The sequence below is a fragment of the Sparus aurata genome, chromosome 23 (assembly GCF_900880675.1).
Source record: "Sparus aurata chromosome 23, fSpaAur1.1, whole genome shotgun sequence".
In the NCBI taxonomy this organism is placed as follows: Eukaryota; Metazoa; Chordata; class Actinopteri; order Spariformes; family Sparidae; genus Sparus; species Sparus aurata.
Genome location: NC_044209.1, coordinates 10,039,859 through 10,167,654, shown reverse-complemented (window position 1 = coordinate 10,167,654; position 127,796 = coordinate 10,039,859). Strand labels below are relative to the sequence as shown.

General features: G+C 40.6%; 13 protein-coding genes across 15 annotated transcripts; 8 read left to right on the top strand and 5 right to left on the bottom strand.

Annotated features, from left to right (window-relative positions):
• The first annotated feature begins 676 nt into the window (after positions 1-676).
• clcn7 (chloride channel 7) lies at positions 677-15,524 on the top strand. Of its 3 annotated transcripts, none has more exons than XM_030408068.1 (25): positions 677-921; positions 1,961-2,011; positions 3,829-3,894; positions 4,420-4,485; positions 4,573-4,705; positions 5,471-5,580; positions 6,128-6,208; positions 6,308-6,370; positions 6,549-6,632; positions 6,734-6,827; positions 8,376-8,440; positions 8,584-8,700; positions 8,785-8,839; positions 8,973-9,033; positions 10,332-10,473; positions 11,059-11,152; positions 11,242-11,414; positions 11,702-11,753; positions 11,959-12,086; positions 12,523-12,608; positions 12,821-12,953; positions 13,251-13,310; positions 13,428-13,604; positions 13,798-13,878; positions 14,041-15,524. In XM_030408068.1, exons 1-25 carry the CDS (start codon positions 808-810, stop codon positions 14,125-14,127), a joined length of 2,373 nt encoding a protein of 790 aa, XP_030263928.1. In that variant the 5' UTR covers positions 677-807; the 3' UTR covers positions 14,128-15,524. The 3 variants fall into 3 exon arrangements, with proteins under 3 accessions (XP_030263928.1, XP_030263927.1, XP_030263929.1); XM_030408067.1 differs by having other exon boundaries at positions 1,934-2,011; XM_030408069.1 differs by lacking the exon at positions 1,961-2,011.
• Positions 15,525-25,615: 10,091 nt separating this feature from the next.
• Positions 25,616-55,780, top strand: arhgdig (Rho GDP dissociation inhibitor (GDI) gamma). Its single transcript, XM_030408372.1, has 6 exons — positions 25,616-26,329; positions 38,350-38,523; positions 39,221-39,304; positions 48,122-48,195; positions 51,366-51,429; positions 52,820-55,780. The coding sequence occupies exons 1-6, from the start codon at positions 26,257-26,259 to the stop codon at positions 53,017-53,019; spliced, it is 669 nt and encodes a 222-aa protein (XP_030264232.1). The 5' UTR covers positions 25,616-26,256; the 3' UTR covers positions 53,020-55,780.
• Positions 55,781-60,839: 5,059 nt separating this feature from the next.
• rpusd1 (RNA pseudouridine synthase domain containing 1) lies at positions 60,840-64,387 on the top strand. The gene is made up of 6 exons (XM_030406495.1): positions 60,840-60,964; positions 61,574-61,797; positions 61,878-62,001; positions 62,127-62,229; positions 62,532-62,633; positions 63,401-64,387. The coding sequence occupies exons 2-6, from the start codon at positions 61,607-61,609 to the stop codon at positions 63,799-63,801; spliced, it is 921 nt and encodes a 306-aa protein (XP_030262355.1). The 5' UTR covers positions 60,840-60,964; positions 61,574-61,606; the 3' UTR covers positions 63,802-64,387.
• A 728-nt stretch (positions 64,388-65,115) lies between these two features.
• slc25a17 (solute carrier family 25 member 17) lies at positions 65,116-71,252 on the top strand. Its single transcript, XM_030408927.1, has 9 exons — positions 65,116-65,339; positions 65,748-65,808; positions 65,900-65,966; positions 66,249-66,400; positions 66,677-66,793; positions 66,890-67,038; positions 67,958-68,053; positions 68,230-68,315; positions 70,250-71,252. The coding sequence occupies exons 1-9, from the start codon at positions 65,283-65,285 to the stop codon at positions 70,401-70,403; spliced, it is 939 nt and encodes a 312-aa protein (XP_030264787.1). The 5' UTR covers positions 65,116-65,282; the 3' UTR covers positions 70,404-71,252.
• A 705-nt stretch (positions 71,253-71,957) lies between these two features.
• Positions 71,958-80,843, top strand: znf598 (zinc finger protein 598). Its single transcript, XM_030408926.1, has 12 exons — positions 71,958-72,306; positions 73,270-73,382; positions 73,792-73,921; positions 74,545-74,756; positions 74,906-75,123; positions 75,235-75,334; positions 76,353-76,612; positions 76,813-76,882; positions 76,979-77,862; positions 78,591-78,756; positions 78,877-79,024; positions 79,271-80,843. The coding sequence occupies exons 1-12, from the start codon at positions 72,133-72,135 to the stop codon at positions 79,643-79,645; spliced, it is 2,850 nt and encodes a 949-aa protein (XP_030264786.1). The 5' UTR covers positions 71,958-72,132; the 3' UTR covers positions 79,646-80,843.
• Positions 80,844-81,317: 474 nt separating this feature from the next.
• syngr3a (synaptogyrin 3a) lies at positions 81,318-92,246 on the bottom strand. Its single transcript, XM_030408928.1, has 4 exons — positions 92,004-92,246; positions 88,930-89,164; positions 88,383-88,528; positions 81,318-86,551 (listed from the first exon to the last, which is right to left on the bottom strand). Exons 1-4 carry the CDS (start codon positions 92,103-92,105, stop codon positions 86,342-86,344), a joined length of 693 nt encoding a protein of 230 aa, XP_030264788.1. The 5' UTR covers positions 92,106-92,246; the 3' UTR covers positions 81,318-86,341.
• Positions 92,247-96,062: 3,816 nt separating this feature from the next.
• gfer (growth factor, augmenter of liver regeneration (ERV1 homolog, S. cerevisiae)) lies at positions 96,063-98,445 on the bottom strand. The gene is made up of 3 exons (XM_030408599.1): positions 98,009-98,445; positions 97,448-97,662; positions 96,063-97,119 (listed from the first exon to the last, which is right to left on the bottom strand). The coding sequence occupies exons 1-3, from the start codon at positions 98,219-98,221 to the stop codon at positions 96,957-96,959; spliced, it is 591 nt and encodes a 196-aa protein (XP_030264459.1). The 5' UTR covers positions 98,222-98,445; the 3' UTR covers positions 96,063-96,956.
• drg2 (developmentally regulated GTP binding protein 2) lies at positions 98,389-102,822 on the top strand. The gene is made up of 14 exons (XM_030408598.1): positions 98,389-98,522; positions 98,734-98,826; positions 99,205-99,365; positions 99,574-99,663; positions 99,757-99,817; positions 100,001-100,091; positions 100,199-100,271; positions 100,721-100,811; positions 100,934-101,031; positions 101,255-101,331; positions 101,438-101,526; positions 101,619-101,677; positions 101,823-101,876; positions 102,452-102,822. The coding sequence occupies exons 2-14, from the start codon at positions 98,763-98,765 to the stop codon at positions 102,536-102,538; spliced, it is 1,095 nt and encodes a 364-aa protein (XP_030264458.1). The 5' UTR covers positions 98,389-98,522; positions 98,734-98,762; the 3' UTR covers positions 102,539-102,822.
• Positions 102,823-103,343: 521 nt separating this feature from the next.
• LOC115575741 (zinc finger protein 79-like) lies at positions 103,344-106,142 on the top strand. The gene is made up of 2 exons (XM_030408010.1): positions 103,344-103,647; positions 103,797-106,142. Exons 1-2 carry the CDS (start codon positions 103,476-103,478, stop codon positions 104,996-104,998), a joined length of 1,374 nt encoding a protein of 457 aa, XP_030263870.1. The 5' UTR covers positions 103,344-103,475; the 3' UTR covers positions 104,999-106,142.
• A 1,597-nt stretch (positions 106,143-107,739) lies between these two features.
• LOC115575744 (zinc finger protein 709-like) lies at positions 107,740-109,811 on the bottom strand. Its single transcript, XM_030408013.1, has 2 exons — positions 109,284-109,811; positions 107,740-109,135 (listed from the first exon to the last, which is right to left on the bottom strand). Exons 1-2 carry the CDS (start codon positions 109,453-109,455, stop codon positions 108,222-108,224), a joined length of 1,086 nt encoding a protein of 361 aa, XP_030263873.1. The 5' UTR covers positions 109,456-109,811; the 3' UTR covers positions 107,740-108,221.
• Positions 109,812-113,477: 3,666 nt separating this feature from the next.
• On the bottom strand, positions 113,478-116,227 carry LOC115575742 (zinc finger protein 664-like). Its single transcript, XM_030408011.1, has 2 exons — positions 115,916-116,227; positions 113,478-115,768 (listed from the first exon to the last, which is right to left on the bottom strand). The coding sequence occupies exons 1-2, from the start codon at positions 116,085-116,087 to the stop codon at positions 114,576-114,578; spliced, it is 1,365 nt and encodes a 454-aa protein (XP_030263871.1). The 5' UTR covers positions 116,088-116,227; the 3' UTR covers positions 113,478-114,575.
• A 1,254-nt stretch (positions 116,228-117,481) lies between these two features.
• LOC115575740 (zinc finger protein 721-like) lies at positions 117,482-121,665 on the bottom strand. Its single transcript, XM_030408009.1, has 4 exons — positions 121,375-121,665; positions 120,599-121,228; positions 119,780-120,142; positions 117,482-118,974 (listed from the first exon to the last, which is right to left on the bottom strand). Exons 1-4 carry the CDS (start codon positions 121,544-121,546, stop codon positions 118,193-118,195), a joined length of 1,947 nt encoding a protein of 648 aa, XP_030263869.1. The 5' UTR covers positions 121,547-121,665; the 3' UTR covers positions 117,482-118,192.
• An 856-nt stretch (positions 121,666-122,521) lies between these two features.
• Positions 122,522-127,269, top strand: LOC115575743 (zinc finger protein 664-like). The gene is made up of 2 exons (XM_030408012.1): positions 122,522-122,794; positions 124,937-127,269. Exons 1-2 carry the CDS (start codon positions 122,623-122,625, stop codon positions 126,040-126,042), a joined length of 1,278 nt encoding a protein of 425 aa, XP_030263872.1. The 5' UTR covers positions 122,522-122,622; the 3' UTR covers positions 126,043-127,269.
• The last annotated feature ends 527 nt before the right edge of the window (positions 127,270-127,796 follow it).

Here is a 127,796-nt window from a genome sequence, read left to right as displayed (position 1 = left end):
AGATTTATTATCAAATTAACATATTTTTCCATTGCTGATTGGATTACTGTATAGGTTAACACATGGATTGCAACTAAGTACAGAAACTCAAGTACTGTACAGTTTTGATGTATTTTTACTTTAATTTCATGATGCTTTAAACTTCTGCTCCACCAGATCTCAGAGGAAAATATTATTATTATTATTATAATAATAATAATAATAATAATAATAATAATAATATTTTATAGTATTTACATCACATTTCAAGATTTGACAGACAAAACATATGACAAACTTAGAAATTGGACTATTATATATTTAAACTACTCAACAGTAAATAAAATGAAGGCCTTCAAGTAAACATGCTAATTACAAATTAATGCAAGTGCAACAGTAATTATACTTGTATAGTGTTGTAATACTAACATTGCAAGAGGGCGTGTTTCTACCTTTACTTTAGACCATTTTTACATTGCTACTTTAGTTTATGTCAAGGATCTGCATATTTCCTCTTTCACTGTTGAACACAGGTAAAAAAACAAAAAACAAAAAACAAAAACAAAAAAACTGTTGAACATAGGCCTGTTGACTCGACGTCTTCGCGCTCATCTTCAGTTATCGGGCCAAACAATGTAAACTACATTACCCAGCATCCAACGCGCCAAACTGATATTTTTGGTCCTGCCCACGAGCCTTACTAAACGTCACGAGTTACAGGGCTGACCATGGGGACTTGAGGGAGAACAACAGTAGTAAGCTAGCAACAACTGCAATTCATGAAATAAATTTTGTGTCTCTTTGGGCGGCGAGCTAGCGGAGGCCACCATGGCTAACATCACGAAGAAAGTGTCGTGGTCAAGCCGAGCCGACGAGTCCGGGGCGACCGGGGAGGGGACACCGCTGCTCAACGGCTCCGAGCAGCCCCGACACTCCAGACAGGTACAGCTAGCATGTTAGCTACGTTAGCTTAACAGCTGTTTTGCACCGTTAAGAAGATGCTGTGTCATGTTTTATAAACCACTGTAAGGTTACGTTAAACGCTGCATGCGTCATGAATGCCTGTATTGAGTTTTAATGCACTGCCGCATACACAGCGTTCATTTTGGGGTGTGTTTTCATGTGTTATGGTATGTTTTTGCAGTTGCAGCTTGGTTTGGGACGGCATGAAAGTAATTAACTTAGCTTTCATGTAATTACTTACAGGATGCACGCAGTTGGATTCAGTCAACTAGAAATATCTACAAAAGTAATCAGATTAGTGAGAGTTTTGACAAGCCAGTCTTTTCAGTGGCTTGTTACTTGGGCCATTCACTGGCTGATCTGATACTGGAAGAGGCAGTCTGATGGACACATTCATTATCATGGAAGACTTAACCTGACTTAAGTCATTAGCTTTAAGGATGATTTAATTTGTGTTACATAGAGTTACAGGTCATCTGTGCCTGTTGTAGATAGTATTTTGATCCTGTACATGTTTACTTTCATTATGTTAGAGGGCAACTTAGTCTCAAAAGTCAATATCAAAGTGTGATAATGTTCTGTGATATTTGACCAGCTCTCTTTAGATTAAACAAAGTCACCTGCCGAACTAATATAGAAACACGGGGAAATCCAACTTCTGTCTTCCTCTAACGCTGTCACCAGGACTCAGCAGCTACTTCCTGCACCATCAGGACCATAGATGGCATTAAACTATTTACACTTCTTTTGTTAATGTATTTAAGCAGTAGGTAGATATTTACATGTATACTTTATTTTCTTCCCTCAAATATAAGTAAACAAATAGAACCTGAGTAGGGCCTTGTTGTATTCAGTGATGATCAGACAAGTGTTTTATCATACATGCTGTGTTAGTTCCGTCGGATAAAAACATCTCTGTCAAGTGAAAACATCAGCCTGTAAATTGCTACACTTAGCCATCTATATTTGTTGCTGTGTGTGATGTCTGTAGCTGTCTGAAGGACGCAGTATATTTCAGATAGGCAGACTCAGCACGGTGGATTTGGAGGAGGAGATTACGTCAGAAGAGGTAAAGTCCGAACTCGAAGCGTCATAGCACTTGTTCTCTTTGTGTCTGTCGCTCCTGTTGATCATCACTCCATCAAGACTTTTAGTGGGATTTCTCTTAGACTCCTTAAGTGAAGTTTATCCACTATAATAGTAAAACCCCAGTGATTTACAACAAAATCAATGCGAACAAGCCTGTCACCATGATAACGTGATCAACTTACATACATCGTACAAATCTTCTTGAGGATATCTTGCAGACTTCTTAAGGCATGTACATGACCTCGATCATATTTGCTGACCTCAGTATTAACCACTGTGTTTGCATGTGAGTTTGAATAACAATTTGAACACCGTTAGCCAACTTGACGCTGGAATAACGTGCAGGGTTTTCCCTACAATTAAGATATCAAAGTTCATTGCTCTAGGAAAGGCTGTGCTTACGTCATTATGCTGTTACATTATCATTATATCAGTCGCACACAGTAAAACAGTCTTGAAATGATAAGGATTATTTCTGGGACAATATATTGTCCAACAGAAAGTAGTTATTATGACAGCCCTAAATGAGAGGCGATTTCTTAAAATTATATACATCATCAATGTGTATCTAGGTGGCATTTACTATTGACTTAATGTGATTTAATCACACACACAGACTGAGTTTGTGTCCAAATGTTTTGGATGCAGCCTGAGATAAATATGAGAGTGCAGACAGTATTTAATTTAATACCAGTTGCTCCCCTTTAAAGCCCAATATAGGAAATTTGTCACAGAAATCACCCGCTGAAAGGCCAAATCAGCAGAGTGACGGTTGACTCATCTAGTCTGCAGAAGAGTCACGTGCTTGGAAACTGTCTGACTGTTCCGCCGTGATGCATTGCAAATGGATAATTGATGCAGACCATGTGATTGATAATGTGCTCAAACCATTCAGTATTTTCAGAAACTGATCCAACACACTGGTTGCTGATGGAAAAAAGAACATTTAAGATAAAGTACAGAACAACAGGGCAGTTAGGCAATTCCGTATCAGAAACTTCTTGCTGTAATCTTGAAACCAACAAAGTGGAAACGTGTTTGAGTTAGCTCACACCAGAGTCAGGTTTGGTCAGGCCAGTAAATAAAAGCCAGTATAGGGCTATAACTGAAGACAGCAGATCTGTGTCCCTCCGTGACAAAAACCATCGGATTCAGCTGATGGGAATGTGATGCCATGCATGTGATGTGCTTGATTGTTGTATGCTGTAAACAAAAGTTTATTTCTCATACAGAGTTCTGTTCTGTCTATGTGAATGTCAGTTATCTCATTTAGTTGCTTGATTCGTTGCTGATTATACGGCTGTACAGACGGACCACTTAACACTGCATGAATATATGAAAAGGAATGCCTTTGAATTGCCTGTAGTTGCTTGTTTGTATGTCAGAATGCACTCTTCTGCACTAGTGTTTCCTTCGACCATAAATAAAGTCTACATTGACAAGAATTTCCTCTTACTTAGCTTTGATTATTTCATGCTAAATGTTCTGGAGGAAACACTGGTGCATCTGTTTTTTCACAGTCACTGCATCTTCGATCTGCCTCATTTATTACTGTGCTCCAGTATCTAAGTTAGATCAAATCTGTCAAAACAATCCTCTGATGTAGAAAAATGGCTTCTTTATGTCGTTTCAAATGCTTGTAAATTACTTTTGTTTCCAAAGTGTGTGATTTCTTCTGATGTCAGTAGCTCCGTTCCCAGCTGAATACAGTCCCTCACATGATTTAGCCGGTCAGAGGTTGTACTGTAGGTCATAGTTGGTGTGGTGACCTCTGTTTTTCTGTGTTTTCCCATGCAGGACTCTCTTAGGGGGCGGCCTAAAGAGATCCCCCACAATGAGAAGCTGCTGTCACTTAAATTTGAGGTAAAACAACCCGCTTGCAAAACAGAATGCTGATTATTAGATGACTGTTCAAACCCTGGTTTACATTCAGCAACACTATGATGTAGCCTAATTTTAGCCTCCAAGTGTGCCTTTCATTTTGGAAACTTAACTACTTTTTTGGCATGTCGGATTTTAAAAGTGACTCATGTTGCCAAATGATAATAGAATAAGTGAATTGATTCCATAACACTTGTATAGAAACTCTGCACTCGAGGTCATGAATCTCAATAGAGGAGTGCAAAAAAGAAGGAGAAAATAATCTTATAATAATCTTCTTAAACTGGCTGGTAACTAGAAACAGTTGATAAAATCAGCTTTGTGTTAACATGTTTTTGTATTGATATGAAGTTGTTGACATTGATCTAAAGATTTATATGCACACACAGACAGTTGTGTCACATTATCGAGATCTTTGTTTGAAGAATAGAAAGTAGACATCATCACCTTTACCTGTTTTTTTTTTCATTTATTTTACTTATTTTTTTTCTGTGTGTCTTATTCCAGAGTCTGGACTATGATAACATTGAGAACCAGCTGTTTCTTGAGGAGGAGAGGAGAATGAGTTATATGGTAAGTGGTAAGTTTCATGTGTTTATATAAATGCATGCATTTTCCTTCTTTTCATATCTCCTGTATCTCTTCATACTATATCTTTAGGGTTTCCGGTGTCTGGAGATCAGCCGCTGGGTGGTCTGTGGTCTGATTGGCTTTCTGACTGGCCTCATTGCCTGTTTCATCGACATTGCGGTGGAGGAACTGGCTGGGTTTAAATACCAAGTGGTCAAAGAGAGTATCCTGGAGATATGACCTTCACCTTTTGCAGAGTTTTTGGTGTTGTACTGAACGCCTGATTCCTACAACAATTAAATTCTTAATTTTAATTTAATTATTTAATTCTTAAGCAATATTCTAACATCTAAAAGTTCCCATTTCATCCTCATTTTCAGGTTCATAATTTTATTTGAATTTTTACATGCTTTAATTAAAAACCAAACCCACAATTTCCCTCATGCTGTCAGCGACACTAATATTCATCCTCTGCCTGAACACTACATTTTAGTGCCTGTCTCTTAAAGGCCCCCTTCCCAGCAAGCCCAGTCTGCTGTCACTGATCAGCACATTTTCGCTTGGCTGTGGTCACACAGTTGTGACATCATAACCCTACTAAAGTCCTAATAGGCAGCTTATGAAAAATGGGCTCAGCGCATTACTCTGTGGATTGAGGATTTTGATACTTTCACAGCATTTATACAGCACCTAGACCTGCTTTATAATCAAAGAAGATGTGCAAATCTCCCTTTTTTTTTTACTTTAACTTAAAAAATATGTTCTCTTTAATCCGTCTAGCTGTTGCAGAAAAGAGTTATGTTCTAATCATAAATATTGTCCAAATAATCACACTTAGTATTAGTGTCTTCATCCTGCCAGCCATTTGTTGTTGATAAGAGCTACTGAAACATCATAAGTGACCGCAACAGTGTGACCCTGTTTGGCAAATTTCAGCCATGTGATATGAGGACCCTCAGGTCTTTCCTTGACCTCTGACCCTTCACAGACATAGAGAAGTTTACAGAGGTGGGTGGCCTGTCGATCTCTCTCATCCTCTGGGCGGTCCTCAACTCTGCCATTGTCATGATTGGGGCCATCATTGTTGCATTTTTTGAGGTAAGACTGGAGAGGAAATAATGTGACATCTTGGGAATTATGACTGTCTGTTTTGGAGGCCCAATTTCTGTCTTAATTTCAGTTCCTCTGTTGTGTGTTCTTTCAGCCTGTAGGACAGGATTTAGAAGAAGTGTGTCATCAAAGTCATAAAAGTGTTAACAAGCCATTCAAATAGATGTGGAAGTGAAAACTAATGGGACAAAAGCAGTGTGTAATACGGAACATTTGTAAAGATGGATCTGCTTCTCTGTTCGTGCCACTCTGGTTAGCCAAAGTGTTTTGCCGGGGCAGCTGTGGTTTATTAAGTTTCCTTTGCAACAAGACTGATTAGAGAAGTGTTTAAGTGTGTCTTTTTTCCCACATGTCAGCTGCTTATGCCATTTTATTTGACAATCAGTCAGTGAATGTTTTTTAGTTTCATTATGAATATGTTAACACCATAATTCTCTAATCACTTCCTAAGATATTACTCCTGTTATTATAAATACTGTAAGGTCTGTGTATTTTTACTTTAACCCCCAATGTCCTCCTCCTTTGTCTCATCCAGCCCATAGCCGCAGGTAGTGGTATTCCTCAGATAAAATGTTACCTGAATGGAGTCAAGATTCCCCGGGTAGTACGACTCAAGGTACAGACGCATATAACACACAAGTAAATGGATGTGATTGAACCACTTTTGAACAGGAAGGACTTTCATAACCTGAAGTTGCTTGTTTATCCTTCACAGACACTGGTGGTGAAAGTGTGTGGTGTAATATGCTCAGTGGTGGGAGGTCTTGCTGTCGGAAAGGTAAACTGAAACTCACACCGACTGTACCAATATACAAACCTCCTCATTTATAGACCACATGCAAATAGTTGGGATTTACAATTGTTAAACATAATTTTCATTCTTTGTATGTAACTGCCAAGTCTTGCCATGGACACCCTCTCATAGCTGACTTCTGGTTTACCTGCAATCCCTTTAGGAAGGTCCCATGATTCACTCTGGTGCTGTTGTAGCTGCAGGAGTGTCCCAGGGCAGGAGCACCTCCTTAAAGAGAGACTTCAAGGTCAGTGTGTATAGTGAATTTCTCTCTCGATTATGTGTGTGATGCCTCTCAAGTCTGTTTGAAAGATATATAACAAGTAATAAGTTTATGTTTGCTTCTAGATCTTTGAATACTTCCGGAGGGACACAGAAAAAAGGGACTTTGTGTCTGCAGGAGCTGCTGCCGGAGTCTCAGCTGCCTTCGGAGCACCAGTCGGTAAAAACCTCAGAAACCACACAAGTAGAGTATACACATGCACTTTGTTAACAATGTGCCTTAGTTGTGCAGGCAGTTTAGCTGCTATAAAGCCAATATGGCTATATGCCCAAACTAAAGACAAAAAAACCTGTGTGGAAACTCTCAAAAGCGTGTGTTCTCCAAGGAATAGGATTTGCGATGTACTGTCAATCTGCAGTTTTATGGTGACGATTGATGATGGCACGATTGCGCGAACTGTTTGAAAATACAGACCAGGAATATGAGAACAAAATAAAACTGTACTTCCTTCCTGTACTTACAAAAAGACCAGTTGACAGACCAGTGCAATGTCTGTGTCGGCATTAAATTAATTTTCCTCATATTTTAAGTTCTTTTGCTCAATATTATCATTGGAAATGATTGTAAAACTGTTAGGAAGTACTGAAAATGTGATATGATAAAAACAGTTCTGCATGTCTAAAGTAATGGTTCCGAAGGTTATATAACACTGTTCCTACTGTGTCAAATGTACATACATTTGTCAGCTGTGGGTTAGGGTAAGGGTAGTGGTATATAACTGTCCACATGAATATGTACAATTGACTTAATTAATAGTTTGACTATGTTGAGAATATTATGCGGCGGACAGCCAAACATCTACCTTTGTATGATTAGGCAATACCATGTGGTGAAGCAGTAGGTTGTACTTGCATTAAGAAGTTTTTGATGATTGTGTGCTGAGCAAGTTGAACCACATCTGAAAATTCATTCTGCGAAAAGGCTGCAGTGCAAGCAGAGGTCAGGCTCATATAATAGGCTAGGCCATGTTAACCTTGCCAAACGAGCTTTAATTTCCTGCAGGCACTGTGGATGCAGCACAAGCTGGCCAAGCTCAAAAGACTGCCTCTGCAATGAGTCTTTACAAATGCTTCACAAATAAAGAAACAGCCAAAAGAGTTCATAATGAATAGAAGGATGTGTTTATCTTTATTAGTTAATGTTGGTTGACTGAGCTGCACAGTGAAGTTTTTTTTCTTCCAGTCTACAAAAACTAAAGGCAGCACATGTGAACATTTAAGATGGACTATTTTTTTGCATGTTACTTAATGCATGAATCAGTCAACGCATGTTAAATCTGACACATTTGACCACGCAGTCTGCTAGTCTGTGTGCATTAAGAAATGACAAAAGTGTGTCTTGATGAAGAATAAATGTCTTAATCAATCTGGGTAGACTGCCCAGGTATAGCCTATGTATGGGAAATGCTGCTGTAGGGAAAACGCTGCCTCATGCCCTGCAGACGTGTTCACCAGTAGCATGGAAATGCTTTACAAGCAGTGTCTGCTTGCAGTTTAACTTATGTAACCCAGTAAATGTTCAACTCCAATTGTGCACTAATCAATTAACATGCCGGGAGGATGTCATGTGATGGTACCATCTAACCTGGCATCCATTTCAAATCAGCACATTATAGAATGGATGCTCATCATCAGACAAGTGGAGTAAATGATTATGTAGTTAAAATGCTGCTTTGGTTTGTTGACTGTTGGTCTCTTTGTTTGACAGGTGGTGTTCTGTTCTCTCTCGAGGAGGGAGCTTCTTTCTGGAACCAGATGCTGACATGGAGGATAGTAAGTCACAGTGTCTTATGTGCATCTGGATCATAATTACATTATTAATGATCATGTAGTGTTGTCAAGGTGCTTGTATTGAGGCAAATGTTGTCACTCCTAATACATTCATCATCCTCCCTGTTTTCTGTCTCTGTGTGCAGTTCTTTGCCTCCATGATCTCTACATTCACCCTGAACTTCTTCCTCAGTATCTATCACAACAAAACAGGAGACCTTTCCAGCCCTGGTCTCATCAACTTTGGACGCTTTGAGAGTGATGTGAGAAACACATACATTTTTTTTAATGTGTTGTTTGTTAGTCAGTGTAATAGCTGACATGATGTTACTTGTACACTTTTTCAGAGTGTGGCTTATAACCTCTATGAGATTCCCTTGTTCATCGCTATGGGAGCTATAGGTAAAAGTTATTTTATTCTATTCTTCACCAGGTGCACTTGAATCAAGAATAACTGCGCCATTTTTTTCACGTTTTAAACATGACAGCCCCTCTATGTGTATGTTTCTAAGTTTTTCATCTTCCTCCTCTGCAGGTGGATTACTGGGAGCTTTGTTCAACGTTCTCAACTACTGGCTGACCATCTTCAGGATCAGGTTAGGCTTAAGAAGGCATGACATGCTTACATGTACAAAACAAATTGTCATCATCTTCAGGAAAAATGTTGCAATCAAGAGATAGATGACATTTCAGTTGCTTTTGTACATGCAGTATGCCAAGAAACGCGACACATTTTAGCACGAAGGCTTTGCTGTTGTCTGTCAGAGATGGGGTTGGGTGTAGGACGAGGAAGTTTTCAGCTAAGTGCTTTAAAGAGCTTCTCAGGATCAAAGCATCTTGTGCTTAAAAATAGTCACAAAGTCAGAACAGGTATGATCACTGGGGGACCGACTGACTGATATGGGAGGAGACTTCTGCTAAGATATTTGCTGTTCCTGCTTCCTTGTCAGGAGCTGGATGGTACATACAGTACAGAAAATTATGACTAAAATGTATATTTGCCAGGGTGTTGGTTTGCATTGAAATGTATGAGAGTGGCCAGTTTCAGTCAGAATGGATATTTAAGTGCGACTTAGAGTAACACTTAAGAGGTAAAGGTACCCACAAGGAATAAAAACTTAAAGGTTTAAAAATATAGACCCAGGCTTGTCATGAAGATGTACAAAGTGTTACCATTAGTTCAAAAAGTTGAAAATTCAACTTTGTTCAAATTCAGATTTAACAAAGAATTAATATGGTTTAAGTAAGTACTTATGTAAGTAGCCATAATTTGCCAATATCAGAATGAATGTTTACAAGATAATGTGATAGTTATTATTAATAAATGAACTAGTCATCTTGATAGGAACTGGGTTGCATTAATATGTAAATGTTGAGTAGGATGCATGCAAAGCCTGGGTTCAAAGAATTGTAATTGTAAAAGGAAAAAAACACATTCCACTGTTAGATTTATAAGGTGTTTGTGTTACATCAGTCAGCATAAATGGCAGGAAATAAAATATTCTGATCTCTGGCATTTATTAAAACATTTCAGGAGATCAGCTGATGCTGTAGGCGCTTTTGAAGATGTATGCGCAGTTTATCATATTCTGTACCTGTCTGGGCAGCTTCCAAAAATATCCACCGTCACAATCACTGTGAGCGATGAAGTCTTGAGCCCACTTGACATTTGCAGCCACAACGCCCAAAGGCAAAAAATGGCAGAGCTGGCAGTAAAGCTTTGTTTTCCACTCAGCTGTTTTTATTGCACCCAATGTTGCCTCGTCACCTGGGAAAGTCCACATTGAGGCTGACAGTACATCAACATTTTGGAAGTTTCAGATTCATTAAAACCATTATATGTAGGACTTCAGATTTCCCCTGTGTGTGTGTCTGTGCGTGCGTGGGTGTACAGGTATGTTCATCGCCCTTGTCTGCAAGTGATGGAGGCCATGTTGGTAGCTGCAGTGACAGCAACAGTGTCATTCACCATGATATACTTCTCTAATGACTGTCAGCCTCTGGGGCCGGAGCACACTGAGGAGTACCCACTGCAGGTACTTACTTTTGTCATTCTTAGTCTCCATAGAATGAATCCTACTGATCCTGTGCTGCCATAATGCTCATATTTGTGAGTGAATGGCTCAACAATTATTGAGTGATTGCTACGAAATTTGGTCGTTCATGCTCCCCATAGGATGAACTGTAATAACTTAGATTATTCTTCTGGCACACCATCAGGTCTAAACACTCCCATCAGCCTCAGTGTTTGGTGCTAATCAGCAAATGATGGCATGCTAATGTGCTAAAGTAAGATGGTGAACGTGTTAAGTATATATAATGTTTACCATCAGAGTGTTGTCATTTTGAACATGTTAGCATGCTTGTTTACCATTAGCTAAACAGCACTACTGTACAACATTACAGCTGCTAGCTCAGCTGTAGTGTCAATTCAATTCAATTCAAGTGGCTTTATTGGCATGACTGTATACAATACAATGTTGCCAAAGCATCTTAATACAAGTTATAACGGTAATAATAAACATAAATAGACAAAATCTCTCTCTCTCTCTCTCTCTCTCTCTCTCTCTCTCTCTCTCTCTCTCTCTCTCTCTCTCTCTCTCTCTCTCTCTCTCTCTCAGTTGTTCTGTGCAGATGGGGAGTATAACTCCATGGCAACGGCCTTCTTCAACACTCCTGAGAGAAGTGTTCGTAGTCTCTTCCATAACCAGCCTGGTAAAGCTGTTCATTTGCTAAAATAAGTCTTCACAAGAATTCTTTCAAATGATCACCTTATTCACCTCTCATTCCTCTCTGTCTTAAAGATACCTACAATCCCTTAACGCTGGGTTTGTTCACCCTGACTTATTTCTTCCTTGCGTGTTGGACCTACGGCCTGGCGGTGTCTGCCGGAGTCTTCATCCCATCACTGCTAATAGGAGCAGCTTGGGGAAGACTGTTTGGACGACTGCTGGCCGCCATCACCTCCAGTGGCTCGGTTAGTGTCTGATTCTTTTGCTTCACTCTGTGCAGCAAGACAACAACTTTCATCTCCTGTTCCCTTGATAGGAATAAAAAAACCCTCATGCCTGTGTGATTTTCTTAAAACCACATTTCCCATTGCAGTTCCACTTTCTCAGTGTTAAGAATACCAACATTTAACCAAAAATGTATTTGTGGAAGTGGAGAGATTGTGTGAAAGTCTTACTCTTAAACTAAACTAATATACCAGGTGTTATGACTCACTGTTTGACTTTGCTGTGAGTTTGTTTTTGTTTTTTTCAGATCTGGGCTGACCCAGGGAAGTATGCCTTGATTGGAGCTGCAGCTCAGTTGGGTGAGTAATGTTAATCCTCACATCGTTGGTGTTTTAGTTTTTAGTGCTTAACAGGAAATAAAAAATGGACAATGTTGTTATGACCAATCACAGTGATTCTCAGCAGTTTTTCAAATAATCCATATTTACACATCTATTCCGTTAGATACTCTGTAAAATGAAATATGAAAGTATAGTATCTGTAATGCTTCACTGCCTTCCACAGGTGGCATTGTGAGGATGACTCTCAGTTTGACCGTCATCATGGTGGAGGCTACTGGAAATGTCACATACGGCCTTCCCATCATGCTCGTTCTCATGACAGCCAAGATAGTCGGAGACTACTTTGTAGAGGTGAGTATAGAAGTACAGACAACACAATGTTACCTCCCTATGTGTTACATCAGTTGATCCTTATAAATCCATATTATAGTATCCGTAAGCTCAGAATTCAAACTCAGGCAAGTTTAGAGGACAGTATAGAGACACAAACACAATGTTGTTGTGTCCCAAATCCTAACACAAAATTATCTGCAGGTTTTGACTATGTAACACATTTACAGTAAAAAATCCAAAAAAACCCAACAACATTTACCATTCAAAATATAATTTTTGTTTTTTTGTTTAACTTCAGCATGGAATTTACATATTAAAGTAGTGTAATTTCCTGCAGGTACAAAGCAGTTAGGTATGTTGGTCTCTTGGTATAGTACATAGATAGTGCATATGGTATACAGTTATGATGTTGAATGGGATTGGGACACAGACAGACCTGTCTGCTCTGCTTCAGGGTCTGTATGACATCCACATCAAGCTGCAGAGTGTCCCCTTCCTGCACTGGGAGGCTCCTGCTACCTCCCACTGGCTGACCGCCAGGTAAGGTCCTTCCTGTTTGTTAATGGTTGAGTTAGAGCCTTTCTGAATGGATGGTTGTTAAATTCTTCTCAAAACATTCAAAGACATGGTGGTGTAGTGTTTTATTTGTTCAGTGTTATTGTGAAACAAGAATTCCCTCTTTTAAAGAATTTGGTCAACTATGACTTTAGATTTCTTACTCTGCTTTTTCTCCCCTCATTCTTTACATCCAGGGAGGTGATGAGTTCTCCGGTCACCTGTCTGAACAGGATCGAAAAAGTAGGAACCATCGTGGACACCCTCAGCAACACATCCACCAATCACAACGGCTTCCCAGTTGTCGTGCAGGTCACTGGTAGTGATGAGGTACTGTTTAATGGATTGGGTTCTTTCTTTGAATGGGTTTTTTTTTGGTGGTTAGGGCAATTCATGACAAATAAATCTACCATGTACCTTGTAACTGACTTGAATAATTAAAATGATACACAATACACTACAAAAACTAACATAAAGCATGCGATTGCCTTTCGGGATGACTCCTCGCACAGAACATTATAATACTACCCGAAGGGATTTTACTTTGAGGTTAAGCTTCAATGTGGATAGAAGCAGTTTTTCTTTCATTTTTCACACTTTCCTTTCTTTTCCCCCTCCCCCTTTCAGCCAGCAAAGCTCTGCGGCCTCATCCTCCGCTCTCAGCTGATTGTTCTCCTCAAGCACAAGGTAACATCAGCAATAGGAAAAAGTGATGTCGAAATGCTGTCAGTATTGTCAGCTACATCACCGATGTGACAGCTGACATGGGATAGCTAAGTGTTCGTCCCTGCTCTGTTCTGGCAGGTGTTTGTGGAGTTGGCTCGGTCCCGGTTGACCCAGAGGAAACTCCAGCTGAAGGACTTCAGAGACGCCTATCCCCGCTTCCCTCCGATCCAGAGCATCCACGTCTCCCAGGACGAGAGGGAGTGTATGATGGACCTCACTGAGTTCATGAACGCAACACCTTACACTGTACCACAGGTAACACAGACACAGTTGTCATTTTTTTTGGTACTGTTATTGTGGAATCATTCAAGCTAGTCTGTTTTTTTTCGTTGTTTGTGCTCCTGTCTTTTTTCTGTTTTTATTTATTTATACTGTTGATCTTTTTTTTTTTTTAGAGGTCAAAGTTGTTTAAATGAATGTAAAGTTGAAAGACGTGGTTTGTTTGCAGGAAACGTCTCTGCCTCGTGTGTTTAAGCTGTTCAGAGCGCTGGGACTCAGACACCTGGTGGTGGTTGATGATGAGAACAGGGTAAGAGTGCGTGTTTGTGTGTCTCTGTAATTTTATATTTTCATTTCCCTGTGTGCTTCTGAGCTGTTTATATATTGATCAAAGTCAAATGTATTGATCACACTAATGTTGCTGGATGTCACAGTGCTGAGGATGATTTTTTTGGGGTGTGACCCTCTGCAGGTGGTTGGACTGGTGACCAGGAAAGACTTGGCCAGATATCACCTTGGCAAACATGGACTGGAGGAACTTCAGCTGGCTCAGACATAGTGCACACACACACACACACACACACACACGCTGACACGAATCCATGAACTATGACCACCTGATGCCTCGTCAGCTGTGAACCACCAGCTATGCAGCCTCAAACGACACCATCAAAGGTCTCAGTCACTCTTCGATGCCAAAATGGTCACCATGACAGTGTAAGTTATTAACAAAAAATACTCATTTAAATTTCCAACTGTTGTTGGTTTTAAATTTTGAGGACAACAAAACTGACCTCTAACCTACAAATTGTACATCAGTGTTGTGCTGGGACTTAAAATGATACCATGACATTTTGAGACCTTGTTTACTTTGTTATGTTATGGGGTCAAATAAAGCCAGAATGACCTTTTCAAAATAAAATATCTTCTTTACCAGCTAGAAGAGAGGAGAAATCAGTTCTGTAAATCATGTGTTAATCTTATTCTGCTTCCCCATTGCTGCTTTAACAGTTAAATGTTACTTCCCTTGTGAAGTGATGTTACAATGATGCAGTGATACATTATTAATCAGTTATTAATTAAATTTTTACACAATTCAAATGGATGCATTTAATGTCTTGTTGTTGAACTAAACAAGACATTTCATTTGAGTGTTGAAGAATGGGTTTGTAATATCAACAACTTCACTGACTTTAATGTCTTTTTTGGCGTCATTAGAAAGCATAGTATTTTCCATTATTGTGTAGTTTTGCACTGAATGAATGCTGTTATTTATTGTTGATGTTGAAAACTTGTTTTAATATTAAGTGTGTGACATTGATTCCACATATCCCATAATTCAAGACACTTCCACAAGTGCAGTTTGAATAACGGAGAAGGGTATTTTTGAATCTTGCGTATGAGAGGGATTTGTTATTACATGGAGATACAGACTCTCCCTTCTCTCTTTCTGTCAGCTTTACTGAATATATATATTTATACTACTGTCAGTGGATCAGTGGATTGATACTCAAGAGGTACGAACATCATTTTTCACACACATTCAAATGTTTGCACTTTGACCTACTGCTGAAGAAAGTCTGTTTTTTGTCGACAAACACCCACAAGTGTCCCTCCTGAAGCGCTATATGAATGTAAACTGTTGTTTACCACCTTCTGTCTAAACCGATCAATTTAATCCTGCACAGTCAGGATACCACACAAAACACAGATACTCCGATTTAACTTTATTTTGTTTTTCTCAATTTGTAAATCTAACATTTCTTCAAGTATCAGTGTTATTTTTTTCTGCATTTCATTGGTTTTAACCTTTGACTTTTTTGTTCTCTCTTTTGTGGTCTTTGTTTTGTTGTACAGTTCTAGATGTGGAAATATAGACTATGCTCGATTTTATAACCACTGGATTATCCTTTTGCGAATTAATAAAGATGAAATTTATCTATGTTACATGATTAATTTGTCTGTTTGTCGCATGGTGTTGATAAACACTCATATCTATAAAGGTCTTCATTCAAGTGAATAGAGATGACATCAGAGAAATTTGTTTATCTTCATTAAAACATTTTCTGTGAACATTAAACACATTTCCCCTCAACAGATAGGAGTGGATAGCTTTCTCTGAGACTATAACTAAATGTCACAACTGTTCTATTTTAAAATAGCTGTAATGGGTTTATTAATACAAAAGATAAGTTATTTCAAACATGTGCCTACTCGCCCTGTATACGCCACTTCTCTTAGTCTCCACTAGATGTCAGAAAAGTGCCAGCTACCATAACTTGCTCTATTCGGAACTACCCACTTGTGGATTGTTGAAAATGAGCTGTTCCATATTAACATATAACATGCATGAATTGAAGCTACATCTTGAGAAGGAGATCTATATTCCAGGGCATCTCTGCAGCACTTCAGCACTTATTTTATTACACATTTGACCTTTATGAAGTAGTTGCAGCTTATCTGGAAATTTGTTTTTTGCACTGAGCCATATTGCAATTTCAGTTATATTTTGCATATCACAGCAGCTGTGTTTGAGATTCAGATATGGTTTTGTCTGGTAAGTGGTCACAGAGAAGAGTAGAGATCTTCTTTTGTTGGTGTAACACTGATGATCAGGACAGAGGGGTTATTCATTGACTGTTTCTACGGATGGTTTCTGACTCCTACATGGAAACACCAGATATTTGATTACCTGTGTGCTCTTTATTCAAGCAGGATGTTTTTTTGTTAATCTGTTCTCGCACCTTTCCCTGTTCATTTCTTGACTATTCTGATTAACCAGCTGTTTGAGGTTTGGTTGCAAGAACCCTCATGTCTGTAAGCTTTTCAGTACCGAGACAAAACTTGTGTTTTTGTATTTTTTCTATTCATCTGCCTCTCAAAGTCTCCTTTTAGCTTAGAAATATGTGTTTTGATATGAATTGTTGTGTTCTAGAGTGACTGAATTCTACAGGTGTCAAGTATGATGAATGTAGGCTCACAACAGCATCATAACCATTAAATACCATTTTCCAAGTTGCATCTGTTAAAGCTGAGTTCACATTGAAAACCGAGTATTTGCGGAGCATTTAGAATATAAGTGATGGCTTTGAATGATTGTTGCTTCTTTATATACACCATTAAATACACAATAAAGTGCTCTACGTTGAGTGTTGTGTGCTTATTTAATTGGTGTTTGCAGTTCTATATTTTGACTCATATTTAATCAAATATGAATGATGCATCGATGAAACAGTGTTAACATTGGCAGGTTAAGAGAGCCCAAACACGTCATTTACATTACAGTGAACCAAATAGTGGGGAAAAAAGGTAACCCCTTCCATTTCCAATCTGTTCATTTTATTAACGAGAGCACATAATGATGTTTACTCTTAACTGGAGATGAATGTACTCAACTTACTGTGGGCTCAAATATCACAATGCCAGGATTATTATTATTCTTTTTTTTAACAATTACTTTTTTTTTCCATTTTACAGTATGTAGCGTATCTCTTAGTATATGATGGCCCATAATTTGTTATGTATGTTAAGATATTCAGTTCACTGTCACAGAGGAGTAAAACCAGAAAATATTCACATCGCAGAAGCTGGATTCAGAAAGTTTGGACTTTAAAAAAAAAAGAAAAAATATATAAAATAAATAAAATACTCAAACCGATTATTCGGTTATTAAAATAGTTGACGAGTAATCAATAATCGTCACAGCTCTACAGAATTAAACTTTTTAGAATTTTCAAAATCTAAGCCAGGAAGTGTTTCACCATTATACATCACAACTTTCTCTGTGATGATGCCTCATCACATACGGCTGGAACAACAATTTGTTGTTGTCGGTGGCCACCGCTGGACACTGTTATTATTCACTCATTCACAAAAATAGGTCTCTGAGCCCAAGATGAGATAAACCACCAAGGTGTATATTCCCAGACTTCAGAGGGCTCCTCCAAAACCACCAATACATTAAACAATTTTTTTTTAACAGTCTGATTGAACCATCGAAAAACCTCAGCTGAATTGTGTTAGAAGGCTGTTACACAAATAGTTGTTTAGGCGCCTGCCTCTTCAAGACGGCCAAGGCAGAGAAACTGATGACTAAATGAGCTGGAAATGTTAAAAACTACAGCACAAGCGTTACTTCACTGATACGTTTCACAGGTAAATAAACCGACTGACTGCACGTGACATGATTTTTGTTTAGTTATGCTTAAAGGCTTGAGCCTGCTGAGCGTTTTATCAGGTGTGTCCTGTTTGAGTAAAACATGTGTGTCTGCATGGCTGAGCCCTCGGGGGTCCTTACGCTGAGACATTCTCTACGGCACCGTCCATGACTACCTTGTTCAAGCACACATTTTATAGATGCCGGTCAGGCCACGGGGAACCACTGCTGCTGCTGATTTATATTTCCATAAAGCAATATGTGGATAATGGGTTTATAGCAGTGGTTGCTTTAGGACAGAAAGCTGAAAGAGCCACTGCTGACAGTGACAGGGTGATTGGTGGGGCACGACAATGACATTAAATCACTCCTTTAACATTTTAAAATGATGGGTTTGTGCAATGAGACTCATAGATTTTTTAGATTTTTAGATTTTTTCTTTTGCCAGTTTGAGGGAATTTGTATGCAGAGAAATGCCTCAGTGATGTGTGATTCATACATTAACAATTGATGAACATCCTCGTCAAGGGAAATCTTAAATAAAATAATCATCATTTCATTGTATTGTGGCTGTAAGAGTGCAGTGTTTAAGGAACGCTTTTATGTGGTATGTCCTTGTAAAACAAAAAACTGAAACTAACAAAAAGCCAGTGATGAAAGGAGGACTCAGATCTTTTACTTGAGTAAAAGTAGTGAGACCTCCGCTGTAAAAATGCTCTTTTGCCAAGACCTGCATACAAAATGTGACTGTTTACAAAAGTGTTGGCATTCAATTTTAGCTCCAAATTTACTTAAAGTACAAAAAGTAAAGGTACTTACTTATTAATGCAGTATGGTCCATTTCAGTATAACATATAATATACTGTTGAATAATAATTACTGATTTAGTAATGTTTGTATCACTTTAAAGTTGCAGCTGGTAAAAGTGGAGCTAATTTGAGCTATGTTACTACTGGTAAGTTTGACCTTCAATAATACACTGGAATCTATTAGTTGATTATATTTCGTACTAATAATCTTGACCTAAAAGTAACAAGTTACTAAAGTGTTGCCATAAAAGAAGTGGAATAAGAAGCACAGTATTTCCCTCAGAAGTACTCAAGTGAAGTTCAAGTACCTCAAAATTGTCAGATTGGAAAGTATCTTTGGGTGCAGTAGCAATTACGAGTTGCTTAAAAACTGCAGCACTAAATGACAAAAGCGTACATTAACTCAACTGTCTAACAACTGCAACAGGCCTCAGGGCAACCAAGGCTTTAATGGGGTGTTTGGACAAATGTTTTACACTTATCTTAAGTATGCAAAAACTCCAGGAATTTATGTTAGACATTTGTATTTGTGTTTCTTGTGTTAACTTCAAGTATTTCCTAATGTCTACACTTAAGGCTCACAGAAAGATTCAGTTTGTGTCTGTGCAGACTGAGTCTATACTTTAGAGACTTGCTTTGGCTCTACATGCCTTTAAACTTTTAGCTTACTGACAAAATAAACTAAGACTATTATTGTAGATGACTGAGAATGTCCCTGTTTGTGCAAAATGGAATAGGATGTCTCCAAGCACACACACAGGAAGTGTACAAATCATTTGTATATTTTCATGCCCCCTTGTAGAATACACACAAAAGATGCTGACATGACACCACAGTGCAGGATCATGAATGTTACAGTTAATTCCTAAAAAGGGAAAATAAAGTATGTGATGTTCAAAGAAAATACCAGTGTGATATGTGCATTGTATTCAGCGGGCCCAAACAACTTCCATATTTCATGGTCATGTTATGGATACAGTTTTTATTTTTTTCTGAGGGCGTGGCTTGATGCCAGAGAGGGACTAACCTGCGTGACATGTGGTCGATTCTGAGGGTATATAAGGCGTCTGTCGGTGCGACGAATTAGCTGCGTGATGAGTCCTCTGCTGCCAGCTTCTGTCAAGACGTTCTCACCTTAATCTGAAAAGGTAAAATTCTTTTTACGCATGAAAAGATTTCGAAATGATATAACCCCAAAAAGAACCATATAGTTTTTTGAATTATTGGTAGTGAATTTGTGGTCTAAAAAGATCTGGTTTTGTTTTGTGCTTAGAAAAGCAAGGAGGATAACCAGAACAATTATTTTTGAACAGATTAGGTACTTTAACAAAAAACGACTTCAGCATCGGCTTCATCAAAATTCAGATACTTGTATGTTTATGTTGATGTTTTCCTGTATCAGTAATTGAGTTGTTTAATCCACTGACTGGCAGAAAAAAAGTGACAGTTTTGACAGTCAGTTAGTACATTATTAAAGCAACAATATGTAGCTTTTTCATCTTAAAATAACAGCCTCAAAATCATTGTGATTGTAGAGTACTGTGTGGTGGTAAAGTGTGCTGTAACAGGGTGGATGGTGTCTCAGCCACTCCGCACCCCCTGTTTTCAACATATAGCATTGTTATGATGTAATGACTTGTTTGTAGTTAGCACCTACATTACTTCTGACAAATTGTTACAGACCTGGGATTTGTATTTATGACAGTGGTGTCGCACTCTAAAAATGTGGGGGCGGCAAATCAGACAAAATGTTAATTACTACATAATGTTTCTCGTAAGCAGCCAACATTTGCTAGTTCAAGGTTCTCAAATGTGATAATTTGATACTTTTCTGATTTATATGACTATTTTATTAAATATATGTTTGGGGTTTTCTGTTTGTTTTTATTTATTTTTTATTTCATTTTAAAATTTGCTCAATTAAATGATCATTTTCTGCCACTATGCTACTACCCTTCTACTAAGATTAATCAATAAACAATACTGAAAATAATTATTGGTTCGGCTCCAAACCAGACATTTACAGTATCTTTGAGACTGAACTCAAGCACAGTCAGCATGTTAGCATGCTGATTTCATGTCAGGTTTATGTTCACCATTTTAGTTTAGCTCATTAGCATTCTGATGTTTTTCTAATTCAGGACAAATGTAGATGGACAAATTAAGATTTGCACCCAATAGAATCATTAGATTATAAATTGAAGCACCCTTTCCAAAAGTTGAAGTTAATATATGTTAGAAATGTAATGGCAATACATCCAAAACTTGAGATATTTTACTCCAAGCTACAAATGTAAACCACATGGTGGTGCTAGAGGAAAAGTCAGTGGATCTTCACCTTCTGAGAGTCTGTACACCATTCACTGGCAATGTGTCCAATAGATGCTGACATATTTCAGTCTGGACCAAAGTCTAGTACAACATACAGACAGTGCTATATCCACAGACCAAAGCTTCTAGCATGGCTTAAACAAAAGCAATACCAACAAACAGTGTTGCATTTGTATTGAGTGTGACTTTCTGTATGTGTAGTTACAGAATGCACATAGTTTAATCTGATATATCCTGATATACTGTCCACTCTGTTGCTTTGTGTCCCATTATTGCTGATACTACCCCTGTAGCTCCTCCTCTGCCTTTGATAAATCGAGTCAAACTCATGCAAATAATGCTCACTCATCACCCGACAGAAAGATCCTCTTACTCATTCCTTCGTCCCCTGACACACTTGATTCCCTCCAGAGTAATTCAATCATCGCCTGACAAACACCTTTGTGTTTATTCATCCATCACTACCCAGCCACTACCTTTACTACATCAAATTATTATTCATTCCCTCAGAGAATTAGCGTCTGGGTTATTCAGTCACTCTCAGTCAGACTAAATCAGGCGGTTATGGCTGAATAAGCTCCAAATGAGTCGGGTCATTCTTTTCCACACTAAACGGAGATAAAGGCTCCACACCCAATATGCCGTCGGAAAACCATTTAGACACTGCTTACACGCACGCCCCAAGTGTATAGCTTACATACTATATCTGTGTGTGTGTGTGTATCTGTATGTGTGTGTTTGTGTGTGTGTGAGAGAGAGGGGGGGGAAGCAATTATCCAGAGCTCATGTACCCACGGCTTAATGGAATAACTTGCCAAATCAATGCAGATTACACTTGCAAATCCATGTGATATCACTCCGTGAATTCAATTTGAGGTGTGTTACTGTATGATAATTGTTTCTCCTCGCTCGGCACCACTACCCGTGGACCTTATCCTGGTGATAAATTAACTTTTGATTGTGATGTAAACAGCATGACAGATAACTATAACCACTTTAACACTGGACAAAAAACTCGACAACTGCACTAACATCTGGCTTTTGTCTTTAGATGGGAAGGGGTGCAACTAGCATTCATTACTGGTCCGAATAACTCTGCAGTAGTCCAGTAGGCAGTAATGGAAACATAACACCTGGGTGGACATGCAAATGTTCCCTTTTCACAGCATGATACTATGACGTGTGTTGAAGTTAAAGATAACTTTGTGTGAATTATCACTGGTCTCTATGCTTCTTTTTACTGTGGCACTGGGGAATGAGTCAATCAACCATGTAAGTGTGGTTTTCCACACTTACATTTAAAAAAAAGTTATATAAGTTTGTTCTCCTAATATCCAGTACAAAGTGTCTCAGACCTAAAAAAATGTTTGACAACAGGAGCTTTAAAGTAGCGTCAAACAGCAAATTGTTGTTTTATAACTGGCTGGCAAGACTTCTTAAAGCGTGACACCGAGTAAGACCCCCCCCCTTGCGAGCTCAAGTTTTCAGACCGCTGGCTTATGTAGCAGATGTTTGATGCCTCAAACTATGTGCTGGGACCCTATTTGTACTGTTGCTGAAGTTTGGCACTGTTCTAAACATTATTTGTGGCTTTGAATGGCTTTTTGATGGTGGTGTCTTGGTTGGAGGCATAGACTGCAGTGTATTGTTATTGTGGGGTCTTTTCTGAGGTTGCTAAAACTACATAAGCTAGCGGTCTGAAAACTTGATCTCTCGAGGGGGGGTCTTACTCAGTGTCACAGTGTGTTAGACCATGGATTAAATTCACGCTGGAATTTCCTTTTAACACTGTAAAACCAAATCATGTCGGTTTTACACTTTTTTGGGGGGACAAATTAGAAAAACAAGATGTTAAATACTGAGCTTGAGAGGTCTCAGTAGAACAATTTTGTCATTTCTGGACAGAACCAGGCTAGCTGTTTTCCCACTTCCCGGTTTTAATGCTAAGCTAAGCCAACCGACTGTTAGCTGTAGCTTTATATTTGCTGTATAGACATGAGGGGTATCAACATTCCTATTTTATTCTGGGCAAGACAGCAAAATTGCGTATTTCCCAAGATTTTGCTCTAATGTTGGCCTTCATGTATTCATAATTACATTGAAAATATGTAAATGCTCACATTTTTCACAAGTTGAAGTTATTCACAAAAAATCAAATCGGAACAATTGTATGTATTTATGTATATATAATATTATTGGGTCATTTGATTGATTATAGTATTTGGCATCAATGTCACAACCAGCTACATCCTTTTGAGTATACAGTGAGGGATGGACCGGTTCAGTTGGTGTTTGAGGTGATGACTTCGTGTTATAAAGATATACCGAAGCGCAGCAGGTCCTCAGTCGCTGCCTGCTGAGCGTTTTATCAGGTTTGTCCTGTTTGAGTAAAAAATGTGTGTCTGCATGGCTGAACCCTCGGGGCTCCTTATGACGAGACACTCTTTATGACACCATCCATGACTACTTTGTTCAAGCACACATTTTATAGATGCCACTCATGCCACAGGGAACCACTGCTGCTGCTGATTTATATTTCCATAAAGCAATATGTGGATAATGGGTTTATAGCACCGCTTGCTTTAGGACAGACAGGAGAAAGACCCACTGCTGACACTGACAGGGGTGATTGGTGGGGCACGGCAATGACATTAAATAAGCTTTTACTGACGTCAACCTTTTTAAAATGATGGATTTGTACAATGAGGCGCGAGATTTCTGCCGGTTTGAGGGGATTTTTTTTATGGGCTGTTGTGAAAGGCTTCTATTTTTGTATAAAACGATGTCTGAAGTCTCTTTGGAATAATAGTCATCATTTTGCTGTACTATGTCTGAGAGTGGGTACCTCACTGTCTGTGCTGACCTCCAGCTGTGCTTCACATTAATGACTGAGCCTGCAGTGGTTGCAGCTGAACCTGTCATGTCAGTTCGGCCGGAGTCTTACCAAATACATGTCTCATTCCTTGAATACTGTGAGGTATTTGAAGTATTTGCATTTCGCTTGAGTATTTTCATTTCCTGCTACCCAAGGCAAATATTGTATTTTTACTCCACTACATTCATTTGATAACTTCAGTTACTTTGCAGATTACATGCTGCATCAGAGCCAAAGAAGCACGTTTAAATTGATTTATTCTATCAGCAGTCAGAGACAAAAAACTAGGGTTAGGGTTAACAAAACAAACTACGAATGTTATTGTCGCCAGCTGAGAATGTCCCAGTTTGTGTATGTGTACACAGATAGCACACATTCCGGATGTGACCAGATGAAATGCTCCAAATTGTATATTATTTTCATGTCCTCTTTTAAAATAAACCAAAAAGATTGACACAACCGGGTTTATTAGGGATGGCATGGATGTTATAGTTTATTCCAAAAAGGAAGAGAAAATGTGTAAGGTTTAAAGAAGCCAAACTGAAATTATGAGCCAATATTCAGTTCCATGATGTCATTGATTAAATAGGTTAATTATTTCCTAAAACGGCCGATATCTGTTATTCAAAAGAATCATTGACACAGATATATTGGTCTGGCTCAAACCTACAAACATCCTCTCTGTGCTGAGCTCACCGCCGCTCGCTGGCAAGACAGCAAAGACGAAAGTGTCGCCAAATTGAGTTTCGATCAAGACAGGGGGCTCGGCTCTGTGTCTACTCTGCTTCAGTGTTTTTTAATCTCTGCCACTTGCTCCCACTTCCCCAGTCGCTAATTTTCATCCTCTTTCCAAGCACAAAAGCCGACGTCCCCTCATTTATCAAACTGGGCCGTTTCACCCGTAAAAAAACAAACAAAAAAACCCTGCTCTCTCTCAGTCAGTTTGTTGAGTTCAAACATTCATTATGATAAGACAAAACAAATCTGGGTCAGGTTACCGCTGATTTGTGGATTTTGTTCTTTGAGTCAAATCAGGAAAATTCATATTATTCCCCAGATTTGAAACAAATTACAGCATGTTTTAAATAACAGTGTACATACATGGATGTAAAATGTGAATAATGTTTTCCGGAGTCTGAGAGACAGTTAGAGAGAGAGAGAGAAGTTGTTTACATGACATGACAGCTGAAAAGCCGCTGAATGACAGATTAACAAGGTGTGTGTGTGTGTATGTGTGTGTGTGCGTGCAGACGCATGTGAAAGGGTTTGTGTCTGATTGTCAAGAGGCGAGAAGCAACCCCCCCTTTGTATTCTACAGTACTACAGCCTCTCTCGTAGCTCTGGGGATGTCAAGAAGAGAGGAGAGGGGAGGAAAAAAGACAAGAAGATGATGCGAGGAAGAGATGGAGTGGAAAAGGGAGAGAGTGAGAGTCATGATTGAAGCAGACTGCTGACAGGGTGTGGTCATTATAAGACAGAAGGAGATAAAGAAGAAGAGGAAGAAGAGGAGGAGGAGGGAGAGGGTGGGGGTAAGATAAATAGAGACACAGAGAGCGATGGCGTGACACAGTGATGAATAGGTGGAGGGAGAGTGTGGACACCACGCGAGAATTCAAAAAAAGTGATGAAAAATGAAGAGGAAAATAAAAGCATGAAAGAGTTGAAGAGTGGGGGGGTGGGGGGTGGGGTTGCGTGAGAAGGAATGAGGTGTGGAAAAAGAGAGGAGGGGGTGAGGCGAGGAAGAGTGAATGAGGGAGAGAAAGAGAGAGGGGGAGGAGGAGAAGGGGGGGTAAAGGATGAGCTCATTGCAGTCTCTGGGCTGATGACACGAGGAGGAGGAGGAGGGAGGGAGGGAGGGATGGGGGGGGGGGGGGGGGGAGGAGGTGGAGGGGAGGGGTTCGCAGCTCGTCTGCGAATCGATAGCCAGCGTCTGAGTACCACACATACACAAACACACACACTAATACACACACACACACACAGAGACACACACATGCTGCTGCAGACAGCTCTGCCGGCTGAACCAGCGTCTGCCTGCCACCGTTAGCTTCATGCAGCTAACAGTTAGCATTTTAGCCTCTTTCTTGTTCTAGTTTAAGAAAGAGAAGAAGAAGAAGAAGAAGAAGTGTAGGAAGCCGGCTGCCTCTTGTGTCTGCTGCCTCTCCCTCCCTGCCTCCATCCTCTCTCTCTCTCTCTCTCTCGCTCTCTCTCTCTCTCTTGCTCACACACATCCCCATCACATCCACACCCACACCCAAGGAAGGATACCCTCCCTGCCTCTCTGCCTGTCTCTCTCACACCAGCCTCCCCCCTTCAGCCCCTCCAACTACATTTTTTCCACATCCTCCTGGGAAGGAGATGCTCATCTGACCCCCGATCTGAGACTTTTTTTGCGTGGATGCTCTCCTCTTTAATCCGTCCCTGCTCTCCTACTTTGTTGCTACCTGTGGAGGTTCCCTGGTTCCCTGCTTCTTCTGCCAGCCGTCGCACAGGGCGCAGCCCCCGCAGAGAGGCACCATGCTGGGAGTGGACGTGTGTGAGTTTGGGGGTCAGGTGCTGGAGCTGCTGTGGCTGACTATGTGCTACAGAGGTGAGGCGACGGTGGAGCGCGCGGGCGTGTGTGTGTGTGTGTGTGTGTGTGTGTGTGTTCTTGGGAATTAGTATAACTTCAGTGATCCAAGTTATTTTACTGTGCGTGAATTATCCATTTTATGGTGTTTGTTTTACAGGATTTATCATACAGGGATTAAATCAAAATTGTGTGTGTGTGTGTGTGTGTGTGTGTGTGTGTCTGAATCTCTCTGTCTCTCTCTGTGTCTGTGTGCCACCTCTATCCTGACGGGTGTGGACATTTTTATGTCTAACATGAAGCGCTGCCAAGACAAGCCAAAGGTGGCAGATCAATAGATATTGATCACATCCTACACTATCTTCCGTGTGTGTGTGTTAGTGTGCGCGCATGTGCACTGCCAGCTTTTGTAATTATGTTTCTGCTCACATATACACACACACACTGGCAAAAGGATGTGCGTGAGAAATGATGGCAGAGGTGGGAGCAGCTGTGTGTGTGTGTGTGTGTGTGTGTGTGTGTGTGTGTGTGTGTGCGTGCGTGTGTGCGTGTGTGTGTGAGATGACACAGCGTATGCAGGAGTCAAATAATGTTTTACGACTGTCTGCTGTTATTTCAAACAGAATTTCTTGCTTTTGTATTTGCAACAGCATGCTCTTTGCAAGACAAGGGTGTGTGTGTGTGTGTGTGTGTGTGTGTGTGTTCACCACACTGCAGCAGTGCCGAGCAGTTACAGATGGTGGAACAGTCCTGGGGTTTCCCCTCACACAGGTGTGTGTGTATAAGAGTGTGTGTTTTTGTCAGATGAGTAATTTGAAAAGAGAGACACTGAAACACACACACAGGGAGGGAGAAAAGAGGTAGGAAGACCAAACCAGTTACGACAGAGAAAAAAAATGAGATCATCTTAAAGAGAAGCTCTTGGAAGTGAAAGTGAAATGCGATTTAAGATCTGAGGCGGCCATGAATAATCTGTTCCATTAACTGTGTGAATTTCAAACAGCAATTTGAATTGATCGCTCCGCTCCAGTCAGGATCTGAGGAGTCACCCACCGTACATCTTCACGTCACAGCTCTCAGTCTGTTTCTTCTGCTGATTTACTCCTTAATTAATTTCTTTAACATCTTAGAGAGCCACTTCTGAAGCAATGAATCTTACATTCAAATATGTTCATCGCTGTTTTTGCATATTTTTCAGCTTCCAGCAAGGACAAGCTGCACACAGGGAATTTGTATTTTTTTTGCAGCATCTGTACATGTTTCTATGGATATGACACATCGAATCTTGTCAAAAACACTTGGCTGAGATTAAATTTTGAAGAAAAAAAAAGAAGCGAAGAGCAGGAGGAGATTTTGATAGGAACGTGGGAGGTGACTGAGTGGAAGATAAATGGTGAGGGTATGGGGAGCAAAATGACGAGGCGAGGGAGGTAAAGAGGTTTGGAGGAACGATGAGGAGGTGAAGTTATAAGCAGAGGAGGAGGAGGATAAGTGGAAACGGTTAGAAGAGAGTAGGCGGAAGATGAGGGAGAGATGAGGCAGGTGGAAAGGAGGAGTCGATTTTCTTGTCGAGGTGGAGGAGGTGGGGGTTAACATGAAAGAAGAGGAAACAATGGGAGATGTTGGCGGGTGAGATCGACGTGTTCTGTCAGCAGCTGTTTCCAGGAATGCAGGGAGATATTTGACAAAGTGTGTGCTTGTGTGCGGGTGAATGTGAATGTGTGGTACAGAGAGAGTGGGTGAGGCCCATGTGGCAGCACACTCTTTGTGAGCTGTCAATCAGCGAACACTGGCTCACGCAGAGAGCAAACAGGCTAATTGAAATCTCTTTCTTCTTCCTCCTTTTTTTCTCTCTATCCTCATTTTCTCTGTGAGTTCCAACTCCCCATCCTTCCCCTTTCTCTATAATATCTCCTTCTCTATCATTTTTTTGAGGTTGAATTGGACAGATGTTTAGTTCCCTGCCTCTGTCTAGTCCTCCCTAACTTCTTTCCTTCCTCTTTCTTTCTTTACTTCCCTTACTTTTGTCTTCTTTTCTGTCTCTCATTCCAATGCTCCCACTGTCAGATTAACTAACACAACCTCCATACCTCACCGTCTAATCCTCTCCTCCCTTCCCTCCTCACTTTCAGCCTGTCTTATTTCCTCTCTTCTCTCTTTACCTGCTACTCCCACACACACACACACACACACACTCACAAACACACACGCACACACACACACGATAATATGTCTTCAGCTGCTCCGTCAGCCTTGTTGAGACAGCAGGTTGTCTAATTGACTGACTTGATTGGTCTCGTATGTGTCTGCTCCGCTGTACAACCTCATTTATCACAGCTGGGACAGACAGAGAGGAGGAGGGATGATGTGAGGAGCAGATACTGTACAGTTGCTTAAACACATCTGACAAGGTGACATCGAGTGTGTATATGTGTGTGTATTTGTACGCCCGTGTGACCTTGTTTTGCTATATGTGCGGGGACCAAATAAAGCCCACTCACGGTGTGGGGTCCGACAACTTTGTGAGTACCAAAATTGTGAACCTTGTTACATCATTCAGTTCTAGGGTGAATACTTAATAGTTTAGGTTAGACAAATAGTGGTTAGGGTTAGGTAGGTACATTTATGTTATGTATGAATCATGTACTTTCCTTTTGGTTTTGTGTCTATAGGGCCACATTCATGACATCATCAGAACTCCTGATCCAGAGGTTTACTTTCCATATTCTAAGACCAATAATGATGTGTTTATTTATTTATTTATTTCATTTTGCAAAGCAAATTAAAAACGGTCAATAAACTTGAGCAATTAGTCAATTGCATACCTCTGCCAAGGCCCAAACATTCCCCTTTAATTTAATCAGGCCTAATCAAATATAAAACTCAATATCCTTGTATCACTCTAAGTTTGAAACCTCCCAACTGTATAACCATAATTCAAGATCACCACATCTTGGATTTGTATCAAATTGTACTTACTCATAGATACCAGCCACCTTAATACGCCTGATCTTTTTGCTTTACTCCCTGAAAAATTAACAACAATGTTGAAAAGACCCCCAATTTTAAAGAAAGAAATTCCTGGATCCCTCCATTCATCCGAATCTGCACCAAAAGTTAATGTGGGATATTCTGTGCTGCGATCCATCCTCCACCCAAGTTTCATGGAAATCCATTCAGTGGGTTTTGTGTAATCCTGCTGACAAACCAACCAACTAACAAACAGACACAGTTGACAACAGAGGTGAACAGCTCTCATTAAAATGGTATGGGGTTTATGGGAAATGGCGTCTGTTAAGTCCACAAAAAAATGTAAATAGTAGATATATCATATTGGTATTTGCTTTAAAACAACATAGTAAAACACTGCGTTGTGAGGCCTGAGTGGCAGGTAAAAGATTGGGACAGAAGTACACGGTAAAACCTCTGTAGACTTCCCTTAGCCATATGAGACGTGTCTGCACTTTACAATTGGTAATGTCAAGAAGCACTTTGTTTATTGTCACTTTTTTGATTGTAGCTGTTGTGGTTGTGTTTGTTTGACAGTTGCCACAGACACTAAAAGAATTTCCAAAAGAAGGATTAAAGAAACTAAATGAATAAAACATAAATGTTGTAGAACTATCATACCTGTATTGGCCTTTTAATATCTGCAACATATCGGGCAGATATCAGTCTTGTGATGGAGGTTCCTTTACTGACTGTACTTGAAATATAATTCTATCTGACGAAGAAATGTATCTGTATGAGTTGAGAGAAGGGGCGTAAGGATTTGTAAAGAAGCTGCAGTGTCATTCATGAGACGTCCTCCCTGTGCTGAATCTCAGCAGCTGCTATCATGTTTTTGTCATCTCAGCCCTCCAACAACACAACAGGGAAACATGGGAAATGAGATTCCAACGATTTGCTGGTTAGCATGACGAAGTGTTACTAGTGTCTCCGGGGTTGACAGGGTGTTTGCAGCCTTACACGGAAATCTCACAGGTGACAGATCGATTCCGGTCATGTTGTGGTGGAAAAGGGCCACACACCCCCATCAGCAGCCTCGGAGATGGAAGCAAACCCTGCTTGCATGGCCTGCCGTAATGTTGTTATGTTGCTCATCCTTCCTTTACTGCCTTTTCCTTCATTGTAAAAGCTGTTATGGGCTTTGCAGAGCCCTGAAAGATTGCATTCTATCTTCCGCTGTGTGTGTGTCCCTTTGTACGTGTGTGTGTTTCAGTGTCCCGGAGGTCTCGTTATAGTATTAGAACAGAGCAGTGACAGCGGGCCTCAAAGGACTATAAAAAACAGCAAATCAACGCTTACGGCACACATGCTCACAAACACACACACATATAGTAGACACACATAGTGAGAACAAAGTGTTTTCCTGACACAGTGAATGGTTATCTGGGTTAAGCAAAGTGGGGGCAGACAGGAAGTGATTATTAAAACAGAGGAAGGCTGTTGAGGCAAGAGGAGAGCAGTTTAACTTTGATTACTTTAGATGAAATTAAACAGTTCCTGTTCAGTTTGTGAGATAATGCTCTATTTATGATACAGAATTCTCAATAAATGTCAAAACAAGTGTTTTTCCTCATTCAGTTTTTATCTCAGAGTGTCCATTGTGTAGATAAACACCAGAACTGCACACTTTAACAACCCAATTAACCTTAATACTTAAAGGGAATTGCAGTATTTGCTTTGTAGTAGAGATTTATATCATACGATTGACACCATTGTCTCTTAAATTTGAAGCTACAGCCAGCAGCCGTTTAACTTTGCTAAGGACAAAGACTGGGAAAAGGGGAAACAGCTGGCCCGCCCTGCCTGAAGGTAACAAAATCTGCGTGATAGAGCACATGAGACATGGGAATAGTCTCTGTGACATCACCAGTCTATAAAGAGCCACTGTGAAGCTTAGCGTCTGGGTTTTCGGCTCTCGCCATCTTGGTAGTGCTGGACTCTGCTAACTGCTGGCTAATTCAAAAATGGACAAATGGTGGCGCATGGTCCAGCTCAGGTGAGCCAAATTAAGTCCAGTTGCTGACAGCGCGCGGCTAGTCAACGCTCAAAGCAGCCACACCCCGATTTACGCATAACTTTAGGCCTTAATGTAATTCAAACAAAGTCATACAGTTGTCTTAAATGGCAGAATTAGCACGAAACATGTTTATTTCTGCTGTGAAGTTGGCCATTGTAAATGTAAGGAGATTGACTCGCTTGTGGATCAAGCCTCAAGTTGTCACTCAAAGAACTGCAGCTTCTAGCACTCCCACTTTGGCTTCATCAGCCCCGTGACGAACAGAGTCTGCAGGAAGTTACTGTTCTGAGAAAAAGGACCAACACCCCTGTCACACGGTAAATTCACATGCTTACCTGTTGGATTTGTATGAACCAAACTAATGAGATATAAGGTCTTATTTAGTGAGCTTTTGACACTGTTGGACAGAGCCAGGCTAGCAGTTACCCCCAGCTATAGTCTTTCCAGGCTAAGCCAACCAGCTAAGTGGCTGGCTGTCCCTTGATATTTACCATATACACAGGAGGGGTATCAAACTTCTCATCTAACTCTTGGCAAGAGACAATGAAAAAAAAGTTGACAAACTCAAAATTTTGTTTATAATGTTTTTGATATGCGAGCCCTCACTCTGACTAGGTCTTGAGATATTCATCTGCCCTCCTTGCCCCAACACAATAAAAGTGTCCCCAGCAGATAAAGGTTAAACTTAAGATGATTGACAGCAACATCTTTTTCCCAAAAATATTGTTTTTGGAACATTACTTTCTGCCTGACAGTGAAGTCTGCGGTTTATAAGGCACTCTTAAGGATTTAAAATGTACAAATTTAGTCAACTTCTGCATATAAAACATTTGTGAATGGCTCATCTCAGCAAAGAACTAACAGAAGAACATGCTCAATGTGTGTGTGTGTGTGTGTGTGTGTGTGTGTGTGTGTGTGCGTGCGTGTGTGTTTGAGGTCCCATGTGAGCAGTCCTCTTTGAATCCGTCTTCCCCTAAAGCCACCTCTCCCCTGCCAAACAGATTGCAGTGTTGATTTTCACTAAGCATGTTGGTTTAGCTGTAAATACCAGCAGATGAACACTGAGTCTGAGCATTGTGGCTGTACACACTGACTGTGGATCCTCTGTCTTAGACTACAAAGTAAAAATCCACACAGCACATAGAGTGGCCTACAAATCCAAATTATATTCTCACTCAATGGCACAATAATAGAGTCAGTGACAAGTGTCCCAGGTATGTTTTATTTATTTCATTTTTTTCGTGGTAGTATCTCTGTATTGACACCTTTCAACAACTGAATAAATTCCTCACCAGCCATGATTTTATGCTTTTCTGCAATAGCAGCACTGATTTACACTTGTTTGTGTATTTTACCGCAGGCATGTGCGTAATGATACAGAAGATGCTTTCAGAAGCTACTGGGGTAATGAGGCGGTTTTATGGGCATCAAAGAAAATCCAACAGTTAATATCACATCGCAGATGGGGGGCTGAAACTGTTGGAAGACTGCACACACACACATCCACACATGTAAAAAAACGCACATGTACACACGCTGCTGGCTTTTCGCTAGCGTTAGCTTGTTTCTAACACCAGATTCACACAATATGGAGGGTGTTAGCCCTGCGTGTTTTGGCTCAATTCAGCTGCTGTTTCATGTTGGGCAATGAAAAGAGTTGTCTCCTTTCCTTTTGTAACTGATAAAACTCATAATAGAGTAGATAAGCTCTTTAAGAAGTCAGTCTGCTCTCATAAACCTTAACTCAACTTTAAAATTACATTTTAATTTGGTGCTCCATGAACAAATGTTACAGAAAAATCAGCCTTTGCATCAGATTCGTTAAGAGCCTCAGTGAAACTGGTGAGGAAGGTTGACATACTTATACGACCACATACCACAGCTTTGAAAGAAATCCATATTAAAACACTCGGTTGTACAAGAGAGGAAATCTCTGCAGACCAAAACCTGCCTTTTCAAATAAATGTTAATTGATACGGTTACTGTGACAGGTCAGCAGTCTTGAGATCAAAGAGGAGCACTCAGATGTCAGGAAACTTGTTTTAATAGCAGCTCAGAGACACATTTCATGTGCAGTCTGGGTACATGTGTGCACATGCACGCTCATGCGGGGCCAGGCTACGGAGTTTGATATGTAAATACGGCTGGGTGAATCATTTATGTACTATATCTGACATACTGTAGAGTATTTCCTTTTTAACATCAGCAACTTTGCATGGAGACCTTTTTAAAGATCATGCTCTTTCAATAAGCCACCGTGGTGCCACGCTTCCTCATGTCTCTCTGAGATCTCAGAACAACTATTGTCTTTGTAGAAAGATATGCAGAGTAAAACTAGTTTGGCTTATTTATGGAATTTCATGTTTTATAAATGTCTAATATTTGAACCAAGGATACGCATGAATACGTATTGTTTCAAAGAACAAAGACTATGTCAAAAAGACAAATTCTGTTTATCTGTTGACCATTTGTTTTTACCATAATAGAAAGGAAACATCTGTGGGGCTTATGGTAATTCATCTACCAGATAGATTTACGACAAAAGCTTGAGGTGTGGAAACTAACCTGTCTGATCCTTATCCTTTTAATTATGTATATGATGTGTCTTGAGTACTGTGCCATTTCCCATGGGATATGATCTCATTTCTAAACTATCTAACTATCTGTTCTAGGTACGAAAAGATGGGAACAATGCACTTTTTTGTAAAGCAAAAATGTGCGAGGAGGCACTCAAAATGTAACAAACAGTAACAACCTGGAAAAAAGGGAGTTGATTGTTGGGGTCCGAAGAGGAGAGACTCAATGATCAACTTCTTTGGATCCACTGTCCTGCTGTTAGTACAAATCTGTGTTAGCACACTGTAAATCATCCACCAATTTATTTAGATTTAAAGGGGGGGAAAAGAAATCAACAATACGTGATCACTTATCACTTATTTTCCGCCCTCTGTGCAGATGTGTGTGGTGGTACATTAGCCTTATCTCAAAAAATTTGAGAACTTCACTGCAGCAAAAAGCTTTCATCATAAAATAAATTGATAAATAAATAAATAATCTGTGTAGAGGTACACTTTTGCTAAATATTGATTTGAGTAAAACTACAACCAGGGGGTTAAAACGATCCTTTTAAATATGTAGATGTACATATACAGATGTACAGATGTATGGAAAACATGTGCACTGTGTGTGTGTTTGTGCACAAGTGTTTGTGTGTGTGCACGTTAAAACTGATAGGCCACTGGATCTCTCCTGCTGCGAGTGAAAATAAATGCTCCGCTGTGTGTATTCAGTCACATAAAACTGATCCACAGCAAAGGTGATGTCACTGCAAGGGGAGTTGAAAGGGTTGCCATGGTGACGGGTGAAGGCAGCCGAGGTTTGGCCCTGACTGGGTGGGGTGCTGCTACAAACACAGAGGAGTGCACGGGTACACGTGTATATCTGTGTGTGTGTGTGTGTGTGTGTGTGACACTTGCATTGGCTGGTTAATGTTCCCATTTAATGCATTTGATTTCCGTTAATGTTTACAGAACACTGTGTGACTGTGCATTTATATGCATTTCTTGGGTGTGTTTGTGACTAAAGCGTGTGTGCGTGTGTGTGCGCACGCGCGTGTGTGTGTGCGCATTTGTGTACTCTCTGTTTCATCCAATTACCCCGACACACAGCTCTGAGCTGATGTACACCGAGCGGTCTCATTATGAACAGTAAAAACAGAACCAGAGGCTATTACAGAAACCTGTTACAACACAGTAAACAGGCGTCCACAGCACAGTTTGTGTGCTTGTTTCCTGTTCTCCAGATAATTAGAGTCTGGAGGTATGCATTGTGCATTTGCGTTGGTGGTCATGTAATGTTTTATTGTAGGATATGATCTGTCCTTGTGTGTGTGTACCTGTGTGGGTGCTGTCCTTGTAAGTTGATAAGAAGAGAACATGCATGCACAATGTGAATTTTCAGCTTTTAACGGCTTTTCTCAGGCTTGAAAGCCGGGCATTAACCACAAAGACACTAAGTTACAAAGACAGGCAACAAGCATAACATTAAAGACTTGAACACTTTGAGTTCATTCAGTATTGAGAAAATGTATAAATGTTCACATGTCTGCTTTTATATCCAAGGTTGTAATGCAGTTATCAGGTCAGTACGTCATTACGTGGCTGTGCACATTATGTCCTTTTAACAGTATATGTGCCTCTCTTCTAAACCATAAAATGGTAAAATATGAATGTATTTATTTATTCTACAACCACCAATGCATTGAAAAAAGGACTTTCCTATCTCAGCCTCTGAATTTTAGGATCCAAAAGCACAACTATACCTAGTAACAACAAAGAAGGCTGACTCTAAAGACCTAAAACTTAAGTCCTAACAATATGTCCACTTTTATTGTGATCATTGCTAAGCCTGTACTGCAGCCATGAAGTCAGTGCGTCACAACAGCACAACAACTTTGACAAAATAAATGCTGACTTGATGCTCACTTTGATGTATAAGCTGGTATGTAAAGCAAATTTTAAAGGGGACATACAGTACTTGGCCTTGTAAATGATCTTGATAGGTCAAAAGTCTACACCAACGGAAGCTCATCTCTCCCACCGAAAACACTGATCCTGAAATGCCTCGTCAGCAGTCCAACCTTTAATTCTGTGACTTTGTGACATCACACTACATCACAGATTCACACATTTGCATAATGTTTGCCCAGTGGCTCATTATGTAGTTAAGAGTTGATTTGGCGCAGCTGCCCTGTTGTAGTTAGCGGTGTGGGCTCAGGTGTGTGTGAGCTGACTAATCAAAACTGACTGGGCATCGGGAGGGGGGCCTTAAAGAGACAGGAGCTAACACAGAGTGTTTCAGACAGAGGGGGAATACAGAACTGCAGCACTGGACAGTATGAGTAAAATTGTGCTTTTTTTGTGCATTAAAGCATGTAGACCTATCCTCAGCAAAATTAGGAACCCTTAAAATGAGGATGATATGTCTCCTTTAAAATCATTTTAAGCTGATTTTCATTATGAAAATGTCCCATAACATATCACCTCTTTCAGTACAGATGTTGATGCATCTTGATATATAGTAGCATGTGCCATACTTAGTCTTTTCAGTTTGAAAGTCTCACCTTTATTCTGATATGAGTTCAAAATGGTTAACATGTCGACAATTTTGCAGAAAAGCTTGTTTTGTCCATTAGTTTGAATAGAACTGCTGTGTTTTCTGCTGTCAGCTGTGGTTCTGTCCTGCCAAATCCTTCCAGTTATTATATTTATTCCAGTCTGCAAGTATTCACTCTCTGGAGGTGCGGATGAGGTGGAGATGCTGAAAATGAAATTTCAGCTTGCAGAACACATTATCAAATGTCTGTAAACCTCACTATTGAATCAAAATCCCTGATGAAATCAGACCCCGGATGGCTGGAGCTGCCCTACATACAGTAATATGCATCTTATCCCAGACAGTAAAGCAATCTTGCCGGTGCTGGTTGAGTTTTGAGTCACTGAAATAGAACAGAAATATTTACTGCAGAGGATCTGTGCTGCAAATGTTATTTTCCATTTGCTTATGTGCATTTTCCAGCTGAATGTCTAACTGAAGTCCTCTTTGAATGTTTTATTTTATTTAATTTTTTTATACCATCAGGAAGGTTGTAGGTGCCTATCATCTTCCTTTGTCCGACAGAGAGGAAATTGTTTTTATTTGAGATGGCTTTGATTGATAATCATGTATCCAAGAGTAATTAATTAAATTCTATCAACATTATACAATATAAATGACTTTTGCCAAACAGAAGTTTGAGCAAAAGGCAACTTACTCTCAGTTTAACAGACCCATTCATTCTGCCCATTTTGCTCCTGTATACTCTAGTTTCCCAACCAGGGGTACCAGTACCTCACAGGTAGGTACTGGTACCACAGTAGCTCAACTAATAAAAAAAAGAAGTTGCCAGTTTATTAGATAGCATACACATAGCTAAAACTAGCACAACAGTCAATCCAATAAATCCTCCCTTCATGAAAACATATAACCCAAGTTCAGTTTTTTGGTTTAAACATTTTTTTCCTTGATTTTTATTATCATTATTTTTTTTTTTTAATGTTTTTTAGATCTATGTATGTATTTATTTTTGCATTATACAGGGAGATGCCTCTGATATTTAGCCTAACCTCATTGAAGTGGTGGTAAACTGGAATATTTGTTGACAAAGCAGGCTTAACAAATGGACAAAAAATTAAAACCTTAAGCTAGTATTTACATTATGGATAAGTAGGCTAGACCTCATTGAAAATGTTAGCTAAAGTTATTGCTAAATGTTTATGTTAGCTAAAAGTAGGCCTAATTGTAAGCTAAACATAATGGGTAAACAATCAAAACTGTTTGATAATGGATAAATTGCTAAAATAGTAAGCTAAACAGATAAACTTTTGCCACTTTTTTTTTCATCAGATATAAGTGATAAAAGTAGTCTGTTAGTTAAAATAGTTAGCCAGCTTAAGTCAGTGGTGGAGTTCCCAACAAAAATGGTGGAGTTCCCAACAAAAATTGCAATCATTTATTTTCAGTACAACTCCATATTTAAGAAAAACACAATGTGCGTGACTATTTTGGTCATGTGTTTCAGACACTTTCTGTAATTAAACCTCTAAAAGCAAGGGACCAGATGCTGGGTCTGTGGTCTGATTTGTGTCAGTCTTGGGGTCCTTGACATGAACCAGTGACAGTTAATAAGCTTAGAGTAGGACTACTGTTTGAACCATCCAGCTTCTACGGTTCTAACTGGTAACATTCTAACTGGCTCGACTATCTGAGCTAAAAACTGACACATCAATAGTGTGAAACCATTATTGTAAAAATGTACATTTTATATTTTTAACAGTGTCAGTCCAGGGTAAAGTTGATTCAGTGGGAGAGGGTATAGGACATCAAAACAGGTTGTAAACTTGTCCTGAGAACCACCCTCAGACAGTGCAATATCTTAAAGTGCCCCTTTAACAGTTTTCTTCCTTCTGTCTATAAGGTCTAATGGCTGACAAGAAGGATTTGCCTATTGAGGAGGAAGAGGATGAGAGAAACCTAAACTACAACCCCCCAGCCCAGAAGTCTTTGGAGGAGATTCAGAAACTGGACGAAGACGATGAGAGTCTGGTCAAGTACAAGCAGACCCTGCTGGGGACACTACCCATTACAACAGGTGTGTGTGTCTGTGTTCACTGTTTACCTGAGGTAATAGAGGAGCTGGTGATTCACCCTGGTAGCCAGTGTTACTGCAGCTTTAACAGTATACCATTCACTCAATATAGCGACTTGGTACATAGTTTCTCACAGTCATCAACTTCTGATCAAACACACACACACACACACACACACACTGGAACAGACCTGCTTGCCTCAGCATCTTTAATCCAGCAACCGGGCCATGACAGCTGATATCAGTAGAGTAGCTCTGACTCCTCCACTGCTGTAACCCAACCTCACCTCATCTACATGTTAGTAACACTGAATTCATTGGGAAAGGCGGGCAGTAAAGGAACGTACACTCTACAGAGTTTAAGTTACTTGTCACAATTCCAGCAAGATAGAAAAATAATTTATCTCTCTCCAGTTACTGGCATTAATATTCTTTCCGAAATGTCCCACAGCGGTCCAACAGAGGGATTTCAGCTTCCTATTAAATTACACACAGCTTCCTCTTGAGCCACTAAAGGCCTCATACTACTTTTCTTACATACGCAATCGTATTCACCAAGACCTGTAAACACACATTACCCTATAAGCATCTTCAACTGCAAGAGAGCAAATACAGATTTTTTTTAATGTTGAACTATACCTGAGTGTAAATTTGTGAAATGGCTGAATACTGTAATCATCACACTGTTTTTCCTCTCCAGACCTGTCTGGGTCTAATGTCCAAGTGACCAGACTGACCCTGCTGTGTGACGAGGCCCCTGCGCCATTAACCATGGACCTGACAGGTACACTTCGCTTTCGTCACCCTCTCACTCCTTTGTTCATTCGTCTCTATCCCTCGTGACTTACCTCCCTCAACCAAGGCGAGTGGTGGATGTGGCACGGTGCTGCAATGCCCTCGCGTCCAATATGGTGACACAAATATCTGATCTGCCCTGGAGCAAGGCATGCCACCCGGACCTTGCTGCATTTTGTGTGCAGAAAGACTGCAGTGGGTGTGTCCATATGCTTGAGAGAGGAGAGACAGCTAAATGTTTGCTTAGTGGGCAGTATTGACATCTTCCCCCCGGGTGCAGGCGACATGCAGGAAGGGGAGCAAGGTGGCTGTACATTTACGTGTGTGTGTGTGTAGGTGTGTGTGTGTGTGTGTGTGTGTGTCTGCAGTGCATGGTAATCGGGTGGCTGCAAAGAGATTATGTCACTCCCTACAGGGGACAAAGTTGAGGAAAGGATCGATCTGTGAGTGTGTGTGTGTGTGTGTGTGTGTGTGTAGGTACCCTATCATCGACTAGTGTGTCAGGGCGTGTCTGATAAACGGGACAACAGTTGCTGCGACTGAGTGCGCTCGTCTCTTTCAGGATTTGCTCGATTCTTCCTCAGTCCGAGGATTTCCCCGCCTATCACATACGCGACTGCACATGCATGCACACTCACGCAGAAAAAGACACCATCACAGACTGCTAATAGGAAAGGTCACACAGTTGCTAGGCGATGCTGACTTTGTACTATGCAGTGTCCTCTGAATCAAACGCAGACAGAGAGAAAAGTATCTGGCAGCCTTTAATGTGCATGTTTCAGAGTGTAATGGAAGATCTGCTGAATCGCTCAAAATGGAAGGAGCACGCTGTTCCTCCACACCAGACGGATCTAATGCTCTCAGATCTGATCTCAGTCAAAGATGATGGAGGAAGAGAAAGGCGGATGGAAAATCAATTGAGTAATCTCAGGTTGGCCTTTGGCACTACAATTTTTTGAGAGAAATATTGTGTTACAAACGGGGAACGTGGAGCTTGAAGGAGCACTCCACCTTTCCACCGATTATACACACAAATTTAACTTCTCATGAGGAGTACTAATCAGCCTATGGAAACAGTTGTGTTATGTCTGTAGCTCTAACTGTGATGATGTCATAGTGATGTCATCAGGAGTGTCGGTTATGGAATATTTAACATTTTTAACGGGGAGCTTGCAGTACAAACTGTAGATGTGGAGGTTAAAAGATGTGGATGTTTATCCAGGCAGGGAGTGTTGTCCAGTTGCATTGTGGGAAATGCGGGACGCAGTGTTTCAGTGGATTGACTTGTATTAGGGGGCCTCTGATGCATCAGATATGACCATTTCTTTTGAAGGTGGATTCAGACAACCACCTGTACCCAGGTTTATTCATTCATTTAGTCTTGGCTGGAGACATCAGAGCAGATAGTGATGGTGCCAGCCTGTCACAGAGAGGCAGGGATGAGGTATTTGTGTTGGCTAATCTGGAAGTTAGCGGCGCTGTTGTTCCCTTGAACAAAAAGACAACAACAACAAAAGGTTTTTTTTTTCTATTGTATTTTGGATAATTGCAGAAAGAAAGGTTTTACTGAGCTTCTCACTACGTTATGCTATACTCACCTTACAATTAATTGACTAATATATAAGCTAGAACGGTAGAATTACAATAGTCTGCAACAAGCAGACTGGTGAATAGGTGCACCTCCGTTTTCTGCGTGAGGGCGTTCAATGTCCTCGACAATCTCTGTAGTCTCATTAAACCACTTGTTGCAATTGCTTTTTTAAAGAAGTAAACACTTTATAATTCAAGTGTTGGGTCTTTACCAGTGTATTTTATGTTGCAGAACAAAACATGAACAAAACAGCAAAACAGTGTTGCAGCCACACAATATGGCTCCATGCAGCTTTGTCAAGTTTGGTCGTTTTTTTTGAGAATGCTGCAATGCTGTTTTTCTTTGAAGCTCCAGAAATGTTTTGTGGACTATAAAACTTCACCTGAATTTGGTGATGGTGTGTAGATAATGACAGAATTCTTATTTTTGGGCTTGTGTTAACCACCGACCTTGAAGATAAAAGATTTTGAAAATGTCCCTTCCGCCCTATTTTATATTTACTGCTTCGTCCTCAAAGGCAGAGGAAAACCCTTTGGTCCGATGTAGGAAACATTCTCTGAAATTCAAGGCCTCTTTTAGAAGGACTTGATTGCTCTGAATCCAAAGTACCTGTTTATCTAATGTGCCTGGAGAATCCCAACAGTGAAAAAAACTGTCTCGTCCACGTTTCCCCTTAGACAAATGAGCGTTAGCTTTAAGCTGGATGAATGTGTGTCTTCGTGTTGCAGAGCGAAAGAGAAAAAAAGGGAGATAGCTGAACGTTATTGTGAGAGAAAAGCATCCTTAATCATTAATCTACAGAGTAAGCAGCAGTGTAATAATCGGCCCTGCTGGTGTATCGTGTTGCAGTCGGATAGCCGAGCCGGCACCAGACTGGATGTGAAATGGACTTTCCATGGGTGGCTGAATGCATTAGAGACCTCATTATACACTATATGCTGTTACCGATGCAGCATGGTGCTCTCAGTGATGATGGGCGTTTACTACTCCATATATGTGTGTTTGTGTGTGTGTGTGTGTGTGTGTGTGTAGGTGTGTTTGTGTGTGTGTGTGTGTGTGTGTGTGTGTGTGTATGTGCATTCATGTTAGAGAAAGAGAGAAGAAGAGGTGGCAAAACATGGGGAGAGATACATTGCACCATAGTAGATAGAATTGTGGACGGCACACTTGAGTGGTTGTCCCTTCCGAGACCTTTCACATCAGGGGGTTGGTTTGGTTCGCGTGTTTCAGCCTCAGCTTCTCAGTTCACAACTGCTCCCTCGTGCACTCAGAAGGTGTGAACTGTCTGAGTACATCAAACCTCTGACTCCATGTCAACACAGACAACAGCTGGACAGGTGGTGCTTGGAAACATCTGTTTTCTGCTCCACTACAGTACAATTAATAATTTATTGTTTTTTTATGTCTGCACAAGAGCCGTTGAGGATCAACCAAAACAGATTGTGAGGTTTTGTTCATATAAACTACTGTAATGGTGGGTTCAAACTAAACATTATCATCCTGTAATTAGCCAAACCGAACTGAAAATGGGCGTCGGTCGCGACCATTGATGATTTTATCCCATCTAGTCTATGATTTTGGACAACAAGCAATCTGGTGCACCCAACCAAGTCCCCGCAGAAGGGCCAGCCATTAATGTATTTTGTGGCCTTCTGCAATAAGTTCTGAACGTTGACCAATAGGAGCGCAGAGCACTCCCCCATGCACAACTGTAAACAATGGCAAATGGCAAAAAGGCATGATGTTGATGGTGTTGCAAGGGGTTTGATTGCTGGCAGGTGCCTATCTATGTCGACTTTCCCAATCTCTCTGTGTTAGCGTTGATTACGTCTGAGTACTCTGGCGTCTTCCTCATACAGCTTAAACAGCAACTCTAAAGTGCCCGTAGGTGTGAATACATGTGAGACTGGTTTTTCGTCTCTATGTCGGCTCTAGCCCCAGTGACCCCGCACAGGATGGTTACAGATAATGGATGGATGGGTGTTTGTGTGGTGGAACAGTGAAAGAGAGGAGAGTCACTGTTGTTTTTCCTTACTTTTCTTTTAAAGGCTTTTTGAACTGAAGACAGGCAGTATAGGGACACCATTGTTGTTCTTTCCCAATGACATCATGCCTGTCATGAAAGATGGCAAGTTTTGATTGGTTTGGGTCATAGCAAGAATTTATGACTTTTTGGTCGCCTAATCTGACAAAGTGACCATCGTAAAAGAAAAAAACGACCTTGTCGGTTGGCATAAAAGTCTATCCCACAATCTTAAAGGTGCAATATGTAAGAAATGGCCACCTGTCAAATGAATACTCACAGCAAAAGTTAGGGGAGCATATTGCCATAATAACAGCTAACTTTTGCTAACTGTAGCTACTGTTAGCTAAATAGCTCAGTTAGCAAGACCGGCAACTCAGAGCATCAGGAACATGCTCACTGTGGCTCAGGTGGTAGAGTGGGTCGGCCTATGTTCAGAAGGTCGGCGGTTCGATCCCCGCTCGGCCAACTGCATCATGGTCGTTGTGTCCTTGGGCAAGACACTTCACCCACCTTGCCTCGTGTGAATGTGTATGACTGCTGTATGTTTTGAGGTGGTGGTCGGAGGTGCTGAATGGCAGCCTGCCCCAGGGCAGCTGTGGCTACTATTGTAGTTTACCAGTATGACTGCGTGTGAATGAGCGACTTTGGGTCATTGAAAAGTGCTATATAAATAAATAAACTTGAATAGATTTCTTAACAACAAAACCAGCTGACATTCTGTTGATCTTTTAAAAAAAAAAAATGTTTTACACATTGCACCTTTAACTATAATACACAATTCACACTAATTTTATTGCCTGGGTTGTTTTCATGGTTGTGTCGATCGCTGTTCAGACCAGGAAACGCAGCCAACCATGAAGCCACGAGGTCCAAGGGTAAATTTGTTGCTCAAAACACCCATCGTAAACCCATCACAGAATGACTTCTGTACTGATGTTGCGCACACTCACTTTTGCCTTCGCACTGAGGGGTTATTACAGTGACAATAAGATGTAGAACCCCCTGCTTTAACTGCAAATGAAGCAGTTTAGATAATCTGGCTAGAACCAGTCAGACCGCTCTCATTTTTCTTGCCTCACCTCATTTTCTGTCTGACATGACACTTGCTCTTCCTTTTTTTAGATTCATCCCAGCCGGTACATCACTCCCTTTTAATCAGCATTGCTGCTGGACTGTGACTTGAAGTTTTAGATTTTATTCTTGCTCTCGAGAAATTACAGTTCCTTTGTCATTTCAATTGCTGCTTTTGTTTAGATGAATGGCCTGAATGTTGGTGCGTTGGAATGCAAAAAACACTTTTCTTCAGGCTGAGCTGATAGCACAAATGCAACTTTTAATGTGTTTCCACGTCTCAGTGGATACAGCAGCAGAACTGCCAGAGGTTCGGCGTTCAAAAAACATATACTGTGAGCACAGTACTGTGACCTAATTCACTTAGAACTGTACATTAAAAATTGTGCCATTTTATTACAAAACATTTGCCCGAGACATATTTTATTTGTATTTTTTTTCTATTTCTCACTTGGTGACACACTGCACAACCATATTTCCATGCTATAGGTTTTAACACCACACTCTGGTCTATGGTGTGTCAGACACTGTACAGTGTGTCCTGCTGCCGGACCGCACTATGCCAGACATTATCCTCGACTGTGACTTCTCAGCGCTCTGTTGCCCTAAATGTAAGCACTGGCTTTGTTAAACTTTCATGTTTCCTCAGGGTTGTTTTGCTGAGCACGCATACTGCTTCACATTAAGTCACACTCATCCCACATCTCTACCCCGCATTTATTATGTGCTGTAGGTACATATAATGTTAGTAATATGTGACCACTTGAAGGGTATGTGGTTTGTGAAATTCATCTACTAATGGGATGAATCTTTTTAAAAGCGACAAGAAAATATGGAAATTAATTCAAAAAGACCTGGATGCTAGACTCTGAGATGGGAACAGCAGAGGATGAAACCTTCCATGTGCGCAAAGCAGAGGAGGAAGAGGATGTTTGGAGTACAGGCCAATTTCTAATCTTTCTTTCGTATCTGAACTTAATGAAAGATGTCTCCGATGAACTTATTGCTCATATGTCATCCAAGATTCTTATTGATTTATTTCATTTAATATAATTACTTCGCTGAAACTGCAGCAATGAAAGTTGCAGCTTCCCGGCTGACACGAGATCAGACTTATCTGACTGCCGTGTCTGATATGGTTATCAGTACTGATGGAAGGAGTGTTTTTTTTTTTTTTAATCAATGATTTGATTAAGTAGTAATATCAGGATATAAAATGCCCATTACAAGTAGAGGAAAAGTTAAAGTAATAGATATTTCATAATGACAGATTTTTACTACTACTGATGAATTCATGTGTTGGCACCATGTGAAGACGCACTGGCAGCATAGTGTTATTGGATGGATTGCCATAGATTTAAAAGACATTCTTTTCCCCCTTGGGATGAATTACCTTGGTGATTCTCTGACTTTTCATCGGGTGCCGTCATTAGAACAAAATGTCAGCTTGTCCAATACTTTGTCTTATGGCATCCACATCAGGCGCAGCTGCACTTTGGTCTGTTGCTAGTTGCTAACTTAACTACAAACACAACAAATCTAAGATGGTTAATGTTGTTGTCGTCGTCACTGTTCACATGTTAGCTTCCCGTCATTAGCATATAGCTCAAAGCACCACTGTGTCTAAGTGCAGCCACACAGAGCTGCTGGCATGGCTGTGGACTCTCAGGCCGCGATCACGCTCATCACTACAGGCGTGGCTGCTTCAGAAAAACTTTCGAAAAGTGTGTTTGGGGCAAAACTGCATTGTGCACCATAGAGTCGAGAATCTTTTAAAGGTACTTTGGTTTAAAAAAAGAAAGAAAAAAATGACAGAACGCAAAAAAAGAAGGGCTTTGACATTATTTCAAAGATGTCTTTGTGTTGTGTTGCAGAGATATCTGCTTCAGGTAGAATGCTAACCAGTGAGCCCTGATCTGTCCTGTGTAATACCACTCTGGGCTCCCAGTCCAGACCACTAACTGCTGCTAATTGTAGCTGCCATTAGCTCGTAAGTGCAGTTAGCTGTGCAGCTAACGGCTACTATGGCAGAATGCTGCCCTGTATTAATTTGGAGAATGTAAAGAGTGAGATTGCGTGAGGGGAGCGCACGTATTTGTCATGCGCAAAAATGGTTTTGCTGGCTACACATTTCTAGCAACACAACACGGTGTGATCTGCCGCTTCGTCGTGTTATGCTTGTTAAATCTACAAGAATGCATCATACTATATGAACTGCATTTTTGATTAGAATTCTATTCTAAGGAGCCAACCGGGGTCTGGTGGCTTGAATTGTCAGATAAATTAAAAAAACTACAAGATTTTGTTATTGTATAAAGCTTGTCTGATATCAGAATTATTTATTGTTGGATTTCAGGTTAGATTAATAATAATATAAAGATAACACTGTTATTCCTAGTTGTATTTAATGATTTAAGTCATGAAGTTGCAGGTTTTACGTTAAATGCATGTCTATTGGTATGCAGGAGCAATACAAAAACATTTTTATAAGAAGAATTGAATTTTTATGGCAGATATTATTAAATAGATCATAAAGTAATTTAACATGGAAAATCAGACATTTTTCAGTTATTTATTCTGTATATTTTGGGGGTTTTCTGGATAATATTAGATACACAATCTACACAATATTTGCCAAGTGCGAGCTCCAGCTGTGTGTTAAGTATGTGGGTTTGCCTGCACATGTGCATCCCTGCACAGATAGACATGCATGTTGTGTGTGTGTGAGTGTGTGTGTGTGCGTGTCTGTGCCTGTGAGGAGAACAGGTACAGCTCTCCACACTGACCTATTTTCTCAGTCAGACGCTCCCAGGGGAGGCCGGCATCTTTTCTCTTTTCTCTCTTCGTCTCCTGAGACGGGAGAAAAAAGGAGGAGGAGGAGACGAGAGAGGAGAGTCACGTACCAGCACTTCATAGAGGGAGATAGACTGAATGAAATGAGGTTGAGACAGAGATTGGAGCAGTGAATAACGTCACCAAGGAACAGCTTCATTATCTCGATAACATGCATTTTTGATTTTATCTAATGGGGAGTTTCAAGTGTTTGATGTGGTGGTGTAGCGCTCCCAAACCTCAGGGGGACGTGTAGATTTTTAATCAAAGTGAGAACAGTCAGTCGACATGCGCGGAGTTGGGAGATTATCATCATGCTGTTTCTCAGAGGCTTTCACTTAAAGTGCCACAAATGCATATTTTTTTAATATGGCTGACACCGGAAGGAATCAAACCTCTTGCCCTGTACAGGGAGATGTACTCTCTGTTTGTGTGTGTGTGTGTGTGTGTGTGTGATCTGTAGGCCACTTCCTTTCTTTGCCCGATCTGTCTTCTTCCACACATCACTGCTGTCTGTTTTTATTCACCTCATTCCTCTATCTCTCCTTCATCTCCTCCTCCTCCTCCTCCTCGCCGCCTTCCTCCGTTTCTCTCCGTCCATTAGGAAGCACTCAGGCCTGATGGTCGGGTTTTAAATTGAGATATAAAGTGATTAGGCAGTGGATGCGATTTTTGATTGTGATGTGCTTTCACAGTGATCCGGGATGCTTCTTCCCCTTTCAGTATGAACCCATTCAACCCCAAAGCAAAGAAAAAGACAGTTTCATTGTCCATAGAAGATGTTCTAGTTTGAGAGTCACTGGGGCGCGAATGCCAACCTTGGATATCACTTAAATTCTTCTTAGTTAGCTAAAAACATGAGAGGGAAAATGCTTGATTGTACATATATATATATGCAACTGATGATGCAACTTTTTTATTCCTCTAAAAGCAGTACGGAAAAGGAAAAGAATGAAAAATAAAATCCAAAATGGCAAAACAAATTTTAATGAATATAGACAAAAATAAGTGAACAAATAAGTAATGAACATATAAGTGAGTACATATATTCTTTTGCATTTTAAGAACTGTCCTTTAGAGTTTTTTGTTGAGTTTTTCATTCCTCTGTTTCCACATTTGTTTTCCTCCGTGTAAAGATGCATTTGTTTTTATGGCACTCCTGTGACTCCACAGTAGAACAGCAGGAGTGTGACCTTACAGTGAGTCATTCTGACCTACTGCATCAGGCGATGTCATACGTGTAAACCGATGAGTAATGTTTTGTTGTTGTTGTTGTTTGTTCGCAGACCTTAAAGCTCTGAAGGAGAAGACCCTCGTCTTAAAGGAAGGGGTGACATACAGACTAAAGATAGACTTCAAGGTAAGACGGGCGGACAGAGCCACAGAGGAGAGACTTACTGTATTACAACACAGATCGAATGAACAAACAGATGATCAGGTATTTACTGTAAGTGATAAAGAGAAAGAAGGGGAGAGGGAGAGAGAGTGTGTGTATGCTGAGTAAGCCACCATGTACAATAAAATCAGACCACAATATCAAACAAGGCCATTATCATATTTAATGAGCCTTTTCGGTGCTCTTCTATTTTATAGTGCCAGTAAGGAGTAATGCTGGTGAAGCAAACCTGTCAGCAAGTTGGCTGCTCAACTCTGACAATTGATTATCTTCTATATTTCTAAAATTAGGGAGCGAGCCAGTATATTTCAATTTCATTGATTTCAGCTAAGCTAACGCCATGGCGCCATAGATGACACTGTCAGTCTGTCCCGTCCAGCTATCGGGTCCAGAGGAGGGCTGTAAAAAAAAGTACAGATAAGTCAAAGTATAGATATCAAGTTAAAAATATCTTGAAATATCTAAAATTAACTGCACCGTAGTAAATGGAATGTATTTTCTTTGACAATAAAGAAACTACTAAAGAAGTACTAAAGAAATGTGTTTTCACTTATTTTACTCATCCTGTGAAATAAATCAAAAACTTCTGAATAGATGGGCACAAACCTTTTGGTAAACTGACATTCGAAGCCCCCAAAGGCCAAATCCTCATGAGGTTCCAGTGAAATATCTTTCGTGCAGACATTCACCTCAAGATGAAAAGAAACCACTTTGATGACTTTTCCTTTAGCGCCATCATCAGGTCAAAACTGAAATCCGTGCAATACTGTGATTATGCACCCTCAGCTGTGGTTTGTGTAAAGTGCCAATTAGCAAATGGTTGTGCACTAAGCATCGATCCAACTGTAAGAAAGGTAGAAACGAGCAAAAAAAAATCCAGCACAGTAGCTGGCACAACAACAAGCGAGGGCAGGGTCAGTACCACCGCTGCTCCTGTCTGCTGCCTCCAGTGCTGCCCCAACAACTCGCCCAACTGATGGAGAAAGTTACAAATTCCTAATTTTCTCATCAACAACAGGCCTGAATCCTGATCAGTTCACCTTTAACATAAACAGAACTACTTTTATTACTGCTGTTTCTACTGTTTTCTGGTGTGATGGCCAAGATGAGAAATCATTGATAGCTCTGATTCGAACGTAAAACTCTCGTCAGTGACCGTAACTATCGATTAACTTCTCCCTTTGACGCCTCTCTCTCTATCAACATCTGACTTTTTTCTTTTCTCCCTTGCGTCACCTTTTCTTTCTCTCCTTTTCCCTCTCCGTGCCCCGCCTCCGCCTGCACTTGTTACCCCTTCTGTTTTCTCACACCTCCGTCCTCTTCCGTCTCCTTCACTGCTCTGTTACAAATAACCCACTCAGTGTAAACACGCAGCAGCCATTTCCCATGCTCTTTACCTCTGTGTCCACTATAAATAATTACAGACTGGACAGGAAGAAATACTTCTGAAAGGAGATGCAGAGCAGATATCCACAAGAGAAGTATTGTTCCCAGAGACCACAGAGGATGTTTGTGGGAGATTTATAAGAATATGAATTATTATTATTATTCAATCATCTATATTCGACCAGCTGGCCACACAAATAAGACAAATGCACTAAACAAACGACAGTATCGACTGTGGAGTGCAGGCTATATTACTACTGGCTGTTTTGAAATGGCCTAGAGGTGTTGGGAGAGGGAGCTGTCCTTGGGAACTACAGCTGATAGTGTTTGTTCGTCCTGTCTCTAAAATTCAGTGGAGCTGCTGCAAAACACACACACACATAGGTTAAATACCTGATTATCCACTGCTTCAGGAATGGTTTGCAAGTGATTCGGATTAAGGGAAATATTTCTGTACTCGATAGGACAGTAAGAACAAAAGGGATCAAAATGAGAAAATTAGGAAAACCTGAGACGCGAGGAAAGCTATTTGGCGTAAATGGAAATGTAGGTTTGACGAGCAGCTTTTTGTTGAAATCGAGACACTGCATGGCTGTAGAGAGAAAAGAGGTCGGTGTAGTGAGTGTGTGTGTGTGTGTGTGTGTGTGTGTGTGTGTGTGTGTGTGTGTGTGTGTGTGATTGTCTGTGTGTGTGTGTGTGGACTAGAGACAGAGGGTAGAACTCCAGGGACTTGGCCCTGGAGGAAAAGGGAGATGTGCAGAGAATGACCAAACAGCTGAGAGACTGCACTCTGCTGTGAGGACACCTGCTGGACAAACTGCATCACTGCGTCCTTAAACGCAGCCTCATCCAGAACAGAAGAGCTCTTTGTTTGTTTATTACACGTTCCCAAAAGAAAGAACATTGTCCGAAAATTGAAACGTGTAGCGCTGAATCCCATAAAAAGCTGTTACAATCAGGACTGATTGTGGGTTGGCTCGTTAGATCGTTTACTGCAGCTGAAAAGGGTATTAAAATGAAGTCATCAAAAGGGGCTCTCCACTTATTTTACACATGAAGCTGAGTTTTCTTGTGCTTCTGGGTAACACCCAGCCTGTAAGCCTGGTGAAAACTGAAAAAAAAAAGGTTTAAAAAGAAGTTGGAATTCAGAGGGCAGGAGATAAAGGAAGGTGTTAAGATGCATAATGAGAAATTTGATATTGACATGTCCCTGCCTGCTTCAATTACAATCTTTCCGTTAAAAATTTGGCTCATGTGAGTCCCCAACTTTATGCACCCCTTTAAATATATGTAGTGAAGATTCGCAGACAAACACATTTTTTGTTTGCTTTTGCCAACTAGCTGGGGTTTTCTCTCTGTGCGCAGTTAGCATGTTTTCATTACTCCTGTGTGGGTTCCTTCTTCAAGCTCCATTTTCCTCCCACAAAAAACACCCAAACACAGGCAGCAGCACAGGATGTAGATGAACTGGACGCTCTCTAATGCCTGTTTTGAATATGAGTCATCCCTGTGATCGACTGGTGAACCAGCGTACCCCACTCATATTTGCCAGTGTGCTGAGAAAAAGTGAGTGTAGAAACTGGATGAATCCATGTGTAGCTGTGCTCTTAGGGAAGTAATAACCTCTAGCAAGGGGTTGAATACATGTAACGTCATTTGGGGTTCACGCTAACTTTGGGATGCCGGTTTTGTTTGTAACTGACTGAAAAGTCCATGACAAGATTTTATGAGACCGTGTGTGTCTGCAGGTGAACAGAGAAATCGTCGCTGGCTTGAAGTACAATCATGTGATCCACAGAAAAGGAATAAAGGGTGAGTTCAACTCAGCTATTCTATACCAGATGTAATGTTCCTTTTGAAGCCCATATACAAGACTACCCATCAAGTTTTCCTAATGATGTCATTCATAAAGTGACAAAAAGACATGAAGCAACTGAACATCAATCGACGCTGGTTGTCATTTAAGACTTGCAGTTTGACTGAACGCCTTTTAAAACAGATAAGGATAAGTGTGACGAGGCATCTGTCATGTGTGCTACTGCAGGAGTAAAGCTCGAACATCAGCGAACAAAAAGAAGGAGTGCAAACCGTTACCATTCATGGCCTACAGTTTCCCCATTTATACCTCAAATGTATCCTGCATGCAACTGAATGTGCATCTAACATCTGTAACCAAGTGCGAGGATTACTTTTTTATTCAGCAAATTATACCTGTATGTAAAAGTGCACTTAAAGAGTAGAAAATATGATTTGTCAAGCAACTCCTACTTAGTGAAGAGCAGCTCTAAAGTGATCACATGATGAACCACATGCTCAGTGAGGGAAACAGTGATCACAGCACTTATGTTATCAAAAATAACGTTAGGGTGAGTCAGTAATATGTTTTTTTCTGTAAAAAATTTTTCACTTTTTATATTTTTCTTAAAATAGATTATTTTATCGGGTTCTGTCCTTAATATTTCCAGGAGATTACCAAGTAAAATTAACAAAAATTGCAATATAGTTATTGAAGACACAGGGATGAAATTATTGGAGATTGACTTGAATTAAAAATGGAACCAAACTGGAGATGTGCAGATAATGAAGATGCATGGAAAGAGATTATAACAAAATAAAAGCCAGCTCTTATTGTGATGTTTTCACCCCTGATGAATGCAATAAAAGAAAAAAAAAAGAAAGTGATGTAATATCCTGTCAAACATTTAATATACTAAAACTTCCCTACTCTGGATAATACATCTCCATTTCAGCTGATGTGTTATTCATCTTGATCAGTGACAAGTTTGTTTTTCTGAACCACAGTCACCCAGGACCAATTCTTAACAAACAATATTTTGTATTCTCTATGTATTTATATGAGATAGCTACAGATGCAAATTATTTATGTTTTGGCTGCACGGTGTCCCATTTTAAGTAATTGAAATCAATAAATACATTTGATGGACAGTTTTTATTTTTAACATTGTTGGATTGAACACGGACGTGCTGCAGAACCACATGTCCTCGTTTTTGTTCCACATATTATTCTTCCTTTTCAAAAAACTGCTGCCTTTATTACCCACAATGCAACCCCCACAACCTATAGACAGACCTTGATGCGCAAAATCGGCAGAGCTTCACTTTAAATCCCAAATCTAATGTTTAGCACCCTGATGGATCCGGGCTCCGTTTACTGAGTGTCCATTTTGTGTCTGTCTTGCAGTGAACAAGGTGTCACACATGGTGGGCAGTTACGGCCCAAAGGCGGAGGAGCATGAGTTTGTGGGCCCGGTTGATGAGACGCCCAAAGGCCTGATGTCACGTGGCCGCTACGGGGTCCATTCCCGCTTCATCGACGACGACAAGAACAGCTACTTGGACTGGGAGTGGAACTTCGACGTCAAGAAGGACTGGGATCAATAGAGGGAGGGAGATGAGGCTACTCTTACCTTTTCGCCCCCTATTCTTCACCTCCATCTTTTCCCTCCCCTCTGTTGCCCTGTGAGAGCGGCCTTGCAACGGCCCAAGACAGGAAGCTCTCCTCCTCTTCCTCCTTGTTCTCCTCTTCTACCTTTTTCATCTTCGTCTGTTTTATGCAGGTGCCCTGAAACCTTTAGAGACAGGGACCTTTAGAGAAGAGACCCCCCCCCCCCCCCCCCGCATTCTGATCCCGCAGTTATATTTTTATTTAACTCATCCATGTGGAGTTGTCCACATGATGAGGCTTCTGGGATGGTAAGTCTCCCTTTTCGTTTAGTATCATTCGTCTGTCTCCCACCCTTCCTTCTCATCCTTTCGTGTATCCCTGCCCTCATAAAGCAACAGTGGAGGTTCTGCAGAGATGATCAAAGGAAGTCAGTCTGAGGCACAAAGGGAAATACAATATACATGATGCATAATTACAAATGTTCGATATCTGTCAAACAGACTTTTCCAAAGAGAAGAGATAAAATATGTAAATACAGAGTGCATTAGTCCAAAGTTTAACAGTAAAAGAGGGCTGAAAGGAGGGCGGAGAGGAGCGACACAAGGCAAAGATGCTGTATCAGATAAAAGGGGCAGCCCGGTGGGAAGTTAGTTAGTCAGGTTTAGCTGGCTGATTTTTCTCGCTCACCAACGGGTTCAACAGTTGGAGGCGCTGCAGCGGCTGTAGCTGGTTTCTCATCCACCTGTTTCTTTATGCCGATTAAAGAACAAACTGAGTGGAAATGCTGAAAATTGGAAAGGAATATTGAAAATCCCCAAAAACGTTTTTTTCCCCCGGCTGAGTCAAAAGAGTTGGTGTATCGATGAAAGCAAAATGTGACGAAGTGCAACGAAAACATGCGTAGAGGATTAATGCGATGTAAACTTCCACTATAGCCTCCGCTTCACTGGAGAGACGACATAAAGTGGAAAGTATCAGATGTGAAGGTTTAACGTTACTCAGATTATACACGAAAGAAACAGAAATGCCATATTAACACTATATTTTATACATTGTTTCCACCCTTTGAGGTTTGGGCCTTCTTCTTCTGCAGTGGTGCAAAGGAACCCAACTGGACAGTTTGTGGCCGATCAGAACAGAAGTGTAGAATGGATCAATAGTGGATGTAAATGCGCAATAACTCCCTTTGCTTTTTCCAATTTTCTCAAAAATTCTGTTAAAATGTGCGCTATGTTTGTAAAGAACCCTGGCTGGCTCATGGAGCAGTTATAGTACTGTAACAACTAGCATCTGATCACACCCTCCGCATCAGAAATCATATACCTACCATTAGTCATAAGTCGAATCTGAACACACAGACATGATGCGCATTATTAGAATCAGAGTGACTAAGCCTTTCCAACGGTATCATTGTCTCCAATGTCCGTCCTTTACTAATGTCCATAAATCCACTTAGAAATCATATAAAAAGACTTTTCGTATAACCTGCCTGAGAGTCATCATGTTTTTACAGTTTATGAATGTGAAAGTGCTCTTTGTGACAGCTGTGACACGAGTGCACTGCAGACTAGTTTGGGATATTTTTAAGCTGTGCCAATTTCCCGACAAATACATTATAGGAACTGTAGTTCCAAAACCTAAGGCACGATTTTTTTCCCTCCAAATAGCAGCAAGACAGAGATTAGTAGTAGAAGTGGAAAAATACATTTACACTGTCAGCCGTCTGGTTTAGTTTATAATCTGTTGGGATTCATCATTTATCTGATCATAGGGTTTAGATTGATTGGTCAGTTCTTTAAGTTAAGGTGTTGAGTCAAACGTGCAAATATCGGAGAAAAAACACTAAGAAATAGTACACATCATCAACTCTACAAGAAATAAAACAATACTTTGGAATTATACATAAAAGGACTCTCTAATCATCTGAATAGTGTCCTATCAAACCATTAATTAACTGTGAAGAGGAGACGCATCACCTCTCGAGATCTTTGACTTGTGTTCTTTTCAAGTTTCAACATGATGTGTCGTGACATTGACGTTTGCTTTTTCAAAGCACCTGTCTACTCGAGTCTTTGTGGAGCAGACCAATTAAAGACTGTAACTGAACTGTGCATATTGTAGAAAGACGTGCATGTATGTCCTTTAGGATTTGAAGCTCTTCGCTCAGTTAAAAAAAAAAAAAGAACAAAATTAGCCCTTTCTAAACCTCTCTCGTAAACCAGGGACAGAAGATGTGAATAAGATTCTGCTTTGAACATTAATGAAACATTTTCAAGTAGGTAGCTGAAAGCGACAGTCGATAAAACGTATATCAAGGGATGAAGAGATTCTACGTGAAAAAAATAAGAAATATCATTATTGTGTTAAGTCTTTAGATATGATATTGTCATTGTTGCTGAACATATTGAACATTGAAATACCATTTGAAATTGTTGTGATCTAAGACTAACTGTAAATGTTGGCTTGTTGGGTGTTGCATGGTTTAGCAAGATTCTCTCTCTTCCTTTTTTTACGACTTTATTGTAAAATTTAATGTGATTTTGAGAAAAATAAGATACTGACGCAATATCCAGATGTCAATGGTTGCCATATATTGCAGGTACAGTATATCCAGGGATAATTTTTAAAGGCACAGATAGCTGGAAACATTTGTCTGTGTCTAATGCCCCAGCCTGTAACGATCAAGTGCTGCATCCGCAAATATTGGTGTCAACTCTAGTATCCTGTATCTTTTAATAAAGGCAATTCAAACAACCAGTGCGTCTCTCGTTTCTCATTTTGTCAGAATTCAAGCCCAGTCTACCCACTCAGCAGAGTAATATGATTCCCTTCAAATGACAAAATCGGACTCATATTGAATACTGTTGTAGTTCTGGGACACGTAACTAAATCAAATGCAAGTTACTTTTAACGTCTAGAAGTATTTTCACGCTACGACCCGGAGAGAAATGACCAAACAGGGTGAAAGAGAGCTTAAACTTTTTATTATTTGTTAAATAATAGGAACACCAAGTCTTAGTTTTTCTGTTATTCTGTTATATTTGTTCAGAGCAAGCTGTTTCCCTTTGTTTAAACTCTTTATGCTATGCTAAGCTAAGCTAACCAGCTGCTGCTGTAGCTTTATATCAAACGGACTTAAAGGAACTTTTAATTTTGATACTGATATGTTTTCCTTAAAGCCTGCCATCTGGTCGGATCCCTGTCTGCACTACCCGGTTACCAAATCTGTCTTTGAACGGCACTAAAACAGAGTCTGCTTTGTTTCACTGCCATCGTATCACAGTTATTATTGATACACCCGCAAACATTAACTGATGGCAATGCATCCTGCAAACAGCTGTGTTTAAAAAAAGAATACCTGTCTTTCTTGAACTGCTTTTGTCAACAAAAATAATATTCCTTGTAGCTGATTTAGCTCTAAAGACTAAGCGTGGAATCGATCTTCTCATCCAAGATGTGTTTCTGGAAATTCAACTATTAGCAGAGTCTGTTAGTGTGTTTGTTCCAGTGTTGTTTTTTATCTTTGAAAAAGCATTTTACAATGAGGCAGGTGATGGTTTAGCACCTCCTTCAAGGGGTGTCAAGTAGCTTTTAATCTCCCCAAACTCTATTGCCAATCATCAGCAACAATTGCCAATCAATGTTATTACATTTTTTACTTGTACAGACTGTATCTGGATGCATTCATCACGTGTAACTGATAAAGAGCACTAGAAAATGCAGTGACTCAATCGGTTTACATCACATTGTCATTTTGTCCCAGACTAAAGGAAAACCCTCCATCAGACCAGGTTAATCCACTGTGCCACTGTTCTGCTGTCATTTTCTGCATGCTTAAAGCTCCACCTGTCCTATTCATCTGTGAGCCAGTCCTCCTTGCCGGCCTCAGTCACCGCCGTGGTTGTGTTGTTGCTCCTGAGTGCCTGCTCCAGCAGGGCTCGCTGAGCTTCAGCCGGCAGGTAGAGAAAGAAATAGATCAGCGCCAGCAGCAGCAGGGCCAGCAGCAGAAAGAAGCCCCAGTCTGATGTCATTATCGGCTCCTCACAGCGAGCCTGCAGAAATGACTTCGGCATGGTGACGTATCTACTCGCTCACACTAGTGTCGTGGCAAGGTGAAAGAGAAAAGTGTCCAAAAGTAACAAAGTTAAAAAAAACATACATGTAAGGGAAAAAAGATGTCCAGAGTTTATTATGTCACACCTTCAGCTTCAATCATCAACTAACGATCAAAATGGGAAAAAACACCATATCTGCCCGTGTAATTACACCTGTGGAGGAATCAGATGATAGCAGTCCTTGAGACACAGCTGGTATTACAGCCACCCCTTATCAGTCTGGTTCCAGTTCTCTACCGAGCTTTTGAATTCCTCAAAAGATCCAGAGAGCATAAAGGATAATGTCCATGAAGAAGAAATTCACATTGGATTCCATGAAGTCAGCAAAATCCAGACATGAAACATAACATCCAGGTGGGTTTTCGTTCAAAGAGCCTTCCTCTAGTCTCTTCACAAGGATGTAATCTTGAAGTTGGTAATATTTCCAGTTAGTGGTTGAGATTTAATAGATAAGAAAGCAAAAATGATATCCAGTTTTGGAATAAAGAAGAGCCTTGTGATTGAAAGAGATCATAACGAGTGTCTTCAATGTTTTAGGGCTCTTCTCTTCATCTCCTCCGTCATCTGAATGAAACGTTTGTGATTCCCACTGAAACTGCTTAGTGCCACATGCATCGCTTTGTGTGTGTGTGTTTGAATCTCAGTCTGTAGTCGCACCTGTCTCATTTACACACACACGCGCACACACACACACACACACGTACAGACGCACGCAGTGGCAGATTGGCAGATTGGCGGACTGTGTTGGGTTATGAAATGCCAATTATATAATGATTCTTGATCTTCTTAGAACACATTCATACCTGGCTGTGTTCAGGGATTACTGGACGAGCCTGCACTTTATTCAACCAACGTGTCTCAGTACAGTATGTTCCAAACAATCATTTGTTAACTCTGAGCCAAGCAGAGGTCATGACAGAGCTGGAGACCATCTTGCAATGGGATCACACAAGCCGTGACCGATTGCCCTTCAACGTGTTCACTTTCCGACCCATGAGTATTCAGTAGTGATTACTACCATCCTTACATAAGTTCTCTGTAGTTGGCTACACACCTGTAAAGGTCTGTGACGGCTTCTTGCACGGTTGTGATACTATCACGTTGAAGAAAACCTGTCCACGGACAGACAGACAGACATATAAACAGTTAGCAAAATACTCAAATCTTCTTCTCTGTTACATCAGGCCACAATAGATGTTTATTTTATCATGATGACACACACAGACTCACAAAGTGAAAACTTATCCAGCAGATCATAGACACAGGAACTAGGGGTGCTGAGGGATGGCATTAAAGAAAACATCAATTTATAATAAAAAAGGGTGATACAGACTCTCAGCAGACAGAGAAAGTGTGAGAATATGATACATAAGACTTTATTTGGTCATGAAGTCTGAAGTTGGTCTTCTGTCCTGTGGTTTGTCAGTCAAGCGTATGAACTGTACTGCAGAGTCTCTGTTAACAGTGACAAACAGGCAGATCTGCCTACAAACTCACATGCATCTTTGGTGCTGCCATCATCATTTTTATAATGGAGTGGGGACTTTCTCTCCCTTTTCATCTCCTTGCTGTTTTTGGCTGTAGTTGATGTGGCTGTTTGTTAAGGATAATAACAATTAGCTAATTATTAGCTAACTAATGGCCAATTATAAGTTATCTTGGTCATTCAAATGAATACAAAAAACATGAATGTCATTACATAGACTGACACCTCAGCACCACCGAGACCAACTTCCTGCATCCCTGCAGCCGATGATGCTGTTGCAGCTGCTAATTAGTGTGGAGGAATGATTAGTGTTTGGAACAAGCTGGACATACGGATCCACAACACAAAGGACGATTGCTGGAGGAGTGGTTCGAAAAGATAAAAAGTTGTGTGTGTATAGTAGTATATTGTAGAAGTAGCTGAGTTGTTGCTGCAGCTAACACTGCATTCGTAATGTTTGAGGATGGCTGGACTGTTGAAGATAACACAGTTAAAACAATGCTTACCTTCTGTACCAATATAAGGACTTGGTGTCCCTGAGATGCAAAGCCCAGCAACATTAGACAAAATACAGAAAAACAACGGCAGAAAAACACAACATCACATCGTCTCAGCATGCTCGCAACTCTGGATGGAGTATTTCATCAGAGCCGGTGACCCCTGCCAGATAAAAATGTCGAGGGGAGGTTGAGGTGAGAGATTACGGACGTCACAGAGAAATAGGTGTGTGACCTGGAACGGTGAGCAGAAACAGATGAAACAAATGCAATAAACACAATCCCCTGTGTCAAGATGATGGACTCTGTGGTATTGTCCCCAATCCAAAAAAGTGCCCATTAAAATTGATTTTAGTAAATGGCTCAGGAGAGAAAATGAAATTACGGTAATCTGCTTTATTGGACGGGATATCAAGCTGAGATGAACACATTCACAGTTGCAGTTTGTCATAGCAGGAAATTCACTGGAGGAACTAATAACATTAGTGATTGCTTTGTTCATTGTCTCAGTATGCCTATGCCAGTGAGTCAGCATCAATAGTAATGCTGTAGTGACGCTCTTCTTCCAACAACATGGAAAAACAAATCTGCTGTAATAAAATGTTTATTCTTAAACAGTGACTTTGAGTATTTTAAGTACATGTAAAGGGTTACATTAAATGTGTCTTTTGTTGTTATTTATGTTGAGTCAGTGTGTAAAGATCAGATAGCTTGATGTATTATTTATTTCAGGAGACAGAAAAATAACAGAAATGACTGCATGACTTTATTATACTTTATTATAATACCTGACTAATGAACACTTGAGGAAAACACATTTTAAATAGAACTGAGCCTGAGGAGTCCCATGGTAGTTAAAGGATAATAGAGTATTACTATATAGTCAACCGCTACCTAATCTTTTCTCTTTTTTGAAAAATTGTATTGGTAAGTTATACCACTCACAACCTCTATCATTTATTCAAGTCAATCAATCTGAGAAGGAATGATCCCTCTATGGTTGATCTGCCCACACAGGCAGGCATTGCTTCATTTCAAGGGATCATGAGGTAAAAAAGGGAAGAAAAGCACCAAACTAGAGGTGACTCACAGAAACATTCTGACCCCAGAGAGGCTTGAGGTCAAAACAAGAGCTTTATCGAGTTATCTCTGGGATCCATTACCAAGACGCAAGGTTCGAGGTTCAAGGCTTTGCTTTATTGTCATTATACAATACAGGATTGGGCAATGTAATGCAAGTTCTAAGCCTTTCAAGCTACAAACAAAGAAGATGCATAAACAACTACTTTCAGTTAGAATGGCACAAATCAATAAAATAGGCAACAAAACAGAACATAAAGATATAAAGTTACAGTAAACACGTATACACATAGAATATGTACAAATACATGCAATATGCATACAGTAAATGTGCCATTAATGTTATGTGTAAGCTGCAGTGCAAAAACTTGAGGAAGCAGTGGAAATGAGTGAAATAAGTGGGTAGGTGGGTCATGGTGTGGTAATCTGTGTAAAACTAAAACAAAATAGTTTGAATGAGCACAATGTATAGATCAACGTACAGTAGAATATCTGAGCAGGTTTACTGAATCACTGAAATAACTGTATAGAGTGCAATCAAGAACTGGCTCAAACCTTCAACACTGATGGGTGCAAAAAATAATAATAATGTTCCATAATGTGACACATTCCAGGACAGTAGGTGGCGCTGTACAACTCTCTTATTGGCGTTTTATCCACCATAACAACCAAAGAAGAGAAAGAACAGACTGCGCATGTCCTTTGCAGCACTTGTGGATTTGTTTACATCTCTCTTTCCAATATAGATGTGCGTTTACTTTTGGTATGTCAACAATATATACCGTACATTAGTCTTGGCTAGTTATTAGTGCTAAATAACCAGGCAGTGGCAGTAGTGTGAGGTGACCTGATAGCTAGTTATCTCACGGTGTTAATACAGATACAGTAACGTTAGCTAGCTAGCAAACATGCTAACCAGTCTATAATGTGCTGCTGCTGCTGTTGCTGTCTATCCCTAAAGTCGTTTTTCTGTCTATTTAAAGTACCGATAGCCGGGGAAGGTGTCTCTTAAAGCTCTAGGGTCTTTCGAAAATGCTGGTTTGCTGCTGGTTAAAAAAAAAAATATATGAATGAATGAAAGGACCTTAAAGTTGAACCCTTTAGACTCCCTTTTAATTTCTTAAAGCAATTCAATTTTTGGTTTTGGTCAATTCGGTTTTTTTTAATCTATGGCATTAAAACTGATTTTTTTTTTTCTGCACAAAGGACAAGTTGTGTTACTCAAGTGCAGATTTAAGTACTTGTGCTTTATTGGAGAGTTTCCATTTCTTTGTACCTTTTCATTTCAGAGTGGAATATTGTAGTCAGTTTCACATTCTAGTACTTCTCTTAAAGACTCTGATATATTAAGACATCCACTTTGTTTCTGCAGGCCTGTGTGACTTGTGTCAGTTAAAGGCCGCACATGATGACCACCGAGCCTGCCAGCCTGGAGAGCCTGCATGTGCTGTACCAGAGCGATGACTACATTGTGGTCGACAAGCACTGGGACATCCGCATCGACAGCAAGATGTGGTACGAGAAACAAACCGTGCAGGCACAACTTCGTCACCACTTCCCTCACCTGGCAGACCCCAGCACCTACTATGGATTCAGGTCAGAGTCCCTCTAATATAAACTACATCAGCTCCCACACATCACCAAGTGTAACACTCGTCTGTTCTTCTCACCCACAGGTTCTGTCATCAGTTGGATTTCTCCACAAGTGGGGCACTTTGTGTTGCCCTCAATAAGGCTGCAGCTGGCCGGGCGTACCGCTGCTTCAAGGACCGCACCGTCACCAAGGCGTACCTAGCCCTCGTATGTAACATAAGCACGGTGACACACATGCGTACTACATAAGTATTATCATACCTCTCTGTGTATGTGGCGCGATTCAAAGATCTGCAAGGAAATTAAACAAATTCTGTTTTTTTGCCTCACAGGTACGTGGCTGGGTAGAAAAAGAGAAACAAACTTTGGACTTCTCCATCGGCAAGAACTCTTCAGAGGGAAAAACACACATGATGTGTGTTGAGGGAACAGAAGGTACTGGCTTGAACTGTGTGTTTGTGTGTACTTCATCAGCTTTTAAGTGCTGTTTGAGGATAAAGACTAGACTTGTTTTGAAGGTTAGGTTTGGCATTTGGTTTAGGTGAGAATAGGGGAACTATTGAACTTGTTGAATACTTGATTATGAATGCGTGGCATTGCTGAACTTTTATACATTGCGCCCCTACTCATTCAACTCAGCTAGGCTGAGGGAGACATGCCTACATTTAAAGTTTGTGTAGAGTTTATCTGAAAGATATCTAAAGACTGTTTATCTTCCCACAACCTCCTCTCCCCAGGTTGTGAGAACCCCAAGCCTTGCCAGACTGAGCTGATGGTGTTGGAGTATGGGTTGTATGATGGGGACCCTGTCACCAAGGTGCTGCTGCAGCCACTCACTGGTAACAACACTGCATTTGCTTCTTGTCACATAAGGGAAAACTGATAAGAAATTAAGCATCTTTCTGTCCATATGATAAGATAAATATTTTGGAGAAAGAACTTTAGAGAAGGATTATCTTGACCTTGAAATAACTTGTATGGTTCATGAAAATGCTCTGCCACAGCTGTGAAGAGTCTGTCTCCGTTTCTTGCCCCTCACTACTAGGGGTGTGCCAAAATATCGATACTACGATATATCGCGATATTTCGTCTTGAGGTACGTTATCGATACACTGGTGCCAAATATCGATATTTAAAAATGAAAAAAATAATAATAATTGGCCCACCACCACCACCCCTCTTCGGAGGACAGCTTTATCATTATTCAAACATAGGTATACAACCAAATCAAATTTAAAAAATGGTTTAAGTAGCTCTGAAACCCACACATATAGATATTTAATGATAGCTGTAGTCAGAGTGTGTGTTAAGAAGAGTCACTGTGCAATATACTCTTTGTTTACTTGGCTGTCATTCATGTGAAATTGATTGACAATGTTTTGTAATTCCTGTGAAATGGATTCAGTGCAGTCAATAAATTCTGAATTTCTTCAGTGACACAGATATCGTGATGTATCGAGGATTAAATTTCTTGCAATATATCGATTATCGCAGAATCGCTGTATCGTGATATTATCGTTATCGTGAGCAAAATATCGTGATAGTATCGTATCGCGAGGTACCTTGTGATACCCAGCCCTACTCACTACTATCTTTTCCTCCCCAGGCCGCACCCACCAGTTGAGGGTCCACTGCAGTGCGATCGGCCACCCCATCGTTGGGGACTTCACCTACAGCTCGGGAGCGGATGACACCCCTTACCGCATGATGCTGCACGCCCACCTCCTCCAGATTCCCCTGGAACCTCAGCCCCTGCTCGTCTCAGCTGGAGACCCCTTTCTCCCCACTGAGGATCCCAAGTGGCTTCCTCAGCGCTCGTTACGGACACTTGCGGCCACTGTGGACGCCCTGCTGGAGCACAGGGCGGAGGAGGACAGGAAGATCAAAGAGGAGGAGAGGGAGAGGGCGAGAAAGAAGGAAGAGAGGAGGAAGGGAAGGACTGTGGAGGAGAGTGAGGAGCAGAGGAGGCCGTGTCAGGATTGGCTGAGTGAATGGGCTGGAGACTAATGTATTAAACATTTTGTATTTATTTATTTTAACTGTTTATTTATGGAAGCCATATTGAGCACGCTCCATCTCACTGACCACCGTTGCATTTAACTGCATTTTAATGGCATACCTGGAGGTGACCCAGTATCCTAATTCACTCATAAACCACTTACTGACACGTTAGAGAAGACTTGGTTGAGCATGTAAGCTGCTGCTCTCTTAAACAATCCGTACAACTGGTAGCTGCCAACTATAACCAGTGCTTACTGAGCAGTTTTATTGCAGTCGCTGTGAGATAAGTGCCTTGCTCCAAGTTTATGTTTATAAGTGAGATCCTGGATAGTTGCCGTTGATTTTTCTAATACACATTCCACTCTCAAGAGTTTTAGAAATAAAGTTGCCGGTGTTTGTCGTATGCCTATGCTATATATGGTCTGATGACTTCACCACCTGGTTGTAACATACATGGAACCCCTGTGTAAAAGCAAATAACAATATGCACTGTATGTGTCTTTGCAATTAAACCGTGTCTATAAGATGATTTTATTTTCATTTTGATGTCAGACTGTTCAATAAATAAAGCTTTTGTGTCAATGTAAAATAATATGTCCTCAAATGAATTCATTAAGAATATAAAACGTTAAATCACAGAAAACAAGGATTCAGCTTCCTTTTCTAAGTCATAACTGTTGCAGCAACAGTAGCTTCATAGTGCTACGTTATTTGTAAAAACAGAGTAGAGTAGAGGTCTATTAATGAAAGAGTAAAATTTTCCTGCACATCTCAAAGTAAAATCAGGGTATGTGCAAGGATTTCTACATACTTAATATAACGGGTGTTGTAATAGTGAGGAAAAATACTTCCAGTGTAATCACAGTGTGATAATCTATCATTGGTAGCTTATTACACGGTTAGTATAAAACAAAGTTGTACAGGAAGCATCTATGTTACATGCACTATGGATGACGGCGCTCCTGTTCATCCAAACAGGTTTGTAGAGGGGGAAAGTTGTTGTGGAGAATGCTTAGCAGCTTGAGCACAATCCTCATTAATCACACAAATACACCCAGTTAAATATAGAAAGTTAAAGTATTAATATTCATGCATTATTGTATCCTTAAATCTCTGCTTTGGTTGACCCTGTAAACAGTCCTAAAGATAAAAGAGACAAAAATTTAAAATATTTTGAATGTGAACTAAGGCACTTCGTCCAGGTTTTAGAGGACTTGGGTCAAAACTACTCATAACCAGTGATAGAGTTAACTGTCTCTATGGCGCTGATCATAACGGGTACTATGACGAGAACTACGTTACCCATGATGCACCCGTGTTTCGTAGAAAACGTCCGCGAGTTATCCACAAGGAAGTGATCCCTGATAAACAGCAAGCACCAGTGTGAGGGTTTGACAGCTGTTTTGCTTTAGTTACAGACTTTAACCAATCGCTTAATGGTTATATTTTAGTCGAACAGAAGTTTGGAAGCACAAAGTATATTCAAAATGAGCTCCGAGGTTTTCTCGTACGAGAGTTTGGTTCATGCTGTGTCAGGAGCAGTGGTAAGTTAGCCTTACTTTCACCATTCATTCCTGTTATGAAGTGTAGTGTGACAGCAGCTACAACTGTTTGATTGGCGCTCATACGCTGTGAATCTTCCACACAGAACTCCATTCAAAATGTAGCGTGTTTTCATGTTTGTGACCTGTTGGCGCCACGTATCATAATAAAGAAACCAAGATGTGTACATCTTCAAATGTTTTGACCAACCTTTCAATTCGGCAATAGTTAGTTTAACATACAACTAGGCAAACCTGCCGGATTTAGTGTTTTATGATCATTCAGAAAAAGCAGTATATTCGGTCTTAGTACGTGCTCCGTGCTATTATGCGCCCTGTAGTTGTTAGAATTGTTAATGGTGTTTCGTGTTTGGTGTAAGATCTCCTCCATTCCTGTAAATACTGTTTTAGGGAAGTGTGGCTGCCATGACAGTGTTCTTCCCCCTTGATACTGCCAGACTGAGACTTCAAGGTAAGAAATACCAGTGACGCAGTCTTGTTTACAGATAATAATCAATGTAATGTATTTAATCAAAACAAGTTGTCTTTTTGTTTGTGCTCAGTGGATGAAAATAGGAAGGCCAAGTCAACTCCGGCGATTCTGGCAGAAATTGTCAAAGAGGAAGGACTGTGAGTGATCAGCCAACATTTGATTTGTTTTGCCTTTCAATTGTTGATTCTGTGTGTTTGTTTCGTCGGTATGTACACAGATCCTATGTCTACATAAGCACAGTATATGCACTACTGTCACAGTATACCCATGCTTATTTTGAATACAGCAAATGAGGGAAATAAAGTTGAAATTTTGGCTTTAATGTTAACTCTCCCATTATTTGCACATCATGCCCACTACAGTACAGCAGGTGCAGAGTGCTCTAATGTGTTCCTGTGTCTACTGTCCCCTCTTTGCAGACTTTCTCCATACAGAGGTTGGTTCCCGGTCATCTGCAGCTTATGCTGCTCCAACTTTGTCTACTTCTACTGCTTCCACAGCCTCAAGGCTAGCTGGCTGAAGGGAAAGCAGTCGTCACCCAGCACTGACTTAATCGTAGGCATCGCTGCAGGTAAGCCTCATGAACTCAGATCATAAAGTGTTGTCTAAGTGACTCAGGACATCTAATTTCATTTCTTTATGACAGAGCAGGTCAACCTCGAACATGAACTTTTCTTGTCCATTTCCAACAAAACTTTTAAATGTGTCTCCACAGACCAGCTAATGTATTCAGTGCATAGATAGAGTGATGAAACAATGCTACAAGATTTGCAAATGTTGAAGCTTAACCACAGCGATTGTTTGCTTTGGTTGTTGGCTTGAGTTTAATCTGCCTTCTTGTCTCCAGGTGTTATAAACGTACTGGTTACCACTCCTCTGTGGGTCGTCAACACCAGGCTGAAGCTGCAAGGTTCCAAGTTTCGCAGCTCAGACATACGTCCCACCAACTACTCTGGCATTCAGGGTAAATGGTCATTATGTGATCATGCTTTTATGTTATTTTAAGTGAGTCTATAAGCTGAGTTCAATCATTTATATTTTCCTCTTTTGTTTTTTGCAGATGCATTTGTTCAGATCATCCGCGATGAGGGCGTCGGAGCACTGTGGAACGGCACCTTCCCGTCCCTGCTGCTGGTGCTGAACCCCGCCATCCAGTTCATGATTTATGAAGGCCTGAAGAGGCAGCTGAGGAGAGGAGTTCCCCGGGAGGTGAGTGAAGGTCGAGAGACATGAGGGAGGGACCAGGAGAAAACAAACATCTTAAGGAAAGAAGTCGAAATAGAGCAGTATTTAAGAGCAGAGAATTCTGGGTAATAGGATTTATAAAGAACACAGTTGATTGAAAATGACAATATTATGTTTTCATTATTCATTATTCTCTTATTGTGACATTGTTGCTGATGTTCACTATCATTTCAGCCTCTGCCAGAGCAGATATTTTTGAGTGCATTTTTGAGTTTTTTGGTTTTTGTTACGCTTATGCCAATGTCGATATTTCAGAGTGAAAACTAAAATCTACAAAGAACATAAAACATAAACATAAAATAAAAACAAAATCTAAAGGCCAAAATATGTTAAACTTCTTGTCTACTATCCTGATTGGCTACTCAGCTCTAAGTGACTGCATTCACAGAGGAATAGATTGAGTTTTTCTTCATGTACTTTATTTTTTCAGGCATTGAAATAATTGAAATCATCTTAAAAGCAGGTAATAATACTGCCACATCCTGGGAATAAAATGAATGAAAGATACTTCTAGATTCTTGCACTAAAGCTTGAAAAATCACAGCTATGGAAGCTACGTCAGGTCATCCCATCATCTGGATGAGTAGACACTCAGTAAATCTGTTCACATGGTCTTTGTGTGGCTTAAAGAGAGTGAGAGAGGCAGAAAGTCATGCTGGATGTGTGCCCAATTCGATACCTATAAAACATATTTTGACTTTATTTTTTTAGCAATTGTGGATAAATATATTAGTTCAGGGTAATCTGATAGCGTGTCACAGATTCCCATAAGCAGTTAGTGTGGACATTTGACCCTTTTATATCTTCCAGACAACCATACTCCTCAGAGGTGGCCACTGTTCCACTAATAATCTGAAAATGTGTTTGTCTTTTATCCCCCAAGCTGTCGGCTGTCGAGGTCTTCATCATTGGCGCAGTTGCTAAAGCTGTTGCCACCACTGTTACATACCCGCTGCAGACAATACAGTCCATTCTTAGGGTGAGTTTTGTATGTCTGTGCCTGTGGGTCTTTGTTTCCACATGTAACATGAGAGCCATGTGGTTGGTTGATATTTTGTGTAGAAATGTATATGTCTTATTTATATTAAGTAAGTATTTAAAAATTCTACTCTTTCAAGAGCATTGTATTTGCTCTTTGTTTTACAATTACTACAGTTCGGTCAGTTCAACGAGTCAAAGGACAAGTCAAAACTTCTGTCCAGCCTGAGGACTATCAAGTGTCTGTTGGTCAACAGGGCGAGGTGGGTGCAAGCAAACACACACACACACACACACACACAGATTTAAACTAAGATTGCAATTCTAATTTTGTAATAGATAAGGAATGGTGAGTTTTGACGTGCAGTTTGTTCAGTATATCCAGATTAGAGTCGGCTTGGTTTTAGGTAATCTGGATGACAGCGAACAAATCCCACCTTTCATTTCAGTCATTCATAGCTGGTATATCTCGGTTTCGCCACTCAGATCAGGTTTCTAACAGTTCTTTTCATAATTTAAAACGACACGTGCAGTGACCTAGAGCGTGTTCTGTCAGCATGACTTATTCTTGCTCTGAGGAACGAGGGAGCACATCTCCATTACATTTTTCACATATCCATATCCTAAATCGTTATCCCTGCAAGGTTTGCACGTACGAGTGTTCCAAAATGACTTAAGTTACTTAATGCCACCTGTTCATGAATATGTGCACATTCATGAGATCTGAGCATCATAATCAACGCCTCTAAATGGCTAAATATCGAGCTCATCAAAAGAAATGGATGAGATTAGATAAAAGATGACACACTGCAAAGCTTCAGCAGAAACCAAAAGATAACAATTTAAAATTATTTTACGAGAGCTGAAACAATTGAAGAAAATGTTTATAATATAGTTGCCAACAATCAGAGCAGTGCTATACTGTGAATGAACTAAAGAAGGAATGATTTTATATAGAGTTGGGTGCTAAAGAAACGCCTTGCAAAGGCTGAGTGGTCCATGACAAATGTGTTTATTCTGGTACATTTCATTGTCATATTTAGGCTTCAGATTCAATCAGAATAAGGTGTGATGATTTCAGGCCAAATTAATATTTTATTTCCCCTGTGGAGAAAGTCAGTCAGTCAGTCAGACTATCTAAACATGAGTCGCACAACAGGTCTGGACAACTCATAGATTTGGTTCACACTGTAATGTGCATTAAAGGAGAACTTCGGTCGATTTAAACATGCAGCTTCATTGCTCAAGCTACCCTTGACTTGCCAGTACCGAAGACGCGAACACATTTGGTCCAACCATTACAGAGCTCCGTGAACGGAGATTTAGCGTTTACAGCTAACAGCATGGGGTCAGAACTTTACACTGTGTTCTAAGCGTCTTAACATGCTCCACATCGCACACCAAAAGTTATGCAACATCAGCAGACACCTTACAACACAGCACTGTAGCGTGTATGACTCAAAATGAATAAAAAAGTAGTTAAAACAGTGTGTTTGTGCAAGGAGCTACATATCGGTTTGTTGACATCGGCGTGTTCCGGTAGCTAGACCAAACTAGTCAATCCGTTGAGCGTGCGCTTATTCCCTCACTGGCGGAGACGGAAACATATTCCAGCATTTTCGTGTTTCTGTTCATAATGTACATGTCCATGTTACAGCCTGTCATGAGCCATGAGCCTTACAATAGCCTGTTAAGCCTGTTGAGTGCACGCTCGACGGATATGCTAGTTTGGTCTAGCTACCGCGACACGCGGATGTCAACAAACCGATATGTAGCTCCTTGCACAAACACACTGTTTTAACTACTTTTTTTAATTCATTTTGAGTCATACACGTTACAGTGCTGTGTTGTAAGGTGTCTGCTGATGTTGCATAACTTTTGGTGTGAGATGTGGAGCATGTTAAGACGCTTAAAACACAGTGTAAAGTTCTGACCCCATGCTGTTAGCTGTAAACCTTAAATCTCCGTTCACGGAGCTCTGTAATGGTTGGACCAAATGTGTTCGCGTCTTCGGTACTGGCAAGTCAAGGGTAGCTTGAGCAATGAAGCTGCATGTTTAAATCGACCGAAGTTCTCCTTTAAATGTGCAGGTGGACACATCATGATAAACCTGAAAAAATATTATCAAAGACTTTTACTTTTTACATATTCACATTTAACATAGCTGTAATGTTGTGACCCTTGTTTCCCTCCACAGGAAGAACGGCATGTTGGGTCTGTTTAAAGGCCTGGAGGCCAAGCTGCTGCAGACGGTGCTGACTGCTGCTCTCATGTTCCTTCTCTATGAGAAGATTGCCAGCTGCACCTTCAGAGTCATGGGACTGAGCAGCGACCACTACAAGAAACGCTAGCTAGCAAGACACCTCAACCATGGACACTTGATCACTGATTGACTGTAATAATCACTGCTTGCAAGAGGACATCAATTTTCTGGAAATCACCTTTCACCTTCTTTAATGCCGCGTTAAGACGAAACACAAAGAAAATATTTGCGTTGCCTTGCTTGCGCAAGTTTGATGACAGGGTTATACATTTGTAATCGCATCTACTCGCATATGATGCTGAAATAACATTAAAATGCTGTCTTGTAAAAAGCCTGATTTCATGCTTTGTCAGGTCCAGTCTTCTAAAATGCTAGTTCCCTGAATTGAGATGGAGAGCTATGCTGTCCGGTGCTGAGACGTATTTCCAAAATGTACAAGGTTGTCTGACTTTCTCACTCACTTCCCTTCATGGCAGCTCATTATTTTGGCCTCTCTTGGTACAAGCAGATACAAATGGCCACGATTGGTGATTGTTATCCTCTCCCCCATTGTTGTTCATGTACATCTGGACATCAGCAATGTTAACGTCATGATGTCAGTTTGAATGCCAACGGTGATAGGCCTTTGCGATATAGCGAAGCGTGGAAATTTCGCTTCAGTTCAGTGTTTTCAACTCACGCCAGTGCTGTCTTGGCGCGATTTGTCACGGCATCGCTTCAATTCGCGTCTCATCACGTTATATCTCTTATATGACTTTGTATGTAATCTAGTAACATGAAAAATGTGCTTTGTGTTTCGTCGGAACACGGCATAAGACAGTTTTGTGCAGCTGTTTTATTCATTTAAATAGTTGCTAGCGAATTAACTGATACCTACTGATTTTCTCCTGATGTCTTGATAAAATGATTAAATGGATGATTTTGTTTTCAGTGACTAGATTTTTTTTATTTTTTCTATATTACTCATGTCACTAAGGGCCCAACATTAGCACGTAATTTCCAGGTTGTAGAAATCAGAATTTAGCAATAAACACTGCCTTAGTGCAGATCCAGACTGAGGACAGTCAGAGATGATCCACCGTAGAGAGCTGTACAAGGAAAACCTTTTTCCTTCCTGTTGAAACAGCTGACCCTCAGTCTATGAAAGTTTCACTCTGTTATTTACTGGTCTCAACACATCCCAGGCTCTGAATTGAAAACAAAAGAAGCATTATTGAAACATGCATTGAGTTTCATTTGAACAGAAATGAAACCAAATGAAATGTTTCTTGATGAGCCTGAGCTTGCTCTTTATTTACATTATGATCTTTTCATCAGCAAATGTCTAAAAATGTTATTTCTCCCTCTACGTTTGGTCTATGTATTTATGAGAATGCCACAGATAAAAATCCAGAGCGCTGACACTTTATATATAGATCTTTTTGGAATAATTAAATTATTACCCTCTCTTGATCTCCATATGATTGCAACTAACACCATACAATGTATATTTAAAAAGCTTTGGGAAATATTAACATGTGCCTCAAAGTGCAGCAGCTCTTATCTGCATCAGCTCAGACTGGTGCGGGACACACACCATGGGACACACGTGGAACCGTCATGATTGCCTGCGCTGACAGACACATGTGTGATAAGTGAAATCCCCACAACCGGAAGGTGCGCTGTCCATCCGCACAGCATACAGATCAGAGGTCCGACGGTTACGTGACGCGGCTGTAGCTCAGACTTTCAGAATTACGTAAGCACTTCAGCGGCTGTGTGGCTGGCTCGCCCTCATAACAAATACTATTGAAGTTAATTTGTGCCTTTTCGCCGCAATGGATTCAGCAACCTCAAAAGAAACGGAGAAGCACTGTGTCCTGTGCTGCCAGGAGGTCGATATCTTCGCCTTGGGAAAATGTGACCACCCGGTTTGTTACCGCTGCTCTACCAAAATGAGGGTGCTGTGCGACCAGAAGTACTGCGCCGTCTGCCGCGAGGAGCTCGACAAGGTGGGCCTTCCTCCGCTACTGTGGCCCGGGGATGGCGCCTGGTGGTGCTAACTAGGCCACATCGTTCTGGGGGGGCGTTATTGTTGATAAGACAGCAGATATCTGTATGATAAACTCTTAGCTGGGTTCATAATGAATGAAAAGCACTGCCGGTGAATACGACAGTGCCTAGCAACGATGTCTAGCAACTACTTTTGTCTCGTGAGGTGGCTCACGCCATTAGCAAGTCTGTCAATATAAGCTAGCTAGTTAGCTCCTCTGAAGTCAGGTTGAGTTTTACTTCCGCAAATGGGCAGTGAGCACTGTGCTAGTGCAGCATAGCTCATTAATTTTACTCAATGTGACAATGAATTTGTCTTACAGTAAATTGTCGGTGCATTATAAGCTGAGCATGTCAGCTGTCACCTCTCAAACTAACCAGCGTGAGCACGTTGGAGTGGTCCATCGGGGGGTCTGTGACGTTGGCTTCCAAGTTGGTATCACTCAGATGTATGTTTATTTAAATGTCTGTCAGTCAATCCTGCCTTGTGGAGATCGAGCATAACAGGTAGCACAGGTAGCTAGTTAGCTATGGACTGCACAGCTCAGCTGGCCAGTGTGATTCCAATAATGGCCCAGCGTTCCCCTTTAAAGTAAGTTCATTGTCAGCTAATATTACAGCTAGATGTTATTAACACAATGCTTTGAACTGCTTAATTCACATATACTGTATGTATGTATAACCTTATCTACTGAGGGGGTTTCATATGGTAGAGGTGTCCCACCATATTACATAAGATCCATGTGAGAGCAGTGGTGACTGTATGTCAGCAGCAGCATTCCTACCTCCTATAGAAGATCATTTAGACCAAACTCTTGAAAATACCAAAAACCTGCCTCATAATATTAACCTTTTTGTGTGTGTGTGTGTGTGGCATAAAACAATCAGCACCTCTTCCATTCTGACTGTCTTGTTGTTCTCAGGTGGTGTTCGTAAAAAAACTGGAGGCCTTCTCCTGTCTGCCCTACCAGCAGTTCCCCTGTGAGAAGAAGCACGATATCTATTTCAGTAACGAGAAGATCTATGCAGAGTACAGGTACTTCTCTGCTCCACTCCCTTTCTTTATGACTGTGTCACCCATAGCCTCTGGTAGAGAAAACACTCTACCAGACCAAATCTCTGACAATGATGTTAACAGGCAATGTATACATGCCAGTTTTGATACTTCTTCTGTGGGTATTGTTTGTGCAAATATATAGCAAATGGGCACAGATGCAGGGAGTAGACATTGTGTTGTCACTTGTAGGATCATTTCCTTCAACAAAACAGAGCATTTATCTGAACCTTACTGGTAACTATACGGAAATGACCATTAATGTATATCTTTTATCACTAATGGTAATAAAGTCAATTGCATACAATGAAAGAAGCAATTTATCCATGTAACCAAGAGCTCGTTTATTTTGGTTGTCCACTCTAACTGAATTTCCTGTGTGTCTTATCAGGCGCCTGCTGATGCCAGAGTGCCTCCGCTGTTCAGAGCCTAAGGTCTTCTCCAAGTTTGAGGAGCTGGAGTATCACATGAGGAAGCAACACGAGCTCTTCTGTTGCAAGCTTTGCACAAAGCATCTCAAGGTATGCTCATACCTAACCAGCTGGTCCAGGGGCAAGCCAGTCGTTGACAAATATAAGAAATAATTGTTCTAATGTTGTAAATGTTGAAAATACTGTGATGTACTTATGGTCATGTTATGCAGTTTATTTTTTCCACCACCTGAGGTCACCAAAGAATTATCCCTATTGTTGGTATTTGACTTATAATTACAATGTGAATTGAGTATCAGCAACACCGGGAAAGAATGTTATTTAAAAATGTCAGAATTACTTTGAATATATCAGTATAAATATTGGTCCGTCTAATTCTCAGCACAAGTTTTTTTGCCGCTATAAATGATTTTCTTTGCAGTGTGTATTTAGTGAAGGATCTTGTTTTGCCCCGTTAGACTGAAAGACTATCTAGGTCATCTAAACACAGGAGCACTTGATTATAAAGAATACTGGAAACTGGTTATTGGAACATTTTGAGGGCTAGTTCAACTAGTATCTAAGATATTTGTTTATGATGCTCATTTCTCTCTTGAAGTATTACGAATATTGTGTGTGCAAGCTGGCTGAAGAGTGCCCCCCAAAAAATTACACAAGATCAAGATCACAGTGCTGTCAGAGACGTGTTCTTTAAACTTCACCTTTCCCACCAGATCTTTTCCTATGAGCGCAAGTGGTACAACCGAAAGGAACTGGCACGCCACCGAGCGCATGGAGACCCAGATGACACAAGCCACAGAGGACACCCGCTCTGCAAGTTCTGTGATGACCGATACCTCGATAACGACGAGCTGCTTAAACACTTGCGCAGGGACCACTACTTCTGCCATTTCTGTGATGCTGACGGTTCTCAGGAATACTACAGGTGTGTTTAACAAGTTCAAATGTGCACAGAAGCCTCACATGGTCATTTAGTTGTTTTTTTTTTGTAATTTGCTTTAAAAATGTTTTACTTTTTTTGGTGTATAATCAAACATTTTTTTGTATTGCTATTTTTAACTTTGCTATCAACAGTGATTATCAGTACCTGAGCGAGCACTTCAGAGAGAGCCACTATCTGTGTGAGGAAGGCCGCTGTGCCACAGAACAGTTCACCCATGCATTCCGCACTGAGATCGACTACAAGGCCCACAAGGCTGCAGCACACAGCAAGAACCGGGCTGAGGCCCGGCAGAACCGCCACATCGACCTACAGTTTAACTACGCTCCGCGACAACAAAGAAGAAATGAAGGTTGGTGAGATGATTATTGTTGTGTGTTTTGAGTGTTGAGAAGAATATTGTTGATATAACTGAAGTTTGAACATTGTGAATGGGAATAAAATATGTGCATGTGTCGCTTAGGTATCTTGACAGGTGACGACTATGAGGAGCAGCGTCACAATCGAGGAGGAGGCAGAGGAGGAAGGCCTCAGGGGGGACAGAAGAGCTGGAGGTACTCCCGGTGAGTCTAAATAAGTTGATTGGATTGTAGCACCAACAACTAGCATGAACTCTGCAAGATACACAAAGATGTGGACGCTATCATGACCCTGGTAACCGGACTGCTGAGCATCCAGAGCAATTGTTGATGAGTGAGAATGGGAAATATTTAATGAATGGCTGCATGAATTTGTCACAACTGAGTGTCTCATAACCTTTTACTGCCAGTCAGTGCGTTTACATGACACTCGAGAAAACAGAATTATTGGGTGAGTCTGACTATGTTTGGATTTTTAAGATGCATGTATATACCTTAGTCTGACTAAAATCAGACCGGATCGGATTTCTCATAGTCGGATTAAAACACCTAGATTATTCGATTGATAGTCGCATTACTCGTGCATGTATACGTTCTATCAGATTGGATTCAGATTTGGCATTCTGCGGAGGCTCGATTTTTTTCCCGTGGCCTTGAGCCAGAAGTAGAAGGATAGCGGTGGTAGAGTCTTTCCTCTGAAATAACCGCAAGCAAGAGCGCCATTGTGCATCTAGTTTGTGTAATTATCATGTACACCATATACGAAATGTACAAAGATGTAGCTTCGTCTTGCTCTTCGTACGCCATCTTTCTCGAATGCCGAGGCAGTTTGTTGTTGCTGGTGACGTAAAGAGGTCAGCTGGAGGTGGCTCTGTTACCACTAGTTGAAATGGGTACAGTGCCACCTATTGTACCGGGGTATGACATGCTTCGGCCAATAATTCGATTTTCTCATAGGCATGTATACTCAGACAATTGCAGTTGTCTGATTGAGTAACATAGTCAAACTATGGCTGTAATCTCACTAAGATGTGCATGTAAACGTACTGACTGTGTGTGTAGATGTGTGACATTCCTTCCTCTGCAATTTCTGCATGGATGTGTAACACCTGGCAGTCCGCAAAGGCTTAACCACACAATATGTTCTCAGTCATGGTGCATTTATGCCATGTATTTGTTTTTCTTCTTGCTTTTTGAGTGCATCTGTGCTTTGTCCACGCAGTGAGGAAGAGGACAGAGAGGTGGCAGCTGCTATGAGGGCATCGTTGGCGATGCATAGACAGGAGGAGAGGGCAGCAGCGCAGGAGAGGAACGCTCCCAAACACTGCCGCGAGGAGAGGATGGAGAGGATGGAAAGGATGGAGAGGATGGAAAGGATGGAAAGGATGGAGAGGACGGAAAGGACGGAGAGAATGGAGAGAACAGAACCAGAAGAGCCCAGACACAGGACCGGACAAATCAAACCAACAAGCAAACCTCCTGGTGAAAAAGAAAGCTATACTTGAAATAGGGTTTAAATTAGAGACATTAGAGACAATTACATGACCAGTATCAGATTCTGAATATTAGTTTGCATGTCAGTTATTCAGCTGTAATGGCTAAGTAGTTGTAGGTTGAAGTATTCACAAGCAGGAACTCTCTCACTGTGCTCACATATACTTCTTGTCTTTTGCTTTTCACAGTAAGAACAATGAAGAGCAGTCCAGAAGAAGATGACTTTCCAGCTTTAGGGGCCACAGCTGCTACATCCATGTAACTTTTTTCACACGCTACAGACTGAAATCCTTTCATGCACCACGTTGTGCTGAAATGTGTAATTTATACTTCTGTTGTTTTGTTTCTCTCCAGTGTAAAGCCAGCTCCTCCTGTGGTAACAGCAGCCCGCGCAGCTTTAAAGGAGGACGACTTCCCCAGCCTCTCAGCTGTCGCTGTCTCATCCCCTATGACCCCGGCTTACTCTGCCCAACCTAAGAAGAGTTCCTCTTTCCATGACGAGGATTTCCCCGCTCTTGTGTCCAAAATACGGCCCTTCAAAGCCGCAGCTCGCAGCAACTCTGCCTGGTCCAGCCATGCAACTGTAGCTAAACCTGCCACGCAACCCCCTTCCTCCTCCCGACCTCCTCCTCCACTCTCATCTGCACCCTCTGGCCCTCAGCCCCTCTCCTCCACATCATCTTCATCCTCACGTAGGAAGAAGAAAGTAGGGGAGAATGGGAAAGCAACATTAACCCGGTCTCCTCCTTCTTCTGATGATGAGAGTGGAGGACTGACGCAGCAGGAGTTCCGCTCAGTGCCAACCATGTTGGACATCTCCTCACTGCTCACCGTTAAAGGAGGCAACAGCAAACCCCCTCCTGTGACCCCCAACCCTCCAAACCTGACCCCCAACCCTGATCCTCCTACCTCTAAGGCCAGCAAGAAGAAAAAACAGCAGAAGAACATAGCTGCTCCCTCTACATCTGTGTCTTCAGCGTCGGGGATGACGCAAAGTGTGAGTGCAGTCTCAGTGGAAACGGCAGCACAGAAGGAGAACGTCCCTGAGAAAACTCGGAGCAAACCCGTTTCTGGTGGTGTGACGTCGGCAGCAATGAGTGTATTGGCGAATGGCCACCCTGAGGAGTCACCACCTGTCATTAAGAAGGCAGCCACAGTAGCCCCTCATCCCAACACAGACCCCCCTCTTGAACAGGAAGAAGAGTTCCCTGCGCTCATGACCAAGAACCCACCACCAGGTAAACATTTGGTCAATAAACTATCCCAAAAATTTTAAAAAATGCTCATCACATTTTGTCAGAGCCCAACATGAAGTCTTCTGGTGGCTTCTTTTGTCCCAACAGACAAAACAATTAAAGACTCACTCTTTACTATCATCATCTGATTATCAAAATAGTAGGCAAAGAATTTTATTTTGATCAACTACTTGTCGGTGCAGCGCTATTTTTATTTTTTTTCACTGTTGATCACAAATCACATCTTTCATATGTGTTTGCTGTTCATCTCAGAGTAACATTGAGTGTATGTTGCAATTGGTCTCGACAGTTACTGTTATTGGGAGCTGACTGTGTACCTGCTTTAATGGTTGCTAGGTGCAGTCTCTTTAAAAAAGACTAATCAGACTGGCTTTCTGGAAGTGAATTGGAAATGCGCCAAATTATCTTTTAAAAATACAAAGTCAATAAGAATTTCCAAAGCAGATCGAAGTCTTGATTGCTAATTTCCCTTCTCATTTGTGTGGCAGTTTTGAAATATATTGTTTGGTCAATATGTAGGCTTATAGAGGTCTGTATTTGCTGAATCAACAGCTGTTTGAATGTCACTGTCAGCTGTATCGATGGCTGTCTCAAAGGATCTCCTAGATTAAATAATCGATCCGTTGATTGAAAGAAAATCAATCCACAACTACTTTGCTCATAGGTCAGATTTTTGGTTGCATTTCAGCTCTGCGCTGTCTATATTTCAGGCTTCAAGAGCTCCTTCCCACTGAAAGCCTCTGCCCCCGCCCAGTCCTCTGCTCTGCCCCCTCCTCCACCTGGCCTGGGAATCTCAGCCCCCAAACCTCCCCCAGGATTCACCGGGATCCCCCTCAACAGCAATGTGTTGGAGCCTCCTCCTTCTGCAGTCAACCTGTGAGATGATCTCCCTTTTTTTTTATACATGATCTCCTTTTGATTTATTCATGATGGCCTTGTCAGGTACTTAGTAGTGTAATGCATTTTTCTTTTTTTTTGGGGGGAAATTTTTTCCAGCCCCCCTAAGGTGTCGAGCAGTGGTTACCTGGTACCGGACGACTTCCACCAGAGGAACTTGGAGCTGATCCAGTCCATTAGAAAGTACCTTCACAACGATGAGTCAAAGTTCAATGAGTTCAAGAACTACTCTGCACAGTTCAGACAGGTACTCGGCACTTAATGGAAAAAATTATCTTTAGAAATATGTGTTCCCATCGTTTATCATACATTTTACTCCTGATTGTGTACTTTTTGGAACATACATAAATTATTATAACAACAAATTGATTCTGTGTTCACTAAACTTTCAAGTACAAGCAACTTACCAATATGCAATTGATGTGGAGACAAAAAGATAATATTATAGTACAGTTCTGTGTTGATAGCTTGATGGCTTCCTCTTTGTTCCCAGAGTGTGATATCAGCAGCCCAGTACCACCACAGCTGTAAGGACCTGCTCGGAGACAACTTCAACCGCATCTTCAACGAGCTGCTGGTGCTCTTGCCGGACACCAGCAAGCAGCAGGAGCTCCTGACTGCCCATGGAGACTGCAAGGCATTGGAGAAGCAGTCAGGCACTGGAGGAGGAAAGAAAAACAAGAACAAGAAGAATGCCTGGCAGACGCCGACCACAGCGGCTAACACCGCAGCCGAGCTGGACTGTCAGGTGTGCCCCATTTGCAGACAGGTACTGGCCCCCAAAGACTTCAACTCCCACAAGACCCTGCACATCAGGGACAGCGAAGAGTTCCCTTCCTTGCAGTCAATTAGCCGTATCATCAGCTAGCCCCTAGTGTTTCCTCATTCAGCTCCGTTTGCCACCATGGGGTGAATTTTCAGTTGCCTCCTGCAGCCCCGTTAAAGTCGTGCAACAGCCAGTGTGGAAACCAGCTGCCTGTTTGCTATGGGAGCACATCCCAGTGGAGTTTGGGGATAGTATCTCATAAAGAATTGGAATAAAGATGGTTTATGGTGATTTTACTTCTCTTGGTAAGTTTGTGTGAATGGTTTCGCAGTTTGCCCAATTTTAACTCCACATCCTTGGAGGACGTCTCCAGCTGGCACTGGTCAAACCAGGGCTAACAGTATATTTAATAAAGAGGAAAGGCAAGATGAGGCTATGCTTGAATGCATTGCTGCCTGATACAAGATCATGATTGACATTTTTTTTACCTTGCTCTGTGTTTTCACTTTAACAGGAGATGACAAAATGTATTTTGTCAAAGTTGATTATGTATTATTCCCCAGCAGGGCTGCTTGGTTAAATAACAAAATAAACACAAACATGTTTAGTTCAACTATTCAGCACCATATTTATTTAAGTATAGCTTTTTAATTGCTTTTTAATATTCATTGCTGTATGCAAAAAAAGGGCCTGTTAATTGTTATGAGTGGGTGGCCAGAGGCATCAAGTCGGAGCGGGAGTGATTTGTTGAAATTGCAACAAATTTTGGTTCACAGATTGAATCTTTGACTTAAAAAAAATAAATAAATGTAATTCTGTTCTCATAACTGACCACTAGGTTTGACTGATTTGGTTACTTTAATGGAGTGGTTGATCAGTGCCACGGTGTGAAAAGAAACAGAACTAAAAACAGAAATAGTGTCCTGTTGAAAATGATCGTAATCAAAAAAAGAAAATCCATATATTTTATTGGTGAAACTTTTTGTTATGAGTTATCACGGATAACTTCCTAGAGCGATCATAATGCATAGAACACTAAAAAAACATCCTGACACACACTCAGCACTCTGCCTCTGTTAGAATTCCAGCTTTGACACACTGTTCGCTCAGTTTGTCAGAGAGGACTGGTTACATCTAGTACACAATCTGTTCGTCTTCTCTCTCAGGACCTTCAGCTTGCACTGCTGCCCACCTGGGTGTGCGTCCGTCTTGTGTTTGCGCGTGTGTCTGAATGAATGTGTACATCATACAGCTGCTTTGTCTTTTTTTCTGTCTGGCTTTAATAAAGCTGTTTCTGTCAGCACTGTGTGTTTCTGTATATTTGTTAGAGGTGTGTGTGCGTCTTTGTCTCTGTGAGTGCGAGAAATGTTAGGTAGGGGGCTGTTTCTGGCCTCTAGATGAATGTAGGTCTAATATTCAATCTCCTTTTATCTCTGTTTTTGGTCTCTGCCTACTACTAAGAAAGATATCTTGATTGGGCTGCTAACTGCTCCACTATGTCCACTACTGTTTAGTGGTGGCTTCTTTTTTTTTCTTTTTTTTTAGAGCTTTTTCAATGGAAACCGCTGCCTGCTGAGGCTTAAAATGACACTGCAGTGCAGTAAGTGAACCTCAAGAGTGAAGTTGCAGCCAGTGAGCTACACAATGAGCCAAAAAGGAGGTAAATAAGCTCAGCAATACAGAGTGGAGCTGCAAACAATTGAGGTGATGGTTCTCTTGATAAATGGTATGATACCAATTGTCACACATTAAAGTCAGGAACAGAAACAGGTAGTCCAAAACATGTTTTCTTTTTTATTGGAGTGACGGTCAGACTGCAGTCCAGACACATTCAGGTAATAGACAGTGACACACATCTCTGTACACAGCGTTTTTACACTGAAGAGGTCAAACACCTTCAGAACAGGAAGAAACATGTTAAAGGGGGAGCACGCTACAAAATCAATATTTACTTGTTTGTTGGTCGATGGGGAATAAAATTTTATTATCAATATTATGGGGGGAGATATCGTAACATCCATGCAATGTTTCATACTGGAGACCACACAAGTGATGGCACCAGCGTCACTACATATCATCACCTTTTATTATCTCAGTCTAACAAAACGACAGCATGATCACACATAACTTTGATTTCGGTGTCAACGGCCCCTTTAAGAGTGGTCAAACAAAGTATTTCCAACAAAGAGTGCATTCTAGTTAATAAATCATCATCATTAATATTGTTTTTTTTAAATTTTATTTTCAGTAGTACAGGACAAACCAGACCCTAGACAGCATCACACACAGGTTCCATTTACTTCAATAACGTACTGTACAATCAACCAATACCACGGTAGTGTACATGGGCCAGAGCACAAAACATAGAGAATGCTTGTATTATTATTTTTTTTTATCTACCACACAGATTGAAAAAGAGACTGAAGCACTGAGAACAATAATACAACCTGACCTGATAGTACCCCAAACTACCTAATAGTACCCCAATATTACCTAGTATCACCATCAATACCCCAGTCTCACTTATCCACAGTTAAAGAGGTAACTAGCAGCCCAGTAATAACCAAGATTTCAAGGACTACACTAGTGGTTTTACATATTGTAGCGTACCAATTTCCTTCCTTTCAAAAGAAACCTAATTTATCACTTTTAATATTTAGTTACTTGAATTGAGCTTGAATTCAGCAGGTGAATCGTGGACCCCCCCACTAACAATGAAAAGATTCACACAGAAGTGAGTGCAGCATGTAAATACATTCAATGAGAATAAATGGTATCAAAATTAATGTTCAGGTCTAATAGGATTTTAAATTTGATTATAAAGTGTCAGCTTCTGAAAAGCATTGCAGTTCCAAGACATGGTCAGACAGCATCCGGTCAATTCATGTCTTGAGTCAAGCTTACATCCATATAATATAAGAATAAGCTAAGATTGCTTCCGGAAATAATTGGCAGAAATGTTCACGCAGCTTGTAGGTAACATACTATAACATGAAAAACCACAACGTGTAGTCCTTTACCTGCATCAAAAGGACTTAATGCTCACCAAACGATACCTCCCAGGGTACCTGAAACCCCGCCCAGTATTTCTGCCAGCACCCAGCACCATTGCACCATTTCCCGAACCACAATACTTTTGTGTTACCCCTCAGTTTATAACATAAACCCACTTTACCATGCACTCACTGCCAGACAGTCTGGGGAATAAAATGTAATTTAAAAAAAAATGAAGTAAAATAAATCATGCTTACGGTAATTTAAGACTGAGTGATCTCAGCTCTGATTTATGGGACTAGATTGAAATTGTTTTAACCCTTTTTTGATACTCTACTTATCTGTTATCTTGTGAGTCGTCAAGTGTCTTCGCTTTTATTTCTACAGTAGATGACCCTTCTTATCTCTCATTATACATTTACCTGGAACACAGAGCCTACACTTTGTTAGCTGACATTTCCTATTGGTGTTGCTCCAGGCCCTGGATACGTGGGTCATGTTAAGGTTTCTTTACAACAATACAAAGTAAAGAAAATGTGAGCATTCTGGTACAGTTTTACCCTGGAGCTTTCAGAAAAGCACGCAGTAATGCATGTGTACGTGTGACCCAACAAGATCATGAGGTCAAGATAACATCATGGAAGAAACAAAGAGCTGTTTGGCTGTGCGGTCGCATTTCTGACAGTAAACTGTGATTAATGTAACACTTGAGGGAATCCTGTCAGCCGGCGAATCTCACTTTGCAAAACATTTTGACATCAACTTAAGAATTACATAGTATTCAATATATAATGAGTTCTATACAACAGTTTCATGCATTATTATCATGATTACTTTTTAAACTCTGGCAGCCACATGTGGCCCCTGCTGCAGTGCCCTCTCTGGTCTGCAGAGGGCGCTGTTTACACATCAGTTAGAATAGTAGGCAAGGCATTCTACAGGTCAATTACATATATATATGTGTGTGTATTTGTATTTGGCTCTGTTCATTAAAAAAAAAGAAAAGAAACCCTCTTAGTTTTTTACTTTGTATTTCAGGTATCTTGAGAGGGACTCTGATAATATATTTTATTTTGGGGAACTGATTCATTGGTGATTTCCTCCTCCGTACTAAAACTTTGACAAACACATGTTCATGAAAATAACTTTTATGCACCACAAAATTTCACACATTCACACATTTCCACACAAACTGAAACAGACCCACATATCTCTCATGCGCGACGACACACATGCACGTGTACACTTGCTGCACATGGACAGCAAGTGTACTCACAGGCTCTCGCTCTCTCTCTCTCTCTCTCTCACACACACACACCAAAACGACAGATTCGCTGATCGCGAGTGTACGTGAATCACGACACAGACACTGTTACACACCGGCATGGTTGGGCATGGTTACTATTTACATCAGGGCCCTCAGTGACCCACATCCACCCAACCCTGTGCCTGTCACCATAGCAACAAATTCTGAAACCCCCCTCCCCCCTCCTTCAATGGCAGGATTGCAGGATCAATTAATTAGCCAGCTAGCGATCCTTAACATCCCACGAACTGATTTTTCTTTTGCCTGAGACAGCACTGAATCCTCCAGTAACCTGACCTCCCTCGCTGAATAAAAGCTTATCTGTAGCCCCCTCTGCTTTGTGATTACATTAAATCCTAGAGACATTAACAACATAGTAGCAACGTGGTAATCAGAAGACAGCAATAAGAACACAGGGCAGTTTGGCAGCTTCTAAAACGTAAACATAAACAGACCTGACTTACCCATGATCTCCCCAGTCGCCCCAATTTACACACACAACGCTCAACATAGAACACTGTCTCAAATAACACACTGCATACATTCCCTGGTACCATGGACGGATTATTACACAACAGGCCCCTGGGCACAGACGGGTGAGAGGCCACCCACACCTGCTAGATAGCAAGCAAGACCTCTGGATCTGAAGTGATGACCACGGTCATTTTAAATCTCTTCGCAGTTGTTCTGCATCCATTTGTTGATTTGAGCGACTCTTTGTGGTTGTTTTGTGTCTCTCTGTAGTTGTTCTGTGTTTCTCTATAGTTGTTTTGCCTCTCTTTGTAGTTGTCTCAATCAGTTGCCTTACTGTGTCTCTTCACTGTCTTTTTCTGTCTCTTTGTTGTTGTTTTGCATCAGTTTGCTGTTTTGTCCCTGTCTTGTTTCTTTTTGTTTTTTTCTGCTGGTTTGTTGCTTTTTAGCAACTCTGTGTAGCTGTCTTGTGTCTCTTTGTAGTTGTTATAGGTATCTTTTTTGTTGTTAATGTCTTTTTGTGTCTCTTTTTAGTTGTTTGTTTCTCTATGCAGGTGTTTTGCACCATTTTGATGACTTTTAGCATCTCGCAGTAGCTTTCTTGTGTTTCTTTGTAGTTGTTTTTGTCTTTTTGTGTCTCTTTGGGGTCTTTTTTGTGGTTGTTTTGTGGTGGTTACTTGTCTCTTTGTAGCTGTTTTGAACGTGTGGTCATGTTGCAACTTTTTGTAGTCATTTGACCTTTCCAACATGAAAATCACTTCAAACAGAGGTTCTGGCTGAGCTGACCCCTGACCCCTTTGGCCTGTGCCCGGTAGGCCCATTCAACAATCCATCCATCCGTGCCTGGCACAGAAATATAACTGAACACTAGAAAGTGATTCACGTTTCCCCAATTCTTAAGAAAAAACACTAACACTAACCAGAGTCATACTGATTCAGCTATCATGTCGCTGTTTTTCTTTAAACGTATTAAAATAAGGATTCAAACCACACCCAGGAAGGCCATAAACACTCGGAAAGATGCTGTAAAAGCTTCTTGACCAATACTACTTTTATTTAAAATTGTCAATTAGCTTTTGAGGATGAAAAGTTCTCTCAGGATCTGTTAGACATACCTCCACATCTTGCAAACTTCACCAGTCAGATAAACGATTTCAGTTTGGAAACTTGCCTGAGATTTGTTAGTACAATTCAAAGACTAGCATGTAATTTGAGACAGTGCCTACAATTGCTCTTATCTGACGGTAACTATCCTACCTACAGTACAGTACATACCTACCTACAGACCTACATAAGAATGTGAGATATTGCACTTGGTCACAAAACATTGTCGTTGTTGTTTTTTTGTTTTACAGCATGTGGAAATCTACTAAATTAAGTCACTGTCTGAGACACACAGTACAGTATGGCACTTAGTTGATGTCTAAGTTTGGAAAACATGCAGATTCAATACACATGATCGCTTTTAACTGCAGCAGGGAAAGATGAGGAAAGACCAGACCGTACTGTAGCTTAAAAAAAACATTCCCCGTACTGTTTGGCATGAAAGGGGATTTTTGACACTTCAATGAATGAAAAGAATAAGACGAAGGTGCTGTATGTGAGTGTCTTTTGCACTATTTTTAGTGCTCTAGTACTGCTTTGTGGTGGAGTCACTCACTTGTTGATCCCTTCATCTCCTTTTCTTCTTCAAAATAGTCTCAACACAACAAAGCAGCCTCTTCTTCTACATTCCCTCTTCTTGTTTTCTTTTTTATCTCATCTGCTCTGATCCAAAGACACTAGTAGGAAATTGGGTTTGACATACAGGCCTAGAAAAAGTGTAGATAAAGCTGGAATGTTAAGGGGAACAAGAGGAGGAAACAAAGAAGAAGAGACCTTTTTTTTTTTCTTTTGACAATTATTGAAAACTCAGTCCAGATCAACACATAAACAGCTGCAGGTGTAACATCACAGGAAGCAATTTGCTATCACCTTCCTCTCATCCCTCTCCTGACCTTTCTCTTCCACCATCAGGTCTACCTTATCTAGTAGATGGGAACCTGGTATGTGGGTGCTGCGTTGTTCTCGGTGAATGGTGGACTCTGGTAGGTCTCTGTGGTCTCGGTGGTGCCGCCGACTGGTGAATTGGAGGGGTATGGCTGGGTGGGCGCGCCGCCGTCCATGTGCTCCGTGGTGAACAGAGTCATGTCTGTGCCAAGCAGATACTTCTGGACCGCACGCACTGTTAGGCCAGCCTACAGGGGGAGAGAGGGGGAGGGGAGGGGTGGAAAAGGTCAGAGAAAACAGTTCCAGGTACTATGGTAGAAAGCAAGCCAGACGAAACCCTGAAAGCTCTGTTTTCATAGGCAGATATGAGTCGCGTAACCACCTTTAAAGGGAAAGGTAACTGTGTCTATAGAAATAAAGCTGACTTGGATTATTTGCATTCTGGCAGAGAGTCAGAAGAGAGGCTTGATATCATCTTTATGGCTGTTGCTTAAAGGAGCATTGTGCGGCATCTAGGAGTGAGGTTGGAGATCGCAAACTGAAGACCCCCTCACTTTACCATCCCCTATGGTGGCCAGCAAAAATGCAAAACAAAACAAAACATGAAAGCTCCAGAGTCAGTGTTTGGTTTGTCCATTCTGGGCTACTGTAGAAAAGATGGCGGTACAATATGGTGGACTGGAAGAGGACCTGCTCCCCTGGCAGATATAAAAAGGCTCATTCTAAATAACAAAAAACACAACGATTCTTCGTGTCAGGGGATTATACACCAATGAAAACTTAATTGTGAATATTATATTCCATTGCTGCCAATAGATCCCCCTAAACCAGACCCAGTGGGCCTTCAAATTAAAGACTATGGGTCTGGTTAGTTTAGCATAAAGACCAGGCCACAGATAAAGGGCTTTTCTTTCTTTCTTTCTTTCTTTCTTTCTTACTGATTAACCAAACAAAATAGAAAATGTTCATTTATGACAGTTAGAGGGGCTGGTTAGTCGATTTTTCTTATATTTGGAAAGAGTCAGAACAGCTGTTTCCAACTATTTCCAGTCTTTGTGCTAAACTGCAGCTGGTAAAGGTTTTATATCTGACAGACAAATATCAATCAATCAATTTATATTTGTATTGCGCTGAGTCACAGCAAAGGGTAATCTTGTGACACTTTCCAATTTGAGCAGGTCTTGTCCATACTCTTGTATTAATTAATTTATATATGTGAGTGGTATCAATCTTACCATCTAACTCTTCGCCAGAAAGCAAACAAGTGTATTTCCCAAAATGCAAAACCTTACAATTGTACTGTATCCATTGAGCTCAACCAAAGGTGAGCTTAAATGTTTAGAAGAGGACGATGGCACCTCCAAACTCACAAGCCTCATGGATAACTAATGCATAGAAATATCTAGCAGGGTTCCGAGGTTGCATGACCAGCTTCTCACCTTCGATTCAGTCAGAAAAGGATTACTGTCACTAGTTTAGCTCAAGGGTGGATTATGAAAGGGGCCTCCCAGGCACAGGCACAGGGGCCAGCCTGGTCAGAGTGCCTCTAATCCAGAGCATTCGTTTGAAGTGTTATTAACTTCTCCTTTTTGGAAATTCAGATTGCTCAGTCAGAAATGGGGAAGTCCTGATCATGGCGACTCCCCCATGTGCAATATACTGACATTATTAAATAGCTTTACAACTCAAAGCAGTTTTAATGAGCTGTTTTATACCATCAGCAACATTTTAAAGTCATGGGAGACCTGCAAGATGTAGTTCTGCCCATAGTTTAGGTGTTATTGGACATTTACTCAATGTCTGTGTGTATCTTCTGCAATCCTGAATGGAAAATTGAAGAATGGAAAACATTTTGTACAGTATAGGTGTTAGAAACGCTCATGGTAATGTTTCAGTGGAGGAGAACATGTTTCAGTCATCTGTTTTCATCTGCCGAGCCTCTCCGGACCTAAAGATGAGAGACTTACTATCCAGAAAAACATGAGTAAACTCAGCCTTAATGTATTCCTATATGAACATTTACATGTGTGTGTATGTGCGTATCTGTACGTATAAGTCTATGTAGCTGCATGTTCTCACCCAGGTGATTATGGAGAAGAAAGAGAAGGCGATCGCAGCCCGGGCTGCATCTGCCCCCTGGTTGAGTGGCAGCTCATCGGCCGTGGTCCGAGACCATTGATTGGCCAGGAAACAGAAGCTTACAAAGTACAGGAAGGTCCAGAAACCTGCCAGAAAACCAGCAGAACAATCACACTTTGTTACAGGAGGGAAAAAAGGTAATTTCCAAGATAGCTTTAGACATGAAACACGAGGTGCAGAAGTGGTGCAGACGTCCTGACCCACAGTGCTTTGTTCCCTTCAGAAGTTAAAAGAACTCAGTCTCTGCTACCTTTTTATACAACATTGCAGGTTTCATTTCTCTTGCTGCGTTGTGGTATAACAAAGCAGTAAGCTGAAAGTCACCTGAAGCCATGTTGTGCTACATTTAGGGGATATAGGGTTACGTCTTAGGGTTTGTTTCTAAACTTGTGTCCTGCACTTCCTGGCTCGTGGGAAGCTGCAAGAATTATGTCAAAAATGAAATAAAATCTATTTCTGGCAATTCTGGTCGCGATGGCCTGCTCACCCGAGAAGCCGATCTCAAGCATGATAGCCTTCTTCCTGTCTTTGACAGAGCTGATGGAGGAGAACTTGAAGTCGAGCAGGCCGAAGAAGGTGCACGCCAGCAGTCCCACCAGGCCCACGAACACGCCATAGTTGCAGGCGTCTGCGTTCTTGTTGAAGACACAGTAAAGACGCTCACTGCCAATGTTAACATAGCCCTCGTTCACGATGGAGGCAAAGACCACCAGGGAAAATATCTGCAGACAGGGGAGAGGCAGAGGAGATGGAATAAGAGATAAAGATCATGTAAATATGACAATCAACATATCTCCACCGTTCTCTTATTGCCTCCCTCACACAAACATTGTTGCAGCCTCGCTGGAAACAGGACCACTACTGGAGAGCGCCTCTTTGAGCGTGCTCCGACCAAAGGCATTAACCTAATTTCCTCTCTTTCTCTCTGACTGACTGAAGAGGTGGATGCTTCACTTCCCCTCAAGAATCGCACAGTCCTGAGGCGGTGTGTGCGCCAAAAGAAGAAGTGTGATAAAGGTTTTTATAGCATTTTCTTTTTTTCTGTTGGTTCATTTTTTTTTTTAAATCTTTAGGTCTGATCTGAAGTTAATTGTATTTCTTCCTACCTCTGCTCTGGACTCACACACAGATCAGCTGACTAACACTCGCTGGGAGAACAGGGCCATGTGACACATACACATGCAGACATGCACTCAGACTTGGGGGTTTGGGTCACATGATGGTGGAGGGCCACACAATGGGATAATGCCGGGTCCACATTTTAAACTGATCACATGTGTGGATATAATCTGAGCAGAGAGACACTCAGGTGCTTTTAGCTGACCAGCATGATAAAGCTGCTTATATGTGCGTGTCAAAGTACTGCATCTCCAAATGGAAAATTCTACTAATTTCTTTGCATGATTTAAACATATGAAAGCGTATGTACAGTGGAAACTTGCAAAAAATGTTAAGCTCAACTGCTCAATCATTTCCCCTGCACTTGTCTCATGTGATTTACTCCTGTGATCTTAAAAGAGGAACTATGTGCTACATAGTGCATCTTTAATTAGTGCACTTCTTGAAGTCAGCTGTAGGATTTACAGTATGTAAAATAAGGGATTTCTGGGGTATTTTCTGCTGCTCATGTTTATAACCAATGGTTTAAAAAGTCACTAAGTACCTTCACAAGTACTGTAATGGAGCACATTTGTAACTTCGTTGTATTTTACTCAGGTATTTCTAGTCTTTTTTTACTTCAGGAACCACTGGATTAAACTAAAGTTGTGAAACTAAAAAAGCTCCACCCTTACGAGTTAAAACATCAAAATGGTTCTGATGCATTGTTGCATCAATATAAATAATCTAATGATGTCATATATCAATACTTCAGTAACAGGAGACATTTTCTGCATTAAAAACTACATCTACTTCCTGTACACCTTTTTGTAATGGAGTATTTTTGAAGGTGCTGGATTGGTACCCTAACTTAAAGGGTAACGCCGCCCAGTTGTTCCCACATTAGAGTGTGTTTACAGGTTTTGGGGAGTACTACTGCATGTGTGAAAAAAATCAAAATAAAGTATAAAACCCTTTGTGGCTCCAGAGGAAGCTGAATGTAATCTAATAATTGCCTCCAGTGATGTCACTCAGTGGCTACACTGCACTGTGGGCAATGTAGGCACCATGTTTTCAAAAAGAAAGAAGAATGCATGGGATAGAGAAAGCTGATATCTCTGGTTTGCTGCATTGATTCTGATCTGTTCAAAATGAATCCAACATCCAGCCGATAGGAGAGTGCAATGTCAGACCAACGGCCTGCTTTCCAAAACATGGCGCCTACATTAACCACAATGCAACTTAGCCACCAAGTTGTTTTTTGTTTGTTTTTTTCACATATGCAGTGTTACTCCTCAACACCTGTAAACACACTTTGATATGTAAAATTGGTGGCGTTACCCTTTAAGTAAAGCATCTGAGAGATTTTCCATGTCTGATTGCAGCTGCACAGATAAATATCTAGATGTGATGATGCAGAATCTACGTTTAGGAGGTTTTCAGCTGCAGTGGGAAAATGGACAATTAAGCTTGAGAGCGCATTAGTCTGGATTGTTTTTGAAAGGATCGATGTGGACTATTCGCACTGACGCTCCACATGCCCCGTGCAATAGGCTGATAATGTATGACAGAGCTCTGAAGTAAATGGCGCGTATATATTAATAGGTACACAATTAATATAGTACCTACACTCACACTCATGAAACCAGAGACTCGTCAGGAGGACATCGTTCCTTTCATTCCTTGGATGGCTTCCTCCGCTCTGTGTTTTCAGAGGAGACCTTCTCCGTGTCACCCAAAGGTGATGCGTTACATCAAGCGTCAGGGCACGACGCGTCTCCGTGGCCCTGCGTGCGTAATGGGGACCGCGGACCAATCACAGGTGGGATGACGGACGACGACCGTTTAGGGTAAATCAGCAAAATCATTAGCTGGAAATGGGATTGGCGATGTAAACGAAGAAGGCGCGTGTGGTAAATCGCTCGTTTTACTTTAGAGACTACATTAAAAAAATCTAATCAAATAAAGAATAACAGGAAGGGAGGGAGACTGAGGGATGAATAGGTTATGGCCTTTCTCATTTTTCTCCACAATCCAGGTCTACTGCACATCTTTGGTTGCATCTATAAACCAATAATAAAGCAGGGCTTATTAAAAATAAACATAGGTGCGCTACTGCCCCAGAAAAACATCTGTAGTGAGACCAGTTTCATGGTCAGGGTGTCAGACACCACCAGGCCTTGGTTACACCCTGTACGGCACATTTTCTCTGTGAAGACGCTCCGACAGACACAGTCAGTCCGCGGTTTCCATTTTCACACCCCGCTCATCAATTATCGCTGGATTTCTAGGCTCTATATTTGCAGTGAGAACACGTCACGGGTCTCGCGCAGCAACGACAACAGAGAGGAACCCCCCCACCACCACCACACACACACACACACACACACACGTTCATACATACACACACACACACACACACACACATCCAAAACAGCAGTACCGGAAAAACCCCGTTCTCACCCAGGACAGCACTCTGAGGATGGTCTGCGGCTGTTTGGCGAAGGCTAACGGGTCGATAGTGGACCCGGCCCGGCCCGCTCCGAACGATCCCACTCCGTCCATCTTCTGCGGCTCTCTCTCGCTCTCTGTGCGCTCCTCGCGGCTCCACGCTCCCGGCTCCACGGCAGGATGGATGCGCTGCTGCTCTCCGCTGTAGGGACGGGTCCTGCGCGTACCCAAAGGCGCGCGGGCAAGGCGCGCGCAAAGGAGCGTGCTCGGGGCCGACGTGCCCGCGCAGTGACAAGCCATTTAGACGCAATTTAATCACGCCAATAGATCTGTTGTGCCTTGAACACACAGCAGCATCGAAACAAGCACTGGTCAGTTTAGAGGTTTGGGATTTTTTTTTTTTTTTTTTGCTTCCATAACATAAATAAAATAAATGTACATAAATAATAAAAAAAATAGCTAGATGGCATCATTTAAAAAAACCAAAATAAAATAAAATAATTGACTGTCTTAATGAAAGAAATCGACTGGGGTCGTTCTATTGTTCTCATTTTTTGTCTAAAAATATAGATCTATGATTTTTTTTTTATACATATCTTATTATTCATATTTACATTTTACAATATCTTTATCAGCCATTCTCTCAAAATTAGAGTCTCCCAAACTCGGAGCCAGAAATCTCCCCTTCAGCAGTCGTAGCTTTATAGTTTTTAGTCATATCTCAAGGTTTTTATGCGACATTCACAGTCTTATTTATATACCATACTATACCTAAAAACAAGGTGAAAATAGATTTTTTTTTTCTTTAAAAGAGATGTCCATAATTCTCCATGTAGACCTTTATCCAATGATCATATTTCTCTTCTGGAAATGTATGCAAATTAGACCATATTTAGTTAGAAAAAGCCTTATCTGCTTTTTAAACTCAAAATTTCAGAAAACTGAAAAATACACAAGAATAATTGTCTTATGGGGATAGTTTTCTTCTATTAGTAAGCGAATGGACCCTTTTCACCTGTAGTGTTTTCACAGTACTCTAAAGGTCAGCTCTGGTAATTTAGTACTGTACATCCATGAAGACTGCTCGAAATCGAAGCAGCAGAGGTCAAGATGTCCTGACTTTGAAGCACTATCGCTGGATAATTTGCCATTATGCAATTTAATGGCATCTTTGGCAGTCATCCAAATGTTTCAAGCTCCATGGACTCGTTTCTAGTGCAGATTTTCTGACTTAAAAAAAAAATGGAGTATGTCTGAAGCCAAATCAAAGATAACCTTGATGTCATTGTGGCCTCCAATTGTTAGTTTTTTCAGACTTAAGTCAGCTCCCCTCAGGGCCACAAACAACTTCATAGAACCTTTTTTCACATGCTGAGAGGTCAAATTCTACATTTCTTCAAGTGCAGCGTTCCTTCAAGGCAGGTCCTGCGTTACTGACTGCACTATTGTTTTCCGCACCAGTTGTGGGGTTGTAAATTATACAGACTGTATGGATGTTTGTCCTGTGGGAGGGGCCTTGTGTCAAAACATACTATATGGGTATTATATGTGTGGTCACCAAACTCACTGTGCCAGTAATAGGAATACATTGAATTGTCCCACATGAGGGAGTCTTCAAGAGGGCTCTTTTCCCTGAGACAAATGACTGAAATAGGTGGAGAAAAAAACCTGTATACTATTCATGTGTAGCACCCTTAAATACTAATAAATAATCAAATCTCGCTTAGATTTTACGGAAGACAAACCCAAAGTGAACACGACCTCATTGTCCTCAATAGCAGACACAGGCCTGGAGCTACTATAGATGTTGGACTCCATCCACATAGGACAATAGACTGAGTGAAAACTCCTGCCTGAATCGTTCATCAGTCACAAACGTTGCAAAGTAATAAAATGTGAAATGGAGTCTCATGATGATGCCTCTGTGCCAAATACCACAACACAGTATAGTCACAAGTCCCTTATCATGGGATATTTAATCATCATGGCCAACAATGAATATTTATCTGAACACTGAACAGTCTCAACCAATGAAATGAAAACCAGCGACTGTCCAGCAAAAGAAAGTCTACAGTCTGGGTAAAAAGTCTGAGTGAGGATCTGATCTCAGGCATTAGTGCTGTAAATCCTTTATTAAGTTAGTGGAAACACCAACGTGTTCCAACTCATAAGAGTCTTCATCAAGGCAACAAAATAGAAATAAAAAAAAAACCTTTTACTTGCCAAAAGGTAGGCTATATTCTACATACTAATATCACATTATTATTATAGTTAATACAATTAAGCTTAATAGTGAAAAACACAAATAGGATCTGAGTATCGATGAGATATAAGAGCTGATCATTCACATCTGGTGCTGGTAGTATTTCAGTGATTACATACTGGTAGTCCAGTACTCTGTTAAAAAAAAAATTACTCAAGAAAAAGCAGTGAAGGAATGTAACTAAGTGCATTTACTCAAGTACCTTATGTCCAATCTTGAGGTACTTGAGGTGCTTGAGTGTTTGCATTTTCTGGTTCTTTATCCTTCCACTCCACTAAATGTTGGAGGCAACTATTGTTCTTTTACTCATTACATTTGAATTCTAACTTTAGTTACTTGTTACCTTTCAGATGACATGCTGCAGCAGAGCCAAATGAGTGCATGTTTGATTTAAACCATTTTATAGACAAACAGATAAACAGAAGACGCTGATTCCAATAACCTGAAAAATGCTGAGTATTGGATCTGTTGATTGGTCTCGCCAATAATCAATCGTCCCATAGCAAACGGTATATGCATACATGTAAATATATGTATAATCTACTTTTACTTGTTGATATTCATTCTTCATTTTTGACAGAAAGTTACTTTGGATCCTTAATTACAATTTTTATCACTAAAAGTAATATTTCAACATGATCTCTTTACTTCTACTCAAGTATAACATGTAGGTACTTTCAGGGGTGCAGATTGATGTCAGGATTGGGGGGGACACAAATGTGATTTTTTTATTTTTTTGCAACTCGTACCATGCCACCATAAATCACAACTTTGTAGAGGCTCGCCATATCATTAAAAAAGTAATGCACAGGGAATCATTCATGTGCTTACCTTTCTTGTTTATTTGTCCTAAACAGCCAACAGCGTGTATCACAGCTTACTTAACTGTTATATTAGTAAATCATAATTTTAAGGGTCTCGGGCATGTAATGTCTACCCATGTTCTTATCTTTCGCCTCCCTCCAACCCTCCCAGATCCCCAATTCTTCTCACCATTTTCCTTTTTTCCCAGTGTATGGGACTATACTAAGTTGTGTAAACTAACTGATCATGTTACCCATACCCATTTATTTGCATTGTAGTGGAGGACACCAGAGATGGAATGTGGAGTCAGAAATATATTTGTCAAACATTATTTGTTCCACCATTTCAATAATTTCTTTTTAGATGTGAATCTAAAATGTGAAGAACGTGAAGTCTGAAAATACATTTGTTCAATTTTTTTTTTTTTTTGGGGGGGGGGGAGGACAATTCATGTTTTTCAGAAATTGGGGGGGGGGGGGGGGGGGGGGGGGGTCATGTCCCTCCCGTCCCCCTCGGGATCTGCACCCATGGGTACTTTATACAACACTGAGTAAAAGAAATGCCACAGTGTAAAAATACTCAAGTAAAAGTTCTGCTTTAAAAGTAAATATTGCTTCAGAACTGTAGTGGAGTAGAAGTATAAAGCAGCAGGAAAGTGAAATACTCGAGTTGAGTACGACTACGTCAAAATTGTACTTACGAACAGTACTCGAGTAAAATGGCTAACTGGAGCTGCCGTGTACAAGATCATGCACAGCTGGCTCGCACCACTAGAGGTCAGTCACAGTTTCTTAAGAATTGCATATTTTGTAAGTCGTGTTGAAAGGAGGAGAAAAAAACTGTCATAAAAAAGAAAGTAGTCACAATCAGGGTCGAGGATGGACATATAAAAAAACAGAAATGTTATAATACCATGAGAACAGTCAAACAAATAGTAGCAGTGGAGCATTAGACTTAGTTTTGAGTGTGTTTGTGTGTGTCAGCTGGTTCCTTAAATAACAATATAGTGATCAGAGAGTTTATTAATAACACAAGGACAGATCAGGTCACATGCCAGGTTCTGGCCTCAAAGCACCTTGACTGGAGGGGAGAAGGATCTCACATGACACTTGGACTGAGCGGGGGCAATTATCTATTAATCCACCGATCTAATACCTATTTATTGCTAGTTTTCTTAATGACAAATGGCCAGAACATGTCCCCAGAGGCCAAAGTGGTTAAACATAGCTGTTTTTGTCCAACAAACACACAAAACACTCACATAAAACAGAAAAGCACAAGCAAATGATCATTTTTGAGAAACTGTAATCAGCAAAATATATGTATTTTCAATTAATATAATCACTTAAATGATTAATTACACATCAGAACAACATAATTACTGTTTTCAGCATTTAAATATGGAAATAAATTAGCATACTCTCTGTAGGTGTACCACGCACAAAGTGAAGATGGTATGACAATGAAAAAACATTCAGTGATCATCACTTTGTAAAATATATATAAATGCATTTCTCTTTTAGCAGTGACAGCTGAGATGATGGCAATGATATAATAAACATTTTTCACACATTCAAGAATGTGATAGTGTTTTTCTGGTTTATCAACAGACCATAGATGTACTGCTTTAACAGAAAAATCAGACTGGATGTAGGTTTATAATATAAGATGACCAGAATTATCGAGAGGTTTAGTTAAACTCTGTCATGGTTTTGACCTGAGAAACAGAGAGGAAGACTTTGTGTATCTATCGATTCATTACCACATCAGTTGTATTTATCAACCACAAAACAAGAAAAGCCATTAAACATGTACCACACATCTCTCTTCACACACATTTGCTCCAGAGTTTGCTCCACTTTGTTGTCCTGCTACTCAAAGCAACATTTTGCACCGACTCAGTCACACGAGCCATCTTTCCATCCATCTTTCCACCTCTCGTCCACGCGGGAGCAGTCGAACTCAGGCTTGCCCAGTCGGACGTTGACATCATTGTGGATACCACACAGCCACTGAGAGAGAGTGTGGCGACTCCTGGTGTCGGGCTGATTGGTTTTTAATCTGCGGAGAGGAAATAGTGCCTTTAGAAATTGCCTGCTCTTCGTCGTAAAACGAGGAAATGTGACAGCTGCAGATCCGTTTGCCTTCTTGAGCTTAAACCAAAGATGAGGGAAGAAAAGATCAGTGGCTCTCCACTGTGTAACCAAGTAGGGATGCTGCAACTTTGAACAGAAATGTAAAGCAGGTGCATAGAAATACTTTATATAAAGCATGTTAAAAATAACTGCTGAGATCATTTCAGTTTAAGCACAAATCTACTCCAAATTAAGATGCTGCAGTATCTGATATGTGCCTGCATATTAAATCTAAAGCAGCACAGCGGTCTGACCTGCCCCTGAGGTCTTCTGCGCACTCTTCACAGGGGAAGAACTTGGAGAAAAGGTTGATGAACTGCCCCATCTCTTGCTGCTGGGTAGAAGACGGTTGGTCGGGGTAATACGCTGCCATAGTGTGCAGGAAGGACCAGGTGTTGCGCCCCAACTCCTGCCTGTCCAAGGGACACTCTGGGTCTTGTTGTGGCTCTGAATCAACAGCTTGGGTCTCCTGAAAAGTCACACAGATGTGGGTATTCAGACACAAACAGATGGCAAGTCAAATAACTTATTTTCGTCCCTTGGACTTTTGTATCAAATAACTATGAGGATTATATTCAAGGTTTTGGATCAGATGAGGACACAATGTGTCTCTGCACTGTGGCTCCAAAGGCCGCCTGGCACAACAGCATGAAACCCACTAGTAAACAAACTTTCTGGTAAAGCTTTAGGGAGAACAACATTATGAAAGTATATCAGTTCATAAACCATCTTCAAGTAAAGCCTCAAGACTGTAAAAGTAATAATCCAACAGATCCTCAGAAAAAGCCTGTCAACCAGCCGTGACCTCCTGTCACCTGTACAGCAGATGTCGTCTGTTTCTTCTGGACCTTCATCCACGATTTAAAGTCCGTACAAGCCCTGCACGGCTTCTTCTTCACACCACCGGTCTGCTCCTGCTCTTTACCGGCACTCTCCTCCGGTTGTCGGCCGCCCACTGCGAACGGAAAACCTTCAAAACCGGGCGGGCTGGCGGCTTGTGATCCCCTCGGTCCTGTGGGCGCAGCCATGTTCGATATAAGCTAGAAACTCCGACCGAGCCGTAATGTCCACACACGTCAGGAACGTCGGGCGGGTGAAACGCAGTTACCTCGGACCGGACACATTACCGCTTTTTTAATATTTCATTCGACTGTGCGGACAGTGTCATGGTTACGCCACACACTTCCCGGTTGGTGTCGGCGATAAGGATACGTGAGACAAAATGTGCGTAACTGTTGTTTCACCCGGACCTTTCATGCGCACGGAACGTGTTCCGGTTTGCGATGTCAGTCATCTGTGCATGCAGCGGAGTGTAGCATCTGTCAAAGTGTAAATTCTATTGTTTTACGTCATTGTAAACTGTTGTCATTGTATTTGTTTTGTGAGGATACAGTTTATATCTACGTTTGGTGGTGACCAATTGTTTTTAATCCGTTTTGTCACCTGTTCAGTCCCACTGGTGGGCTGGTTAGCCGGGTGGCTAACAAAGCTAACAACTGTGGAGTGACACGTTTCTGTTACTATTTTCTCTCCTTGGCAGTGTAGCTGTTGTCCAACTGAACGGACACAATGGGGATCTTGGAGAAAATCGCGGAAATAGAGAGAGAAATCTCTCGGACACAGAAAAACAAAGGTGAGAGAGGAGCAGTCGCGGTGCTAACTATTAGCCACGCCATGAGCGAACTTGTAGGCAGCTCTGTGTGTGTGTGTGCGTGTGTTTCAGTGTCCTCGGTCCGTGTTGTGTTACCAATTTTTCAAATTCAAGGAGTTGCCTTAACTGACACTGTAAGATTGATGATAATTACCAATACAACTATAAGACAATACTCCATTAATATAGAATAATAATTAAACTAAACCCCCAACGTAGTGGTTATGGTGGTGTTACAACTGAATAGAAACCTGCTAGTTATCACCAACATATTTTGCTGTCAGACACCTTTATTAGACTGACACCCTATAAGGTCATCATATTTGTCAGAGATTTTAATTGTTTTATTCTTTCTTCCAGCCACTGAGTACCATCTGGGTTTGCTCAAGGCCAAGCTAGCCAAATACAGAGCTCAGCTCCTGGAGCCCTCCAAGTCAGCAGGGGCCAAAGGAGAGGGCTTCGATGTCATGAAATCAGGGGATGCTCGTGTTGCTCTAATCGGTTTTCCCTCTGTGGGTAAGGTACGTAAACGTGACAGGTTTTTGTGCTTTCCATTGTAGATCTGGGAAATAAACACAAACAATTTTTTTTTTTACTACTGTTTTGCCTTAATCTTGTGCCTCGAATACAACTAACTCACTAACAAAGGCACCAGAAAAATAAGTTAAACAAAATCTGAATATTCAAATGTTGTGCTCATCTAATTGAATCCCCTGTTATCTCCTGCAGTCCACTTTCCTTAGTTTGATGACATCAACAGCCAGCGAAGCTGCTTCTTATGAGTTCACTACCCTTACCTGCATACCTGGTGTCATAGAGGTATGCAGATTCACACCCTTGCATATCTGAACACTTGAAGCGCTAACAGTTCCTAATAATGTGTCATTTACACTGTTTATATTTGCGCTTTAGTACAAAGGAGCCAACATCCAGTTACTGGATCTGCCAGGAATCATTGAGGGAGCTGCCCAAGGTAAGCTTAGGTTTAGTGTTTTGCACAAGCTCAAAGTGAGCAGATATTGGAGCGCTGTAATATATCTGTCATATTACTATGATGTTACATCAGTTGTAAATAAGAGACGCCCAATAAATAAAATTAAATGAGAATCAAAACAAACCAAGTTGCTGTTTATGGATACACTTTGATATATTATAGGAAAGGGTAGAGGTCGACAGGTCATTGCAGTTGCCAGGACAGCGGACGTCGTCATCATGATGTTGGATGCCACCAAAGGAGATGTTCAGAGGTGTGTGATGCCCAGTTTGTGTGTGTTAGCAAGTCTAGGGGGTTGAGGGGCAAGAGTATTTTCATCAACTTATTCTTGCGTTAAACTCCTTTTTTTAATCTTTCTAGAGAACTTTTGGAGAAAGAGTTGGAGTCAGTGGGCATTAGACTCAACAGGCTAAAACCGAATATTTATTTCAAGGTATGTTTTCTGTTGTCAATTTTGAAAGTAGGTATTATGAAAAGTTACAAATGGCACTGGCGAAGGCCTTCATGAAAAATATTTAGAAACTGCACTCGATAGGTGAAATCAACAATACTATAGTGGGTTTTCCATGTCTCTTCTCGAGCACACGTTTGCTTAGCCCAACTGCCAATCAGAGTGGCTCCGCCCGCAATTTTACATGCGCAGTTTGACAGCATCTGAAAAGCTGCCAGCAAGGGCCGACGAGTGCCAACAATGCAGTGCACACAGCAAAAACTAGGGCCACAGACACTCATCGACTGTCCGACATTGCTAGACAGCCGATTGTTGGCCTTGTCCGGCCATTCATATGATTTTCAAAACATCCATGCTAGCTTGTCATCGATAGCAATAAGTACACAGACTGTCATACAAAACAAATGTGTAATCTCTCTCTCTCTCTGTAGCCCAAGAAAGGTGGTGGCCTCTCCTACAACTCCACCGTTCCACTCACCCACTGCTCAGAAAAGCTTGTTCAGCTCATCCTTCACGAATACAGTATCCTTCATTCTACCAGTGTCAGAAGAGGCTGCATATTTCTGACTTTTCAGTCTTTTCTTCATGGGACTTGTAAATATGTCAGTAGTTTTTGTTTGATTTCTTTAACTCCTTCTCCTCAGAAATCTTTAATGCGGAAGTTCTCTTCAGGGAGGACAGCACACCAGACGAGTTCATCGATGTCATCGTTGGGAACAGAGTTTACATGCCTTGCCTATATGTATGTCGGTACTTGCCAGCTGGGATGAGTCAAAGCCTTGTACTGCTAACCTTTAACTGTTTGGAAGTCAAAGATGTTTTTCATTTGTAAAGTGAAAACCGGAAAAATCCCTCTCACTATTTGTTGTTGTGAGGTTGTGGTGATTCGCTCTAGTTTGTCTGTTTCTTCGGATCGTGTACATTTGTTTGTCTTTTCCCCCTCATATCATTTGTGGTATTTACAGGTGTACAATAAGGTGGATCAAATCTCCATCGAGGAGGTGGACCGCCTGGCTCGCAGACCTAACAGTGCTGTCATCAGGTCAGATATCAGAATATATTTGTGAATAATAGCTGTCTCGGTTTTTTCATATGTTTACGTGGGTTGATCATAATGCACCTTTTTTGTGTCCATCTGCATATTTCAGCTGTGGGATGAAGTTGAACCTGGACTACCTTCTGGAGACGTTGTGGGAATACCTGGCTCTGATTTGCATTTATACGAAGAAAAGAGGAGGTATACACCTTTCCCCTCATGCAGTCAGTGAGTCTGTCACATGCACATGAATGCATATCTTTTTCTAAATCAGTTTCTCCATTTTCTATTAGAGCGCCCGGACTTTAATGATGCCATCATTATGCGAAGAGGAGCAAGTGTAGAACATGTGGTAAGTAATTCACACATGAATTCACACATATTCTGTTAATGCCAAAATCAACATTTGTACATAAATACTAACACTACTGGAAGCAGCTCTACAGTGTGCTCTCTGACATGATTTCAAATATGTCCATTTTGCTTTTTCCTCGCAGTGCCATCGAATCCACAGAACCTTAGTCGGTCAGTTCAAATACGCTCTGGTTTGGGTAAGTCCAAGTTTTCAGAGGCAGTGACCCTCAGGAACTTAACTCCTTGTCCTTTTGTCCTACAAACAGTTTGAACAAAACATACCTGGGTCGCAATTCACCAATTTGGTTCAGCGAGTAGAATTTCTGTTTAGTAATTTGGGAAAAACAGAGCACTTAACAGCGGGTAAGGGGTCATGATTTTTACTGCATATGACCATTAAGTTATTTAACAACAAAAGCCGCTGGACAACTGAACTGCAAAACTGCAAAACTTGTCACACATGAAGGGAAATTCTATGACAGTGGGATTGGCATGACTTGGGATTCAGTATTCTTTTGAAAAATGTGATACAGTGGTGTGAAGGCAGCTTAACTGTAGGGAATACTTGAGGATTTGCTTTACTTGACATTATCAAAATTTGATTTCCACTGCTGCATATCCTGTATCACTTGTTCGTTACTACAAGAATCGTGTTGCTGGTCATGGGTATCATCAGTATCTTATTCTGCAATCTAGTTCAATATGTGGTGATTTACTTTATTTTAAACTCAAAAAGGAAAACTCTGAACTGTACCGTCTGTTGATCCTCCAGGGAACCAGTACCAAGTACAGCCCTCAAAGGGTAGGCCTTACACACATCATGGAGCACGAGGACGTCATCCAGGTTGTTAAGAAGTAAAGAGAAGCTCCTGACTGGACCGAGGAGAGACTGAGCAGGAGGAGGGACACTTTCGTTGAAAGGGTTCTAATAATATTCACTGTACAATAGACACACAGCAATGAGAAATTAGCCACCATTCTTACTTTGTATATGAAAATCAACAAAACACGTTTGGAGAGGGGGTCAGAGTTGAGTTGGCTGTGGGCAGGAAATGGTGTGTTTTACGTTTTGATGAAGATCAAGAAGATGCATTGATTCAAGGAGACAATGGATAAAAAAAATAAAGTCCATAAAACTTTAAATGAATCCTTGTTTTTCTTTTCTTATCGGTAAAGACTCCGTCTCACCTGGTTTAAATCCAGTCACATGAAAATGAATCACCTGTAAGACCGAGGATTTTTGGTCATGTGGGCCCAGCAGAAACGTTACCATCCTTTAAGGTAACACTGTGTAACTCCTTTTACCTTAACAGCTTCAAAATCATGTTGACGGTACAGTGTCTTGTAATGAGGTGAATGGTGTCTCTGTCTTAGCCACTCTGCCCACCTATCACTTCTTTCTGCACTATGACTCATTGCTCTTTTCGTAATTATTTGTAATATTTCTTACTTCCAATATATTTTGATAAGAGTACTTCCGCTCTGTTACGTCTCTTGTGACATGTGGAATCCACCGTGTAGCAAAGAGGAGTAAATGTCCTTGTGAACTGAAGCAGGTGTACATTTTTGCTGCTGATTTTAAACAAGTTTCCAATAAAATGTCATCAGTTGAAAGCGGAACGAAAAGCTGCCGAACTTCCACAGTCGGACCTTTACTGCGTGACATCCAGCGGAAGTAAACAAAAGCAAACGTAAGTGACTGACAGCGATGCTGCATTTGTGCAGTGAATGAGCCGGAAATCGATACTGTAGTGATGTGAAAGCGCAGCTAATTATTGAATTTCATATAAACTACAATGTCTTCAGTTAAATGTTTGAGAGAGTTTGTCAACGAGCGACTAACAGCTGCTGCTGAAGAAATATTCACAGTTTTTAAACAAACTATCGTCGAGTACGAGGAAGAGATCGACCGTCAGCGAAAACTGCTGGACATCGTTTGGAAACCTGAAATAAGGCTACACAGGATAGGTTTGTGAAACTTGACTCTGCTAATGACACAAAACACACACATTTGATTCTTAGATTTGTATATTTTTTTTACTAATCTCCTCACATGTTTTCATGTCTTTTTTACCATCACAGTCTTTTCTTAATTGTTTTGTTGTGTGTCCCTCCAGAGCTCCCACAGCAACATGTCTGTAAGGAGGAGGAGGTTCTCACTGAGCAGCAGCTCTTAAACCAGGAGAGGAACTCCAGTCTGGACCAAGAGGACCCAGAGCCTCCTCAGATTAAAGAGGAACAGGAGGAACTGTGCACCAGTCAGGAGGGAGAGCAGCTAGAACTGAAGCAGGAGACTGATGCCTTTATGTTGACTCCTGTTGATGAGGACAGTGACCACAGTGAAACAGAAGTTTTTAGTGACCACCAGCTGCTCTCTGACAACTCTCATGTAGCTGAGAGCCAGGACCAGAAAGGAGGCGAGCATGGAGACTCGGGATCAACTACAGATGCAGAGCCAGAACCAACGAAGAGACTTCACAGCAGTGAAAGTCACAGTGACAACCAGAACAACACCAACTTTTCAGAGATTCAACAGAGTACACCTACAGACAAGAACTATTTCAGATGTGACACATGTGGGAAAGATTTTAAATACAAGAGCTATCTTAAGAAACACATGAGAGGTCACACAGGTGAGAAGCCATATTCCTGCAAAACATGTGGAAAAGATTTCCGCGACTGCAGTGCATTTAAAATTCATATGCGATTCCATACAGGGGAGAGACCATATAGCTGCAAAGTATGTGAGAGTGGTTTTGTATCTAGTGGTGAGTTGACAAGGCACATGAGAGTCCACACAGGTGAGAAGCCGTATTCGTGCAACACATGTGGAAAAAACTTCCGAGATTGTGGTGTGTTTAAAATTCATATGAGATTCCACACAGGTGACCGGCCGTATACCTGCAAAGTATGTGCGAAAGGTTTTGTATCCAGTAGTGAGTTGACAAAGCACATGAGAGTCCACACAGGTGAGAAGCCGTATTCGTGTGGAACATGTGGAAAAGACTTCAAAGATGCCAGCACGTTTAAAATCCATATGAGATTCCACACAGGTGAGAGGCCGTATCCTTGCGAAGTATGCGGGAAAGGCTGTATATCCAATAGTGAGTTGACAAAGCACATGCGAGGCCACACAGGTGAGAAGCCGTATTCGTGCGAGACATGTGGAAAAGATTTCAAAGACGGCAGCACGTTTAAAATCCATATGAGGTTCCACACGGGTGAGAGGCCGTATCCTTGCAAAGTATGCGGGAAAGGCTGTATATCCAGTAGTGAGTTGACAAAACACAAGAGAGTCCACGTGAGTGAGAAGCCGTAAATGTAGATGGGCAAATAGCCTCTTGGGAGGACAGTAAAGTATACCGTTGAGTATTTACAGCCAGTTTGAATCGTTAGACATATGTATATGTTGTGACCCATACAGTCAAAGGCTATTTGCATATACATGCAAAACATGTGGGAGAGTTTGCACATTTAGCTTTTACATGAAAGTCCACATGGGAGTCCACACAGGTGAGAAACCGTACCTGTTTACGGAGAAACCAGCGAGTGTTCATCTACTGAATCATAGAAATTTTTTTTGCAATGGCCTCCTCTCTGTAACTGAATGTAAAATGTTCTCCAAGAAGATGAGATGTCTATATCTTGGTGTAAAGTTTCCATTCATATGACTGATTTACTGATATTTCTGTTAGCAACAGTATTTCTCTGAAACAACTATAATCTCCCAATTGGAGGATACATGTCAGATTGATAGTGAGAGTAGTGTCTGTTAGAGTCATGGTGTGATATTGATGGATGTACAAAATGTGGACTTTTGAAGCATGAGTTTCAAATTTAACAAGGACTTAAAATCGAACTGTGATAGTTCTGTATGTTGCATGTTTAAACACAGGGTTCGTACGGGTGCTTGAAATCCTTGAAAGTACTTGAATTTCAATGTTGTGTTTTCAAGGTCTGAAAAGTGCTTGGATTTTAGGTTAAGTGCTTGAAAGTGCTTGACATTATAACTCTGTGTCTTTCACAAAATTTGGATCAGACTGGATAATTAATTTCTGAAGTTTTTGCTATTATGAAACATAATTTTAGATGTTTACAGCATAATACAATGTACATTATTGTGATAAAAAGTGAAGAAAAAATTATGAGTTTATATATTCCTGTAGAAAAGTATTTTACCCCAGCAATAAGGTGCTGGAAAATCTTTAAAATGACCCTTAAAAGTGCTTGAAAATTGCTTGAATTTGACCTTGAAAAATGTGTACGAACCCTGTAAACAGAGTCAGATTTTACACGTGATTAGTGACATAACTGTTTTATTACACTATGTGAGAAGTTCTATTGAATGTGGCCTTGATTTGTTTTTGCTATTTGTACACACAACCTCATTTCTGCGTCCGAGTAACAGAATAAAAGATCATTTTTGTTGGATCAGTTTTGCTCAATAAATGACAATAAATTGATTCACTGGTTTTTGAGAAATTGGATAGACGGGTTTTAATATTTAGAAAAGGAAAAGAAACTAAGTGTTAAGAAATCTGAAGTTAGATCCTGATAGAGCATTGTCTGCAATCACGCAATGGTTTTGTGCAACTTCCTGAGGTTTTTTACTTTATTGATTCTGTACGCTTTTTTCCCTGTCATTACTTGTCAGACACCATAAAAAGTTAATTCTTCCTATTTACGCTTATAAATTATTATCTATACCGTAAATATACGTATGTGCTATTAAATGTTAAATATTCACTTTTTGTTGATTTTTTCTACTCCTCTGTAAAAAACTCTTACATCATGCAATTATTATCATTAGCTTAAATCAACAAAATTTGGACATACAAACATTTTTCATTTGAAAGAGAGAATTACTTTAATGAATGATTTTAATTTGAGGGACGGATTGCAAACAATTTCATAAAAAAATAAATAAAAAAAAGTCATGTCCTTGACGTTGTTGACATGTATTCTGACCTTTGACCTTAAGTCAAATCAATTCATTCATAGATTTGCTCATCATTGTCTTTGCATATTCTTCCTGATGCCTTACTCTATCACAGGTTCAAATTTGGTTACATTTCACTGCAGCAGTGTGGAGAAAACTCACCTCAAGATTAGTGACTATGAAGTTACCTAAAAAGATTTTGCTTACATTTTATAAAATGGCCATGAAATGGTGCAACTACAGTTATAGTGTAAGTCACTGGGGTCACATTCATGTTGGGTATACATACGTAAGGCCTGTTTGTCTAGGAAATCCAAGAGAAATCATATATATTAAATTACAGGAGACATCTTGTTTTCTCTCTGTTGCTTGCTGTATATGTGTGTGTGTGTGTGTGTGTGTGTGTGTGTATGTATATATATGTATATGTGTGTTTATATATCTATATATATATATAATTACACAAAACTCACATTTGATTCTTAATTCTGGCATTTCTGATTCTGATTCTGATATATTTTTTTTAAACTGTTTCCTGTCAGTCATCTGAACTAGATGAGTCTGTCAGTATGTTGAACTGCGTGCAAACTAGAACTACTAACAAAAAACCCACAAGACGCTGCTCTGTTAAAAGATAATCGATTACGACATTTGGAAAATGTTCTTAGCCACACAATCTGTCATCCACATCTCACCATCAGTTTGAGAAATGCCACAGTGTGAGACAAAGATTTCACATGTTCATAGCTCATTCATTTGTTGGCCATTGTAACAATTAATTGTTTAGTTTTTGGTCTTTAAAGTGTCAGAATCTGGTGAAAAATGTTGATCAGTGTGTCCTCAAGCCCACAAACATGTTCTCACAAGTCTTGTTTTGTCCACAACCCAGAAATATTAGGTTGACTGTCAGAGAGGAGTCAATAAAGCAGAAAACATTCATAAATTATGACTATAAAAATAATCAGTTTCTCAATTATCGAAATAGTTGGTGATTAATCGATTATCGTTGCCGCTCTGTTTGCCAGCAACAGTCTCCATGCTATTCTTTAAAACAAACTGCCATCAAACAGCTAACAGTTTGTAAAATCAATTCATCCTCTAAATCATTTATGAAGCAAAAATGGCAAACAAAAAATTACTTTTATTCTGTCGGTCAGATATATAAATGAGGTTGTGTATACAAATAACAAAAACAAGTCACATCCACATTTAAAAGAACTTCTTATATAATAATAAAAAAAACTGATGTCTCTCTCAAAAGTAAAATCTGACTCTGATTTTAAGTCCTCGTTAAACTTTAACTAAAAGGGACTCTGAGATGGTTCAAAAGTCTTTAACAGCCAACACTGAGCTCTCACTGTCAAACAAACATTTTTCCCTCCATTTGGGAGATTACAGTTGTTTCAAAGAAATACTGTTGCTAACAGAAATATCAGTGAATCATATAACATCACATCTCATCTTTATGGAAACATTTCTACATTCAGTTACAGAGACGAAGCCGTTGCAAAAGTGTCTATGATTCAGTAGATGAACACACATATACATTTTCCAACAAGTGCTGCAACTGTGTGGCTCCTCAAAACAAACCACTGGAACCAATCTAACCTGTATGGGTTGTCATGTGGAATTTCCAATTAAAGTTTTGTTTGAAGCCTCTCCCACATGTGTTGCAAATGTATGGCTTCTCCCCTGAGTGAGATCTCATGTGACTTTTAAACCCACTTGTAGATTGGAAGTCTTTTCCACATGTTTTGCATGAATACGGCTTCTCCCCTGTGTGACTTCTCATGTGTATTTTAAGATAGCTCCTGTATTTGAAATCTCTCCCACACGTCTTACATTTGAAGGACTTTTTGCCTGTGAGAGGACTATGTTGGATCGTTGGTTCTGGTTTGCTGTCGTTGCTGGAATGAACTCTCATCTGGTCTTTCGAGTTACTGTTTAGTTTAAAATCTCTCCCACATGTATTGTAAGTATACCACTTATTTACATTGGTTTTCATATGAGTTTTAAGTTGTGAGTGAAATTGGGACCTACATTCAAAAGTTTTCCCAAAAGTGTCACAACTGAAATAGTTCTTGTCTCTAAGTGTACTCTGTTGAATCTCTGTCAAGTTGGAGTTGTTCTTGTTGTCACTGTGACTTTCACTGCTGTGATGTCTCTTCGTTGGTTCTGGCTCTGCATCTCTAGTTGATCCTGAGTCTCCATGCTTGCCTCCTTTCTGGTCCTGGCTCTCAGCTACATGAGAGTTGTCAGAGAGCAGCTGGTGGTCACTTTTTAGTTCTGGTTCACTGTGGTCACTGTCCTCATCAGCAGGAGTCAACATAAAGGCATCAGTCTCCTGCTTCAGTACCAGCTGCTCTCCCTCCTGACTGGTGCACAGTTCCTCCTGTTCCTCTTTAATCTGAAGAGGCTCTGGGTCCTCTTGGTCCAGACTGGAGTTCCTCTCCTGGTTTAAGAGCTGCTGCTCAGTGAAAACCTCCTCCTCGTTACAGACATGTTGCTGTGGGAGCTCTGGAGGGACACACAACAAAACGAATAAGAAAAGACTTTGATGGTAAAAAAGACATGAAAACATGTGAGGAGATTAGTAAAAAAATATACACATCTAAGAATCAAATGTGTGTGTTTTGTGTCATTAACAGAGTAAAGTTTTACAAACCTATCCTGTGTAGCTTTATTTCAGGTTTCCAAACGATGTCCAGCAGTTTTCGCTGACGGTCGATCTCTTCCTCGTACTCAACGATAGTTTGTTTAAAAACTCTGAATATTTCTTCAGCAGCAGCAGTTAGTCGCTCGTTGACAAACTCTCTCAAACACTCGACTGAAGACATTGTTGTTTATATGAAATTTAATAATTAGCTGCGCTTTCACATCACTACATTATCGAATTCCGGCTCATTCACTGCACAAATGCAGCATCGCTGTCAGTCACTTACGTTTGCTTTTGTTTACTTCCGCTGGATGTCACGCAGTAAAGGTCCGACTGTGGACGTTCGGCAGCTTTTCGTTCCGCTTTCAACTGATGACATTTTATTCGAAACTTGTGTTTAAAATCAGCAGAAAAAATGTACACCTGCTTCATTTCACAAGGACATTTACTCTTCTTTGCTACACGGTGGATTCCACATGTCACGAGAGACGTAACAGAGCGGAAGTACTCTTATCAAAATATATTGGAAGTAAGAAATATTACAAATAATTATGAAAGAGCAATTATGGAGGACCAAACCTGACATAAGTATAAATAAATAAATAAATCCATAAATGCATAAATAAATACATGAATAAATGCTTAAATGCATAAATAAATACATAAATAAATAAATAAATGCTGAAATAAATGTATAAATAAATAAATGCATAAATAAATACATGCATAAATAAATGAATAAATATATAAATGCTGAAATAAATGTATAAATAAATAAATAAAAGTATAAATAAAAGAATAAATGCTTTTTATTTATTTATACATTTCTGTTCACCTACATTTATTTATTTCTGTATTTCTTTTCACCTACATTTATTTATTTCTGTATTTCTGTATTTCTCTTCACCTACATATATTTATTTCTGTATTTCTGTGTCCATATGTAAATGAGGAGGTAGGAGTTCCTAACCTCAGTCAAGAGCATGATTGGTTACAGGAGTGTGCTCGATGAGGGTCTACTACTTCTGCCTTACTAGCAGCGCTGATTCCTGTACACTGTACAGGAATGTTGCTGGCTACCAGCAAGCCCGCTCAGCTAACTGTTAGCTGCAGTTGTTGACATTTGTTCATGTAGCTCTGGTTTAGTTATGAATTTGACTGGCGTTCATTTTAACTTGCGAAGGTCCCAGGTGTGCTGGTGGTGTGGTTTGAGAATCCCGTCTGGAGAGAGAGGGATCCTCAGCCATGTCCGCTAACCAGGAAAAACGTTCTGCTCATCGCTCCAAGTCATGTATATGTGTATTCTAGACGAGCGCTACAGAGCACAAATCGTCCAAAAGTGCATGTTGTCGGTCTCATATCTTTGTCGTGAATGTCTGTACTCTCAAATAACTCATGGGTGGAACAGGCTGAGGCATTTGTTCACGCCAAGCGGCTCGAGAGCGGCGTGGAGACCCCTTTTAGCTCTTATGTTAGCTGTTAGCTGCTCGCTGTAGCGCAGCGTCCAGGCTACCTTGTGACACCGGTTACCATCGGGTATTTTTCATTCCGCACTGTTCAAATGGTCGCTTAAAGCCATCGTTCCGAGCCGCATACATCGTTATTAAGCTGAAGCTAAGTCGGTGTGAAAAGTGTACACTGTCATACAGCCTGCTGGTCAAACAGTCTGCAGAGTACGTTGACATCCAGCCCGAGCTCAGTGTGAGGTCAATCAGCTGTGGCAAATCGTGAGACGTCCAGATCAACCTGTGATACAAACACCAGTAGCGACAATGGTTCATAGGAAAGCCCAGACATGTATCTCACTCTCGGTGGTAACATGTGTCAATAGTTAACCTGGACGCTACGCTCTTAGCGCTGCAGCGAGCAGCTAAAAGCTAACTAGCAGCTAACTGCTAACAGCGGTGTCCACGCCGCTCTCGAGCCGTTCGGCGTGAACAAATGCTTGATACTGTTCCACACATGAGTTGTTTAAGAGTACAGAGATTCACGACAAAGATATGAGACCGACAACATGCACTTTTGGACGATTTGTGCTCTGTAGCGCTCGTCTAGCAGTGGTTTGCAAGTCGCAGCCCCGGCTTCTCCGTGTGGATAGAAGTGTTCAAGCCACGTCAAAACGAATACACGTATACATGACTTGGAGCGATGAGCAGAATGTTTTTCCTGGTTAGCGGACATGGCTCTCCAGACAGGATTCTCAAACCACACCACCAGCACATCTGGGACCCTTGCAAGTTAAAATGAACGCCAGTCAACCTTTCACACTGGTCGAGGCCATTAAGATAACTGGAGCTGTTTACAACGTTACAGAGAGCGAGGCTTGAGATCAGGAATCGTTTGCTTTTGTCTGGCTCTCCGATTTGACCAATCATGCTCTTGACTGAGGTTAGGACCTCCTACCTCCTCATTTACATATGGACACAGAAATACAGAAATAAATATATGTAGGTGAACAGAAATACAGAAATACAGAAATAAATAAATGTAGGTGAACAGAAATACAGAAATAAATAAATGTAGGTGAACAGAAATGTATAAATAAATAAATGTAGGTGAACATAAATGTATAAATAAATAAAAAGCATTTATTATTTTATTTATACTTTTATTTATTTATTTATACATTTATTTCAGCATTTATTTATTTATTCATTTATTTATGCATGTATTTATTTATGCATTTATTTATTTATACATTTATTTCAGCATTTATTTATTTATTTCTGTATTTATTTATGCATTTATGCATTTATTTATTTATTTATATATTTATACTTATGTCAGGTTTGGTCCTCCATAAGCAATGAGTCATAGTGCAGAAAGAATTCCGGCTCATTCACTCCACAGGCGTAGCTAACGCTACTTGCTCCGGCTTTGTTTACTTCCGCTGGATGTCACACTTTAAAGGTCCGACAGTGGAAGTGAGGCAGCTTTTCGTTCCGCTTTCAACTTTCAAAATTCCAACATTTTATTAAAAATGTGTGTTTAAAGTCCGCAGCAAAGATTAACACCTGCTTCATTTCAGAAGGACATTTACATCTCTTCGGTACACGGTGGATCCCACATGTCAGAGACGTAACAGAGCGGAAGAATTCTTTTCGAAATATATTTGAAGTAAGAGGTATTAAAATAATCACTGTGCATAAAATGACCCCTTTACTGCCACATAGTTGATTTTAATTACTGTTCAACTCTACTTAAAGAAGCCAGAGGCAGCAAGCAACAGAGAAAACAAGATGGCTCCTGATCCTGTAATTTAATATATTGAATATATGATTTCACTTTCATTTCCTAGACAAACAGGCCTTACATATACCCAACATGAATGTGACTCCAGTGACTTACACTATAAATGTAGCACCATTTCATGGCCATTTTATAAAACTTAAGCAAAATCTTCATAATTAACTTCACACTCACTAATTTTGATGTGAGATTTCTTCACATTGCGGCAATGAAATGTAACCAAATGTGTACCTGTGATAGAGTAAGACATCAGGAAGAAGTATTAAATTAATCACTGTGCAAATAAATCTTTTAATGCCACACAAATATATATTTGATGGAGCTCTGTTTCACCTGTTTCAAAACCAGTGTTGGGAAGACTACTTTGCAAGCATAGCTTGTAAACTACATGTAGTACAGCCTGGCGGTAAAAACTACATTTCTACTCCTGGAGAAATGTAGTTTGTAAAACTACTGCTAAAACAAAGTAGCTTTAGCAACTACTTATACTCATTATACTCAGTGTTAAATTAATCGACATATGGTGTACATGAAACAAAATATAATAGCCTACAAAAAATTCCCATGCCAGAGGAAATATGCCTCTCAACTCAAGTTTTATTTTTTAAAGAACAAAAGCTGACACTTTTGGTCAACATCATAGGAACACGTAGGTCGTGTCTGTAGTTGCATCTATATCCAACATGTACATGCTCAAATATGGCCATGACATTTATAACAGTTTAAGTTGCAAAAGCTTTGCAAAGTATGAACAATTTAACCACATGTGCTTCTGAAATGGGTGAAGAATTCATTCAAAGATTGCTTACATGTTCATAATTATATGATTAGAGAAGTAAACTATTTACACTTTTCAGTCTTGTTTCCTGTGAGTGAATCTGAATCTAGATCAGTCTGTCAGTATGTGGTACTAACTACACACTAGAACTACTGACAAGAACCACAAGACGCTGCTCTGTTAAAAATGCTCATTTATGACAATTTTAAAATGTTCTTATCCACACAATCTGTCATCCACATCTCACCATCAGTTTGACAGACACTGCAGTGTGAGACATAGATTTTTAAGATATACAAGACTGTGACTGTTCTGAGACATATTGTTCAAATATATTTTAATGTACAATATGTCAATACAAAAATGCATCAATTAGAAACCTGTTAAGATTTATGTTTGAAGTGAAGTGAAGCAGAGCTGTTAATAATAATTCTGACAGTTGATTCATTTGTTGACTATTTTCACAAATAATTGATTATTATTTGGTCTATAAAATGTCAGAAAATGATGAAAAATGTTGATCAGTGTTTCCTGAAGCCCACAAACATGTTCTCACAAGTCTTGTTTTGTCCACAACCCAAACATATTCAGCTGCCTATCAGAGAGGAGTCAAGAAAGCAGAAAACATTCTTATTCAAGATTGAATCAGAGAATTTTGCCCCAAAAAACAAACAAAACTGAAACAGTTTCTTGATTATCAAAACAGTTGGTGATTAATCGCTTGTTGTTGCCACTGTCTGTCGGCAACAGTCTCCATGCTATTCTTTAATAAAATGGTCAGAGGATGATCTGACCATCAAACTGATCGCTGTTTAATTGTCAGTTCATCCTCTAAATCATTCATTAAGCAAAATTGGTTAAAAAAAAGACTTTTATTCTGTTCAGATATATAAATGAGGTTGTGTATACAAATAAGAAAAACAAGTCAAGTCCACATTTAGCAGAACTTCTTATATAATAAAACAGTGATGTCACTCTCTAACGTAAAATCTGACTCTGTGCAAACATGTGTAGTTGGCTTTATACAGAACTATCACAGATTGATTCTCAGGTGTTTTTCCAAGTATGTGATTTGAATAAAACTTTTCTCACAAGTGCTGCCACTGTGCGGCTCCTCACCGCCGTGACTCCTGCTGTGTTTTGACCACAAACCACCAGAACTCAGTCCTCTCCAACATGGTCTGCCGATACAAGGCAACCTGCCTGTATGTGATTTCATATGCCTTGCTAAACGAAGATGGTCTTTTCCCACAGACTTTACAAAGGTACCTCTTCTAACTTGTATGGGTTGTCATATGGAATTTCAAATTAAAGCTTTGTGTGAAGCCTCTCCCACATATGTTACAAATGTACGGCTTCTCCCCAGAGTGAGATCTTGTGTGAACTTTCAACCCACTGCTAGATTGGAAATCTTTTCCACATAATTTGCACGAATACGGCTTCTCCCCTGTGTGACTTCTCATGTGGCTTTTCAAACTGCCATTTTGTACAAAACTTCTCCCACATGTTTTGCATGTATACGGCTTCTCACCTGTGTGGATTCTCATGTGGATCAGCAAGTGACTGCTGGATACAAAACCTCTCCCACACATTTCACAAGGATATGGTTTCTCACCCGTGTGAACTCTCATGTGAACTTTCAGTGCGCTGCCATATCGGAAGTCTTTTCCACATGTTTTGCATGAATATGGCTTCTCCCCCGTGTGAATTCTCGTGTGCATCAACAATTGACTACTGGATGTACAACCTTTCCCACATATTTCACAAGGATATGGTTTCTCACCTGTGTGAACTCTCATATGAACTTTTACTGCACTGCTAGTTTGAAACTCTTTTCCACATGTTTTGCACGAATATGGCTTCTCCCCTGTGTGAATTCTCATGTGGACTTTCAAATTAAAGCTTTTTGTAAAAACTCCCCCACATATTTTGCAAGCAAATGTTCTCTCACAAGTGTGAATGCGCAGGTGTCTCTGCCATGGCAACCTATGCTTGAATTTTTTTCCACAAGTGTCACATCTGAAAGACTTCTTCTCTGTAAAAGTACTCTGTTGAATCTCTGACAAGTTGGAGATGTTCTGGTTGTCACTGTGACTTTCACTGCCGTGAAGTCTCTTCGTTGGTTCTGGCTCTGCATCTGTAGTTGATCCTGAGTCTCCATGCTCGCCTCCTTTCTGGTCCTGGCTCTCAGCTACATGAGAGTTGTCAGAGAGCAGCTGGTGGTCACTTTTGAGTTCTGGTTCACTGTGGTCACTGTCCTCATCAGCAGGAGTCAACATAAAGGCATCAGTCTCCTGCTTCAGTTCTAGCTGCTCTCCCTCCTGACTGGTGCACAGTTCCTCCTGTTCCTCTTTAATCTGAGGAGGCTCTGGGTCCTCTTGGTCCAGACTGGAGTTCCTCTCCTGGTTTAAGAGCTGCTGCTCAGTGAGAACCTCCTCCTCGTTACAGACATGTTGCTGTGGGAGCTCTGGAGGGACACACAACAAAAACAGTAAGATACGACTGTGATGGTGAAGAAGACATGAAAACATGTGAGATGGTTAGTAAAAAATATACACATCTAAGAATCAAATGTGTGTGTTTTGTGTCATTAACAGAGTAAAGTTTTACAAACCTATCCTGTGTAGCTTTATTTCCGGTTTCCAAACGATGTCCAGCAGTTTGCGCTGACGGTCGATCTCTTCCTCGTACTCGACAATAGTTTGTTTAAAAACTCTGAATATTTCTTCAGCAGCAGCAGTTAGTCGCTCGTTGACAAACTCTCTCAAACATTTAACTGAAGACATTGTTGTTATATGAAATTCAATAATTAGCTGCGCTTTCACTACATTATTATTGTCCGGCTCATTCACTGAACGGACCTAGCTAACGCTACTAGCTCGGGGTTTGTTTACTTCCGCTTGATGTCACACTTTAAAGGTCCGACAGTGGAAGTTCGGCAGCTTTTCGTTCCGCTTTCAACTTGACATTTTATTCAAAACTTGTGTTTAAAATCAGTCGCAACGATTTACACCTGCTTCATTTATCGAGTACATTTACGTCTCTTTGCTACACAGTGGATTCCATATCTCAGAGACGTGACAAAGCGGATGTACTCTTATCAAAATATATATGAATTAAGAAGTATTAAAATAATCACTACACAGAAAATGACCCCTTTGTTGCCACATATATTTAAATCAGATATCAATTACTGACGCCATAATGTGTAACATTTGTATGTAGCACTGAGTGGAGATGGAGCTCACTTTCACCTGTTTCACAGCCATCGGAGAGCTGAACAAAGCATCTAATTTCTTATCAATATTTTAAAATTAAATAATTGGTTGCAAAGCTTTTGTAACTTAAACTGTCATATAAATGTTTCGGGATAACAACTCAACAGCATGTGCTTCTGATATGGGTGAAGAATTCATTCAAAGATTGCTTACATGTTCACAATTATATGATTACAGAAGTAAACTATTTGCACTTTTCAGTCTTGTTTCCTGTCAGTGAATCTGAATCTAGATCAGTCTGTCAGTATGTGGTACTAACTACACACTAGAACTACTGACAAGAACCACAAGACGCTGCTCTGTTAAAAATGCTCATTCATGACATTTGGAAAATGTTCTTATCCACACAATCTGTCATCCACATCTCACCATCAGTTTGACAGAACCTGCATTGTGAGACATAGATTTTTAAGATATACAAGACTGTGACTGTTCTGAGACATATTGCTCAAATATACTTTAATGTATATTTAAAAATGCACCAATTAGAAACCTGTTAAGATTTATGTTTGAAGTGAAGTGAAGCAGAGCTGATGATAATAATTGTGATAGTCGATTCATTTGTTGATTATTTTCACAATAAATTAATAAGTTTTTGGTCTATAAAATGTCAGAATCTGGTGAAATGTTGATCAGTGTTTCCTGAAGCCCACAAACATGTTCTCACAAGTCTTGTTTCATCCACAACCAAAACATATTCAGCTGAGTATCAGAGAGGAGTCAAGAAAGCAGAAAACGTTCATATTCAAGAAGATTGAATCAGAGAATTTTGACAAAAAAAAAAAAATAAATATTCAAGACAGTTTCTTGATTATCAAAACAGTTGGTGATTAATCACTTGTCGTTGCCACCGTCTCTCAGCAACAGTCTCCATGCTATTCTGACCATTAAACAGCAAGCAGTTTGATGGTCAGTTCATCCTCTAAATCATTTATTGAGCAAAATTGGCAAAACAAAGACTTGTACTCTGTTGGTCAGATATATAAATGAGGTTGTGTATACAAATAGCAAAAACAAGTCAAGTCCACATTTAACAGAACTTCTTATATAATAAAACAGTGATGTCAGTCTCAAATGTAAAATCTGACTCTGTGCCAACATGTGTAGTTGGCTTTATACAAAACTATCACAGATTGATTCTCAGGTGTTTTTCAAGTATGTGATTTGAATAAAACTTTTCTCACAAGTGCTGCCACTGTGTGGCTCCTCACCGCCGTGACTCCTGCTGTGTTTTGACCACAAACCACCAGAACTCAGTCCTCTCCAACATGGTCTGCTGATACAAGGCAACCTGCCTGTATGTGATCTAAAACGCCTTGCCAAAACTAGACAATATTCTCATCCCACATATTTTACAATGTAGATCTTCAAACTTGTATGGGTTGTCATGTGGAATTTCCAATTGAAGCTTTGTGTGAAGCCTCTCCCACATGGTTTACACAGTGTACAGCTTCTCCACTGAGTGAGATCTTGTGTGAACTTTCAACGTACTGGCGTATTGGAAATCTTCTCCACAAAATTTGCACGAATATGGCTTCTCCCCTGTGTGACTTCTCATGTGGCTTTTTAAACTGCCATTTTTCTACAAAACTTCTCCCACATGTTTTGCATGTTTACGTCTTCTCCCCTGTGTGGATTCTCATGTGCATCAGCAAGTGACTGCTGGATACAAAACCTCTCCCACACATTTCACAAGGATATGGTTTCTCACCTGTGTGAACTCTCATATGATCTTTCAATGCGTTGCTATATCGGAAGTCTTTTCCACATGTCTTGCATGAATATGGCTTCTCCCCTGTGTGAATTCTCATGTGGACTTTCAAATTAGAGCTTTTTGCAAAAACTTTCCCACATGTTTTGCAAGCAAATGTTCTTCCATGAGTGTGAATCCGCAGGTGTCTCTGCCATGACAACCTCTGCTTAAAACCTCTTCCACAACTGTCACATCTGAAATACTTCTTGTCTCTAAGTGTACTCTGTTGAATCTCTGAAAAGTTGGTGTTGTTCTTGTTGTCACTGTGACTTTCACTGCTGTGAAGTCTCTTCGTTGGTTCTGGCTCTGCATCTGTAGTTGATCCTGAGTCTCCATGCTCGCCTCCTTTCTGGTCCTGGCTCTCAGCTACATGAGAGTTGTCAGAGAGCTGCTGGTGGTCACTTTTTAGTCCTGGTTCACTGTGGTCACTGTCCTCATCAGCAGGAGTCAACATAAAGGCATCAGTCTCCTGCTTCAGTACCAGCTGCTCTCCCTCCTGACTGGTGCAGAGTTCCTCCTGTTCCTCTTTAATCTGAGGAGGCTCTGGGTCCTCTTGGTCCAGACTGGAGTTCCTCTCCTGGTTTAAGAGCTGCTGCTCAGCGAGAACCTCCTCCTCCTTACAGACATGTTGCTGTGGGAGCTCTGGAGGGACACACAGTAAAACAATTAAGAAAAGACTGTGATGGTAAAAAAGACATGTGACCACCATTATTAGAAACCTGTTAAGATTTATGTTTGAAGTGAAGTGAAGCAGAGCTGATAATAATAATTTTGATAGCTGATTAATTTGTTGACTATTTTCACAATTAATCGATTGTTTTTTTGTTTCCTGAAGCCCACAAACATGTTCTCACAAGTCTTGCTTTGTCCACAACCCAAACATAATCCGTTGACTGTCAGAGAGGAGTCAAGAAAGCAGAAAACATTCACATTCAAGAAGATTGAATCAGAGAATTTTGCCCCCCCCTCCCAAAATAATACTCAAAACAGTTCCTTGATTATCAAAACAGTTGGTGATTAATCGCTTGTCGTTGCCACCATCTGTCACAACAGTCTCCATGCTATTCTTTAAAATGAACTGACCATCAAACAGCTGGTCAGTCCTCTCCAACATGGTCTGCCGATACAAGGCAACTTGCCTGTATGTGATCTCATATATTATCCCACATATTTTACAATGTAGGGCTTCTAACTTGTGTGGATTGTTAAGTGGAATTTCCAATTGAAGCTTTGTGTGAAGCCTCTCCCACATATGTTACAAATGTACAGCTTCTCTCCTGAGTGAGATCTACTGTGAACTTTCAACGTACTGGCGTATTAGAAAATCTTTTCCACATAATTTGCATGAATACGGCTTCTCCCCTGTGTGACTTCTCATGTGGCTTTTTAAACTGCCATTTTTCTACAAAACTTCTCCCACATGTTTTGCATGTATACGGCTTCTCACCTGTGTGGATTCTCATGTGAACTTTCAATGCATTGCTATATCGGAAGTCTTTTCCACATGTCTTGCATGAATATGGCTTCTCCCCTGTGTGAATTCTCATGTGGACTTTCAAATTCGAGCTTTTTGCAAAAACTCTCCCACATGCTTTGCAAGCAAATGTTCTCTTATGAGTGTGAATGCGCAGGTGTCTCTGCCAACGAAACCTCTGCTTAAAATCTTTTCCACAAGTGTCACATCTGAAAGACTTCTTGTCTGTAGGTGCACTCTGTTGAATCTCTGACAAGTTGAAGTTGTTCTTGTTGTCACTGTGACTTTCACTGCTGTGAAGTCTCTTCGTTGGTTCTGGCTCTGGTTGTGGGAGCTCTGGAGGGACACACAACAAAACAATTAAGAAAAGACTGTGATGGTAAAGAAGACATGTGACCACTATTATTAGAAACCTGTTAAGATTTAGGTTTGAAGTGAAGTGAAGCAGAGCTGATAATAATAATTTTGATAGTCGATTAATTTGTTGACTATTTTCACAATTAATCGATTGTTTTTTTGGTCCATGAAATGTCATAAAATGGTGAAAAATGTTGATCAGTGCTTCCTGAAGCCCACAAACATGTTCTCACAAGTCTTGGTTTGTCCACAACCCAAACATAATCCGTTGACTGTCAGAGAGGAGTTAAGAAAGCAGAAAACATTCACATTCAAGAAGATTGAATCAAAGAATTTTATACGGCTTCTCCTCTGTGTGACTTCTCATGCGCATCAGCAAGTGACTGCTGGATATAAAACCTCTCCCACACATTTCACAAGGATATGGTTTCTCACCTGTGTGAACTCTCATGTGAACTTTCAATGCGCTGCTATATCGGAATTCTTGTCCACATGTCTTGCATGAATATGGCTTCTCCCCTGTGTGAATTCTCATGTGGACTTTCAAATTAGAGCTTTTTGAAAAAACTCTCCCACATGCTTTGCAAGCAAATGTTCTCTTATGAGTGTGAATGCGCAGGTGTCTCTGCCAACGAAACCTCTGCTTAAAATCTTTTCCACAAGTGTCACAACTGAAATAGTTCTCGTCTGTAAGTGTACTCTGTTGAATCTCTGAAAAGTTGGAGATGTTCTCGTTGTCACTGTGACTTTCACTGCTGTGAAGTGTCTTTGTTGGTTCTGGCTCTGCATCTGTAGTTGATCCTGAGTCTCCATGCTCGCCTCCTTTCTGGTCCTGGCTCTCAGCTACATGAGAGTTTTCAGAGAGCAGCTGGTGGTCACTTTTTAGTTCTGGTTCACTGTGGTCACTGTCCTCTCCCTCCTGACTGGCGCACAGTTCCTCCTGTTCCTCTTTAATCTGAGGAGGCTCTGGGTCCTCTTGGTCCAGACTGGAGTTCCTCTCCTGGTTTAAGAGCTGCTGTTCAGTGAGAACCTCCTCCTCGTTACAGACATGTTGCTGTGGGAGCTCTGGAGGGACACACAACAAAACGAATAAAACATGACTGTCATGGTAAAGAAAACATGCGGACGTGCGAAGAGCTTCGTAAAAACTACATACATCAAGGATCAAATGTGTGTGTTTTGTGTCAGTAACAGAGTAAAGTTTCACAAACCTATCCTGTGAAGCTTTATTTCAGGTTTCCAAACGATGTCCAGCAGTTTTCGCTGACGGTCGATCACTTCCTCATACTCGATGATAGTTTGTTTAAAAACGCTGAATATTTCTTCAGCAGCAGCTAATAGTCGCTCGTTGACAAATTCTCGCGAAAAAAATACTGAAGACATTGTTGTTTATGTGAAATTCAAAAAGTAGTTGCGCTTTCACTACAGTATTATCGCCCGGCTCATTCAGTACACAGACATAGCTAACGCTAATAGCACTGGTTTTCTCTACTTCCGCTGGAAGTCACACTGCAAAGGTCCGACTGTGTACGTGCGGCAGCTTTTTGTTCCGCTTTCAACTGTTTTATTCAAAACTTGTGTTGAAAATCCGCAGTAAAGATTTGCACCTGCTTCGTTTCAGAAGAACATTTACTTGTCTTTGGATCCCACGTGTCAGAGACGTAACAGTGCGGAAGTACTAGTTAAGAAGTATTAAAATAATCACAAGCGAGAAAAGCTCCCTTTTACTGCCACATGATGTAAATATTTGATTTTAATTACTGACGCCATAATGTGTAACATTTGTACATGGCACAGTGGAGATGGAGAGTGAAGATGGAGCTCATGTATATCTGTTTCACACCCCAAGGAGAGTTGAACAAAGCATCTTATTTCTTATCAATGTTTATAAAAAAATTTAATTGTATCTTGCAAAGCTGTTATGTACTAGCGGGACATGTTTAAGGCATAAGTAAGGGGAGTGTCAACTCACGGCCCCCCTCTCTCTCTCATAAAGCCTCCCACTCAGTCCCCCACTCCTGGACCAAAGAGATGCTAATGAATTTCACTGCTTTTTTTAAATCTAGACCACATGGACCAGGCCTAGATGAAAAAAAATAATAATAATAAAATAGAACTAAAAGAAAACACTACAAAGACTTGTCCGCCTGCATTGTCCCTACTGTGAACTTAATGTCACGCTGCTGCTGCGATGTGAATGACAGAGAAGTAGCTAAGAAGTACCAAATGTACTCGATAAATGAAGCAGGTGTAAAACACAAGTTTTGAATAAACTGTCATCAGTTGAGAGCGGAACAAAACGCCGCTGCACTTCTACTGTCGGACCTTTAAAGTGTGACCACCAGCGGAAGTAAACAATACCAGCGCTAGTAGCGTTAGCTACGTCTGTATAACGAAGGAGCTCGAAGACGATATTGTAGTGAAAGCGTAGCTAATTATTAAAATTCAGATAAGCAACAATGTCTTCAGTTGAGTGTTTGAGAGAGTTTGTCAACGAACGACTAACAGCTGCTGCTGAAGAAATATTCAGAGTTTTTAAACAAACTATCGTCGAGTACGAGGAAGAGATCGACCGTCAGCGAAGACTGCTGGGTGTCATCAGGAAACATGAAATCAAGTTACACAGGATAGGTGTTTGAAACTTTACTCTTATAATGACACTTTTTCATTTTCATATTTTTCATACACTTTTCACACCTTTTGCTCTGATGATAGCTTTGCACACTCTTGGCATTCTCTCAGTAGACACCTCATAAATGAGACACAGCAAGATCCTCCCAGTGGCATTGGCAGGGCAGGTAGGGGTACCGCAGTGGCAACCTGTGGCATGTCCGTGGCATCTCCTGGCACCCGCTCGGCAGTTCAGAAACACAAGAATAATTTAAACACAGGGAAAGTATGAAATATATATGCAAATATCTATATATATAAATTACATATATATCACATATACACACACACATATATATATATACATATATACATATTAAATATAAGAATAAGAATAGTTCAATATGTACAATATTTTACATTCACATTTACGCTATGGAACAGATATTAATATATTATTAATATATTAGATAATGTTAAGAAGTGCAAAACAAAGAGAAATAGGTCAAAACTTTGTACATTACAATGTGTAAACAAGTACGGACATGCCACAGGTTGCCGCAGACTGCTACAGAATGCCACTGCAGTGCTGCTACATGCCAATGCCGGGTGCCAGGAGATGCCACGGACATGCCACAGATTGCCACTGCGGTGCCACTACCTGCCAATGCAACTGGGAGGATCTCGGTGCTGCTGGAGAAATCACACAGTCTTGAAGGAGTTCCCACTTGTTGGCTGCTTTGCCTTCCCTCTGTGGTCCAACTCATCCCAAACCACCTCAGTTGGGTTTAGGTCAGGTGATTGTGGAGGCCGCGACATCTGACGCAGCTCTCTATCACGCTCCGTCTTGGTCAGACAGCCATTACAAAGCTTTGAGGTATGTGTAATTGTCCCGTTGAAAAATGAATGATGGTCCCACTAAGCGCAAACCAGGTTGGATGGCTTGTCGCAAGAGAATTCCGTGGTAGCCATGCTGGTTAAGTGTGCCTTGAATAAATCACCAATGGTGTCATCAGAAAAGCACCCCCACATCCTCACACCTCCTTCTCCTCGTTTCACGGTGGGAATTGCACATGTAAAAAAACATTTGCTCACCTTTTCTGCGTCTCACACAGACATGATGGGTGGAACCAAAAATCTCTAATTTGGACACATCAGACCAAAGTACAGATTCCCACTGGTCTAATGTCATTTCCTTGTGTTTTTGGGCCCAAGCACTTCTTTTTATTGTTTATGTTCTTCCCCAGGAGTGACTTTTTTGCAGCAATTCGACAATAAAGGCCTGATTCTCACAGTCTCCTCTGAACAGTTGATGTTGAGATGTGTCTGCTACTTGAACTATGTGAAGCATGTATGTGGGCTCTGATCTGAGGTGCTGTTAATTTGTGGTTTCTGAGTCTGGTAACTTAAATGAACTTATCCTCTGCAGCAGAGGGAACTCTCTGTCTTCCTTTCCTTGGGTGGTATTCATGAGAGCCAGTTTCATCATGTGTTTGATGGTTTTCACGACTGCACTTGAGGATACATTCAACGTTCTTGCTATTTTCCGGATTGACTGGCCTTTATGTCTTAAAGTAATGATGGACTGTCACCTCCCTTCACTTAACTGAGTGGTTCTCGCCCTAATATGGATTAGAACAGTAGTCGAATAGGGCTATTCACTGTATTGAACTGTGTACTGACCCTAGCTCTGCACACCACAACTGATGGTCTCAAACACATTAAAGAAGGCAATAAATTACACAAAGTAACTCTTGACAAGGCACACCTGGTAATTGAAAACCATTCCAGGTGACTACCTCATGAATTCAACTGAGAGAATCCCAGAAGTGTGCAAAGCTAAGATTAGAGCAAAAGGTGGCTACTTTGAAGAATATATAATATAAATAATATTCTGGTTTGTTTAACACTTTTATGTTTACTGCATAATTTCATTGTGTTCCTTCAAAGTTTGGATGTCTTCAGTATTGATCTACAATGTAGAAAATAATAAGAATTAGGAAAAAAACATTTGATTGGTGGTGTATATATATGTATATACGTGTATACATGCACATATGTATTCATGTATTAATGTATGTACGTTTTACTAATTTCTTTGCATGCCCACGTGTCTTCACCATCACAGTCGTATCTTATTTGTTTTGTTGTGTGTCCCTCCAGAGCTCCCACAGCAACATGTCTGTAAGGAGGAGGAGGTTCTCGCTGAGCAGCAGCTCTTAAACCAGGAGAGGAACTCCAGTCTGGACCAAGAGGACCCAGAGCCTCCTCAGATTAAAGAGGAACAGGAGGAACTGTGCACCAGTCAGGAGGGAGAGCAGCTGGTACTGAAGCAGGAGACTGATGCCTTTATGTTGACTCCTGCTGATGAGGACAGTGACCACAGTGAACCAGAACTAAAAAGTGACCACCAGCAGCTCTCTGACAACTCTCATGTAGCTGAGAGCCAGGACCAGAAAGGAGGCGAGCATGGAGACTCAGGATCAACTACAGATGCAGAGCCAGAACCAACAAAGAGACTTCACAGCAGTGAAAGTCACAGTGACAACGAGAACAACTCCAACTTGTCAGAGATTCAACAGAGTACACCTACAGACAAGAAGTCTTTCAGATGTGACACTTGTGGAAAATATTTTATGGCTAGACTGACATGGCGGAGACACCTGAGGACTCACACAGGGGAGAGGCCTTATTCATGCAAAACATGTGGAAAAGATTTCCTAACTAGCACTGCGTTGAAAGTTCATACAAGGGTCCACACAGGTGAGAAACCATATACCTGCAAAGTATGTGGGAGAGGTTGTACAACCAGCAGTCAGTTGATGATACACATGAGAATCCACACAGGTGAGAAGCCGTATACATGCAAAACATGTGGACGAGTTTTTACGCAAAGCTTTCATTTGAAACTCCACATGCGAAGTCACACAGGTGAGAAGCCACATTCCTGCAAGACATGTGGAAAAGATTACCGATCTAGCAGTGCGTTGCAAGTTCACATGAGAGTTCACACAGGTGAGAGACCATATCCTTGTGAATTATGTGGGAGAGGCTTTGCATCCAGCAGTCACTTGCTGATGCACATGAGAGTCCACACAGGGGAGAAGCCGTATACATGCAAAACCTGTGGGAAAAGTTTTACACATAACAGCAGTTTGACAGTCCACATGAGAAGTCACACAGGGGAGAAGCCGTATTCGTGCAAAACATGTGGAAAAGATTACCGAACGAGCAGTGCATTGAAAGTTCATATGAAATGTCACACGTGAGAAAATGTACACTAGTGAAACATGTGGGAGAGGCTACACACAAAGATTCAATTGAAAATTGCACATGACAACCCATACAAGTTAGAAGCATAGTCTATAAGGATAAGACTAATCTTTCGTTTGGCAAGGAATATTAGATCATATACAGGCGGGTTGCCTTGTATCTGCAGCTGATGTCAGAGACAATACAGTTCTAGGGGTTTGTGGTCAAAACACAGCAGGAGTCACGGTGGTGAGGAGCCACACAGTTACAGCACTCATCGGAAAAAAATACTCAGATCACATACTTGATGAAACACCTTAGGATCAATAAACACAGGAGAAACCGTTGAGTGTTCATCTACTGACTCATAGACACTTTTGTAATGGCCTCCTCTTTACAACTGAATGTAGAAATCTTCTCCATAAAGATGTGATGCCAATATCTTACTGTAAACTTTCCCCTTCATATGACTTCATATATAATTTATTTAGAATTCTGTTAGCAACAGTATTTCTCCGAAACAACTGTAATCTCCCAAATGGAGGGAAAATGTTAGTTTGATAGTGAGAGCTGGGTAGTGGCTGTTAAAGTCACAGTGCATATGTGCAACAAAAGTTACACATTTCACATTAAGGCATCAGTAATCAAAATCAAACACATGTATAAATATAAGGCGCCAACAGGGACACTCCAGTGTAATGATCAATTTAACACCTTTTATTGTAAATTATTTTCCTCATGCTATTGTTCTTAAAACTACATTAGATTAATAACACAAAATTGCGCTTTAATCCACCTCACTGTTCTGTAGATACAGTTTAAAGGCAGAATGGGAGGTCATTGTTGTTCTGCCTCTGCCAGCAGCAGAGGTACCAACAACCCCAAATTGACCTCTGTGTAAAAAGAGTGACAGGACAGGGGTGTGACGGTGTCACCGCTTATGTAAGGCGCTAACAGCTAGCAGCAGCTGCAGCTAACTCAAAGAAGAACTGAACGGTATTCATAATCATCATCATAATCTGAATGTATTTGCTTTGTTAAAATGATATTCCTTTTTACAACCTTAATATACTGCCTCAGTTATATGAGTGGATTGAACTATGATGTTGAAGCGGAGAAACACTCTCCTCTAGTGTTGGGCCACATTAATATATATTTTGTGATCGTCTCATGTAATTACTAGGGGTGGTGAAAAAAATCGATTATTGATTAATCGCGATTATAATATTGACGATTATGATTTGATTATTAAATTTCCAACAATCGATTTAAAAAAAAATATATATATATACATACATATATTTTTATTAAATAGTAATACAAACTGGAGTCCTCCTCTTACTGGCTTCTGCTACATGGTCCACAGTCTGGAGCCAAGATATGTTATTCCATCCCGGAGCTTTTTCACACTTAAATCGATTCCAAATCTTTACAAGGAGACAAACCTTTCCGTGCAAGTGTCCCTCAACTCTGCTCACAGGGTAGCAATAACCTGCGATGCCTGGACATCCAGAGCTACAGTCTCATATGTGACCGTTACAGCTCATTATGTCAGCAGTTAATGGAAGCTAATGTCCTACGTACTTCAGACGAAAGCTATGGATGATAGCCACACAAGCGCAAATATGTGTGAGTTTCTCAAAGCAATGGCAGACGAGTGGGGAATAGAGAAACACGCCCTGGTTCTCGTCACCAACATTGCTTCTAACATGAGTCCGGCTGCTGAGCTTGGCAGCTTTCTTTGAACAGCGAAACACTACATTTAAAACAA

What these genes read in the sequence shown, in the direction of transcription:
- syngr3a (XM_030408928.1), bottom strand. Translation starts at nt 92,105, where the DNA reads ATGGACGGAGTGGGATCGTTCGGAGCGGGCCGGGCCGGGTCCACTATC. An exon ending in TCCTCAGAGTGCTGTCCTGG is followed by an intron (nt 89,165 to 92,003) that starts GTGAGAACGGGG and finishes CCCTGTCTGCAG; the next exon opens with ATATTTTCCCTGGTGGTCTT. An exon ending in GCTTGAGATCGGCTTCTCGG is followed by an intron (nt 88,529 to 88,929) that starts GTGAGCAGGCCA and finishes GTTTTCTGGCAG; the next exon opens with GTTTCTGGACCTTCCTGTAC.
- gfer (XM_030408599.1), bottom strand. Translation starts at nt 98,221, where the DNA reads ATGGCTGCGCCCACAGGACCGAGGGGATCACAAGCCGCCAGCCCGCCC. An exon ending in AGACGACATCTGCTGTACAG is followed by an intron (nt 97,663 to 98,008) that starts GTGACAGGAGGT and finishes GTGACTTTTCAG; the next exon opens with GAGACCCAAGCTGTTGATTC. An exon ending in GCAGAAGACCTCAGGGGCAG is followed by an intron (nt 97,120 to 97,447) that starts GTCAGACCGCTG and finishes TCCTCTCCGCAG; the next exon opens with ATTAAAAACCAATCAGCCCG.
- arhgdig (XM_030408372.1), top strand. Translation starts at nt 26,257, where the DNA reads ATGCTGGGAGTGGACGTGTGTGAGTTTGGGGGTCAGGTGCTGGAGCTG. An exon ending in GACACTACCCATTACAACAG is followed by an intron (nt 38,524 to 39,220) that starts GTGTGTGTGTCT and finishes TTTCCTCTCCAG; the next exon opens with ACCTGTCTGGGTCTAATGTC. An exon ending in CCACAGAAAAGGAATAAAGG is followed by an intron (nt 51,430 to 52,819) that starts GTGAGTTCAACT and finishes TCTGTCTTGCAG; the next exon opens with TGAACAAGGTGTCACACATG.
- LOC115575742 (XM_030408011.1), bottom strand. Translation starts at nt 116,087, where the DNA reads ATGTCTTCAGTTAAATGTTTGAGAGAGTTTGTCAACGAGCGACTAACT. An exon ending in AATAAAGCTACACAGGATAG is followed by an intron (nt 115,769 to 115,915) that starts GTTTGTAAAACT and finishes GTGTCCCTCCAG; the next exon opens with AGCTCCCACAGCAACATGTC.
- LOC115575740 (XM_030408009.1), bottom strand. Translation starts at nt 121,546, where the DNA reads ATGTCTTCAGTATTTTTTTCGCGAGAATTTGTCAACGAGCGACTATTA. An exon ending in AATAAAGCTTCACAGGATAG is followed by an intron (nt 121,229 to 121,374) that starts GTTTGTGAAACT and finishes GTGTCCCTCCAG; the next exon opens with AGCTCCCACAGCAACATGTC. An exon ending in TCACATGAGAGTTCACACAG is followed by an intron (nt 120,143 to 120,598) that starts GTGAGAAACCAT and finishes GTGTCCCTCCAG; the next exon opens with AGCTCCCACAACCAGAGCCA.
- rpusd1 (XM_030406495.1), top strand. Translation starts at nt 61,607, where the DNA reads ATGATGACCACCGAGCCTGCCAGCCTGGAGAGCCTGCATGTGCTGTAC. An exon ending in AGCACCTACTATGGATTCAG is followed by an intron (nt 61,798 to 61,877) that starts GTCAGAGTCCCT and finishes TCTCACCCACAG; the next exon opens with GTTCTGTCATCAGTTGGATT. An exon ending in GTGTGTTGAGGGAACAGAAG is followed by an intron (nt 62,230 to 62,531) that starts GTACTGGCTTGA and finishes TCCTCTCCCCAG; the next exon opens with GTTGTGAGAACCCCAAGCCT.
- LOC115575741 (XM_030408010.1), top strand. Translation starts at nt 103,476, where the DNA reads ATGTCTTCAGTTAAATGTTTGAGAGAGTTTGTCAACGAGCGACTAACA. An exon ending in AATAAGGCTACACAGGATAG is followed by an intron (nt 103,648 to 103,796) that starts GTTTGTGAAACT and finishes GTGTCCCTCCAG; the next exon opens with AGCTCCCACAGCAACATGTC.
- LOC115575743 (XM_030408012.1), top strand. Translation starts at nt 122,623, where the DNA reads ATGTCTTCAGTTGAGTGTTTGAGAGAGTTTGTCAACGAACGACTAACA. An exon ending in AATCAAGTTACACAGGATAG is followed by an intron (nt 122,795 to 124,936) that starts GTGTTTGAAACT and finishes GTGTCCCTCCAG; the next exon opens with AGCTCCCACAGCAACATGTC.
- znf598 (XM_030408926.1), top strand. Translation starts at nt 72,133, where the DNA reads ATGGATTCAGCAACCTCAAAAGAAACGGAGAAGCACTGTGTCCTGTGC. An exon ending in GCCGCGAGGAGCTCGACAAG is followed by an intron (nt 72,307 to 73,269) that starts GTGGGCCTTCCT and finishes TGTTGTTCTCAG; the next exon opens with GTGGTGTTCGTAAAAAAACT. An exon ending in CCTCCTTCTGCAGTCAACCT is followed by an intron (nt 78,757 to 78,876) that starts GTGAGATGATCT and finishes AATTTTTTCCAG; the next exon opens with CCCCCCTAAGGTGTCGAGCA.
- LOC115575744 (XM_030408013.1), bottom strand. Translation starts at nt 109,455, where the DNA reads ATGTCTTCAGTCGAGTGTTTGAGAGAGTTTGTCAACGAGCGACTAACT. An exon ending in AATAAAGCTACACAGGATAG is followed by an intron (nt 109,136 to 109,283) that starts GTTTGTAAAACT and finishes GTGTCCCTCCAG; the next exon opens with AGCTCCCACAGCAACATGTC.
- slc25a17 (XM_030408927.1), top strand. Translation starts at nt 65,283, where the DNA reads ATGAGCTCCGAGGTTTTCTCGTACGAGAGTTTGGTTCATGCTGTGTCA. An exon ending in ATGCTGTGTCAGGAGCAGTG is followed by an intron (nt 65,340 to 65,747) that starts GTAAGTTAGCCT and finishes ATACTGTTTTAG; the next exon opens with GGAAGTGTGGCTGCCATGAC. An exon ending in CAACTACTCTGGCATTCAGG is followed by an intron (nt 66,794 to 66,889) that starts GTAAATGGTCAT and finishes TGTTTTTTGCAG; the next exon opens with ATGCATTTGTTCAGATCATC.
- drg2 (XM_030408598.1), top strand. Translation starts at nt 98,763, where the DNA reads ATGGGGATCTTGGAGAAAATCGCGGAAATAGAGAGAGAAATCTCTCGG. An exon ending in GCTCATCCTTCACGAATACA is followed by an intron (nt 100,812 to 100,933) that starts GTATCCTTCATT and finishes CCTTCTCCTCAG; the next exon opens with AAATCTTTAATGCGGAAGTT. An exon ending in TTATACGAAGAAAAGAGGAG is followed by an intron (nt 101,527 to 101,618) that starts GTATACACCTTT and finishes ATTTTCTATTAG; the next exon opens with AGCGCCCGGACTTTAATGAT.
- clcn7 (XM_030408067.1), top strand. Translation starts at nt 808, where the DNA reads ATGGCTAACATCACGAAGAAAGTGTCGTGGTCAAGCCGAGCCGACGAG. An exon ending in TGCCTTCGGAGCACCAGTCG is followed by an intron (nt 6,828 to 8,375) that starts GTAAAAACCTCA and finishes TTTGTTTGACAG; the next exon opens with GTGGTGTTCTGTTCTCTCTC. An exon ending in CTGAGGAGTACCCACTGCAG is followed by an intron (nt 10,474 to 11,058) that starts GTACTTACTTTT and finishes TCTCTCTCTCAG; the next exon opens with TTGTTCTGTGCAGATGGGGA.